The following is a 144,179-nucleotide window of genomic DNA, read 5'->3' on the forward strand; positions in this document are numbered from 1 at the left end:
ATGAACAGACTATGTGATGAAACATATCATTGGTTGAAAAATAACAAATTGAAACTGAAAAAGTAGGCAAGAAACAAATCATGTGGTGCTTGTTGAAAGCTATGAAAAGGTTTTAATAATTTTGTCCTCAAAACCACCTTAGTCCTGAGATAGGTGGCAAGCTGAATAGCATTCACTACTTTATAAACTGCAACCATAGTTCCTTTATGGACTTTGTTTAAAAAAATAGTTTGATAGTCTCCTTTGAGATATGAGGCCCTTGAGGCATAAACTAGACTAGAACAATTAAAGTAATTAATGTGGTCAGTTAAAACAAGATAATGGGAAATTTAAGGATAAGACAAAGATAGGAGAAACACAATACCTGTGCAACTGGCTAGAGTCTAGAAAGAAGAGTGTCCAGTGTTGTATGTCAACTATACTTCAATTTAAAACACACACACACACACACACACACACACACACACACAAATTTTAAAAACAGTGGCCAGTGAGATTACTGGTGGCCAGTGGACACCAGACTTTTCAAAAATTGGATGCTTAATAATCAATTTTAAATTGCACAACTTCATAGTAAAATTTCTCCTCACCCTGAAATTTCATTAAACATGAAAGAAACAAGGTCTTGAATACGTGATTCTTAAGTAAAGGAAATGGTGGGCCTGAGGAGACACAGCTAAGATATGGAATTAAGGAATGGATGTAAAATTATCTTTATTCCCAAATGTACTAAATAGTGATGACCCTTGAAAGGAGTGGAGGCATACAGTGGGTGGACAGTTGGGATAGTTTCATTTTGCTGATGACCAAAGTAAAAACAAAAAAGCCACCGAATCAAGATAAGCAAGCCAGTAAATGGCAAAGCTTAGCTCTCCAGATTTTTATGACTCTAAAGCCCAAGTTCAAAAGTCACATAGCTTTGTGTGAATTGTTCAACAATCATTCTCAACGTTTAACCCTCCTTCTTTCTCTATTTAAACTGCCACTCCCTTCTTTAAGCCTGTCTACAATCCTGTAACTGGCAATCTACCTCTCATTTTCTTTCCCATCAATTAATGCCCCAACATCCTCATCTTTCTTCTAAAGCCCTTGACTTGCTCCTTAGGATAAAGTCTAAACTCTTCAGCAATGCACACAAGCCTCTCCATGTTTTTTCCTCTGCCCAACTTTTTCTTCAACCCATCTTTACTTCTGCTCTCCCTTCACACAGTACACTCTATCTACACAAAGTACAAATGTATACTCCCTGAGAGCTGGGATCCCTGACTACTGAGCTAAAGAGTACCTAGTAGATAGGAGATACTCAATAAATGTTTATAAATGAAGAAATGAGAGGAATTAAAGTTTCCTTAATGTGAGTGACATCTGTTTTTGACCTAGCTTCTAAACTCTGCCTGCCATAAAATTTTCTTTGTAAGACATGCAGATTTTTTGTTTTACAACTCCTTTCCTTTCACGCATGTTTAAGTGAGACAGATCCCACCCCCAACTCTGGCAATGAGCTAGTTACTCTGTGTTCCATACACCTTGCCACAGTTATTCAGGGATAAGCACATAAATCAATCAGAGAGAGGGGAAGAAAATGTATTTGTGGAAAATGAGCTTCTAAAAGAAACATCAATCTGGAAACATAAAGTGCAAGGAGCTTCTGGAGCCATCTAGGGATGATCACAAGGAGGCACACGGCTGAAAATAAAGCCAATGCTGAAGAAATAAGAGCCAAGAAATATAAAGAACTACTGAGTTATAGTCACATCATATATCAAGCCTTCATAGAATAAGCCAGGTCTGCTTATTTACCTGAGACAATACATTTTCCATTTTAGTTAAATGAGTTTGGGCTGAGTTTTCTGTTGGTTAAAACTGGAAGCGTGCTAATAACTAAGAACTCAAACAGTTTCAAATTTCTGCATCATTCTTCATCATATTCTCTGTCCCTAGAATTCTCTGCAGTTTCACATGGTAAATATTTAACCATCTTTCAAGACTCACTTCAAGTGATAGCTTCCCTAACCACCCCTCGGTATGATAACTTAATGATAACCCTACCCACCATATATATTCTTCAATAATATCACTTATTACACTTTATTGTATTTGATAAAAGATACTCCTGAATCCGAAATAATCCTATTCATAGTTTCCTCTGACATAAGATCCTTCTGTCCAAAGTTCTTCTCTGTCCTAATGTAACCCCTGTTCACAATCCACGCTGTAACTTGTATCCACAGCTATCCCTACCCTGTGACATAAATCTCTTTTCCATGTCTTAAGGAATTATTGATCTAATATGAGAGAGAGTGGGAGAGAACCAGTTATAAAGTGAAAGGATTCCTGACCACAAAGAAAGACAGTTCTAAAGAGATGCTATACATAAGAATGCATTAAAGAACATTTGTAACTTCAAGGTACCAGAAAGACTGGGGAATTGGGCCAGTATGTGTGTAATATGTGTGCATTGCCCAATTCTACCTGTTGCAGATTAGAAGTAAATAAATGATACATGAATTAAATTTTGAGTCTGCAGTCTATTTCCAGAAGACTACTGGTATGTTCTTTTGCATTTTTTACATACGCTTTAAAGATAACAGAAATCTAAATTTAAATTGGCATTCCCCTTTCCTCAAATTTCTCTTCTAATATTGCCTATCTCAAGCAAAAAATACCATCTGCACAGCCATCCAAGCCAGAAACTGGGATTCTTCTTTTACACCACTCTTTTATCGTTTTCCATGTGCAACAAAAACAAAAGTTTTCACCTCTGGGCCCTCAGGACTCCACTTGCGTCCATTCTTACCACTCTTCTTTATCTTAAGTTTTATCCTGAAAAAAAAAAAAAACATGTTATAGGACAAACTGATCATGCCACTTCCAGCTCCATACTCAGAATGCTCCATTGACTTTCTACCAACTTTCATATAAAATCTAAAATCCCTTTGCTATTTGCCAGGTTCTCCACAATCAGGATATTGCTAACCTATGCAGCCTCATGATATGCTACTGTCAACATTCTCTCTTAAATCTCAACTATGTAGATCCTCTGTTGGTTTCTTTAGAGTATGAAAAATGCTCTTGTCTCAGATCACTGAACATGCTATACTCTTCCTGAGACAGTCTTAAAATCCTCTAAATGTGATTTCCTTCAACCATGTAGGCTTCTATATTCTCCCACAATATTGTCTTAAGGTATAAAATATCTTGCTTAACACACAATTTTTTTTCAAATTGCCTGTTGTATTGATTTCCTAAGAAAGCTGTAACAAATTACCACAAACTGGATGGCTTAAGACAAAAATTTATCCTCTCACAGTTCTGAAAGTTCTAAGTCTGAAATCAAGGTTTCAGCAAGGACACTACTCTCTGAAATTTCAAGGGGAGGATCTTTTCTTCCTTCTTCTAGCTTCTGGTGGTTGCTAGCAATCCTTGACTCTCTTTGGTTTATAGACACATTACCACAATCTCTGCCTCCCTTATCACAAGATATTCTCTTGTGTGTCTCCATGTTCAAATTTCTCCCCACTTATAAGGACACTGGCCATTGGATTAGGACTCTTAATTCAATATGACTGCCTCTTAACTTGGTTACATCTGCAAAGATTCCATATCTGGATAAGGTCATGTTCTTAGGTACTGGGAGTTATGAACCTAACATATTTGGGGATGGGTAAAAGACACAATTCAACTCAAACACCTGCTTAAAGTTTGTCTTCCTTACTAGACTGTATGTATGTTTGATAAGTAAGAAGATAAAATAATTTATCATCAAAACCAAAATACTTTTGAGACTGAAAGAAAGCAGTATTAATAATGATCCCACAACAACAGGCATAACCTAGAATGTCTCAAATAAACAGAGCTGATCACCCCATCCTAAGAAAAGAGATCATATCTCTCTTATCCACTGCTCACTTCTGAGAGCTTTGAACACAGGAGATGCTCAATAAATGAATCAATTGAATGAGTGAATGGTGATTTCACTTATTATGCTATGAATGCTCTCAGAGAAAAGATGATTTGAACTGGATACTTCGAGATAAATATGAGTTTACCAGGACAAGAAAAGATCATTGGTTTCAAGCTGAAGGAAGCAAGGGCAAAGGCAAAACTCTAGAAGAACAGAGTTGACCCTTAACACAGATTGAAGTGAGTAGGTCCACTTACAGGTGTATATATATGTTTTTTGGTAAATACAATACAGTACTGTACATGTATTTTCTCTTCCTTATGATGTCCTTAATATTTTCTTTGTTCTAGCTTACTTTAAGAATACAGGATAATAATACATATAACATACAAAATATGTGTTAATCAACTCTTTATGTTATCAGTAAGACTTCACCAGTAGACTATTAGTAATTAAATTATACATGGATTTTTGACTTTGTGGAGTGCTGGCACTGCTGACCCCCACATTGTTCAAGAGTCAGCTGTATTTAGTGTGCTCAATAATACTGAAATAAGTTTATAGCACTGAGAATTTGAAAGAGAATGGTAACAACTATACCAAATTGTGACTGATATTACAGCCTCTCAAAAGCAAAAAGAACCAAACTGTGTCAAACTATGTGTATTAGTCAGGGTTCTCCAGAGAAACAGAACCAATGATGGATGGATGCATGCATGCATGCATGCATACATGGATGGGTGTAGATAGTCAGACAGACATAAAATTTTAAGAAATTGGCTCATGTAATTGTGGAGACTGGCAAGTTGAAAACCCATAGCACAGGGTTGGTAGGTTAGAAATTCAAGTTTAGAGCTGATATTGCGATCTTGAGTCCAAAATTGACAGGGCAAGACTGCAGGCTGGAAACTCAGACAGGGATTTTCTGTTTCAGCCTCTAGGCAGAATTCCTTCTTTTTCAAGAAACTTCAGTCTTTGTTCTTCAATTGATTAACTGAAGCTCATCCATATTATGGATCCGTTTTACAAGTTAACTGATGATAAATATTATCACATCTATAAAAATATCTTCACAGCAACATCTAGACTAGTATTTGTCAAGGAACTAGGCATCATAACCAAGGCAAGTTAACATAAAATTAACCATCACATCATGTGTTAGCAGCTTAGAGTTAAAATTTTACACAACAGGGGCACCTGGGTGGCTCAGTCAGTTAAGCTTCCAACTCTCAGTTTCTGCTCAGGTCATCATCTTGTAGTCATGGGATCGAGCCCTGCTTTGGACTCTATTCTGAGTATGGAGTCTCCCTCAGATTCTTTCTCCCCTTCCCTCACCCCCTCCTCACTAATGCTTGCATGTTCTCTCTCTCAAATAGATAAAATCTTTTTTAAAATTTTCACATAACAGCTCATACTTCCTAAGCCAGTTTCATAGGAATTCATGGCTTTTTTGCAGGGGAGAAGATAAAAAGAATTTCAGGGTAAAATGTATTGCTGAAATGTTGGGGTGAATATGAGAATATGTATATGAAGTGTCCGTGGAGCTATATTTTCATGGAGCTCCAGTAAACGTGTCTAAGCATGAATTATTATTATCAAGCATGTTACATGCTCTATGTAACATGGTTTGGGAAATTCTGTTGCATAAAACGGGAGGCATTATAAGTTTTAAGTAAGGGGATAATACAGTAATTGTGTTTTAGGAAGATTATTTGCATAGAAAAGTAAAAGTTGGACTGGGGATATAGACGAAGCAAGAAGCAGAAACAAGAAACTACAGCAGGAATCAGCAAGAATAATTATCAATTATCAATATGAGTATATTCCATTTGTACTACTAACCAGAATGAGAATCAAATGAGCACAGTCTTAACTACATAAACTTTTTGACATGAAAATTTTACATAAAAATCTGAAAGCTCTAGCAAGTTGTCCCTACCCAGGTTGGCTGCCTCTAATAAAAACAAGCATCCTTGTCCTGTGAGCTGAAATCCTTACATGTTCTCTCAATCTAGAGAATTTGGGATTAGATATAATTTACAACAAAGTCAGAAAAGCAAAGGAAGTTCATAAATATTAACTTGGTCAAAAACATTATTTATCACCTAAAGTTATGCCAGGAAATCTACCAGTTATCAATATTCAAAAATGCCTAAGACAGTTCTCTTTATGGCTTACTCACTATAATAATTAATCAAAAATTTTCTTCAACAGGAGTCAAACACACTTAAAAATATCTTGCTTCAGGAGAAAGAAAAGGCTGTGAAGATAAACAAATCTGGGTTAGAATACAGGTTTTTACAACTATGAGCTAGCTGTTTTTTCAAGTCTCAGTCTCTTCATGTACAAAGCTATAATCTAGGTCTTCAACTTGATTTGGATTTTAGTTTGCCCTCATTGCAATTAATTATCTTAAAAAGCCAAAACAAATTGTGAACAAAGTGAAAACCAATAATCAAAGAGACACTGTGTCCAGCACCCTCAAATTCAACTTTAAGAGAAAAAGTCTAGACGTTCCTGTTTATTTTTTTTTAAGATTGTATGTATTTATTCATGAGAGACACAGAGAGAGAGAGAGAGGTAGAGACACAGGCAGAGGGAGAAGCAGGCTCCATGCAAGGAGCCCCATGTGGGACTCGATCCTGGGACTCCAGGATCACGGGTCCGAAGGCAGGCGCTAAACCACTGAGCCACCCAAGGATCCCTAAACATTCCTGTTTAATCTTCAATTCATCGCTGGGTGAATTAATGCCAAGAAGACACACCAGTGTTAACTGCTACCTTGAAAGAAAAGCATTAAAATCCCATTACCCACCAGTAGACCTTCCATGTGTAAGTACATGATGTTTACCTATCCTGCTGGTAATAGAATGACATTTTGGGGAAAGTAAAACTTATTGACATCAAAGCAAATATCAAATTAATATAATGTACACATTTTGTATTATTCAGTAACTGGTGCATTCCTTCTGAGCAAGATAATCACTGCAGTGCACAATATATCGTACTTGACAATTTAATTAAAGAACTATTAGTCTTGATGTTAGCATATTAAGTGTTGTCAAAATGGTTTACTAGCTTTTTCTCATTTTTATGTCCAGAAAGGCAAGAAAAGAAGGCAATATTTGCAGCTGCACCCCAACTACTAATGCTTAATGTTGACCTCATTTTACAATCTCTATAAATTCACTTTCAGGAATGAAGTATTTTTTTCTTACAAAGCTAAAGATGAACACAAAAGAAGCTACCATCTTCAAATACTTCCTACCAGCTCAGAATTCACATTATCAAATGGTAGTGAGGCAAATAAATATAGACAGCAGTCTTAATTATGAAAGTGTTCACAGACCTAGGGCTTATAGTCAAGTTTCAATAATTACTGCTTTGTTACTAAAATGTCAAGTTCTGTAAGAAAACATCTGAAATAAAGGAAAGAAATTGACTCCAAGTATTATCTTTAAGTTCTAAAGAATAAGCTTTCAATTCTTCTGATGCACAGTTAATTAGCCATGATGATTCTGAGAAAAATGAAAAGGAAAAATGTCAACTTCTGAAGATTATAACACTCCATTTTTTGCTTCAGGAAACAGTTTGGATTAGCCCAGAAGTAAATGCTAAAATAATAATAATATATTTTGCTTAGCAATAGGAATAAAATAAAAAGGATAATGCGGGGGGCGGGGGGGAATTTCTTTATAAGGCATGAGTCACCTGAACTCTTTCTCCAAGCTTCCGGACTTCAGAACCTAAGGTAAGGCTGACATTGCTGGAGAAGCAGAAAAAGGATCCCCTGTTGTGGTATCTTTTCTAAATTTTCGAAGACTTTAACCAATTTTCCTCAGACTTGGATTATATCTATTTTCTTTTCTTTTTTTTTTTAAGATTTTATTTATTTATTCATGAGAGACACAGAGAGATGGACAGAGACATAGAGGAAGAAGGAGGTTCCTTGTAGGGAACCCGATGTGGGACTTGATCCCAGGACCCCAGGATCATGCCCTGAGCCAAAGACAGATGCTCAACCACTAAGTCACCTAGACAACCCTGATTATGTATATTAGTGTAATCATCATAGGCTCTCCAGTTTCTTTTTTTTTTTTTAATTTTTATTTATTTATGATAGTCACACAGAGAGAGAGAGGGAGACAGAGACACAGGCAGAGGGAGAAGCAGGCTCCATGCACCGGGAGCCCGACGTGGGATTCGATCCCGGGCCTCCAGGATCGTGCCCTGGGCCAAAGGCAGGCGCCAAACCGCTGCGCCACCCAGGGATCCCAGCTCTCCAGTTTCTAATTAGTATAATCATCATAAGATCTCAGACTCTTTTCCACAGAATTCCAACACACAATGCATTTGAAAGAAAATATCATAAATAGAAAATAAATGGAAATGTTTTAATAAATTCAGCAAACTACAAGTTCTATCCACTTAATATATTAGTAAAATGTTAGCAATTTCAGGAAATATTATATTAATAAAAATAGCTAAAGGGGATCCCAGTTTTAAAGCGGCTCCCTTTTAGACATGAATCTGTATCTTAGTTTTGAACATATAAAAACAAAAGTGTTTTCAGTGGCAAGAACATATATTTAAGTTATGCAAGAAATCATTGAGCCTGATTTTTAAAATTTTTAATACTTGAATGTTTCCATTCTATTTATCTTTTAATACAAAAGGAAGGGCATATAAATATCTAAATGTGCCTTATATTTTGCTTGAGATTGCGAATGCTTCACAGATGAAGAAACAGTTATTAATATGGTTTTCTATTCTTCTTCTTGGGAGTACTGAGATGTGACAGTTTTGTCAAATAGATTAATCACTCCATTTTAAAAACAGAACCTGGGCCTCAGGAAGGCTAAATAATGTGACCAGGGTTTGACATCTGAAGCTCAACTCCAACGACTATTGATCCAGTGATCTTTCCCTTAAAAATCAAAAGATACCCTATTGAATAAAGTCATTATTAAAAGATAGTAATTCTTCGTCAAATGCGTTGTGGCTATCATGTTTGTAAAGCTGTAACTTAAAGATTAGAAAACAGTCACATCTGAACCTGAGATTTTCTAAGTAAAAATAATTAGCCATTAATTCCTCTACTTAGCTACTTTTCTTCTTTCGGAGAGAGATTAGTTAAGTAGTGACAAAAAATGATTCATTACTAAAATATATATGAATGCAAAGTTATGAAGAAAGGATAATTTTATAATAGCCCTCAGAGAACTGCAATTGGAGAGGTTTGGGTTTGGTTTGTTGTTTGTTTATTTTGCTTCTCCTTTAGATAGGAGAACCTAGCAATAATGATCATACGAAAAGAAAATAAAAAGTTTAGCAAAAATGTCAAATTTCTAACAGTTACTCAGATAATAAAAATAATACTGATACTATTAATATAAATATCTCATATTTCTACCTATCACATTTTTTAAGTTAACATTTTAAATTTTTTGTCTGAAGTCTTAAGTGTGTAAGGTCAAAACCATGCCAGGAGACTATTTTAATGGCAATTTCTCTATTTCTTTTCTGTGTTTAAATTATAAAACCAACAAAACATAAGAATTTAATAACAAAATCCACATATAAATTAAACCATCATGTCACACTTATTTTATATTTCACTTAGATTTTCCTGTGTTGTCTATTTGGATAACGTACATACAGTATAGTATTTAAACTTTTCACTTGTGTTACTGGATAACTTAGTATGGTAGTTAAGTTTTTCACTTATCATTACAACAAGCATTTTTTAAAATTTCTATCAAGTCTTCATGATTATCAGTATCTGCATTTTTTTACCTATAAGTAACATTAAAATGACTTACATTTTTTTTCTACTGATTAAGTTATCAAAGATAATTCTCAAGACAGAGTCTTTAGGTTAAAGGTACAAACATTTTCATCTTTTGTACATTGCCATACTGCTTTTCAAAAAAAAATCTCAATTAATAGAACAAACAGCTGTGCGTGAGTATATAAACCTCACCATCTTGATCATAATTTGGTTTTACCTTCTCAAATACCTCTTCAATAATTGTAAAATAGCAGCTCAAAAAGAAGCTGTATATGCTCTCAAGAGGAGAACTTTCTTGACAATGAGACAAGAATTATTTCTGATTACATTTTTGTCTACAACAGGTATTACCATAGGGGTTCATTATTCATAACCTTTGCACGTTATTAGTTGTACTATTCTTCTTATAAGTGATCATTTTTTATTATACCATAGATACAATATATGCCACAGATATGCCTTACCATGCATGTTTTTCATTTGGTTGAAATTTAGCAAAATGAAATATTTATTTTATTCTCTCACCACCAATAAAGCATCATCTTCTGCTGCCTACTTCTAGAAGACACTAAGACATTAAAATGAAGGTTCTCATTTTGATTGCTGTCATCTTGACTTTCACTGCTTGTTTTTCGGTAAATATTGAATATCTTCACCTGTGTTTATTTTCTTATTTAGTTCTTTTTTTTTCTTATTTAGTTCTTAATCATAAAGTGTACATTCAATTTATTTTATGTCAACACAGCTTTACACGACACAAACCTTGTTTAATTTTATTTTTTTCTAAGGCTTTAATTTAATTTTCTTTGTGATCTTTTTTTGACCTTAGGATAAAATCAACATTTTAATTTTTTTCCACATTTGTAGTCCTTAGAATTTCCACATGTGTAAGCAGGATGCTGTAGTGTTATGATTTTAAATTGTGTATTCAGATTCCACTCCTGCAACAGCTTGCCTGAATAGCCTTTAGTCTTTGGTAAAACCATGTTTTCTTTCACAAAAAGAAAAATGTGTGAAGAAGAAAACTGATTTTACAGAACACTATAAAATAGATTTTTTAATCATATAATGTATTTTACATGGATCAAAAAATTAAGTAATTCTAGAGATGATATATAACTTTTCAATCAAGAGCATGTACTTGCTGTCCCCTTAACATTTTTAGATTTATTTACCTAAATCTAGCACCTAAGTTACATTATCTAAAAAGTAGGCTACATTATATAACACTTAACTGCTTTTCTCTCCCAAAATGACAGGTTGGTTTTTTCTTATATCAAGTTCGTAATGATATTGGTTCTATATTGGTCCCCAGGCTTGGTTCTATATTGGTCCCCAGGCTCAGCACCTGAGTAAACGGTAGTTATTACGATAAAAGGAGTCAAATCTTGCACTACCTGTAAACTTGTTGGCAACACACTCATGAGAATATAGAGGGAGAAGAACACTTCTGCCTAAAGACCTCCAGAAAAATTGATCATCTTTACCCCAAGAACCGTGTACTCCAAACTGTTACAAGGTCCCTTATATTTAAAGATAACACTTAAAATTCTAAAACTGTATTCCATTCCATTACCTAACCCAACCACGTATTACCCTCAAACAAGTTCTAGTAAGTATTCTTAAAATGTCATATATGCTCTGGGTCTAATTTTTTATATATATATTTGTATTCTCCATTTCCATTTCAGTCAGCTGATGCACATAAGCAAAAAAACTCCAGGGTAAGTTGTATTCATATTTCTAATTATCTTTTTATATTTTCATTCATAATCAAAAGTCAGTTATGTCTGAAGGGTTAAGGTACAGTTTCCTTTATTCACAACCTAAAGAAATGCTGAGAGTCCCCCAAGTGGGAAAATTTCTGTGAACACCAAAACCTTGCTCAATTGTCTGCTTCTTTGATACATATAAATGTGCAATGGGAGTAGAGCACACAAAAAGCAAATTTTACCTAGGCTTCAGTACCACAAACTATCTACATTTGTCTGTTCAATGTAAATACCTTTCTCTTTATAAATACTAATGGCTTTATAGTAAGGAACATTTCCTATGATCCTACAAAATGCAAACATGTAGTTTCTTTTCTCAAAATCAATAGCTTTCAAAAGAAAAATAAAAGAAAATTCAGAATCATCTGGAAAGACTTTTCATAATTACAAATCCCTGTTCCCACTCCCTGCCATCTTTAATGTTCGTAATCCCCATTCCATGTCACAATGGAGGTAGGCTGCACAGCAAGGTGTTTTAAGTGAAAATACTGTCACATCATTCTCTTACATCCCCTAATCTCTCTTTTGCCAATTCCAAATACTCTAAATGAATCCTTAAAAACAAAAACATTCTCCTGTTTTTAAAGATGGATAGACAGTAAAATAAACAATGCCTGGGTTTAGTGACCCAACTTGTTTTGATATTTAGAAAAAAAATTCTAAACCTACCTTGAAAGTTTATGACAATTTTGGCAACTTATTTCTCCTTCATCATAAAGTCAAGTATGAGATTATTTCTTAGAATTTATTCACTTTGAGAACTAATGTTTCATGAAGAGGCAGGGGGAGAGTTGTTTTTAGATTCCCAAGGATTAGCTTCTGTCAATAAAGACAAAATGAGAAGCAAGGGCCTCAGTGGACACCCTAAGGGAATGTCATGTTAAAAGTCCATATAACTAAAGGCAATTAAAACTATCCATGGCTTTGCTGTAATGAGGCTTTCACTGCGTAATTATGCACTGACTAATCTAAGGTACTTCTAGCCTTTAATGTGTAAGATTCTGTGCAAATGAGTCAACCACATGGGTTCACAGAATGCTCTATCAATCTCGTATTTTGGGTCTACTAAAAAAGAGCAATATAAAGCTTCTGTAGTTTCCTTTTATTCCCTATCCAGAATAGTAAATGAAGTATGCTTTTTTCCAGGATGAAAATCAGAAAAGCAGGTTCCAATAGTTTCTCCAGGAAACACTAAAACACTAGATGAATAAATGCTAAACACACGTACACATACACACACACTCTTCCATGGTGAAGTAAGTTTGAGAAATACAGCACATCCTTTGGATTTGTTAAATATTCACAGCATATTATATAAATAACTCTAATAAATCCTGTAGCAAAGAAACATGTTTACTTTACCCAAATCTTTTCCACAGTTATTTGACCACCAAAATCTTCTACTACTTTGTCTATAATGGATCACATTTTGGAAAAATCTATAATAAAACTATTAGGCTTTAAGAATAGCAGAGATACTATTGTACTTTATATTTCACCAAAGGTCATAATTTAAAACTCTCTACTCCGTAGGAACACCCATCAAATTACTTATGGAATGAAGTTAGAATATTGACACAAATTTAAGTGATAAAACAAATATATTTTTAAAGCCCGAGGTCAGGCAAGTTTATGCATCCCACCTGTATAAAACAACTGTGTTTCGTATTCTCTCTTAAGTCTAGTGAAAGCTCCGAAGAATATTTTAAACTACCTAAACAATTAAGGTCTAAGCTGTCAAGAAGATATTCTGCAAAATTCCAACGAGCTCCTGGAAGTCCATGTGGTCACTCTGTTCGTCATGAACCCCCCAGAGGCCACCATCCCCTCCACCTCCCTCACCATCCTCACATCCCACATGAACCGTCACCCAGACCTACATTGCCACCTGAGAACACTGTCTATCCTAGTTCTCAAGCACCATCAGCCCCTTTTAGGGCTCCTCCAACCATAATTTACACCACTGCCACTGTGCTGCCACCACCACTGCTTTCACTGTCTCTGCCCAAAACACTGAGAGTGTTGCATCCAGCACTAACAGCTTCCAGTGCCCTCCAACCTGAGGACATCACCAATGCCCTTGAAGCTGACACTACTACCCCTGCCCCAGTAGCTGACACTACCACCCCTGCCCCAGTAGCTGACACTACTGCTGTCTATCAGCAACAAGAGCCTCAGTGAATTCCACAACTGTCCAAGATTACAAATGCACCAAAGCACAAGAAGACAAAGACAAACTAAGGTAAACAATATTTTCCAAAATATTTTCTAACTAAATGAGTAACTTTAAGACATGTTGAAATAAGACCAGGTAGTTTTTCCCATATCAAAAAAAAAAAAAAAGTTTCTAACTCTGCCATATGAATTAGGAACTCTTAATCTTTTTTTATTTCAAAACTAAACTTGCATCTGGGTAGCTCAGTTGGTTAAGTGACCAACTCTTTTTTTTTTTTTTTTAATTTTATTATTTATGATAGTCACACAGAGAGAGAGAGAGAGAGGTAGAGACACAGGCAGAGGGAGAAGCAGGCTCCATGCACCGGGAGCCCGGCGTGGGATTCAATCCCGGGTCTCCAGGATCGCGCCCTGGGCCAAAGGCAGGCGCCAAACCACTGCGCCACCCAGGGATCCCCTAAGTGACCAACTCTTGATGAGATCCACATTGTACTCAACACTGGGCAGGGAACCTGTTTAAGATTCTCTCTCTCTTCTCTGCCATTCCCCTACCATTCTTCTCTCTCTCTCTCTCTCTCTCAAAAAGAAGCAAACAAACAAAAAACCCTAAAAAACTAAATTTAGTCTTCTTGAGTTGATAAGTTATATCTACAAACCCAATGCTAGCAAATTCCTACAAAAGAAAGATATATGTTAAAAAGTCCACTAATGCATATGCATTTGACCTTCTGTCCCCAATGCTAAAATGTGTTTTATTTTCCTGAAATAATCACTTATAATTAGGGCCTTAGTAAATAAAAGTTAATTTATACTTCAAAGTATATTAAATCCCACAAAGTGCGGACTCGACATAAAGAAGTGCTCCTTTTCTTCTTCCAGGACTTACCAACTCTAATAAGTTTAGCAAATATTACAATTAGCCTTTTGAGAATAAAAATATAAACTAAATCACAGCCCAAAGAAGAACTCTCTTGCTATACTAACTGAAACATACACATCATCCTTAAGAAACATCAAAGAAATTGGAGTACATCACATATTGCTCTATTTTTTTAAAAGATTGTATTTATTTATTCATAAAATAAATATGAGAGAGAGAGAGGCCGAGTCATAGGCAGAGGGAGAAGCAGGCTCCATGCAGGAAGCCTGATGCAGGACTCAATCCTGGGACCCCAAGATCATGCCCTGAGCCAAAGAAAGGCAGGTGCTAAACCACTGAGCCACCCAGGGATCCCCACATATTGCTCTATTTCTAAATACAGGTTGATCCTAATTACAAAGATAAATGAGAATTATCCCAATTATATAACATAAAAAGATACCAATTGCAGAACATTTAGAATAGTTCCAACACTGTTACTACACTGAATTGTTCTTGTACTAATTCTCATTTAATACTCATAGCACGCTTGTAAAGCTGATATCACTGTCTCCCTTTAAAGATGAGGAAGCTGAAGCTATGAGAATTTATGGGACTTTCCAAAGACTACAAAATTTAAATGGCAGACTAGTCTTCAAACTCAGATCGATTTAACTCAAGAGTCCCAGCTTCCATGTTCTTTCTAGCATTCAGCCATTGTAAAACAACTGGATGGAGCTAGAGAGTACTATGCTAAGAGAAATAAGTCAGAGAAAGACAAGAACCATATGATTTTACTCATATGTGGACAAAAGAACAAAAGGGGGAGAAAGGAGTGAGAGAGGCAAACCAAGAAACAGACTCTTAACTACAGAGAACAAACTGATGGTCACCAGAGGGGACGTGGTGGGGGGGATGGGTGAGATAGCTGATGAGGATTAAGGAGTGCATTTGTTGTGATGAGCACTGGATGGGTAGCATATGGAAGTGCTGAATCACTATATTGTACACCTGAAACTAATATTACACTGTATGTTAACTAACTGGAATTTAAATAAAATTAAAAAAAAAACAATGGAAGAAGAAAGAGCTTACATACTTTTAATTAATGGCTCATGGTATTTTGTTTTGTTTTTACAGATCCTGAAAGACTGAATACTGATATATTATGATCACCATCTATCACCATTTTGATTTTAACAAAAATATAGAAAAAAATACAAAAATAAAGGGATGTGGGTTCTTATTGTTTCTTCTTTAGTTTTGCTATACTGTACAGATTTCTAAAAATAATATGATTCATGCATTTGATCACATGTGTTGGTATCCTTTTCATTTCTTGTAGAGTGATGGAAGTATTAATGGCACTTTCATTCTTTCAGATGGTTCTATAACACGCAAGGTATGTGTCCAGAAAAATTGTAAATATTTCATAGGCATAAAAAATTATTTGAAATCACTCCATATAAGAGTCTGCTAAAATATTACAAGGATCAGGGATCCCTGGGTGGCGCAGCGGTTTGGCGCCTGCCTTTGGCCCAGGGCGCGATCCTGGAGACCCGGGATCGAATCCCACATCGGGCTCCCGGTGCATGGAGCCTGCTTCTCCCTCTGCCTGAGTCTCTGCCTCTCTCTCTCTCTCTCTCTGTGACTATCATAAATAAATAAAAAAAATTATTAAAAAAAATAAAAAAAAATATTACAAGGCTCAGAAATGGCTTTTCTTGGTGATATAAAATACCAGTGCAGTGTTATGCTATATGTTGGCAAATTGAACCCCAATAAAAAAATTAAGAAAAAATTAAAAATAAAACCTATTTCAGGCTGAAATTCAAAAAAAATACCAGTGCATTTAGTCATAACAAAATAATTACATATAAGTAATTTGTATAAACTGTAATTTATATATATATGTACATATAAAGTTACATCTATGATAAAAGTTACAAAGAAGTGGTGCAAATGCAATCCTACCCTCAAAGAGATTATAATCCAATAGGACACATTTTCAAGAAATATAGAAAGAGTAAGTTAAATTTCTACAATCTACAGATATTCTTTTTCTGAATATCTCAAACACTATTTCTTCATCTAAAGAGGTATTTTTTCCAGGGATTGTTCAATTGATACTTTGTACCATTCCATGAATCATTTCACCCAGAAATATGTTAGATCAATTTCTAGTTGATAAATTAATTCATCCAAATGATTTAGTAAAATTTAGATCTAGGTCAGGGAACAGAAGAATATAAATATAAGCAATTCTATCACTTATTCCTCAAAGATTCAAGTGGCAAAGATAGAAACAAGGCAATGAACTCAAGGCAAATACTATATATAAGGAATATATAGTAAATATTATATGTAAAGGCACAAACAATAATGAGCAAACAGGGGAGGAGATATTTACTCCCCTTTAGGAAGAGCAAACACTTGTGAAAAACCTATAATGGATAAGCTATTAGAGGAGACAGAGATAATCACAAAATCTTGGTATTTAAGGGTTGAAAGTAACTTCAGTAGAAAGTAACTTCAGTAGCTTTAAGGACACACAACCCAGTCCTGAAGGAGTAGGAAGTAAAGGTTAAGATGGTACATAACTAGGATGAAAGTCACAAAGAAACGATCCCCAAAATTTAGTACTGAATTTCACTGAGGAGATTTTTTTTTCCCCAAGTTTCATGGAAGACATGAAAAGGGAAGGAATGATTTTAACAGGCAGGAAAAAAAGGAGCCTCACTGCTGGATAAAAACAGCAAATACATGAAGGCAAAAGACCAAATAGCATTCATATCCACACCCCCTAAATATTTACTAACCTAACACTATTGTGAGGCTTGCAATTCTGGGAGTTAAAAAATGGATAAAATACATACCACACTGTCCGGTTGTTCCCAATCCCACCAAACAAAGTTGGCCATGAATACAGGACATATCTAGAAAAACAGATATCAGAATGGGAAGTCATCATGTTATCGTGGAGCAAGATTAGGAATTTGGATTAATTCTAAAGAAAAGAATTAGGGGCAGCTGGTGGCTTAGCAGGTTAAGTGGCTAACTCTTGGCTTCTTGGTTTGGGCTCAGGTTATAATCTCAGGGTCCTCTCTCCCTCTCTCACTTTCTCTCTCTCTCTCTAATAAATCTGTTTTTAAAATTTTTTAAAAGGAAAAGAGAATTAATAAAGGTTTTACCACAGAAGACAACTGTAAACAATATCTATAGAAAATATCGTATAAACAATAAAAACACTTCACTTCTTACATGTCCGAAACTCCATTCTAAAAGCTTGACATACAATATCATAACTCTACAAAATAATAACATTGACATTCTAGACATAGGGAAACTGAGGCACATAGAGGTTAATCAACTACCCAAGGACACATAGTAGGTTAATCAAGAGCAGGCATTCAAACCTAACTAATCTAGCCCATGTTCTTCATTTCTGCCAAAAATGTCTAGAACAACTGAAATGAAGAAACAAATTAGGGATCTATTGTGATGGGCCAGTCAGCTTTGTGTTCTGCTTATCCTGGAAACTTGTAAGGGAAAAGTTTCGTTCAAGTAGGACTGTGCAAATCCACATTAATGTAATTCATAGTGTCTTTATCATCAGCAATAGTTCAGAGCACGTTTCATTTTAATCATAAGTTCTCCTATATGTTTATTATTGTACAATGAAAACAAGAGAGAAAGGAGGAGAAGTGAAGGAAGGAACAGAACTGGAGGGAGAAATGCAGGAGGAGGAGTGATAAATGTAGAATCATAAGAGAAACCCATACTTAAACCAGAAGAAAGAAAAGCAAGAACAGTAGATAGAAAAGGAGCTATCAGAGGTGAAAGAACTAAGAAACTTTTTATAAAAGCCAAGAGGAGGGCAGCCCAGGCGGCTCAGGAGTTTAGCGCCGCCTTTGGCCCAGGGTGATCCTGGAGACTAGGGATCGAGTCCTGCGCCAGGCTTCCTGCATGGAGCCTGTTTCTCCCTCTGCCTATGTCTCTGCCTCTTTGTGTGTGTGTGTGTCTCATGAATAAAAAAATAAAAATGCCAAGAGTAGAAAAAGGTTTCACAATGTTTCAACACTTTTTAAAAGAGAAGAAAAAAATAAAGTATAAGGAGCACATAAACAACAAAATGTTTAGAAACAAGTTTCAATGTTGTCCAAATCACAAAAAAGTTAAGGGGTAAAAAGTAAATGATCAACAAAAGAGGATGTGCATTAAAGAGACCAAAAGAGACAAGCTGATGGCTTGAAAAAGTAATCCAATCAAAAGCATCACTTTGTATTAGGAAAGATGAATTAGGAATTATATACAGTTGAAAATGAGAAATTGAATGCTCAACTTTTAAAAGTTAATAAATAATAAAACTATATCCCAGAGAAAGCAGAAGGAATCAGGCTTTCTAAGAAGAAAACTGCTTCTTTACAAGAAACAAATAGACTCTCACAAGTGGAAGTTAGTGATTTTGCATCCATCCTCAATCACATGGAAATGAAGTGGACTTATCATTCTCTCGGCTGTGACCTCCCAACTGGAGTAGATGGTACTAGTGTCCCTAATAATTTATTTCCACTTCCCTTATAAAAAGAGAATTTTACATTTCTACTCATTGCCAGCAGGCATGCAGGGCATCCCGTCCACATACCCCACACAGAATATACCTCCCTATCTCATTGCCAGGCTTGCACTAGGACCTGCCCTGGCTGCTGAAATGTGAGCTCAAGTCATGGAAGGCAAATTAAAAGCAGGAATTCCATCACACCTGCTCTCTTGCTATTTTCCTTTCTACTATAAGAGCTCCATATCCTAAATAGAGACTGTTTCTTCAACCTGCTAGAATAAGAAGATACACACAATGGAGCTGCAGAAACATCCCCCCAACAGTTGCCAACATGTGACCTGAAAGATTTGTTTTTATTAGACAGTAAGATTTTGGTGTGGTTGTTACTGCTGTAAAGTCAACTAGGCATAGAGAGCATTACTCTTTCAATCTTCTAAAAAACTATTCCCAATTAAATGAAGGCTGTGCCATTTAGCCAGTCCTCCTCCTTCACGTCTTCATTGCTGCTGTCAGTCAAGCTCTCAGTCACCACTCTCACTCTGCAGAAAGTAGGATTGACAATGTTTATCCCCAGTGCCACCATAGTTCTGAGAAATGTCACAGTCCACACTGACCATCCATTAAAATCCAGGTTACTCCATTCTTTGATCTCATTTTTTCCTTTTTTTTTTTTAATCTCCTCATCTTGAACAATCTTTACATCTCTTCAGTTACACAAGTTACCTGGACCTTCCTATCATCACACAGATATACCCCACTCTTAAAGTCATATATCAAGACATACCTGATCTTCCCATTCTCCCAGATATTGCACTCAGTTATTCTCTCTATAGCAACTCTTTAAACTCTTTCTATTCTCCAGTTCCTGGACCGTTTACCACCTCCTTAGAGTATCCTCTTCAACTTTCTTTCATATCCAACTTAGATTTTTATAATTCATCATTTCAAACACTAGTTTGCAAACATCTTCAACTTTTTAAAAATGTTTTTTCTAATAGCTCACAAATCTGATAAAATCCCAATCTTTGATTAATAGAAATAATTACTTTCTCTGCATGTATATGCAATCTACCTAATGGTGCTGAGGAAAATTACACAACTTTACAGACAACACTAAAATTTGAGGCCTTGAAACTCAAACGGCCATTTCCCATTTTCCTCTCCAATTTTTCCATTTGTCTATTGCTAATATCTTCCACATAACAGACCTATAGACTCAAACCCATCTCACTTGCAGTTGAAATATTTCTGACAATTCTTACTCATATTTTTCATGGCAGTTCCATCTGTTGTTATTTATTCAAGATTTCTGAGAAGCCTTGTTTTTGCTATTTGCCCATACTACTATTATATCCTACAGCCTGAGTTCAGTGTTAACTACATACAAACTATTCTTTTTTTCATTATCTTGGCTCACATATCTCTACTGTCCTGAAATAACCTTTTAATTTTATGCATATGTCTTAATCAAGTTTAACCCTCTTGGCTAAATTACCAACTTCTTCCTGTAATTTTACCTGATTAATGGCATTATCCTTGACATTGTTCTCTTCTTCGCCCCCCTAATACACATCCTTATATCCCTTCAAAATCTCTTGATTCTGTCCATTTCTCTGTAGTCTCATTACCACATCCTTAAACCATCTGGACAACTGTAACAGCTTTTTAGAAGGTCTTTCTTCTTCCAGTTTGACATTCCACTATCCACTCTCCATATAGCTCTAATGCCTGGAGTAGGCAAAATCAAAAATATCTGTTAAAAAACTAAACCTGAATATGTCAATTAGGTACTGAAATCAGGAGTTATGCTTCACCTAGAACAGCGATTCTCTATTGGGAATGATTTTGACCCCTAGAGGACATTTGGCAATGTCTAGAACATTTTTAGTCATTACAGTTGAGAGAACCTACTGGCATCTACAGGGTAGAATCCAGGGATGGACAATACAGTCCTCCACAAGAAAGAATTATCTGATCAAAAATGTCAAGTGTCTAGATTGAGAAGCCCTATTGTAAACTATGTCCAATTTTAGATTCTTTAAAATTAGAAATCAAGGCAGGAATTTAGGGACATCAACGGTGTTAACTGAATTAATAGCTCCAATTTTTCACAACTCCCTTTATACAAGCCCAATGATTGTACTCTCTTGCACTGTCTCCAGGCTTCATCATTAGCATATTTTGGCATTACGACATTGTAATTGAAAAAAAAAAAGGTAGAGATCTGTAAAGACATTTACGCATTTCTGTTTTTGTTTCTGAATTCCTCACATCACTATGAGAACATACCCAGACTACTTGAAGGATAAGAGAGACATGTGAAATACAGCTGAACTGTCCTAGTCAAAGCTATCCTAGACCAGCCAGCCCCAAACAACTCACCAGCTGAACATAGACACATAAGCAAGCCCAGAGAAGAGCAACAAAGCCTAGTCAGACCAGGGAAACTTCCAAGCAAACATGTAGACTTACAAGAAATATTAAATAGTTACTGTGTTAAGCCATCAAGTTTTCCAGTGGTTTGTTACACAGAAATAGCTAACTAGTATACCCTAAAAATCAGTCTATATCTCCTGGGCCCATTCTTCCCTAATCAATGCCCTAAACTAGATACTACGTATATGCCTAAGTTGAGGGTTCAACTTTCTCTGGACCTCTGTTATTCTAATAATTGAGACCTGAGTGTGGTCCTCAAATATTTCTGCCTTCTAACCACAGGAGACTGAAGTATCTTTACACAGTGTAAGGATGGCCTTCTGGCCTTCACATCTAATCATTAATAGCCTTTCCTTATCTTTTTCCCAAAGTATTAGTTGCTCCCAATAATAGTTTCCAGTAAAAATGGAATTGTCTATTTCCAGCCTTTAGTTGCTCACAGTATAATTTATGAAACATTTGTGTTGGAATTATCTATGGTTATCTACTAACACTGCAGTTTCCTAGGACCCACCCCAAGCCTAATAAATCATAACCTCAGCCACTGAGTCCCTGTATGTTTCAGGGGGCATCCCTGTATTTTTAGTTATCACTACCTCCTAGGTACTTATCATGCAAATCAAGATTTAGAACAAATGTGTGGGACCGTGAAGACTTCCAGAAGGAGATTAATGGGAAAGCTACTGAAACTGGCCTTCAAACAGCTAACACAATGTGTTCAAAGGTCATACAATTTTATCAAATTTGCAAGAGTAAGACACTTAAATTACCATCAGTTAACACTGTCTTCTCTTACTATTCCAAATTCCTCTTGGGCACACACACCTCCCCTCATATAGGTGGACTCTGAATGGCTCCGACCATTGTGTATCCATATTTCTTCCTATAAGATGACCTTGGAGTAGCTGCAGGTATTTTCTAATTATAATTTCATATTCTTTTTCTTAAAGTCAGCTTCCAAAATTACATAAGCAGTAGGCCCCTCAAAAGTTACATATGCCTGTAATGGAGACAACAATTTGATTTTATCATTTTACAAAGGAAAAAAATAAGCCCTTGAACTTTCCCAAGGTTCACAGGTGGCAATATCAATTCTGGGACTGAGGTCTTTCGAATTCCATCTCAGAGAACAAGATGCTATTTCCCCTCAAAATATGAAGTTGTTATTTAAGGTGTTTGTACTAGCTTTTAGGCTATGACATGTAAATCTTCATTATGTTTTAGAAGACTTAAGAAGTTTTAAGAAGTTTTAAGTTTTAAGATCATTAAGTTTTAGAAGATGTAGGGGCGCCTAGGTGGCTGAGTCAGTTGACCATCTGACTCTTGATTCTGGCTCATGTCATGCCCTCAGGGTCATGGAACTGAGTCCTGTGTTGGGCTCTGCGTTGGGCATGGAGACTGCTTGAGATTCTCTCCCTCAGCCCCCTACCCCTGATCACTTGCTCCCTCTCTCTCTAAATAAAAATAAAGAAATCTTTAAAAGTTAAGGTGTTAATTTTTTCCCATGTCTTAACCTTATTTTCCATATTAAGTGAAAAATAAATATAACATGATTTATTAACTAACAAATGTATTTATGGTTTAAATTTTTAAAGTATTTGATCTAGTTTACAGAGAAAACATGCATACAACCATATTTAGAAAAATAAAATATGAAAAAAGGAAATATAATTTAGAAATTAAGATAAAGCCAGGAGATATCCTAATATCTCTAATAGAGATCTTGTCAGGATAACAAAATTTATCTGATTACGTAATTGAAGTTATCAATCTAGCAAAAAATCTGATTAAAGGGCAACTATATACGTATTTACAGTCACATAATGGAGACATTCTGGTTAAACTGTGAAGGTCACATTCATATTTACTGTAGAATGTGTTCTCTGCTTGAAAATGAATGAGAAATTTTCTCATGGCACTTAACAGGAAGGAAAGATACTTCTCTTAAGCAATCACTGTGATTTTATCTTATGATATTGTGCATTTTTTATCTGATTGAATTTTTCTTTTAACTCTGGCTGCTTGAAAGTGCAGGGAAAAATTTGTAACCAACTTTCTGGCCTGAGTCTGATGCAGAATCTATGCTGTAGAGTCAGTTACAGCTTTTCTGCAATCTGCAAAAGTCTATTATTAATCCTACCTCATTGTGCTTGACTTTTTCAATTCAATAGAGTAAGTTTTCTCTTGGGACCTAACAGTATCATTAACAACCCTACACAACAAATACTTCCACACAAAATTTTTTAAGCAATCTGTAAGTTCAATAGCATGACACATATTTAAAATGTTGTTAACCCAGAAGCCAAATCATCTACTTCTAAATAATCTAAGAGAAGCATTCATATGTTTTCCACGGGTCCAAAGAAAAGAGTTATTACTAAGGCTGCAAAACAGGACAGCGGACTTCAAATATGTTGCTGTATGACTGGGTTTAATTCTGCTAAATTTAATTACATCAGGAAAATATTTTCTTCCTGTCACATAAGTCTCTGAATTAACAATAGGTTAACTCCACTGTCTCCTTGAGTTTTCTGTGACCAGAAACTTGATTTTTTAAGGTAATGTTCTAGAAAAGTATTCATTCAGGATTAAAGCCATTAATTCACTGCAGATTAACTTGAGTGATTTTTCCTATTTATTAACAGATGTGTGCTTTTGTTGGCTTATGTTGCTCTAATTTTCTGTTGCTCATAACCCATTCGGAAATCATCTTTCAGTTTTGCCAATGTTCATCCTAAGTACTCCAGAGCCAATGATCCATTACAAGGTAGATCACACATGCATTTGAAACACTTGGCTATTAAATATATTGGCATCCAAATAATAAAGAAGAGATACTTATCTTTTGACAAACTGAATTATTGTCAGACAAGAAAGTAGTTTATTGAACTTTCTATGCTAATTTAGAGATGAATCATCTTCACTATTTGGGCATTATAATTGTTCAGTAACTAACAAGGGCCTAAGGTTAGCATACCAGTAATACATTTTATTACACATAATTATGTCAGAATTTTTAAGACAGGGGGTGGGGCAAGATAGTGGAGGAGTAGGGGTCCTCACCTCACCTGGCCCCAAGAACTCACCTGGATAACTTTCAAACCATCCTGAACACCTACAAATCCGACCTGAGATTTACAGAGAGAACAGCTGGAACACTACAGAGAGAGGGGTTTCCACTTCTAACAGGTAAGAAGGCGGAAAAATAAAAATAAAAAAAAGTAAAAAAAGAATCCAGTGGGGGAGGGGCCGCGGGAAGCCGGGCTGAGGCCCCGGGAGAGCCCCCGGGACAGGGGAGCCCCGCCCGGAGCAGCGGGAACCTCACCGACCCCCGATTCCTCCGCGGAGAAGGAGAAGCGCTCGCAGGGACCTCGGGCAGGACCGGGAGGGGCCGCGGGGCCTCCAGGCTCCCAGGGTCACTCACGGAGGAGGGGGCCCGGGGAGAGGCTGCACCCCGCGGCCGAGTGGGAGAGGGCGGGGCTGGGGGGCCTCGGGGAGAAGCCGGGGGTCGGGCGGGGCTGGGGGGGGTGCTGCACCTGCTGCCTTCGGGAGCCGCGGCCCGGGGAGCATGATACCAGCGGCACAGGCCCCGACCCCAGGGCGCCGGGACACGGCCGGGCTCCTGCTCCCCCCGGGGCAGGCGGAGGCGGGGAGGGCCCAGGACAGCGAGGACGCTCCTGGCCCGGGGCCCCCAGCTGTGCAGGGCAGCGCCCCCCGCCCCGGGAGCACCCAGGCCCCTGCAGACCAGGAGACTGCGGTGGTTCCTGGGGAGCTGACTCCAGGGCTGGGACCTGGCCGCCCCCGGTGGTGGTGTCCCTCCTGGGGTCACCCTGTGCCTTGGGGGGAGGCCGCCAGGGAACAAGGGCCTCACGGGGTCAACACCTACCACTGAGCCCGGCACCCGGCGGGGGGTGGGGGGGTGGGGCAGCTCCCCCAGGTGCACACACCTGAAAACCAGCACAGCAGGCCCCTCCCCCAGAAGACCTGCTGGAAGGACAGGGGAAGAGCAAGTTCTGGACCAAGGAGCACTAGGAAGCTCCAGGGGAAGTCGAGGGATTTACAGTATATAGAACCAGAAGATACCCCTCCTTTTTTTTTTTTTTTTTCCTTTTTCCAGTACAACTCGTTTTTAGCCTCTCTGCATTGGGCAAAATGACTAGAAGGAAGAACTCACCACAAAAGAAAGAATCAGAAACAGTCCTCTCTCCCACAGATTTACAGAATCTGGACTACAATTCAATGTCAGAAAGCCAATTCAGACGCACAATTATAAAGCTACTGGTGGCTCTGGAAAAAAGCATAAAGGAATCAAGAGACTTCATGACTGCAGAATTTAGATCTAATCAGCCCAATATTAAAAATCAATTAAATGAGATGCAATCCAAACTGGAGGTCCTAATGATGAGGGTTAATGAGATAGAAGAAAGAGTGACAGAAGACAAGTTGATGGCAAGGAAGGAAGCTGAGGAAAAAAAAGAAAAACAATTAAAAGATCATGAGGAAAGGTTAAGGGAAATAAATGACAGCCTCAGAAGGAAAAGTCTATGTTTATTTGGGGTTCCAGAGGGTGCTGAGAGGGACAGAGGGACAGAAAGCATATTTGAACAAATCATAGCTTAGAACTTCCCTAATTTGGGGAGGGAAACAGGCATTCAGATCCAGGAGATAGAGAGGTCCCCCCCTAAAATCAATAAAAACCATTCAACACCTCGACATTTAATAGTGAAACTTGCAACTTCCAAAGATAAATAGAAAATCCTTAAAGCAGCAAGAGATAAGAGATCCCTAACTTATATAGGGAGAAATACTAGATTAACAGCAGACCTCTCCACAGAAACCTGGCAGGCCAGAAAGGGCTGGCAGGATATATTCAGGGTCCTAAATGAGATGCAGCCAAGAATACTTTATCCAGCAAGGCTCTCCTTCAGAATAGAAGGAGAGATAAAGAGCTTCCAAGATAGGCAGAAACTGAAAGAATATGTGACTACCAATCCAGCTCTGCAAGAAATGGACCCTCAACTCTATAGTCAACTAATATTCGACAAAGCAGGAAAGATTACCCACTGGAAAAAGGACAGTCTCTTCAATAAATGGTGCTGGGAAAATTGGACATCCACATGCAGAAGAATGAAACTAGACCACTCTCTTGCACCATACACAAAGATAAATTCAAAATGGATGAAAGATCTAAATGTGAGACAAGAATCCATCAAAACCCTAGAGGAGAACACAGGCAACACCCCTTTTGAACTTGGCCACAGTATGTAACTTCTTGCAAGATACATCTATGAAGGCAAGGGAAACAAAAGCAAACATGAACTATTGGGACTTCATCAAGATAAGAAGCTTCTGCACAGCAAAAGAAACAGTCAACAAAACTAAAAGACAACCTACAGAATGGGAGAAGAGATTTGCAAATGACATATCAAATAAAGGGCTAGTATCCAAGATCTATAAAGAACTTATTAAACTCGACACCCAAGAAACAATCCAATCATGAAATGGGCAAAAGACATGAACAGAAATCTCACAGAGGAAGACATAGACGTGGCCAACATGCACATGAGAAAATGCTCCACATCACCTGCCATCAGGGAAATACAAATCAAAACCACAATGAGATCCCACCTCACACCAGTGAGAATGGGGAAAATTAACAAGACAAGAAACCACAAATGTTCGCAAGGATGCGGAGAAAGGGGAACCCTCTTACACTGTTGGTGGGAATGCGAACTGGTACAGCCACTCTGGAAAACTGTGTGGAGGTTCCTCAAAGAGTTAAAAATAGATGTGCCCTATGACCCAGCAATTGCACTGCTGGGGATTTACCCCAAAGATACAGATGCTGTGAAACGGCAGGACACTTGCACCCCAATGTTTATAGCAGCAATGTCCACAATAGCCAAACTGTGGAAGGAGCCTCGGTGTCCATCGAAAGATGAATGGATAAAGAAGATGTGGTCTATGTATACAATGGAATATTCCTCAGCCATTAGAAGCGACAAATACCCACCATTTGCTTCAACATGGATGGAACTGGAGGGTATTATGCTGAGTGAAGTTAGTCAATCGGAGAAGGACAAACATTATATGGTCGCATTCATTTGGGGAATATAAAAAATAGTGAAAGAGAATAAAGGGGAAAGGAGAGAAAATGAGTGGGAAAAATCAGTGAGGATGACAGAACATGAGAGACCCTTAACTCTGGGAAACAAACGGGTAGTGGAAGGGGAGGTTGGTGGGGGGATGGGGTGACTGGGTGACGGGCATTGAGGGGGGCACTTGATGGGATGAGCACTGGGTGTTATACTATATGTTGGCAAATCGAACCCCAATAAAAAAAATCCAAAAAAAATTATCCTGAATCATTCTGTTGTGCATTTGAAGCTAATACAAGGCTATATGTCAATTATCTTCAACAATATATACATTTTAAAAATTATTTGATGTGTGAAATAAAATCTACCTATCTAGTACAAAAAAAATTTTAAGACCATGAAATTAAGCACAAAAACTTATAACTAAGATCAACTCTCAAAGTGGGGCTTCTTTGTTCCTACACCATCTATGACTTCAAAGAGATTTTTTGACTCCCTAAAGATTTTTAAAACACTAAACATTTAAATATTCCGTGACTTTAACAACTAGCATTATGTCTTACACCCAACAGGTATTCAATAAATGTTGAATGAGTAGATGAATTAATAAAGGAATAATAAAGGAATAACTAAACTCTGTGACATGAAAATTAGAAATATTCACATCTTACAAATTAAGGAATTGAGGCACGATGAGGTAAAATAACTTGTCCAATATTATCCAGCAAGTAAATCTGGTATTGGGCTTTGAAGTAAAATGACCTGACCATAATTTCCCTTGATTAATCTCTGCAGCATACTATAACATATAATGTTAGTTATGTATATGAAGGTTATTTAGATTTGGAAGGCAACATTGAATACTGGTTAACTCAGTATTCAGACCTGAAGTGAGCAGAGGTTGATTCATTAGCATCCATGTGTAAAACAAAGATGATGACAACTCATTTCATCCTGTCATATGCTCTATGGTAAAGGCTTAACAAATAAGAGCCATAATATTATCATGTAACAATTTATTAAAAAAAAAGGACAAATTGTATTATGACCTAAAATATGAAAAATTTTTCTTAAAGCCTGAGTTTATAAATAATATAAAGCTGTGGATTTTTTTTTTTTTACAAAATTTACTGAATGATAGTAAAGTGATAGTACAAGTCCTGAAAGGGTTGCCCAAAGCTGTAGCTTTAATGTAAATAACCACCTCAAAATAAAAATATCTGTTTAATTTCCCAATAATCAAAAACTTTAACATGTCACCATATTTTTTGTTAAATTAAATTTCTCAAGTTAATAGCAAGCACCAATGTAAATTAATTTTTTTAAGATTTTATTTATTTTTTTCAGTGAGAGAGCACAAGTGGGGGGGGGGAGGCAGAGGGAGAAGCAGATTCCCTAACAAGTGGGGAGCCCAATGTGGGGCCCAATCCCAGGACCCTATGATCATAACCTGAGCCAAAAGCAGATGTTTGACTGAGCCACCCAAGTGCCCCACCAATGTAACTTTAAAATACAGTATCAGACTACTGTTTAAATTCTTCATTAGCAAAGGAAACATCCTTAAAAATGTCCATTTAAGGATCTTTCAAATAAATATCTTGCAATAATTACAGACACAGTTAAGGCTGAAAAACTGCATGAATCTTGGCTACCACTAGATATTTTTTTTCTTGCTATTTTCAAATCTCAGATCAAATCTTTACCCTGGAATTCATTTTTCTCATCTTTCAAAAACATTTACTAAACTAAGCCAATGTTCTATAAATGGAAGAAATAATATATAGGACCAGATATGTGAAAATGCCCAAGTATAAAGGAGTAATACAATCTCATTATTTCAGTTGAAAGAGAAAATAGAAACATGAAACCCACAAGATATAGCACAGTGGTCCAAACAATCAAGCAATATATTTGACGTACCCTGTACATAACTGGCCACAATACTAAGTATGTGATATTTAGCAACATCTATTTAGTAATGGCCTCTAATTTTAATTCTAGGTGTGTTATTTGCCACGACATGGATGGAGCTAGAGTATATTATGATGAGTGAAACAAGTCAGTCAGAGAAAGACAAATACCACATGATTTCACTTATATGTGAAATTTAAGAAATAAAAGAGATGAACATGGAGGGAGAGGAAAAAAAGAGAAGGGAAAAAGAGAGAAGCAAACCATAAAAGACTCTTAACTACGGAGAACAAACTGAGAGAGAGGTGGGTGGGAAATGGGCTAAATGGGTGATGGGTATTAAGGAGGGTACTTGTGGATGTTGTATATACATGATGAATCACTGAATTCTACACCTTAAAGTGATATTACACTATACATTAACTAATTGGAATTTTAATAAAGGATATTATGAACAACCTTACAGCAAAAAAATTATCTACTTAGATGAAATGTCCTTTTAAAAATTTATTAAATAATATAAAAAGAAATAGAAAAATAATAATTCTAGGTTTTTCCCAACAAAGTCTCTAGACTTTTTACTGAGTTCAATTTTAAAACAATGTGATTTTTTAAATTTCCCACATAATGCAGCTAGCTTTTAGATAAAATTGGAAATATGGTGATAGTAACACATAACAAAAACTGACCCATTAAAATTACTTGAAATAAAACAGCTTATGCTTGTTTTTTAAAACAGAGGCAATGGTGCACCACAAGCTCTAGGTTATTTTATTAAGACAAAAAGACATTATGACTCTTTGTGTGATATGTTTCCTCAGAAAACACCAAATATTGAATGGGTCAAAGCTCCTCCGAAATGAAAAAAAAACATGCAGAAAAAAGATTGCAAAACTGGCAACAACAACTTTCCCGTCTTTTGTTTAAAGAACATCAACCCACAAGTTATTTTATCTTCCAACTTAGTCTTACCTTTATTATCACAGAAATCCACTCCAGTATATATAAGAGTTGAGATTTCTTGCTCCCTCCTGCATTTGTCACCTAATTGGCAGGAGTCATTGTGACCAGTGGAATAATCAGCCCCAAGAATTCTCTCACACAACGGTAGGTACATGGAATATGAACTGAAGAACTCTTACTCTGAACATCAAATTGTTCTCAGACTTTCAGAGATGCCATCTTAATGGGCTTTTTATAGAACATTCATTTTCACCAAAGGAATAATATATACCTTACAGGAAATTTGGTAAGTCATAATATGCATTGAATTTTAAGAAATTTTAGGAAATTCTGTATGTCAGAGTAAATGCTGGGCACTTGGAACAATAAATCCATCCAATTACTTTTCCCTATGATGTACCTTAATGCTTTTGAACTTCATATTGGCTGGAATACCAACACAGATATAACTCTGAAAGAACTATATTCTACAATATATTTTTATTATTGGTTTTGCTTTTTTTTTAACTTTTTATAAAAATGTGTCATAGGAAAAGGGATGCTTAAAGAAATGACCATATGCACATTTAATAAAATATTCACTGAAATTTTGTCCCTAGGATTCTTTCAAGATTAGGACTGTTCAACCAATACATTTAACCAATGGTCAGAACTTGTCAGAAAACCAGTCTGCATAAAGGTGCATTGAGTCACTTTCCCAGAACTCAGGCTAGCATATACTTGAAATATATTGTAAATTTAAGACCTATTGAGAGTAAAATACTTAGACACCTCTCTTTTCTCTTCCCTGATCTTTGATGTATCATATATGAATTTTTAGAATTAGAAACTGCTCATCATAGACTAAAATAACTTGGATTATTGTTAAAACTAGGATATATATTATGTGATAATTTTTCTTTAAACTACATCCAACCGGGTGGTTCTTTTCCTTTCCTTATTTTTGAGATGCCCCAAGAAATTAAATTAAAAACATATGATCTAGTTAAAACATCAATACCTCAAACATAAGCCTGCAGAAATCTATAAAATAATGCAACCACTATGTAATAATACCAAGATGTTCAAATACAAAAAGGTACCATTTCAAAGTGGTTACTTCTGAAAGCAAAAACTTTAGTCATCAAAGCTTCCATTGAGTAAAACACTTTAAGAACAACCTTTTGACATTACCTCCAGTGTTCATTTACAAGTCAAAAGTGAAAACTAATTCCACCATTTTATAGTTAAATGTTATAAGCCTACCAATATTGCTCCAAAATAACACTAGGCAAATTTCTTAAAATGCTACAGTACTACTCCTGTACTAGGTCATAAACAGAGTTGGAATACATTCCAAATAATATTTTTTTTTTCTTTAAAGGAATGCTGATCAGCCATTCATTGTGCTTACTTTCAGGGGTAATAGTAAGAATGAAACCACTATGCCTGATCATGGGCCTTTTGGCTCTTGCAACATGTTTCTTGGTAAGTCTCATCAATCATGTTTTCACATTTTTTCTCACAAATTTTAATTCAGATTTCTTTTTACATGTTTTAATGTTACCCTTTCTTATATATTAGTAGCATCAATCATTGATGAAACACAGTTCTAGTGCTTTAAAGTCTAATTTAATTTAAATAGGCACACATGGCTTAGAGCTACCATACTGGACATTTTTATTAATATTTATTTATTATTTATTTACAGAGAAAGAGAATGAGTGGGGGAAAGGGCAAAGGGAGAGGGAGAGGGAGAAAGAGAATCTCAAGCAGATTTAATGCTGAGCAGGGTTCCATCTCATAACCCTGAGATCATGACCTGAGTCAAAATCAAGAGTTGGACACTTAACCGACTGAGGCACTGGACAATTTAGATCCATGATATCAGACTGCATTATACAGACATGTATAGATGTGGGTCCTCATATATTAATAATTTCACAAGTAGACAAGTTTACTTCAAATTTTTGATCCAATATACTTAAAGACACTATATGAATATCCTTGAATATGTTTTTTAATTTCACTAGGACTTTTTCCTTATCTATAAAGTGAGATACTCAAAATAAAGTTTTTCTCCACATAGGGTTCATGTATCACCTACATCAAAGTAGCCCAACTCACTTATTCAAATATAGTACTCTGGGCCTCAACCCAGAATGAATAAGGGTGTCTTAGAGGAGGGAATATGCATTTTGCCATGGACTCAGGAGTTACGGACATTTATATTAACACCTATAATGTATAAAGGATTGAGTTAAGCAACACAAAAGCTCCTAAATATTCAAAGTTGCAAGAGATTTTAAAAAGCCACAGGTTTAAAAAAAAAAAAAATCCCCAGGTTTCTGGGCTTTTTTTAAGCATTAGAATGATAATTTCAAAATAACTATGGAATTAATCTCTTCTCAAACTGAAATTAATCTACCCCTGTTATTTCTACCAAGGAATTGTAAAATCTATTAAAAATCAAAAATCAAATGGAAGGGAAAAAACATTTTTTCAGAAGACTACAACTCCTACAAAACAGGCAATGTAAATTTATATCATTCTGAAACATGAAACAGTGCTTCTTCTCCCATCTACTCTCAGAAACTTGAATAAAAGCAGGTAATTAAATAGATCATTCAGGCAGTCTGAGCTTGACCACATTACTTCTACATGCATTATAAATGTGACATAATTTTTGATAAACCAATTAAATATATTTAAAAGGTTATGTCTTACTGATGCAATCTTAAAGCTGATTTTCAATATATGTCTCAGTATATAAAAGAAACACTTTATTTTAAAGGATCAGGCTTTGATTATCTAAACAATGTTTGGGGTTTTTTGAAAAATAAACCTTAGAGTTCCAATAATATAAGAAATTTAGCATAAGCAGTTTATTTTTATTATATAAAAACTTTTTAATAAAATTTAAGGTTCATTTTTTTAAAACTCTCTTAGCAAACAGGATTCAAGGAAATTTCCTTAATCAGATAAAAGTTATCCTCAAAAGGATGAGGTTGTCTTTGGGGCTCAGCTCTAGTATCAGTCTGTTCTTTCCTGATCTAACAGACCTGCTGATCTTCTCCTTGCCCCATTCTGAAAGGGAGAAGAAAGGGAGCCACACAGGTCATCAAGATGTCTCCTCACTCCCACAGCATAAGCAGTTTAAATAGAAATAGGCTTTTCACCAACTTAATTGTATGAGATTCACGATGATTAATAACTACTGAAATATAGAAAAACACAAGGGTAGAATAGAATATCATTTGTATACGAGAGGGTAAGTAGAACATTGAGTCTTCATTCTGTTATAGGTAATTTTCCAAATGCTTTGTAGACATTAACCCACTTAATCCTCAAAACAAATCTAATAAAGTAACTATTATTAATCTTATTAAAATATAAATAAATTTAGGTTCAAGGTATCTATGTCTTAGCTGGATTGTTCATAAACCAAGTAATACAGGAAATTAGCTGCAAATACATAGCTTTGCTATAAAGGAAAGTGGTGAAAAGAGAGTGATAGCAACACAGGAATTCCCGGTTGAAAGTGGAATCTTTTTTAAAAAGTAAATTGAACATAAATGATGATTGTTTTCTAAAGAAAACAAGCCAGTTAAAAGCCAAATATTGAAGTGCAAGGGGAAAGGGAAAAGTGACAGAGCTCTGAGGGAATAGTTCTAAAAGAAAAGGAAATATGTAGATTTTTAATGACTTTGGTGTGTGGCCAGTAAAGTAGTGAAGTTTGTTTCTAACTGCTTGCATTGTTTTGGAGTAGGAGGAAAGTTATACTGGTGGGGTGGCTGAGGGCTCAGCAGCAGGTAGAGAACCTTTTTTTTTTTTCTTTTTAGAGGCAGAGAACTCTAATAAAATTGGCATAAATGTGGAAAATTATAGGCCTCTGCAGAATAAGGGTTAGTCAACCTTAAGACACTTGAAAAGATTGCAGGGCAGTGCTAAGGGACCATAAGTTTGTGATGGTATATCTGCCGCCATTGTTCAAAAACCTGGAATTAGGAATCGGGGAGACAGATGATTTAGAAAATGTTTAAGGTTTAGGTTTTGCAAGGGCAAAGTGCCAAATGAACAAATAAAAGATGGGGGACAGCAAGAAAGAAACGCAGACATGTGTCCTGAATAAACCCTCAGCAGAGCAGGACTTGTGCTTTCATACCCTACAGCACTGGCTTAGTTTACCCCCATTCTTCTCCCTGTTCTACCTTATTTCAGCTTCCTTACAAAGTCTGTCTTCCCAATTACATGATCCTTAGTCTTTCCTCTATCCAAAAATAATCACTCTAAATTTCTAATGTATTTGTTTCCTTCACTATTTTCCAACTATTTTCATTTCTAAAATCCACTTTTCAAAAATTGTAACCACTATACTAGGTGTTAACATAACAAATAGTAGCATATAACATTTATTGAGCACAATATCTGAGCTAACCAGTACCCTAAGCACTTTATAGGTAGTGTTTTACAATAAATCTGACTCGAATCTGAGACACCTGACCCACCTGAAATCTCAGACAACCTCAAAATTGTCTCAAACTTTCAGGCAGCAGGGGTGGGGTACTGCATCTTTGGAATTTTCTTCATTAAAAACCAGGGGTAGGGGGGATTCTTATTATAAACTATAAAAAGGTTTCAAAACTTTACAAAGTCACTGAAACAAAATTAAAATTATACTTAATCTTAACACCCAGAAATAAACATGACTACCATTTCTTTAAAAAAAAAAAAAAAGGTAGGTACTTATATGAACATCATTTTTCAGATGAAGAAAGTCTCAAAAAGGATTCCACATCACACAGTCTCTAAATAGCAGAGGCATTAAGCTCTAGGGGATATCATTCTGCTTCTGTTTGGGCCATTTTGTACTGCCTTGTACTGTAGCTACTTAGTCTATAGACTCACAAGAAGCATTTTTGCATGCCCACAGCTCCTACTTTGGTGTACGGCACAAAATAGATGCTCAATAACATGTTTCACAGTTTTTGTGCTCAAAGCCTGAAACAATCCTGAACTCTTGAATAAGATATAAGAGATAGTTTCCCCATTTGGAATTAATTCCAATGACAGGCTCTACCAAAAGCACAGAATAGGATTTTACCTACAATTTTTTTTCCCATCAATACTATCTCGGCTTTCATTTGAGAGCCTAAGCATTTAGAGGGTGAAAGAGAAACTCTTACTTTTACACAGTCTAAAATTCTGTATTGAAGAACTTAGATACATATATAATAGTTTTCTATTGCTATATAACAAATTACCACAAACTAGTAGCTTTAAAAAATTCATTTATTATCTCACAGTTTCTTTGGTCAGACTCTGGCCTTGGCTTGGTTGGATTCTCTGTTCAGGGTCCCAAAGGGCTAAAAAGGTACTGTCAGAACTATATTCTTTCCTGCAGCTTAGGGTTTTCTTTTCAAATTTGCATGGCTGTTGGCAGAATTCAGCCCCTTGTTTAAAGGACTGGGGTCTCCACTTTCTAAATGCGGGCTGTAAGCATGGGGCCACTCCTAGCTCCAGCTACTCAACTACCATTTACTTCCATGTAGTCTTCTCCACGTTTCTTTGCTTTAAAGCTAATAGAAGAGCACATGCTGCAGCTTCAAATCTCTCTGACATCTGTGTCTGACCTGTAGAACCTATTTCAAAAAAACTCACCCAGTGTGGTCATGCCAGTATATGCCAGTAGGGAGCGGAAATCCTGGGAGCAGCCTTAGCATTCTGCCTGCCACAGACAGTAGACATTCGCTTGACGTTGAAATACCCGATTAAAAACTGTTCACTTCTGTTTTCCCACAGCCCACTGAGAGTCACAGTGGTCCCAGGAGACGATATCCTTCTAGGCCACTGCCGCCTCCTCCTCCTTTTGGTCTAGGATTTGTTCCACCCCCTCCTCCACCTTATGGCCCTGGAAGAATTCCACCCCCTCCTCCACCTTATGGCCCTGGAAGAATTCCACCCCCTCCTTTACCTTATGGCCCTGGAAGAATTCCACCCCCTCCTCCACCTTATGGCCCTGGAAGAATTCCACCCCCTCCTCCACCTTATGGCACGGGAAGAATTCCACCCCCTCCTTTACCTTATGGCCCTGGAAGAATTCCACCCCCTCCTCCACCTTATGGCCCCGGAAGAATTCCACCTCCTCCTCCACCTTATGGCCCAGGTTATTCATATCTACCTTTCCAACCAAGGCCTTATCTGCCTGGATCTCCATTCATCCCACATATTCCCTTTATTCCTGTACCCCAAATACAAACTACAACAGGCTCCATTACAACCACAATAGATGCCACTACCACCCAAACAGACTCCACCATCCCCACAACCACTGCTTCGACTGCCCAAAAGACAACCACTGCTTCGACTGCCCAGAAGACAACCACTGCTTCAACTGCCCAGAAGACAACCACTGCTTCAACTGCCCAGAAGACAACCACTGCTTCAACTGCCCAGAAGACAACCATCGCTTCGACTGCCCAGAAGACAACCATCGCTTCGACTGCCCAGAAGACAACCATCGCTTCGACTGCCCAGAAGACAACCATCACTTCAACTGCCCAAAAGACAAGTCAGCAGAACTTTTTAGATAAAATTATTTCATTTTTTGGATGAAAATGAGATATTCCATAAGCTCTGAGATTTGGGGATGAATAATTTTAAAAAGAAACTACAAAACAATCCACACAAATATGACAACAAAGTGAAAATAAAAAGTTGGGCCATAATATGAAACCACCAGTGTTATCATGAGTGCCAACAGTTTATCCCCCCGTTTTCCACCCCAGTGAAAATTAGTGCTGCCAGAAGCCTGGCCTTATAACATGAAGTGAAGCACATAATTAGGGAAAAATACAGCAAGATATCTAGACTTATACTTAGGGTGATAGAACTGGAAAATAGGCCCCCTTGACCACAATCCACCATACAACTACCAAACACAAAATAATATGTTAATAGATATTTAAATTAAATAATCTTAGGTCTCCCCACAGCATTCCCCTGAAATATTCCTAAGTACCACCTGATCATTAATTATAAAAAAGCTTTCATATTAATCCACTCAATTCCAGAATAGAAATGTCTCTCTAGTAAATCAAAAAAATTTAAATTAAATATGGGGCACAAGTCTTGGAATTTGACATGAAAACTCATTTTCCAAGCTAAGGAAGAGATAGATGATGATTTCAGACATTAATAATAAAAGGCTGATGGCTGAGACTCCAAAAAGCTTCCTTTGCTTCCAACCATTAAGGTTTTAATCAAAAGTAAAGAACAAGGGGTAGTGGAAAAGGAGGTGGGCTGGGGGTTGAGGTAACTGGGGAGGGGGGCACTTGGTGGGATAAGCACCGAGTGTTATATGTTGGCAAATTGAACTCGAAGAAAAAGAAAGAAAGAAGAAAGAAGAAAAGAAAGAAAAGAAAGAAAAGAAAGAAGAAAGATTTTAAAAAGTATTTTGGAAATGGCCTTATTATATCCTGAGAGCTGTATCTTTCATACATTTTTGACTGTTAAAGTATAAAACTCCATTTTCCATCCAGGCCACAACTACTCACATGGTCACCAGACACATGAATCAAAATTTCTCAAAGATATCTAATGTAAGCATAAATTTGTTTATATGTGTTTAATGTTATCTTTAATCCCATAGATAGTTGTTGAGAATCTACTATGATACAGAATATGTTTCAGTAGTTGAGGAATTAGCAATAAGGAAGGCAGTCAAAGTCACTACCTTCATGGAGCTTCCACTGTAGTATGACCAAAAAAAAAAGTTAACACACATATATGTAAGAAGAGAGAAGTGCTCTGAAAAATAAAGAGAAAGGTAAAGAGAGATTTGTTTTATAACAAATAAAACGTTGAGATAATAAGAAAGAACCTCTCTGATAAAGCAGTATTTAAACAAAGGCTTGAAGAGTGTTAAGAAGTAAAGTTTTCAGAGATCTAAAAAAAAGAGTATTGAAGGGAGAAAGGATCCACCATAGAAAGGTCTGAAATAGCAGTGAATGCTTTTTGCAAGAGCACCAGGAGAATGTCAATGTGACTCACACTTAGTGAGAAAGGAGGAGAGTTGAAGTGAAAAAATACCAAGAAGGCAGAGACAGACTACATCATAAATGACCTAGGATTTAAATTTTATTCTAAATGTATCTGAGGTCATTAGAGCTTTAAATAAAAGAATAACATTATCTAATTAACATTTTCAAAACTTTATCCCTCTGGCTGCTCTATGAGTACCACACCATAGAGCGAACAAGAATAGAGGCTATTTAAAGAATCCTGGAATCAAAGGTGGGGGCTTGACTAGAGTGGAATCAAGTTTGATTAAATCAAGAAGAGAAGAAGCGGGCAGATATAGAAACAGGTTAATGGTCAGACATAGAAACAGCTTAAAAATATTCAAAGTACTTAATCTGGACCTGGGTTTTAAAGGAAAAGTAATAATCTAGAAATAATTATATTCTGGGCCCAAGCAAGCATGTGAATAATGGTGTCATTTAGTGAGAGAGGTAAGAGTGGAGAAGACTCAACACGGTAAAGGCTTGGAATATCATACTTCTGCACTGAATATGTTAAATTTGACATCTTTAAATTCTGTATGATTTTATATTACTGGAATAACACTATTACCACAAATTTAGCATCTTAATACGAATGCATAATCTTACATTTCTATGAACCAGAAGTCCATGAAATAGCAGGGCTCAACTACTTTCTCTGCTTGGAGTCTCACAAGTCTGAAGTCAAGGTTATTGGCAGAGCTGCATTCCTTTTTGGAGACTCTAGAGAAGAATGTTCCAAGGTTCATTAATCTCTCCTATGCATCTCTTCTGCCTCACTCTTCTCCACATCTCTGACCATACTCAGAGAAATATATATACTTTTAAGAGCTCACATGATTAGATTGAGCCTACCAAAATGTTCCAGGATAAGCTCTCTATAAAGATCTGTATCTCAATAACATCTAAAAAGTCCTTTTGCAGCAGTATCTACATTAGTATTTGATTAAATACTAATCTTTAGGGGCACATCCGTAGAAATCGACCTATAACAATTTCTAAGTAGAGATACTGAGCAGACATGATGTAGGCAAGAGCAGAATAAATGAGAGGACTGAGTTCAACCAGGATCCCCGTATTGCCAGGGAAGAATGGCAGAAAGATAGCTGGAGAAGAGGAGCTATTCAAGGAATTTGGTTATATATAAGCTAAGTTATACCACAAAGGCTGATGCAAGTTTACAAATTGGATATAATGACAGCTCAGACTTGGCTAAGTATACTCCTACTTTGTATTATTATCAAATGTGTGAACAAGCAAATAAATCAATACACAGAAATGAAGAAAATGTGGAATAAGTGACTTTCTGGCAGTTCCCTTCTTTCTTATATAGGCATACCCAAATTTTGGAAGTCTCAACAGCCAATGTAGACTGAAATATCTACCAGATCACAGAACCCAGAACTGACTTTAAACTGTTTCTGCATGAGGAGGGGTACATGAGCACTGAAAGGGGCACTATAGTGCCTTTTAAGAAATCATTTGCTGAACCAGTTATTGAACTTATCATCTATATTTTATTTCAGTGGGCCATCAAGTCAAATCAAGGTTTCCGAGCACTGAGTATGGACATGGTCCATGAGGGTATACAAGAAAAAGATTATAAAAATGGACTATATAACCAAAGCTGGACAACAACAACAAAATCTACAAAGACATGAGGAGTGTATTCAATATACTTTATTGTTGCTTGTCTTCAATTCCCAGCAATTTATATGTAACCTTTTATGTATCAGAAGAGGAAAAAACTAAAAATTAGATTTCCAAGACACAGCTGCTATTCTGAATGTGATTGGATTCAATCCATTGGGAAACATTTACATGACATTTAGAAGACAGAAATAGGACAAAAGCCATCTTTTTGCTGGTAGGATTACTGGCAAGCAAGAGCAAAGCTGTTAGAAGTGTCTGGGTGTTGCCTCATGGGTATAAAGCAGTTGAGCTATAATGGTAGCAGCAGGTGCATCTTTGTGCTCTCTGAATCACAACTATAACCCTACAGTCTTCGGGTCAATAGACAGTGGAAGTCCCGTAACTGTCACTGCTTCAATCACTCTTTCCAATGCTTACTAAAACATAGCTATCTGTATGGACTCCCTTTCTATGTGAAAGAATGGTTTATTTTCTTGAACAGAACCTTCACCAACACAAAAGAAAGACAGGAAACAAGGAATAGGGGATACAGTCAATAGATAGCAGACCACTATCTATCTAATATTGTATTGGTAAAAGAGGATTTTAAAGAATCATTAAATAAGGACAGTAGTGAAAGGATCTGGATATGGCTGAAGACAGAAAGCAAAATTTTCTGGAGACATATAGTTTATAGTGAGTGGGATAAAGAGCATTTCTATAGGCTATTGTGAGGAAGAAGCCAGGTTTGGTTAGTTTATGATGCAAGGGAAAACCCCAAGATAGAAGAACACTTGCTCATAATAGAGACTTGACACAGTGAAAGGCTGATACAATCTCTTTAGCCCATCACCAGAAAATCATTCTCTCAGATACAAATAAAATTCCTTTATTTCAAATCTGGGACTTTAGAACCTCCTCTTTGGCCCATTTTCCTGTCTTTCTAAATTTCCCTTCCTTTCCCTCTACTGAATATCTTCTTCAATATCACTATAAATATCACAATATCGGGGATCCCTGGGTGGCGCAGCGGTTTGGCGCCTGCCTTTGGCCCAGGGCGCGATCCTGGAGACCCGGGATCGAATCCCACATCAGGCTCCCAGTGCATGGAGCCTGCTTCTCCCTCTGCCTATGTCTCTGCCTCTCTCTCTCTCTCTCTCACTGAGTGCTTATCATAAAAAAAAATATATATATATCACAATATCAATTTATGTCCTCCTGATTTTTCAGTGTATGATTGCCATTTGGAATTTACTTATATCCATTTTCTGCCTGGATCTTAATGTTGAAAAAATTATAGAGACATCAGTGAATATTTTTGAGTTACTAATAAATTGACTACAACACTTAATACTAACTACCAAGTATTATAAACCTTTTACATGTTTGAAATTTACTGAAAAATACATATACCAAAAGACAGATTAAAATAGATTAAGTATAAAAAGTTGACCCTTGAACAACATGAGAGTTAAGGGCACCAAGCCCCACATAGTCTAAAATCTACATATAACTTTTGACTCCCCAAAAACTTAACTACTAATATTCAACTGTTGACTAGAAACCTTACCAATAATATAAACAATTAATATATATTTTATATGTATTATATATTATATTCTTATAAAGTAAGCTAGACAAAAGAAAATGCTATTAAGGAAATAATAAGGGAAGTATAGTTACAGTACTGTACTATAAATAATTTATGTAAAAGTGTATCTGTTCAGTTCAAATCCATGTTGTTCAAGATTCAACTACGTGTGTGTGTGTGTGTGTGTGTGTACTGCTCTACAATACAGGTTTTATATTTTCCTTCTTGAGATGAGGCTCAAAGAGCTAAAATAACTTGGCTAAGAACAAACATCTCATTAGTGGCAAAGTCAGGATTCCAACTCAAGTAGATCCATATTCTTTACACAATGCTTACAATTTCTAACATTTCCATCTTTATCTTTTGTTATCACTAACTCCCACTGTCCACTTTCTCTGCTCCCACTCCTAGGTCAATGAAACTTCTGCAGAAGCTCAAAAACATATGCTGTCTGGATAGGCTACATAATCCTGCCATTTACTACAGTAAGTCCATTTTACCTACACTCTCTCCTCTGTATTGTAAACAGCCCAAGAGCAAAAGTATAAATCACTCATCTTTACAAACATGCAAATTAAAATCTCAAAAATTTTGTAAATGAAAACAGAATTAAACCTCAAGCCAAAAAGATATAATAACATAAGGAAAACACCGTGTATAAAACCATTCTTGTTATCCTGAGTACACAGGACCCTTGCTAAATCTACTTACAAGGATAAAAAAATAATCTCACTTTGGTTCCTTGTTAAGTACTCCTTATTTCATTCACTGACAGTAATGCTGGATAATGTTTACTTCATAATAGTCACCTTCTGAAGGTGCCTCTCCAAATGGCTTATGTTCTACTGTGATGTCATTCAACACTGCCAATTACAAACAATATGGATGTAGCAACATAAAGATGGTCAGGTCTTTAGAATATTTCCTATCTGTCCAACTGTCCCAAGTTGCTCTTGAAGAATCATATCATTAAACAGTGGGCTTAAGAAATTCACAAATATCCAGGAAAATTCTGCACAAATATTGATCAAAGGGGCTTTTATGGAAACATTTATTCAAAAGAGTCATCTTGAGGGAATGTCAAATCTCTTAGAGAACTCTTAAAGTGAGCAGAGGAGTTTAAATGTCAATTCAGATTATAGCAGAAACTCTACGGTGTCATAGGAAAATCCACTTCCCTTTTCTTTCTGGACATACAGCTAGATTATATCTCCCAATCCTCTTTCAATGAGGTGTGACCATGTGCCTAAATTTCAGGCCATGAGATGGGAGCAGAAAGTGATCTGTCACTTCTAAATCCAGCCATAACTCTTTCCTGTATGTTCTTTTAGGATCTTTGCATTTGCATTTGTGTTTCATATCCTGAGACCTCTCCTGCAAGCTTCTAAGTTTTTATAACTCCAAACATTATCTTTCTTCCCTTAGCCTTAGGAGTACTAGCTTCTTTCTATTTCCATGGCACCTTAGTGTTCTCACTTTATCTATTCAATTACCAAGTTAATAACTTGTAATGCCTAAAGATATTTGATAATAAATTCTCTTTATTAAAAATAACTGGTGTTATCTGTATCTCTTGATGGGATCATGACTGATACTGTAACAAAGGGGCTACAACATCTACTGGGCTCTATTAGCAACAATGGTCTCAGGTTCAGACCATAATGTTCAAACTCCCACAACAAAATGTTCTTCACCAAGTAAGTGTACTTAGCATTCCCTTAGAAAGCATACAATACATGTAAAAACACAACATACTTGGTAAAAGCTTGGTAGAGATTTGGTGAATTTTATGCTTCTATGTCCAACTTTGAACCTGAGATATACATGGTCATGAGAAACAAGTCTGAATATGATTGAAAAACTAAAGTTCAGAGAAGCCTTAATTCTTTATTGATTGCAGGGGAATTTGATACAGTTAGTGGGCCTTGGAGGCTGAGGCTAGAGGGATATTTTTATGGGTTTACTATGCCAATCTAAACTATGGTAACATCTCACCTGTAAATGTGATGTCTTGGACATCAGTCTTAGCAACATACTTATGGATATGTCTCCTCAACTAAGAGAAAGAAAAACAAAAATAAACTTTGGAGAGGATACCAAATTAAGAAGGAAAGCAAAGGAAACCATCAACAAAACCAAAAGGCAACTACTGAATGGAAGAAGATATTTGCAAAATATATCCAATAAAGGAGTATAACTCAACACCAAAAAAATAATAAAATAAATAAAGTAATCCAATTTAAAATGGGCAGAAGACATGAACATTTCTCCAAAGAAGACATACAGATGGCCGACAGACTCTGAAAGATGCTCAACATCACTCATTATTGGGGAGATGCAAATTAAAACTACAATGAGATATCACTTCACACAAAGCAAAATAGCTAGTATCAAAAAGACAAACATTAAAAAAAAAAAAAGACAAACATTGGCAAGAATGTGGAGAAAAGGAAACCCTCATGCACTGTTAGTGGGAATGTAAGTTAGTGCAACTGCTATGGAAAACAGTACTGAGGTTCCTCAAAAATTAAAAATATAAATATTATGTGATCCAGTAATTTCACTACCATTTACCCGAAGAAAATGAAAAGACTTATTTGAAAAGATATATGCACTCCTATGTTTACTGTAGCATTATCTACAATAGTCAAGATATGAAAGCAATTCAAGTATCCATTGATAGATGAACGGATAAAGAAGATGTGGGGTGAGAGAGTGCGTGTATATGTATTCAAATATTACTCATCCATAACAAAGAATGAGATCCTGCCACTTGGAACAACATGGATGGACCTAAAGGATATTATGCTAAATGAAATAAGTCAAAGAAAGACAAATACTATATGACTTCACTTATATGAAATCCAAATAAACAAACAAAAAAACAAACTCTTAAATACAGACAACAAACTGGTGGTTGTCAGAGGGGAGGTGGGAGAAAGGGAGGATGGATGAAATAGGTGAAGGTAATTAATAAGTACAAATATCCAGTTATAAAATAAATAAAGGTACAGCATAGGCAATATAGTCAATAATATTATAAAAATCAGGGCACCTGGATGACAGTTAGTTAAGAATCTAACTCTTTGTTTCAGCTCAAGGCATGACCTCAGAGTCAAGAGATCAAGTCTCACAATGAGAGATTAAGCCCCAGGTAGGGCTTCATGCTCACAGGGGAGTCTGCTTGAGATTTTTTCTCTCCTTTTCCCTCTGCTCCTTCCCCGGCTCATGCATTCCTGTTCTCTCTCTCTCTCTCTCTCTCTCTTTCTCTCTCCCTTTCTCTCTTTCATGAATAAGTCTTTAAAAGGGGCACCTGGGTGGCTTAGTCATAAGTGTCCAACTCTCAATTTCAGCTCAGGTCATAATCTCTGGGTTGTGAGATGGAGCCAACCTCAGGCTCCTCACTCATCATGGAGTCTGCTTGTCCCTCTCCTTCCCCCTCTGTTCCTCCCCACCTCCACCCTCTCTCTCTCTAAAATAGATAGATGATAGATGATAGACAGATAGATAGATAAAATCTTTAAAATAATATTATGTTTAAAAATGTAATAGATGAGTGACTACATCTATCATGGTGAACACTGAGTAATGTATAGAATTGCTGAATCACTATGTTATATACCCGAAATTAATATAACATTGTATGTCAACTATACTTCAATTTTTAAAAAGTCTCCAGTACAAAACTCATCAATTTACATATGCCAATAAACTGCCTCAAACTATAGTGGCTTGAAACAAACATAAAAAATTATCATCTACAAGAGTAACATAAAGACACTGAATGACTGGGAGGCGACAGGGCGATGGAAAAAGCATACCATGCAAAAAAACATCCAAAAGGAAGCTGACATACCTATACCAATAGCAAAAGAAATAGATTTAAAGATGAGAAGTATTATTAGAGATAAGAAGACAAATTTTCCAAAAGACTCCACTCCAAAATTGCTAGAATTCATATAGCAATTTAGCAATGTGGCAGGATACAAAATCAATGCACAGAAATCAGTTGAACTTCTATACACTAACAATGAGACTGAAGAAAGAGAAATTTAAAAATCAATCTCATTTACAATTGCATCAAAAGCTTAAGATACCTAGGATAAACCTAACCAAAGAGGTAAAGGATCCGTACTCTGAAAACTACAGAACACTTCTGAAATAAATTGAGGAAGACACAAAGAGAGGGAAAAACATCCCATGCTCATGCTTCGGAAGAATAAATATTGTGAAAATGTCTATACTACCCAGAACATTCAATGAAATCCCTACCATGGACATTTTTCACGGAGTTGAAACAAAAAACCCTAAGATTTGTATGGAACCAAAAAAGACCCCAAATAGCCACAGGAATGTTGAAAAAGAAAATCAAAGCTTGGGAGCATCACAATGCCTGACTTCAAACTTCATTACAAAGCTGTGATCATCAAAACAGTGTGATACTGCCACAAAAACAGGCACATAGATCAATGGAACAGAATAGAGAACCCAGAAATGAACCCCCAACTCTATGGTCAACTCATCTTTGACAAAGTAGGAAAGAATGAATATCCAACGGAAATGGTATTGGGAAAATTGGACAGCCATGTGCCCAAGAATGAAACTAGATCATTCTATTACACCACACACAAAGATAAACCCAAAATGGATGAAAGACCTAAATGTGAGAGAGGAATCCATCAAAATCACAGAGCAGAACACAGGCAGCAACTTTTTTGACCTCAGCCACAGCAACTTCTTACAAGACACGTCTCTAAAAACAAGGGAAACAAAAGCAAAAGTGAACTACTGGGACGTCATCCAAATAAAAAGTCCCACTCTTGATTTCAGCTCGGGTCATGATCTCAGGGTTATGGGGTAAAGCCCTGCCTGGAGCCCCTCCTGGGGCTCAGCCTGGGGTTCTGATCAGGGCTTCCCACTCAGGAAGGGGGAGTCTGCTGGAGATTCTCTCTCTGCCCCTCCCCACTGCTCCCCCCATGCATGCACGTATGTGGTCTCTAATAAATAGATGATAGATAGATGATAGATAGATAGATAGATAGATGATAGATAGATAGATAGATAGATAGATAGATAGATAGATAGATGATAGATAGATCTTTTTTTTAAATCCTGACAGAGGTATTTAAGAATACCTTCAGTGGAAGATTCATTTCTTGAATTTTCAACTTGTGGTTATATAAACTGAATTATCTGAAAAAAGCTAAGATTAAGCAGCAGTTTCATTGTTCCAAAAAAGAATATCCTGCCCAGGTAAGTATTTATAAGTATATTTGTTAAGGATTTTGACTTTGGAATTCTAACTTTTGCTAATATTCTCAAGTATATCATTCTCTGGTGTAGTATATACGTATACATATATAATAGAATATTATTCAGCCTTTAAAAAGAAGAAAATCCTGCCATTTGCCACAACTGGATGAATCTAGAGGGCATTATACTAAGTGAAATAAGCCAGACAGAAAAAGACAAAGATTTCAAGGTTCACTTATATGTGGAATCTAAAAAGAAAAAAAAAAGTCAAACTCTTGGAAATAGGAGAAAAGTGATTGCCAGGACTGGGGGTTGGAGAAATAGAAGTTGGTAAAAGGAATACAAATTTTCAGTTATAAAATTAGTAAGATCTGAGGATCTAATGTGACTATAGTTGATAACATTGTACTGTATAACTGAAATTTGCTGAGAGTAGAACTTACATGTTCTCACCAAAAATAAAGGAGGAGGTCGAAGAAGAGAAGAAGGAGAATAAATACGGCACGTATTGGTTGTGTTAGTTAACTCAACCGAGGGGAATCCTTTTATATATGTATCAGATCATATACTTTAAATATCTTATAATTTTGTTATCTAAAATACCAGATGTATTTTAAGAAAAAAAAAATATCATCAATAGTAAGACTCACCACAATTTCTGGAAATGCATGTCAAGAGGAACATTCATGTTGACTGCCCTGCACATTTACATCCAATTTTGCAATCAATTGACTCTTTTTTGCTAATGTATTTTAATGATCTCTAAATTCAATTATAAATAGAAAAGTATCAAAGACACATATAGATAGATTTTACATTTCTATTATTCTTGTTTGACTTGGGGTTTGTAATGTTTTTAAACTGCCTTTCAAGACAGCATACTAGAAAAATCAATTTTAAGGGGGTGGCCTCATGAATATATAGCTTAGAACCTGTGGACCTCTCTTCCTATGTCACCTTCAACGTTCATACAGATGATAGATACCGTGTTGACCCCAAGATAATCTGTCAGCATGATGGTACTTAAATTTTGCCTTCCCAGAACATAGGTGCCATGTACTTTTGATATATTGCTTAAAACTTCAATCAAATTAAGAACAAAATCTCTTTCTACAAATTCAGATACTGATGGACAACAATTGGCTTTTGGGAATCACTTGACAAAAAAACATATCAAGAAAAGATATACATTATACAACTCTTTTTCCCTTCAGATAAACCTAACAGAGGAATTATGGTTTTTTTAATTGTTAAAAAATAATTGTATTATGTTATTTTTTTACAATAGTCCAGTCACATTGACACTATCCAGGTCATGAATCTACACAAATATATTTGTTTTTACTAATTTTAACAAACATATCAAAGGTTTACCCAAGTATGTCTCTCCAAATTAGTCACCACTGGAGGCCACAAAGATTTTCCAAATATGTTCTTATTTTCAATAAGTATTTGAACAACTATCTGGAAATTTTACTTTTCATGAAGCAAAAGTCTCATCATTTTGTTATAAAGTATCAGAAACATAACAATATTGGCGTGTGTATATATGCTGTTTCCTTTCCCCAAAATGTCAAGCACATATTTAAAAGGCTGTAGTGTTATTTATCATATAACAAAATGTGCATCAGAATCCTTTCTAAATTCTGACTTGAAATCAAGAAAAATGATGTTGATCGATTTGACTAATCATAGATAATCACTGGATGTCTTTCAGGGGCAATATTTAAAAGTTAAAAAATTATCATTCATCTCCAGACTTGTAGTCTCTTATTGCATGTTTCAGGGTAAGTCCCCCCAGTCCTAAATACTCTTGTACACTTCTTATTAATTATAACTTCAAACAAATTTTTTATACTAATAATGTTATCTTTCTTTACATAACAATAATTAAAGAGAAATAAAAACAGAAAAAGAAGGGTCATTCATTTAAGAAACACTTAATGTTAATTGCAACTTTTGAAAAATGCTTCTTGGTTTTTGCTTTGTTTTAAGATTTTATTTATTTATTCATGAGAGACACAGAAAGAGAGAGAGGCAGAGACATAGGCAGAGGAAGAAGCAGGTTCCATTGCAGGGAGCCTGATGTGGGACTCGATCCCATGACTCCACGATCATGCCCTGAGCCGAAGGCAGACAATTAACCACTAAGCCATCCGGGTGTCCCGAAAAATGCTTTTTTGAAAAGTATTTCATTAGGCTCTATAGAGGATCCAAAAAAACATAATTCAAAATAGCACTGATAGACTCCATAGCCAAAAACATCAGTAGAATAATATGAACCTCAGAGAAACAATAGTTACCCTAGTGTATATTGATGTTCAAGTCAGGTTTAGGGGCAGCAGAGAGAAAGGACTCAGAGTATCTTTCATTTCTTTTTTTTTTTTAAGATTTTATTTATTTTTTTTATTCATGAGAGACAGAGAGAGAGAGACACACAGAGAGAGAGAGAGAGAGAGGCAGAGACACAGGCAGAGGGAGAAGCAGGCTCCATGCAGGGAGCCCAACGTAGGACTCAATCCCAGAACTCCAGGTTCCACCCTGAGCCAAAGGCAGACGCTTAACTGCTGAGCCCAGTCCCTCTTTCATTTCTTAATAACTGACAATCCACCATGTGCTGAGCCTAGTGCTAAGTGACACCAAGAATACAAATACTGAATTCAAAATCACAATCTTCATAGTACTTAACTGAGAGAAACTATTTGGGAGTCCATCTACGTTACACAATGAACAAATATACGTGAAGTTTCTTGAAATAACACAAATAGAGGAGAGGCAAAAAAAAAAAGAATATCTGGCTTTGAGGTCACTGATCTATTACTAAAATATTTAGACTAACCATTTCAATACACTGTATCCAAAACAAGAGGATAATGCTAAAAACATTTTAGGATATAACCTGTACTTAGGGACTGAAATTACATAGGCATCAGAGGAGAAAATGAAAAACAAATACCACACAAAAAGGACTGCTACAACTAAAACATCTTAATGGAGAGAATTTTGGATTTTCCATCTTCTCTCAGGAACTTGAACAAAAACAGGTTGCCTGAAGGCATATTTAATGATCTGACCTAGAAACTGGTTTTGACATTGTGATTCTTCAGATTGGAGAAGAAACTATTTTTAAGAGTCTAAGTGTCAAACACTAGCTTTGACTAATTAACCCTTGAACAAGTATTAAAAAACATCAACATTGGAAAAGAAGAAATTGTATGACTAAACAATTGTTTAGCATTCTTAGTTATTTTAGAATTATTTCCTTAACTAGTTACTTTAAACCAATGTATTCACTCACCCATTACATATTTAACTCCTTCTACATATCCAGAACAATGTTACTTGCTGGTACTTTAACAAATCAGTCAAAATCTCTGCTAATCCTTGTGGAACTCATACTCCATTTAATCATTCTTAATGATTTAGACTATCAGATGATGAAACTGCAGGAAAAAAGTACAATTACATTTGACTATGGACAGGCTTTATAATATCAAAAGCTACCACATGGGGAGTACTTATCTATGCCAGTAGTATGTAATAGAAGTGTATTATTTAATCTCCCCAGCCATCCACTGTAACCGTTATTATTAGCCTTTTTTAACAAATAAGGAAATAGAAACTCAAAATAGCCATGTTTCACTATGTTTCCAATAAGCCTTTCTTTTTAAAGGTGATTAGTCCCAGATGTAGACCAGTAAGAAGACATACTCATCATTTTTCTAAGGTTTTAAAATTCACCGTTCACCACCTCTAGCCAGTGGAGAAGTGAAACTAGTGGGTTATAAGCTTGTAATGAGGAAAAGATAGAAATGATTGACAGAAGTCAGCAATCTACTGTAAAATGTGCCATTTTTCACATGATTTCTCCCCTCTTCTGCTTAGTGAAGGTCATTGTGAGCTTGGTCTCCATGCTCCTGTACCATCTGGGTTTTTCCCAACCTAGGCATTAGCTGCTTAGCTTCCTCTTGTTGATCTTCAAGTTTCTGTCCTCAGTCATTTCTTCTTCTCTCATTACTTTCTCATCTTATTGATGAGACCCAATGGTACTTTCCAAATCTGTATTCCATATTCTCCAGCTTGGAGATCTCAATCTGCATTTACAAAGTGCCATTGCTTTTCACTCTCAAAATGATTAAAAACTAACTCCATTTTTTCTTGGTACCTTTATCTTCATTAATGACAGTGCCTATGACTTAAGATCTTAGAGTTCTGAGTCCACATCTATTCATTCAAAAACATTTACCAAGATCCAGAAAGAACCAGAAACTGGAGGTAGAAATATGAACACTATAGGGACATTGTTTTTTGTTTTGGGTTTTTTTTTTTTTTTTGAGAGTAGGGTGCTACACAAGTACAATACTACATAATATTGTAGATGATTATGGATTATTATGATAAAAGTGCTAAACAAACCAAAAAGAGGAAGAATACCTAACCGACCTCCCACTCTCCCCTCCAAAGTTGCCAGAGACAGAGAGCTGAGGAAGAAAGATACTTATCTCTTCCTTCAACAACAATAAAAAAGCCCATAATTTTAAAAAGCAGAAAAATACCAAAATAAAAAGTAACTATCACTGGGACAAGATAATGATGAAATATGCTTTGGCAAAGCTTCACAAACAAAAATTTGGTTGTTTGCATATTGTATAAAGGCATTTGCCGTACAGTTCTTTGAATTTTCAAATTAAAGTACAGGGAGTGGAGAGAAACTACTTAAACATTTTGAAAAAAGGCAATGAACTTTCCTGGGGGATAGAAATTAGGTAGGGAAGGAGTGAAGCATTCTCAGCTAGAAGAAACACCTGGACAAAAGCACAAGGACAGGAAACAGCTCCTTATGTTGAAAAACCAAGAATAGTTCTATATAATCAAAGCAAAGACACATACAGAGTGACAAGAGATGAGAATGGAGGGTATCACAGTCTTTTTTTGTTTGGTTGCAAATAACAGGGATCCACTCAAGATATCTCAAGAAAAAGGAAGCCAAAGCAAGAATAAATGCAAATTAGAACTGAAATACAAACCCCAGTGGCCCTAAGACCCAGGCTCTACTTCTCTTGGCATCCCTACTTCTCTCTGCACTGCTCTCTTTACTCATAGTTTGCATGCTCCTAGTTTAGCTTGTGTGTGGCTCTTATTAACACCTCCCTTTCTATCTGGGTCCTTTCATCTTCACATTATTCACAGTTTAATTACCACTTTCTAACTAGGAAACTTCAGTATTTCCTAGTTCAAGTTATAAAGAAACAGAATTTTATTAAGATCGTTTATTTTTCTTAACTTGGCAGTAGGTCAAAGGATCCTGGATAGCAAGTGGCTTGGAAGATCCTGGTTTCAATAATCTTTTAATAATCCAAATAAATGTAGCTGGAGAGAAATTAGTCATGTGACAAAAATACAGTTATAGCTCCTTCTGAAATGACTTAAGACTTCTGAGTCATCACTGATCTCTGTAAAAGAGATTCAGTTACATGTTGAAGATAGAAACCAGAATAAATAGCAAATAAAGAGTAGAGAGAGAAAATCCAGTCTAGCCTTCCCCAATATCTGACTAGGAATGAAAAAGATAAGCTAGTGATGATAGCAACAGAGGTACATGAGGTTGAAAATGGGATTCTTTAATATATGAGGTGTAAGTTGGGACTACAGACTGAAAGAACACAGCCAGGGATTGAAAAGAGGTTGAAATGAAAAATGAAAGGTGATGATTAGCAGAGAAAATGCCCTGGGGAGGGATAGGAGATGGATATAGACTATAGGTGAAGAGGTTGGTCATAAACAAGACAAGGAAAGAGCTGGATATAAGTGAATTTTATGGGTGTGGGCAGAAAAGTAAAGTTCTTCATTTTTGTGAAATAGAAGGCAAGATCATCTTCTATTGGGGGGTGGGAGGCAAGAGGGATAAAAAATAAATGTAAATGCTGAGAAGATAGCTTTGTGGGAGAAAGGGGAGAATAGATTAGCATCGCTGAGGAGCCAGATTAGGGCAGACCCTGTGAATCTCCAGTGTGTCTAATATTTAGGGATTTGTGGTATTCAATGTTCACCAGCCTCCAAGTTGAAATAGACAAGGTAGTTTTTTGTTGTTGTTTTGTTTTGTTTTTGTTTGTGTGTGTTTTGTTTTTTGTTTGGTTTTTTTTTGTTTTTGTTTTTTTTTTTTTTTTTGTAGACAAAGTAGTTTGTAAAGAGTTGATCCCAAAGCTTGATGTTTCCTAGGGTAGCATATCAGAAAGACACAGAGGCAGGGAGCTGAAGGTTGCAAGAGAGTTAACAGAGTCTTTCACCTTCCTGAAACTTCTGTTCCAGACAAACTGGTCTTCTGTCTCAAGAAAGGGACTTGTATTTTCCTGACCCTGTTCATTTATTCATGTTCTTTTAATTTTAATTCCCCATTTCAACTCCATTATTTAATTCCCCATTTCAACTCCATTATGCTCATTTCAAATGCTATCTTTTCCACAAAGTAATCTTTAATCCTTTTTTGCCAAAATTAAATTTTTTCTCCAAATTGCTATTGCATCTAGAATTGTTCTATTTATCAGCTAATTCTTAAACTGTTACCAGATCTATAAACCACAATACCTGTTAAACACAGTGCAAAATAGCTCAAATTTATAGAGTACTTACCATAATTTACTGTGTCTGAACACTATATATAGATTACATAAAATCCTATCAACCACTACATAAGGTAGGAACTTTTTCTAGAACCATTTTTGAAATGAGGAAACAGAGGCACCTGGATGGTTCAGTTGGCTAAATGTTTGCCTTTGGCTCAGGTTATTATCCTGGGGTCTGAGATCAAGCCTCACACTGAGCTCCTACCTGTTTCTCCATCTGCTGCTCCCCCTTGCTTATGCTCTCTCTCTCTCTCTCTCTCTCTGTCAAATAAATAAATAAAAATCTTTTTTAAAAAAAAATGAATGAAATAAAGAAACTCTCTCTCTGCTGAGAGTATAAGAGAGTTTAAGAGTATGAGAGGGAGTATAAGCACCTTAGCCTGCAACAGTGGAAGGACTGGCTTTAGCCATAGACTCCAGGGTCTTAATGCACTATTCTACTTCCCACAGACTTTTTACTGTATCATCCCATATTGTAGTTGAAGGATTATAGCTCCTACTAGATTTCAGATTCATGTACAGAAGTGTTCATGTCTTAAATCTGTTTCCCTTAGTCCCTAAAAAGGTAATGGAGAATAAGAAAGCATTTTCTGGTTGGTTCCACTGGAGCATTTACCTTCATTTGAAAACAAAAAAATAAATGATAAAAAATAAAAGTATATTCATTAGTGTTTGAACTTTAATCAAATTTAGAAAACTTTTTTTGTTTCTGTTTGTTTTTCTTACCTCTCCAGCCCACTTAAAGTCAAAGAGTTCCAAGAGAACCATATCTTCCTGGCCATCAGTCACCATCTCCTCTGATCTATAAGCAAAGACAGGTTCCACTAGGCCTCCCTCCTCTCTATGGACTTATTATTCTATCACCTACTCCTTTTCCTTTCATTCCACCAAGGTGTGTTCTACTACCTCTTCCTTTCAGTACACAAAGGCACATTCTATAATTTCCTTTTTTTGGTCTACCAGGGCATGTTCCTCCTCAGCATCATCATAGTCCTCCTACTCCTCCTCCTTATCCACCTCCAACTCCTTCCTCTGATTCAGTACACATTCCATATCAGTCCCTACATTGGGACCTATGAGACAACCTCAATCCTTTCCAGGCAATCTGAATCCAACTTTCCAACCAAGATCTTACCCTCCAAGACCTATTAATAGGTCTTCCCAAATTCTGTATATCCTATACACTGTTTCTTCCCTAACCCTAAATCCAATCACTACAACCAAAATTGCCACTTCAGAACCTGCCACCACAACAGAAACCACTACCACTTTCACAAAATCTACCATCACAGCAATCACTACTACTATAGAAGCCACCAGTACAACAGCAGTCATGACTACTTCTGTGGAAACTACTACAATAGAGCCACCATCACTTCTACAGAACCCACTATAATAGCCAGCTACTATCACTTCCACAGAACCTACCACTACACCAGTACCTACCATCACTGCCACAGAACCCACCGTCACCATGACAGAAGCCACAGGTTTCTCAACCATACCTATCTCTTCAGCAATAGAACCCACCTCCACATCAGCAGCAACCACCACCATAGCATCTACCACAGCTACTACTGAAATTATAATCAACACTCCCTGCAAGAAACTTCCAACTTCCAAACCAACTACATCAAGCAGTAAAATTTTTAAGTTTCTTGGATAGCCTCATATCCATGTTTGGTTGAAAATTGAGAAATTATATTTTCCAAACTGATCTGAGCTTTTAGTAGAAATGAACCTCATTTATTTCAATGTAACCAACTCTGATCTAAGCAGAACACTAAAGTTAAAAAAAGTATCTGAGCTTCCTTCAAGCCGCCTGGACAAGCCTGCACCTGCACTGATCTCCCCAGTCTGTGAAGAATAAACCTTTTCATATCTGCCTGGTCTGTGTGGTGTCAACAGTGTCCACAACCAAACCAACTGACAGGGTAGAAAAGGGATGGGGGTCATTCCTATGGAATGAGGAAAAGCCTGTAAAAGTGAAACTTTTACAAGTTTCATACTAAATCCATTTTTGTGTGTACTTATATAATTCTCTTTCTAAAACATCCACTCTGATTTTTGAGCAATGATGCACAAAATTCATATTTTCAAAAGAATATTAAGCAGGGGGGTTGCCTGGGTGGCTCACTGGTTGAGTATCTGCCTTTGACTCAGGTCATGATCCTGGGGTCCTGGGATCAAGTCCCACATCAGGCTCCCTGGAGGGAGCCTGCTTCTCACTTTGCCTGTGTCTCTGCCTCTCTGTGTGTGTCTCTCATGAACAAATAAAATATTTTTAAAAAGGAATATTAAACAGTCTTAAGAGTTTTTATGTACTTCCTTAAAAGTATAAATATTCTGAAATAAACTTAATTTACAAAAAATTCAACTCACATAAACTTTTCAAGAATAAATCTGAGTCATAAAATGAGTTGTTCCTTAGAGAAAGCTTATGTCATTAGACAGGTATTCCTTCCACATAATGTAAACAATGGAAAGATTCATTATTGTATTATTTCTCAAAATATAAAATCATCCATAATAGACGTTGTTCTGACTTGCATAACACCAGAAATATCACTAATACTAAAGTCATTTTCCACTATGTTAAACTACGAGAATCCCATTTGGTAGATGTAAATCTGACTCCAGAAAAAATAATAATAATAAATAAATATATATATATATATAAATAAATCTGACTGCTTCTTCACGTTTCTGGCTTTTCCTGATCAATCTGATTCAAGTTTTCTGGTTAGTACTATTCAATTTGATGTCTGTGTACTGGATCCTGCTCTCTTTCTGACTTCATATTGTCAACTGATCCAAACGCAACTGTGATCCTTACTTCATGATCTGGCCTGTTTTTTTTTTTAATCTTGTGGTGTATCTGGTGAGTGATTTCTTTCCATGACTCATCATGTCAGGATATGAAGGGCACATAACAAGGAAGAGTAAGACAGAACTTAAAGGAAATCTAAAATATGGCACAAACCTATGCAACAAATGTGTTGATGCCAAGAGATCAAGGAGTATAGCTAAGTCATAATTACTTTATAGTCATTCAAGGAAAAAGTAATTTCAATCTTACTTTAAGGAATAATTAGAGCTTAAAACATCATCCATGGGTTTTACTTCACTGGAAAAGCCCTATGGAATAAGAGGACTCAATGTGTACAGAAACCATACATCAAATCTCTGAGATACACATCTTACAACTGTGTATGCTACTTACATGAATGACTAGCAAGAAAATATGGGAATGTAATAAAGTCACCCCCACTACTGGGAGACCACATTAAATGCTAGACCAAAATTATTCCCACCTTCCAAACACTGCTTTGAAGTAAACATAAAGCAAATCCCAGATAGACAGCTAACCTTTATTTAAGAGTTTAGACTTAAACCTCATCAATATTGTTCAAAATTGCCAATCATAAAGCAACTCTGTGAAAATACGAAACTACTGGCCCTTCTACCAGTTGAACATAACTTTATGCCAGGGTTCATGGCTTGTTAAGCAGGTAAAGGTAGATTTTAGCTTTCCCCTCTATTTCTGGGCATCTTCAAACAGTGAACTTACACAACTATATTTGGTCGCCTTGATATTCTCAATTAATAACCAGATAATGACTACCACTATCTCAATTCTTACACTATTGTTGACTTTTGATATCACACACTAAAACCGATGGAGAGAAAGAATATATCTGGGCTCTCTCTTTGTCTCTGAGTGCTCTACGGAAGAGGAAATATATTTCCTTGGACACATACTGATGTAATCACCTGGTCCAGTTGAGATCACTGCTGTTAGGTACTCTTCTCTACTGTCCCAAGCCCTAGTCTTGGACTCTCAGTTGTCTAGGGACAAGGAACTAATCTCTATTATTCAACCAACATAAACAATTCCTGAAAGGAAAGATGAAGCAGTCAGGTCCTTCTCCGAAACATGGAGTGATCGATCCAAAGTCTAGAAAAACACACTCTATATACCAAAAGAGTAAATATGTTGAAAAGCCAAGAGGTACAGGACAACCTGAAAGGCTTTCTGTCCCTCAGCTAGAAAATGAGTAAGATGCTGCCATAGAACACAACAAAGACCAGCTCTCATTGTAATGAGATGCTTCTGGTAAAACAGGAAACAACTTCAACTAAGCAACAATACTTTATGAGCCTTGAAGGTCAGTATGCAAAAGGCCTGCTGATCCAGGAACAAGAAAGAAACCACTATAATAATTTCAGACATCTGTCATGTTCCAAAGAATAAAGCATTCTAGAAAGTAAAAAAAAATAATTGCCCAATTCATCCTTGAAATATGGCAATTCAAAGGTTCCCACTCCTCATGGACATAGGTAGTATTAGCTGTCTGTGACGTTAATTGAAAGAGAAGGGATTAAAATATCAAATGAGCCTTTTACTGCTAAGTACAAATTGTTTCTCTAACTTCTTCTAATGTACACTTCTAAGGACATTAGCTTAAAGACAGAATTAATTTTATGGTATCTTTCTTAGTCCCAGAAAAATCTATTGGTAACATAAAAGTTCTCACCTCCCTACATCACCAAGCAATTAGATCATAAAAATCTTTTTTATTTATATGAATTTTAACAAATAGATCATTTGTCTTAGTTAAGAGGTACTGGCACAAAAACAGACACATACATCAATGGAACAGAATAGAGAACCCAGCAATGGGCCCTCAGCTCTATGGTCAGCTAATATTTGACAAAGCAGGAAAGACTATCCACTGGAAATAGGACAATCTCTTCAATAAATGGTGCTGGGAAAATTGGACAGTCACGTGCAGAAGATGAAACTAGACCACTGTCTTACACCATATACAAACTCAAAATGGATGAAAGATCTAAATGTGAGACAAGAATCCATCAAAATCCTAGAGGAGAACACAGGCAACACCCTATTTGAACTTGGCCACAGCAACTTCTTGCAAGATACATCTATGAGGTACAAAAGAAAACTCCAATTCAAAACGCTAACTTTGAAAGTTTCGATACCCAGGTTTGGTCAAATTGTATAGAGTTCTTTTTGGAAGAAAAAAAACAATTTCATGCAGATACTCTTTCCTAGAATGAGAAATAAGTCTAAGACACATGATACCAGTGGAAAAACAAAATGCAATAAAGAAAAACAGAAGTAAATATTGCTTAGCCCTACATAAACAGTATAAATTCAGACAAAGGGAGATATACTAGGAGATAATATCCTGGAGATGGTGACTTCCTAAAGGCATGAATCTGGGAAGCCTGAACTAGATAGAAGGACAGGTAGACAGATATTTCTGTCTTTCAAATTATACTATAAACAGAAGCATTTAGCTAATTACAGGGGAAAAAGAGAATCAAGTTCTTGATTTTGAATGAGTCTTAATTGCTCTCTATTGTAAAAATGTGGCATATGTGTAGCATGCTTAGAGACATATCCTGCAAGGTCAGCATCTAATTCCTTCATTCCACTGACCCCAGCATCTAAACATCCTTTTTTCAAATAATTATACTATATGGATGTCTAAATCAGCTGAACTCCCTTCTCTCCAGGGATTTTCCTTAAACAGCCGATTTCCAGACATCAAACATCACACTTTCTCTTTAAAAAAAAAAAAATATATCTGTAATTTGAGGAAATGAGATGCCAAAAGGATAAATCAAGTTACTTGCCCAAAGCCACAAAGGTAGTAAATAGCACAGCTGAAGTTCAGAGACAGGTAGTTTGTTTCCAGAGACTGTGCTTTTAACCTCTAGTCTATTTTATTTCTCCCTACATAAATTCCAACAAGTCCGGAATACATACATGCTCATTAACATTTTGCAAATAGTAAAATGGTAAATAAGAATGTTATAAATATCTTTAAAAACAAACCAGCATTAAACATATCTAATGAATTTCCCCTGTCCTTTTCTTCAGGCTAGCAGTTCACAGAAGACAGAAGAGGACAGAGCCCAGTTAAGACACTTTCCTCTGTGGACTAACAGCTCCATGTCATCATTTCCTTTTCCTCAGGTCAGACTCATCAGATTCTATTTATTTAATTCTATTCCGTTCAATAAACAAAGTTCTGGAGTACCCCAAAACTATTTTAAAACTTTTGCTTCAAAAACAACCAAAAAAATCTGATCAAATTTACCTGATCCACAAAGTGTTCAGAAACCCTAAAACCACATGAATTTACTACATAAATCAAGGTCTAGCACTTCTAAATTTCAGTCAATTAAACCTGCTAAAATTTTAGGAAAAAAATCTAACTCTTACCCTAGGAACAACATTCTGTAAAACTTAAATGGACCCCAAATTCCTTCCTCTAATAAAAGAAATGGTCAACACCAAATTAAACTGCCAATATTAGGTCAGCCAAATGCATCAGGATGATCAAAACTTCATGAAGTCACAGCCAAAAGGAAAAAAATTCAACAAAATAACATCTCTAATCTCACAGCAAGCTAACCAAAGAAGCTTTTAAATAATGCTAAATTAAAACAAACTAGCCACCCAAAATCTGACTCATAACTCTGTGTTCAACAAAACTGCAAACAATCCAAACCGCAATCAACTTAAACAAGTAAAAGAAATGGACCAACTCAAATCAAGCTATAAGCATTAGGTCAATAGAAAACTCGTGGCCAAATTTCACTCAAAAAATCATAAAGTAGGGGTGCCTGGGTGGCTCAGTTTAGTTGAGCACCCAACTCTTGATCTTGGCTCAGGTATTGACTCCAGAGTAGTGAGTTCAGGCCCTGCAGTGGGCTCCAAGCTGGGTGTGGAGCCCACTTAAAAAAAAATCACAGGGCAGCCCTGGTGGCTCAGCGGTTTAGCGCCACCTGCAGCCCAGGGCATGATCCTGGAGACCCTGGATCGAGTCCCACATCGGGGCTCCCTGCATGGAGCCTGCTTCTCCCTCTGCCTGTGTCTCTGCCTCTCTCTCTCTCTCTCTCTCTCTGCATCTCTATGAATAAATAAATAAAATCTTAAAAAAAAAAATTAAAAAAATCACAAAGTAAAAACACAGTCACACAAAAACTGTCAAAAAACAAACTAGTCAAGGAAAATAGGCCGATTTGACCAAACACAACCTAGATGCTAAAAACTTAAGCCAAATACAGGGGTTCAAAAGAAAAGCAAACCATCAAAACATAATCACAGACCTCTCCCACTATGCTCTCAGCATTCTCATTCTGGGCAGCCAAAACCTTAGCCAAAGGGGTCTTCACTTTGGCATCCTACAGGACAAAAAACATTATTCTGTTCCACTGTATATTTGTCCATGTAATCACTAAGCTGTACATCTACAACTAATATAACATTGTGTGTCATCTGTACTTCAATTTAAAAAAGAAAAGAAAAGAAAAAATTCAACTGCCAGGTGCTTTTAACAGATCTGCAGGAAAGACTCCTTCAAGGGTAGGTACTTGGGAATTCACAAATGAAGACTTTTAAATATAGACTCAAGATTATATCCTTAAACACTGCATTTCTGGCAATTAATGTGAAAATTTACTGATTAGAAAATCATTTCTAAATGCTCTTTTAGATAAAGATAGGATCATTAATGTTATTTTTCTAATCTTCAAAGTAGTTATTTAAGAGTATAACAAAAAAAATCATGAGGTTTCATAAGACTTCTATTAGTGAAATCTACATGAAACCTAACTTATTGACCATCCCCTGATTTCCCTCCATAACCTTCTCCAGGCAAATAGTTGTAGCATTTGTAACATTTATTATCTAAGTAAACATTAGTTCTAGTATAATTCATTGTATGTGGAGTTGGCTGTTATCTTTCAGAAAATAATGGTTACATCTAGGTTATCTGTATTTGGCTAAGAATAATTTCAAAAGAGGAGAAAAAAGAACAAAAAAATCCTTGATCTCATAGGAAAAAATAGTCTTGTCCCACATAAGGTCTTACAACCAATAAAACCAAGAATATATGAAAAATATATTCTTATAAAAGACTTTCTTCTTTGGATTGTGTAAACTCCTGAACAAAAACTTATTTTCCTGATCTACCATTATATTTGAATTAAACCATGAAATTCAGAGTTGAATAGTCATGGATTCAAATACTTATTCATTCACTTTACAGGCGTATGGTTTCGGGTAAGGCAATTAAAGCTTTTCCTCTTTGTAGTGTGAAGATCCTAACATCAGCCTGATTTATGACTCATCATGATTCAGTGAAGTTATTTGCAGACAGAACAGACTCACTGGGGAGTAAGAGTCTGATAAGTGGTGACTTTTCTGTAAAACAACTAGAGCAGCTGCAGATGCTATTATCCCGGGTAGAAGGTGAGATCTTACCTCCCAAATCCTTTCCAATGATAGCAATGTATACTTCTAAGGTTCTTAATTCAATGGGAAATATTTTAATCATTCTGATTTTTAAAAATAATCTAAAGAGATTATTTAGACCAGCCAACCTTTAGAAAATTCACACAAACCATTTACATTTCATTCTTAACTAAGTATATAATTACACTTAAATATGATGATAGATATTTGTTAAATCTTATGTGACTTAGCTATATATCCATTTTCCATTAATATAACATTTTTATAAAACACAAAATATCAAATTTATAAAACAAAAATTTTAACTATAGCCAGTTTACCAAAAATGTAGTAGTATTACTTCCACTATAAATATGTAAACATCGTCATAATCGTACTTCCTAACATTAAAAGGGTTCAAATATTCTTTTGTATTTCATATACTTTACTGAGTATTACATATTTCTTCTACAATTCTAATAACCATGTCTCATAAGAATTACTTTTTATACTATTCTTTTATAGCTATAATTATTCTGGGACAAACAGGATCTCCTATGACAACTAAAATAGATATTAGGAGGCACTGGGTGGCTCAGTTGGTTAAGTGTATTCTAACTGATTACTGATGTATAACAGTAATTATAACAAAACTAGAAATAAAATTTCAATTTCCATCAAAATAGAATTTGGCATTGAAGGAAAGATCCAGTGAGGAGCCAAAAAGGAAATCTTATCCATTCATATGGAAAATACAGCCAGTGGTAAACTTCAGGATTTCACAGAAAATCTAAGTTTAAACATGTTTATTAAAAATGTAAGGTTAATTAGTTAAAACTATAAAATTAATCTGTAATTTTAAAAGTTCTTGAAGGAAAAAGAATAAACCAAGAGATTATAACCAATATAACCATATTAATGAGTTTTTTTAATTAAGGTAAGTATAAAACATAAAAAAGGTTAAGCTTAACTAGTCACAACTAATATAAATGTGTTCAACTTCCATATTTAACTTGGGATTTTCATAGTTTTCAAAAGGATAAATTAAAAAATTATCCATTTATGTGTTCTCTCCAAGATTCACAATCCTAAACAAAGTGACACCAAAAGGTTGAATATAAAAGAACAAGAAATTCTATGTTTAGACTATAAGAGTGACTAAAAGAAATTTGAGAACAGAGAAAGACAAATTTTATATATATCGTGGAATATATAAAAGCTGAACTCAGAAACAATAAAACAGTGATTACGAGGGACTGGGGAAATGCAGATGTTGGTCAGAGTACAAACTCCCAATTAAAAGATAAACAGGGGGATCCCTGGGTGGTGCAGCGGTTTGGTGCCTGCCTTTGGCCCAGGGCGCGATCCTGGAGACCCAAGATCGAGTCCCATGTCGGGCTCCTGGTGCATGGAGCCCGCTTCTCCCTCTGCCTGTCTCTCTGCCTCTCTCTCTCTCTCTCTGTGACTATCATAAATAAATAAAAATTTTAAAAAAATAAAATAAAAGATAAACAGGTTCTGAGGACCTAATGCACCTTGTAATAATAGTTAATAATACTGTATTATAGACTGAAAATTGCTAAAAGAGAAGATCTTAAATGTTCTCATCACAAAAAAGTAATTATACAAAGTGATAGAGATGTTAGCTAACAGGACAGTGGCAATCATATTACATCAAAACAACACAAGGTGCACCTTAAACTTATACGGTGGTTATATCTCAATAAAGCTGGAAAAAATAAAGTGTTTCCTTCAAGTAAAAAAAAAAATTTCTGATACATCAGATAAAAAATTATGACTCTTCTCTCAAAGGCCTCATCCAATCTATCAGCAAACTTTGTTGGTTCTCAAGTAAGTCTAGAATCTAACCTCTCTTGCCACACTGCATCCACCCTTGTCCACCTCAGCATCTCTGCCCCTGATAATGCATATTACTGGTCTCCCTGCTTCCATTTTTGCCTCTTTCCTGTGGTCCTCGCAGTATCATAACCACAGTTATCCTTTTAAAGCGGGAGTCAAATCATATCAATGCTCCACTCAAATTTTTCAGTGACTCCTGCCTCATCCAGTAAAATGTTAGGCTCTATGGGATCTGGGCCCTGTTTGCTCTATATCATCATCTCTTTCTGCTTCTTCCCTATTCATTGGTCCCCTAAGCCTTACTGGCCCCCTTTGCTGGTCCCAACCAAACTAGGCACACTTCTGTCTCAGGGTTGCTACACTTGCAGTTTTCTCTGCCAGAAATATTCTTCCAGAAACCACAGAATTCATCCCCTCACCTTCACATTTTAATTAACTGGCATTTTTCTCAACAGGGCTATTAGAAGGTGGAGGAGGGACAGTAAAGTGTCCTTCAGATTGAGAAGGCATTTTGAGACAGAAAAACAAAGCAAGCACTCCAGACCATTCACACAGTTTTATTTAGGATAACTTACTGACAGGGAGTCAGGTGGACATTACAAGTGCTACACAGCTATTCTCTGCAAAGTCCAGAGCCTACCTTATAGAGTGAAGAGCATTGTGGTGAGGTTAATAAGTAGTTATCTAAAGTGATGCTTATCTGTGCACCAGAGGAAAGCTCAGAACACATTTTCCTGAATTCCAGCCAGGGCATGCACTAACCATCAAGGGGCCTGGAACATGTAGCCCTGAGGGAGGTCACTGTACAGACATGAACAAGATGAAGACAGCATTGTCAGCACTCTGCATAGAGTATAGATGATGATCATATGTTTAAAATTACAGTGTCCCCTCCACTAGCACTTCTGACTATCAGAAGTGGTATATGGTATATATACCATTGTATACACGTATACCACAACTTCTTTGATTAATATTACCCAACTATGTTTTTTCCACACAAGGTATTCCTTTTATTACATAAATTTAATATCACACACACACAACCTAGAAGGAAATCTCTGTGAAGCAGGGGTTTTCTTTTTTCCTTCTTTTTTTATTTAAATTCAATTAGCCAACATATACTACACCATTAGCTCCAGATGCAGAGTTCAATAATTTAACAGCTGCATATAAACACCCAGTGCTCATTACATCATGTGCCCTCCTTAATGCCCATCATCTGTTACCCCATCCCCCCCACTCACCACCCCTCCAGCAACCCTCAGTTTGTTTCCTACGTTAAAGAGTCTTGGGCAACCCTGATGGCTCAGTGGTTTAGCACCGCCTTCAGCCCAGGGTGTGATCCTGCAGACCCAGGATCGAGTCCCACATCCAGCTCCCTGCATGGAGCCTGCTTCTCCTTCTGCCTCATGAATAAATAAATAAAATCTTTAAAAACAAAAATAAAGAGTCTCTCATTATTTGTCTCCCTCTCTGATTTCTTTCAATTCTGTTTTCCCTCCCTTCCCCTATGATCCTCTGCGCTGCTTCTTATATTCCACATATAAGTGAAACCATATAACAACTGTCTTTCTCTGATTGATTTCTTCACTCAGCATAATACTCTCCAGTTCCATCCACATCAATGTAAATGGTAAGTATTCATCCTTTCTGATGGCTGAGTAATATTCCACTGCGCATATATATATATATATATATATATATATATATATATATATCTCACATTCTCTTTATCCATTCATCCATCAATGGACATTTCTGCTCTTGCCATAGTTTAGCTATGGTGGACATTGCTGCTATAAACATTGGGGTGCAGGTGCTCCCTCAAATTTTGTTTTCCAGAGTAGCTGTACCAACTTGCATTCACCAACAGTGTAAGAGGGCTCCCTTTTCTCCTCACCAACATTTGTTGTTTTGGGACTTAATTTTAGCCATCTGACTCGGGTGAGGTGGGATCTTATGGTAGTTTGATTTGTAGTTCCCTGTTGAGCATTTTTTCATGTATCTGTTGGCCATTTGTATGTGGGATTTCTTTCTCATATTGACTGATACAATCCAATTCTTAGAACAGAAACAAAGTATACATTTCATAAATACAATTAATATTTTTCCATTACTTTAATCTACTAGGTTTTGGTCTGATAAAATAAAATTTTAATTCAGCAAATGTAGAAGACATTGCTAGCTCTTCATCAATAAATAAATAAATAAATAACTACTTCCTCTTATCCCTGGGCACAGCTAGACATATCTCATTATCCCCTGTTATTAATTGGTCATATGACTGAGTGCCACCACATGGAATATGAGTACAAGTAAGGTAGTCACTTCCAGGCCAAGGCTCTTAAAGGTCTGTCTACTCTTTCCTCCTCCATTTCTCTTTCATCAGCTGGATAAAGGTGTTGATGGGAGGCTAGCAGATGGTGGGACTACAAAATGAAATAAGCCAGAGTTCCTGAATCACCACATGAAATAAAGCTGCCCACTGACCTAGAACAGCAATCTTAAAGTAAATAAATAATTTTCTGTTAAGTGTGAGCTATTATATATATTGGATTCTATTTAGCATCACTCCATCTAACATGTAGAACATCTACACTGTACAATAAAGTTCTATGCAAAGTGCTATAGTACTACAGAAGATACAAAGATGAAAAAGATACCAAGTCTGCCACAAAACTAAGTAGCAGACAAATGTAAATTACTAAAAGCAAACTGATGAGTGTCATCAGTGGGTAAGAATATTTTTAAATAAAAGAGAGAATATTATGAGAAGATAGATTAAGCTTAATTTTAAAAGGGGATCCTGGGAGAGTACTTAAAAGATTACATAACAATGTGTAAAAGAGATTGTATGAAAGATCTCTTTAAATGAAACTTTAAATCACAAGAGAGAGAACAAAGTCAAAGAAATCCCATCAGATAGCATGCTTAGAGAAAATATGACATATACCCAAGGTCAATAACCTATGAAAATGTCAGAAAATGCTGTTGCATGAATAAGTTTTGTCACCCCCAAAACATTTTGAAGATATAATAAAGCCAGATTTTCTTGTGTTAAATAATATCCTGGAGCAATTAAGCAATTCTATTAGGAACTCTGATTACAACACCAATGTCTCCAGCTGAACAGAAGATAAGTTGAAGGCATCATCAAATATCTAAAACTAAATTATGGGGTACTAAACAATAATCAAAGTTCAAAGAGATGAAAGAAGAAGAAAAGGTCTACAATGCTGGTAATCTCATCAAAAATGGCTTCATGAAGGAATTTCATTAAGGATGGCTTCATAAATACAACTTGAGAAGTCTCATTTTGATGGATAAGTAGTCATATATTATGTCAGATGCAGGAGAAAAAGAAAAATGACAGACCTCCAAAAGTGAAGTGAATGATAGGTATAAAAGCTATGAATAACTTTTATTTTAATTGTACATCTAATATTCCAAGTATTCCTCTACTTATCTTTGAAATATAGGGAGGGGGTGCAGAATGTGACCCAATCAATACTGCCTGAAGTTATATTTTACATTTCTAAAATAAATTATATTCTCTGTAAGATATAATAAAATCAGGCTCAGCAAGCAGATCTTAAGTGCCTGATTTGCACAATATTCTATGCTAGAAGCTGTGGCCAATACAAAGGAGAACAAGTCCTCAAGCACATCCCCAAGTCAGACAGATGTGTACATTACTATAATAAAAGATATACTGAGTATATGCAAAATAAAACAATGTACTGGGATTTACAGAATAAATAAAATAAGCTATCATTAATATTTTATAATACCACTGTCATGCCTTCAATCCTTTTTATGTTCTTTTCCAATTTATACATTTTATCTTGGATAAAATGAGCATGATTATAACAGGCTTTTTTTTTTTTTTTTTTTTTTTTTTTTTTTAAGACCATAGGCGGGAGCCTGGGTGGCTCAGCCGTTTAGCACCGCCTTCAGCCCAGGTTGTGATCCTGGAGACCCGGGATCGAGTCCCACATCGAGCTCCTTGCAGGGAGCCTGCTTCTCCCCCTGCCTGTGTCTCTGCCTCTCTCTCTCCTCTCTGTGTATTCTCATGAATAAATAAATAAAATCTTAAAAAAAAGACCATAGGCTTTCTTCAGAATTATAGAAACTTGTTTTGCAACCCTTCAGGCACATAGATTACCAAAACCTCCTGAAAATCTAAGTTGGCACTTGGAAAACCTGGCACCATGAACCACAACATAACTGTTCATCAGGAAGGAAGCCAAAGGACAACTGTCAAACACAGTAAATGACAACCACCTATTCTTTTGTTCAAGCAGAACCCTTCAATCCAGTCATGACCTTCTCTTCCATCAAAATATTTCCTATCCCTAAGAAGAATGGAATAGGGAAAACAACAGATTATAAAAACCACAATTGCCTCACTGGTTCTTCTTACTCGATTCCTTAGTCTTCACTTATTCCTAGATCATGAAGATGTTCAAACACAGTCACTGACAGGAGTAATTTGACCACATCGGGAACAAAAGATACTGCAAGAGTAAGTACTAGTAATTGTCAATAGAGGCTTTTGAAAAGACTCAGAGTCAGTTCTTCTAATTTAGGATTTTTCAAGTCAATAAAAAAAATTTCCAGGCATAGGATGAATTTCTCTTTTCTTTAAAGATTTTAATTGTTTATTTCAGAGAAAGGAGAGGAGAGAGCATGCAAGAATGAGCAGGGATCGGGGCAGAGGGAGAAGCAGGCTCCCCACTGAGCAGGGAGCCCAATGCAGGGCTCCATCCCAAGACCCTGGGATCACAATTTAAGCCAAAGGCAGACACTTAACCAACTGAGTCACCCAGGCACCCCGGAATGAATTTCTGATATGCCTTTAATGAAATTGTAGCCAATGATGCTGTTTTTACATATTTGGAATATCTGGTATATGTGGTAGGATATGATAAAGAATTCATTAAGCCCTATTTAGAAGAGCAAGTCCTATCTAACGGGTATTTCTAGACTCTTCTTCCAAACTTTTGATGTCAAGTAACTTGACTCATTTAATCATAGGTTTAAATTAATTGAATGTTTGTCTTAACATAATAGCAGAATATTGTTCATATTATTTCTACTCAGAAATTTAACTACAGCATCTATCATAGTACGGAAAGAGTAAAATTTTTTAAATATCAACTATGTAATTCGCTTACTCCATTATTCTTGTTCCATGGTTTAATTAATTTCCCAGAGAGCAGCACATAGAACTAACAAAAAATAAGACTATATTAGGGAAGAGATGCTCCCTGCCACAAAAAAAGTTTTCTTTCTTGAGAAGTTTTTGGGAAAAAAATACATTATTTTTAGATCGTCTGCAATAATATAATAGATGTTTTGCAGTTAGAAAATCATGTTTTCAAATCCTAGCTTTGTCACTTACCGGCAAACAAGTTGCTTAAACTTTTTCTTAGTATTTCTATTTATAAATGAAGATAATTTTACCTACTTCCTAAAGTTGTTTCTAGAATTAAGTAACCAATGTGAATAAAACATGAGCCCATTTCTCAAAACAGTTCAGTAAATGGTAGTTACTCAGTAAATGGTGGACCTGTTTTTGAGACTGGAGACTATGTTCTCAAGACATACTGCACTAATGGGTCAGAAATCATCATCAGCTCTCAAATCCTTTAACTCTCACATCCCATGACTTCATAAAGTGAATTCCCAGTACAATGAAATATCTGCTTTAATCATACTAACTCTTATACTACAGTAGTAGAGGCAATCATAACTTAAATAATACAAAATTAAATAAATCCATTATATAGTTGCTGTCTAGACAACTAAGAATGAGCCAATTCTTGTTCTTTCAGGGAGCAGATGGGAAGGATGAAAGGGCTCTACTTGACACTGGGCCTCTTGGCACTCACAACCTGCTTCTCAGTAAGTACCACCAAGTCTATTCTGCTTTCATATATGGTTTAAAGACATTAATATGCACCTTAAAGCCATTAATATGTAATTATTCCTGAGAGACACAGAGAGAAGCAGAGACATAAACAGAGGGAGAAGCAGGCTCCACACAGGGAGCCCCATGTGGTAGTTGATCCCCAGATGGGGATCACGCCCTGAGCCAAAGGCAGACGCTCAACCACTGAGCCACCCAGGCACCCCTGTAAACTGAATTTTTTATATTACTAAGCAACTATATTTTTCCATTTGGAGGGTGAAATAAACAACTGTAAAAACCATTAATTCAACAACAAATAATTATTGAGCATCTACCAAGTACTACATACTATTCTAGACACTGGAATACAGTAATAAGCAAAATAAACAATAAATAAATAAGCAGTGGTAATAAATGTTAAGGAAAAAAATTAAGCAAGGAAAGGTGATATACAGGGGAATCAGGCTAAATTTTTTTATTGGATAGCCAGGGAGCACCTCTGAAAAGATGACTGAAAACATGACTTTAAAGGAAATAGCTGAGGGAACAAGTGAAAGTGTGCCTGATATTTTCAAGGAACAATAAGGAGGCCCACATGACTGAAGTTGAGTTGAGAGAAAAATTAGTTTGAGATTATATCATAAAGGTAACAGAAGCTAGATCATATAATGCCTTAGAGGTCATAGAAAAAAGTTTTTTACTCAGTGAAATGAACAGACACTGGAGGGTGTTAAGTGAAGGTATGACATGATCTGGTTTATGGGTTTTTTTTAAGATTTTATTTATTTATTCAAGAGAGACATAGAAAGAGAGAGGCAGAGACACAGGTGGAGGGAGAAGTAGGCTCCATGCAGGGACCCCAACGTGGGACTCGATCCCGGGTCTCCAGGATCACGCCCTGCGCTGAAGGCAGTGCTAAACTGCTGAGCCATCGGGGCTGCCCTGGTTTATGGTTTTTTTTTTTAATAAATTTATCTTTTATTGGTGTTCAATTTGTCAACATACAGAATAACACCCAGTGCTCACCCCGTCAAGTGCCCCCCTCAGTGCCCGCCAACCCCCGCCCACCTCCCCTTCCACCACCCCTAGTTCGTTTCCCAGAGTTAGGAGTCTTTCATGTTCTGTCTCCCTTTCTGATATTTCCCACTCATTTTTTCTCCTTTCCCCTTTATTCCCTTTCACTATTTTTTATATTCCCCAAATGAATGAGACCATATAATTTTTGTCCTTCTCCGATTGACTTATTTCACTCAGCATAATACCCTCCAGTTCCAACCACGTCAAAGCAAATGGTGGGTATTTGTCGTTTCTAATGGCTGAGGAATATTCCATTGTATACATAGACCACAGCTTCTTTATCCATTCATCTTTCGATGGACACCGAGGCTCCTTCCACAGTTTGGCTATTGTGGCCATTGCTGCTAGAAACATCGGGGTGCAGGTGTCCCTGCGTTTCATTGCATCTGTATCTTTGAGATAAATCCCCAGCAGTGCAATTGCTGGGTCGTAGGGCAGGTATATTTTTAACTCTTTGAGTTTTCCAGAGTGGCTGCACCAGTTCACATTCCCACCAACAGTGCAAGAGGGTTCCCCTTTCTCCGCATCCTCTCCAACATTTGTTGTTTCCTGCCTTGTTAATTTTCCCCATTCTCACTGGTGTGAGGTGGGATCTCATTGTGGTTTTCATTTGTATTTCCCTGATGGCAAGTGATGCAGAGCATTTTCTCATGTGCATGTTGGCCATGTCTATGTCTTCCTCTGTGAGATTTCTGTTCATGTCTTTTGCCCAATTCATGATTGGATTGTTTCTTTGGTGTTGAGTTTAATAAGTTATTTATAGATCTTGGAAACTAGCCCTTTATCTGATAGGTCATTTGCAAATATCTTCTCCCATTCTGTAGGTTCTCTGAGTTTTTTTGACTGTCCTTTGCTGCGCAAAAGCTTCTTATCTTGATGAAGTCCCAATAGTTCATTTTTGCTTTTTTTTCTTTTGCCTTCGTGGATGTATCTTGCAAGAAGTTGCTGTGGCCGAGTTCAAAAAGGGTGTTGCCTGTGTTCGCCTCTAGGATTTTGGTGGAATCTTGTCTCACATTTAGATCCTTCATCCATTTTGAGTTTATCTTTGTGTCTGGTGCAACATACCAGATGCTGTGTTGAGAATAACTTACATTTTGTATTGATCTATGTTTTCAGCAGATTAGTTACTATGTTGAGAATTAACTGCAGGAATATATGATTAGAAGTGAGAGGACTAAACTAGGCAGTTACTGCAGTAAAAAATACTGATGGCTTAGGGCACAGTGGTAGTAGTAGAGAGGATCAGAAGTCATCATATTCTGGTTATATTTTGAAGTACAGCCAACAAGATGGACAAGGTGGGAGGCATGAGAGAAAAGTCAAATTTGACTCCAAAGTCTTATCCTAAACAACTAGAAGGTAGAAGCTGCCATCAACTTAGAAAGGGGAAGCTTTTCCCAGAAACTTGCAGAAGTCCTGGAGGTCAGAATTTCAGTTTTGATGTAATAATTATGAAATTGTTATTAAATAATTCAATTAGAGGAGCCCCTCGGTGGCACAGGCAGTTGAGTGTCTAACTCTTGGTTTCTGCTCAGGTCATGATCTTAGGATTGTGGGATCGAGCACCATGTCAGGCTTCAAACTCAGCAAGGAGTCTGATGCATTTCTCTCTCCCTTTGTCCCTTCCCATGCTCACCCACACTCTGTCTCTCAAATAAATCTTTTTAAAAAATAAATAAGATCTAAACAATTCAAGTAGAGATTTCAAGGAAGCAGTTGGATGGAAGATTCTGAGTTCAAGGGAAAGATCAAGAGGATGTTATAAATTTGTATGGTATGAGATTAAATGAGATAACCAAGGGAGTACAGATAGAGAAGACAAGAGCGCCCAAGAATGAACCGTAGGCCTTACAAAACTAAGACATCAGAGAGAAAGAACCATGCCTGAGGAAATTTGAGTGCTAGTATTTATGAAGCCAACTTAAAAAAAAAAAAAAAACTATTCCAGAAAGGAGTGATTAGCTGTGTCAAATGCTGATAACAGATCAAGTAAAATGAAGACTATGAATTGACCACTGGATTTAGCTACATAGAGATTATTGGTTATCTTGCGAACAAAGACTTCTGTGAAAGAGTAAGGATAAAAGACTGAAGAAAAGACTGAAGGGAGTTTAAGAGAGAAGAGAAGTACATTTGGAGTAAGAATAGTTAACTCTTTCCAGGTGTTTTTCGCAAAGGAATGTGTTATAGCTGGTGGGGAAAGTAAGTCAAAAAATATGTTTTTACTATAGAAAACAAATTGATGATTACCAAAGGGGAGTAAGTAAGGGAATGGGTGAAATAGGTGATGGGGATTAAAGAGTACACTTGCCATGATGAGCGCTGGGTGATATATGGAACTGTTGAAGCACTATATTATATACCTGAAACTAATACAGTTTTTTAACTATATTATAGGAATTAAACTAAAAAAAAAAAAAAAAAAACACACAGTCTGGTCGGCTCAGTAGGTTAAGCATCTGTCTTTGGCTCAGGTCATGATCCTGAGGTTCTGGGATAGAGCTCTGCATCCGGCTCCCTGCTCAGGGAAGTCTGCTTCTCCCTCTCCCTCCTGTCTCCCCTCACCCCGCTCATATTCCCTTTCTCTCTCTCTCTCAACCTCTCTCTCCCTCTTCAATAAAGAAATCTATTAAAAAATAATTAAAATTTAAAAACACAATATTATTTTCCAAAAAAGAAATATGTTTTTATACTGATAGAAATATTTTTGGAGGAGCAAAATATTGATGGAGGATAACTGCAAGAGTAACATCCTTGAGTAGGAAATAGGGAGTAGGTTTTAGAGCACAAGTGAATTAGAGCAGGTTTACATAGAGCAGATTTACATCTTTGGTGACAAGTGGGAAGATGACAGTAGATGGGTGAAAATGTCAGTAGGAGGGTAGATGTTGTGGAAGTTTGAAGAAGTTCTCCTCTGTTCAGTTTTCTTAGGAAAGAAGGAGCACGGTTATCTACCAGGTGAGAATAAGAATAGAAGAGGTTTGGTAGTTTCTTAGGAAAGAAAACAGGGCAAGAATTAACTTTACAGAAAAGTAGAGGACACTAGGGATTTGTCATTATCTGGCAGAATGGAATGCCCACCCAGGGAATGTGCATAGAAGGAAAAGAGAAGAGATCCAAAGTCACTATACCATGCACACAGGCAACATTTAACTAGATTTACCAGGTGTCCACCACTTTCTTTGCCCAATATAATCATAAGGCATAGAATTTTAGGATGAGACTTTTACTTTAGCAAAGCATTAATGTCTCTTGTTAATGGAAACAAATGGATAATTCAGCTTCATTCTTAAGGGACTCTATCTTTTATCATTTTCTGGTTATTTTTATGATTTTCTCTTTAGTTTTTGATATTCTACAGTTCCACTATAATGTATATAGAAAGATTTCATTTTGTGTATTTATTTATTTGGTATCAGGCTTCTTAAATCTATGGGTTGGTATCTTTTAGTAGTTCTAGAAAATTCCCAGATGTTATCTCTGAAATAATACCTCTATCCCATTCCAAGAAAGTTATGTTAGCCTAGTCCTTGTCACTCCATCTTCCATTTTAACACTTTTTATGTTGTCCATTTATTTGCTCTCTGTGTTGCATTCTGGATAACTTCTTCATATTCCCATTTTTCTCATGAGTTGCACCTAATCTGTAGTTAAGTATGGATATATTTAAATGAGTTCTTGGTTCAATCACTGGGTTTCTTTTTTCCTTTCCTTTCTTTTCTTCTTTTAAAATTTACCTTATTTTCATGGTATTTTGTTCCTGTACATGTTTTCAAAATATATCTTTAAATTTTTGTCTGATAATTCCATTATTTGGGGTCCTTTGAAGGTATAATTCAGCTGTTTATTGTTTCTGCTGATTATTATTGATGTGCTTTATTTCCATGTGAAGTCAATTATATTTGAATATAGGCTTCTCATTCTTTTTTTTTTTTTTAAAGACTTTATTTATTTATTTATTCATGGGAGAGAGAGAGAGAGTGTGTGAGAGAGAGAGAGAGGCAGAGACACAGGCAGAGGGAGAAGCAGGCTCCATGCAGGAAGCCTGATGCGGGACTCGATCCCCGGACTCTAGGATCATGCTCTGAGCCAATGGCAGGTGCTAAACCACTGAGCCACCCAGGGATCCCCTAGGCTTCTCATTCTTTGAGACCTGGAATAAAGGTGAGTTCCTCCAGAAAGAAAATCTACATTTGCTTCTGTTAGGTGCCTGGACAAACAGCTAGGTCTGAAATCACTCTAAGTTCTTATCTTAAAGTTTCTTACATCATGCAGAATGTGAATTGAAGCTACAAAACCAAGGGAGTGACAACTTGTTTTCCAAATTCTTAGTATCAATATCCTTCTTTACTCGTACTTAATTTCCAATAAGCTGGTTTTTCTTGCTATCTTTTCTTAAACTAAGTCCATTTTGACACAATTGTCATTTCATAATATGTTTTATGTCAGGGCGGAATAATCATTCAAAAAATGTATTTGTTCCCACAATTCTTTCAAAATATCAAGTGTTTTATTTTCTGTAAAATATTTACTTATTTTGTCTGTCAAAAATAATTAGCTCTTTTGTCTACTCATCTTACCACTCAGTATTTAGTTCACAATAGTTGTCCTTTATTTCTGTAATTTCCCTTTCTTGCCACCCTAATACAGTGTCTCCTACAATACATACACTATAAATAAAATAGCCACCAGAACCCAAAGGTACCCAACCTCTAGTGATAAAGAAAGGAACAGTAATAATGATTACGTTGCAATGTGTCTATGTCAAGATAGTAATATTCAAAGAAAATTCTAGGGACACTTGGAATAGGCACCAACCCCAGTAATTTCCCTAGCATTTCACATTTTTACACTTACTCACTACTTACCACCTCTCCTCAGACCATGTGTTGCCACATCTGCAGAGGCTTGAAAAACTGGTTCAGAGTTGGCAGTATGAAATTTACCAAAAAGAAATTAATAATAGCAGCCAGCTTTTGTGGACTCTTATTGCATGCCTAATATATATTAACTATTTAAATGTTTATTTCACTTTTTACAAGAACCTTAAAAATAGATAAATTACTATAATTTCACAATGTATATATTATAAACCAAACCACAGACTGTTTAAAAAAAAAAAAAAACGTTTCCCAAGGTTGCAGAGCTGGTCAGTGTCAAAACCAGAATACTGAAACAGGTCCATGTGATTCCAAAGTCTGTGTTTTCACACATTAACATATATAATATTGTATCACCCAGTAATAAATTGTTCTTTATTTCAATTTTTCAAAACCAACTTGAAAAGAATATAAGAAACATAATAAACTAACATCAATTTTTTAAAAATACATAGGAACTTAAAGTTGACTACAAATCACTTTAGTCACTAGTCAATATTAGTCAGTAGTGTAGGCAGTTATTCAAACAAGTGAAGTGAACTGAGTGCACCAACAGGGCAGCTGAGGCCTACACTAATTAGAACACACCCACCTCACCGGGCTGTGATATTAAAAGATGATTTGATAATAGAAAGTGCAAAGAAATGATCCTGGTTTATAATAAATACTCAGTAAACACTAGTTTCAATATAAAAATAAATTTAATAAAATCCAGGAACATATTAATGGAGGACACTGAAAAAACTGTAATTGTTCAACAGAAAAAATTCAAGCAGGTGAATGATTTGAAAATTTTTTCATACGGCAATGGAATGGAAGGAAACAAATGATATTTAGGCTGAAGAAGAGAAGTCTTAAGATGACTATGATTGCAAACTGTCAAAAACTTTTTCAATGAATGAATATTTTTGTGGCCTTTTTTATAAAAGACACCTTCATTAGCAAAGAAACAATAAATAGTGTATAATTTCTGGTAGCAAGGGACTACACTTTAGTGTGGTAAAAAATGATATATACAAATACATAATTGCATGTCAATGCAAAATAGAAGAGATGCCACCCTCAGAACCAGAAATCACTTTCAGCAAGAAGCAGCAGGTAGTACCTATAGTATCAAAGGATGTGTAGGATTTCTGACAAGCAAAGATGTGAACCAAGGGTTTTCAAACCCAGAGAATTACCAAAACATACAGAACTAGTAAATCAGGTCAAAAATTAAGCAAACATAATGCAGAATTTATAAGTTTAAATTATAGGGGCACCTGGGTGGCTAAGTCAGTTAAGTATCTGCCTTCAGCACAGGCCATGATCCCAGGGTCCTGGGATTGAGCCCCTTATTGAGCTCCCTACTCAGTGGGAAGCCTACTTCTCTCTCTCCCTCGGCTGCTCCCCCTGCTTGTTCTCTTTTTCTCTCTTTCTGTCAAATAAATAAAATCTTTAAAAAAAATTTTTAATCTTTTAAAAGTTCAAATTACAGACTTGAATCAAATCATAAAGAGGTAAAATAATCAATTCAGTACTCTAAGAAAATTCAAAAATATTAATTCAGCAAAAACTGTTGATTTAGAGGACAGGAATGTAGCAAACTGCAAAGATTAGAGGAAGTTTCTATGAAGATAAATTACCAAGTTGTCTAAAGGATGTGCCAAGAAAGATTAAAGAGGAAGTAGTAGAGAAAAATTATTTGGACAGCTATTGTACAATAGAGGCTCTTTATATAAATATATTTTATAAATATATAAAGCATATTTCTATTTATATATTCTCTAGTAAGTAGATACTGAGTACCTAAAACACACAAGTCCCTTAACTAATGGCTCTGAATATAATTTGCTTTAGCCCCTCTATGAGTTGGAAGAATTGCAGTCTAATAGAAGACTCAGAGCTTCACATTCTAACTCCATAGCATCAGTCAGGGATACAAGATTTGGCAGGTTCTGTGACTCTGGGACAGCAGCCACCATGTGATATTCGAAGGGTACTCCTAAACCAAAGTTCTATTCCCAATACAGCAGCTGTCTCAGAGAAGAGTTTTCCCTATCATTCAATAACAACAGAATTTTACCAATGCATAAAAAAAGCTTACTCAAGATTTTGAATCCATGAAATTTTAAATGAGGGTTAATTTATACTAAATGCTTTTCCTTTTTTTTTTTTTCCTGTAAAAAAATTTTACCAATTTTACCAGAATTTTACCAATGCATAAAAAAAGCTTACTCAAGATTTTGAATCCATGAAATTTTAAATGAGGGTTAATTTATACTAAATGCTTTTCCTTTTTTTTTTTTTTCCTCTACTTGTTGTAGACAAGTACAACACAAGAGAGACAAAATAGGCTGAAAAATAGACTACAAATGAATCCATCTGCACAAGCATCATCTTCACCTCAGCAAATACTTTTCTTAAGGAAAAGTGGTAGGATTCCCACTCAGCTAAATCCATCTGCGCAACAAAGACTTGGAGGCTCTCGAGCCTATTTAAATCCCGCTGGTCCAAAGAGATCTCCAAAGATAAAATCTAGTCAAAGCTCTGCTGTACAGCAAATTAGCCGAAAACCCTCAAATTACCTGAATTTTCCAGTTAAAACAAGATCTAGAACTATCAAATTTGATGTAAATAAACGTGCCCAAAAGTTAATTAAAAGTAATAAACTTCTCATGGATACCTACACTCATTTAAAATTAGATAAATCCAAAATTCCTTCATATCAAAAAAACATGAAGCCCAAAACTAAGCTAAACTTATTAAGTAAACCAAGAATACCTAGCCAACCAAAATCTCAGTCAAAAATATCTGAACAAAATCAAAATAAACGCAAAAAAGAACAGCGTGTTATAAAGAGAAATCACCTAAGTGGGACTAAAAACCATCAAATTAGCCAACCAAAAGCTAGTCAAAAATCTGCCCATCAAAAAAGCCACCAACTCCAAAATAACATAAATATAACAGCTCACAAAAGATCTAGCAATACCAAATCTCATATACTCAAAACTAAAATATTACCAAGGAAATCTAAATCTCTTTCCAGGGTAAATAATCAACAGAACTCAGATTTGACTAAGTTATCCGCAACTTCAACTGGTAAAAAATATAGTCAACGTCAAACAAGGCAACAAAGATTAGGTCCACGGAAAACATCTGGTAAATCAAAACTTCTAAAATACAACAGAAGTAAGAAGGTAAAGCAGAAAACTGGTCCAAATAAACCTGATCCAACTGGACCCAGACATGATCAACCTGGTCAACCCAAGCCTGGTCAAAAAAATTACAAACAAAATGTCAACCATCTCCCAAATCAAATGAATTCAACAGCTCCCCTCAAAATTAACAAACCCAAATCTCAGCAAGGAAAAATGGTTAAAAAATCTCCAAGAAAACCTAAGCCTCACTTTATAACCAAAGTTGAGCAAAATCCAAAAAAATCTAATTCACCTGTAGTTTTAGTTGGTAAACGAAATGGCCAGCACCAACCTAAACCACAAGCAATAGGTTCACATAAAATATATACACTATCAAAGCTTCATAATAATGCAATCAAGAAACAACGAATTAGTCCAACAAAGACTTCTGAACAAAAGAAAATTAACCAAAGGAAGTATCATCTAAATTCTACTAAAGAATCTGGAAACTCGAAACCTGTTGCAAACAGATCAAAAAGAACCAAAAAAGTGAAAAAACAATCTGGCCAACAGAGACCAGTGTGTAGACATTGTCCATCAGGCCAATCAAGACCTCTTCAAATATTTCCTATGCAACAAAATAGCTACCAACTTTCAAATCACAGGAACTCATCGGCTCTTAAAAAACCTAGAATTATCAAATATCAGCCAGGCAAAACTACTAAAAAGTTATCAAGGAAACCTAAACCTTCCTGTGGGACAAAATTTCAACAAAAGCCAAAAGTACCCAAACGACCTTCAATTTCAAATGGTCCAAGGAAAGGTCATGGTCAAACCAAACCACAACCATTAAGTATCAAGAAAATATTCAGCCAAGCAAAACTCCATAAAAATCCAACCATAAGGCAACAAAAGAGTCAAGTAAAAACTTGTCCAAATATTCTCAAACATCATCAGACTGGGCCCTTAGGGCATTATTTGAGTAAACCAATAAGAAAACAATCTGGCCAAAGAAAACCGGAGGCAAAAGCAACCAAGCAGAAGAAAAGCAGGAAAGCAAAGAATCCACCCTATTATTCAAGACCTCCCCACCCAGTCCCTCAATTTCATCTCCCTGGTCAACCAATACCTAGACCAAAGGTGCCCTATCCTAACCCACTTTATATTCATCTGTATAAACCCATCCAACACCCTGCCTCACACATACATTGTGGAAAGCAACTAGGTAAAAAGCACCAACTTCACCCACACAGAACTTGTCAAAAGCCAGCACTGAAACCTAAACCTGGATTTCAGCAGCATCATCCAGGGATACTTCCTACCACACAACCTGGAAAGTTGACAACAAATCTCAATCCAAAAACTTCTAAAACTGTATCCTCGGGACCATTTTTAGTGACCACCAAAGCCTCTGCAGCCATTTCATCTGGATCAACTAGCAGAAAGCCCACCACAAACTCACTGGCATCTACCACCAAATCTTCCTCAACTTCTAATCCAACAACCACAGCCGCAAAATCCACTGTTTCCACCAAACCTGTGGTTAATACTCCCAAATCCTCCACAACTGCAAAGTCAGCAGTTCCTACCAACAAATCTTCCAGCACTAATGAACCTTCTACAACTATCACTACACCTACTACCACAACCAAAGTTATCTCCTCCACCAAATCCATCGCGAACTCTACGCCTGCTGCCTTCACAATCAAATCCACTACAACTTTAAAACCTGTGATTTTCACTACCAAATTGACCACCTCTCCCAAGCCTGAGGCACCTACCACCAAACCTACTACCATCATTAACACTGTAGCTGACACCAGTTCATCTGCCACTGTATTACTCAAACCAACTGAAATTCCTAGTTTCTCTTCCACTGGCCCTACTACTATAAAACCTGCCCAAATGACCAAATCCGTGGTGAAAACCACTAAATCCCTTCCTACTACCACCAAAGTCAACAAACCTACCAGCTCAATATCCATCACCAGAAGAACTCCTGCTTCTAATTTCTCAACAATTGTGGCAGAAACTACATCTCCTCTCACAAAATCAGTTTCTCCATCTTTATTAACCACCACTCCACCTGCTACTACCACTGTTTCACCTGCCAGTACAGCCACACTGTCCTCGGTCCCTGCTACAACTCTGGCAGGAAGCACCTTAAGAGCCGCAAATACTACAAAGATGCCAGCCACAACCACAGTTTCTCTCTCGACAGCATCACCAAGACACACGTCTGCTGCCACCACAGCTGCCCCTACTACATCTGCTCCCAAAGCTACTTTGCCCCCTCTCACCACAAAGGGTGTTCCCAACAAAGTAGGTATCTCTACCACATCTGTTGCTTTAACCACTCCTGCTCCCTCTGCCCTTCCTTCTTCAGCTTCTTCTACCTCCATCACCAAATCGTCTCTCTCCCCCACGGCTGCTGCCACCAATCCCACATCCACTGCTGAGGACACTACAGTTCCCATGACCACAGCACAGGTTTTCACCAGCACCCCTGTTGACATTACATCTATTTCTACGTCTGCACTGACCGCCACATCTATGTCTACAGGTTTAGAAGTTAGTGACACTACCTCTGACACTACAGCCACAGCGCCCATGGAAACTACTGCTTCTCTTTCTAAAACCACGGGTGCTCAGTCCACCGCACCTGCTGCTCTAGGCACAACAAAATACACAGTGATCACCCCTGAAACAACCACGAATCTTACGTCCACCACTACCACTACTCCTGATATGTTGCGTTCGACTACCAGAACAGACGCTGCAGCTCCACTCACCGACACAACCCAGATCACTGCAGGTGAGACATCAACACCTTACTCTAGCACATCTGATGACACCACACTTGATTATCAGCCTGAGCCTCCTGACTTCACCTCTGCTGCTTCCTATACATCACCTGCCACCACACAGCCCTCCACCTCCAAAGACATTCCCTTGGCCACACCTGCTGCCACTATAGCTGTTCCTACTGCTCTTCCTAAAACCACCTCTACTACTAACACAGATCTTGTTACCACCCTGCCTGCTGCCTCAAATATTTCCACTCCTTCCGGCACCATTCAAGCTGCCACCTCCAAAGCTGTACTTCCAACCACAGCCACTGCCACCTCTATCTCTGGTGTCACTAGCCAATCAGCTTCATCGACCTCACTTGGAGCAGCAGCATCCACAAGTATCACCTCTACTACCACTAACGTGCCTCCTCTGACCACAGAGGCTCCTACCACAGTTTCTTCCACAGTCACTCCTTCCTCTGCTGCTTCTGTCACCACACAAGCTGCCACACACGTGTCTGCTCCTCTTAGCACCACACACAGGGCCACAGGTATAGCCCTCCTCCCCATCTCCTCCACTGGACCCAGCACCTCCCTCGCCAACACAACCACTGCTATTCTTGACACTTCCCCTCAGGCTGCCGCTATCACTTCTCCAGCCCCCACTCCCGCTCCTTCCACCCCAGGTGCCTCCACTTCTGCTGCCACCAGCACTTTATCAGCTTACTCCATGTCTTCTAGCACTCGGCCAGCTTCCATCACATCTCCTGCCCTCGGTTCATCAACAGCCACTGCGACCACTGCTGAAATCACTATGGGTGCTATTTCCACTACTTCATCTGACTCCTCTGCTCCTCACTCTACTACCATAGGAGACACCACAACCTCTCCTACTGCCATTGTACCAAGCACCCTGCTCACCACAGATGATACGACAACACTGAGCTCTGGCATACTTGATGACACCACTACCGACTATGACCTTGACACTACCACTGCTGCCTCTGCCACAACCTCTCCAGCTCCTTCTACCACCTCAGAGCCCAACACTACCACTGATGATCACTCCAGCTCACCTGCTGCCACAAACATTTCTTTTCCCTCTTCCACTATACAGTCTGTCGCTACTACTTCTGACACCACCCCAGCTGCCACAGCCACATTTGCTCCTGCAACAACCACTGCATCTCTGACCACAACAGTAGCTGGGGTCACTAATAAGCTGGCTTCTTCCACCACAGTTGGAACACCTCCAGCAACATCCATAAGTACCACATCCGTGGCCACCAGCATTCTGGCCGTGACCACAAAGGGTGCTAGCACCGATGCTTCCACATTGATTTCCACCACAACTACCTCTGCTCCCTTTACCACATCAGCTTCCACCTCCACTTCCCCTGCCGCCTCCAGCACACCCCCTCCTAACACAACCACTCCCGTCTCATCTACCACAGTCAGGACACTATCCTCTGCTGCCACCAGCACATCATTTACTACCATGACAACTTCTGCTCCTTCTCCCACCACTCAGCCTGACACCACCACTGCAGCCACCATCACACCTGCCTCTACCACCCTCCCCATAGCCACCTCCACATTGACTACCACTGAGCCCATCACCTCCACTGTGGTCTCCTCCTCATCACCTACTACCATCACTAGTACTTCTGCTCTTCCCAGCACCTCACAAAGTGCCACTAACACAGCTCCTCCTACCAGCTCAACCACTGCAGCCACCATCACACCTGCCTCTACCACCCTCCCGACAGCCACCTCCACGTTGACTACCACTGAGCCCGTCACCTCCACAGTGGTCTCCTCCCCACCTACTACCATCACTAGTGCTTCTGCTCTTCCCAGCACCTCACGGAGTACCACTAACACAGCTCTTCCTACCAGCTCATCCACTGCAGCCACTAGCACAGCTCCAGCCAGCTCAACTACTTCTCCTCCCTTAACCACCACACAGTCTGTCTCTACCAGTTCCGCTGCCACATCTGTCCCTACCACACCCACTACTACAACCACCCCTGTCACAAATGTTGCCACCTCCACAGTTGAAGTCAGTTCCTCGTCTGCTGCCACTATGACACCTGTTACAAGCACACCTGCCCCTTCTACTTCCACACAGCCACCCACCAGCACAGCCCTGCTCTCTATCTCCTCTGCTATGAGCTCCATCCCTGCCACTACAATCAAATACTCCTCAACTACCACTCAGGCTGACACCACCACTGCAGCCACCATCACACCTGCCTCTACCACCCTCCCCACAGCCACCTCCACGTTGACTACCACTGAGCCCATCACCTCCACAGTGGTCTCCTCCTCATTACCTACTACCATCATTAGTACTTCTGCTCTTCCCAGCACCTCACAGAGGTGGGAATCTTCCCCAACATCTGTAAGCACTATACACATGGCCACTCACAGGACCATGGTTACTACAGCCAATCCTACCACATTAGCCTCTACAACCACTCCGGCTACTTCTACAGGCACACAGGCTACCACTGCCATGCCTGGTCTCACTACCAGGTCTGCTATTATTAGCACCATACCTACCACCACAATGACTTCAGTTCTCCTGACCACCATGTCTAGCACTTCAACCACTCCTTTCTTTAGTGTCTCATCAACACCCACCATGCCTGTTGTCACTACAGCTGCAACCACAGCAGCACCCTACATCACTTCAACTGATGCATCCAACACACCTGTTTCCACCAAAGAGATCATTTCTGACATCCCCAAGACTCCTTTGCTCACTACTACATCTGATTCTTCCACACCTGATGATACTGCCACTCCTGACACTGCAACTCCAACTACTATGACAACCAGTACTGACATCACAGATGATGACACTTCAACACTTACCCCTAGCACATTTTATGAAACTATACCTGATGGTGATGATGGCACTACTAAGAATAACACAGACGAACCCACATCAGATGATTTTACAGAAAGTCAGACTCAAACTGAATCATCATTTACTGCCCCACTACCATCAAGCACGATTTACATGGATTGAGTTTCTGAACCAAATTTAACCTGAGACCAAAATCTTAGCCCTACTACTCTTTCAAACATACTAAATTTTCTTCTAGCTAAAAAAATGTTCATTTCTATTCTTAATATTTAAAGGAAGTTTAAATTGCATAAGTGTATTTCATTTCAGTGAAATTTTCTATTGCCTATGAAATTAAGACTTAGCTTTAAATAGTACAAATCATGATGACTTTTTTCTCAAATCTATACCCAAAAGAAAGATTTAAGGAAATTATACCTAAACATTAATGGTGTTTGTTTTGGCGGATGAGATCTAGATACTTCAGGACTGAGACAGAATGGAATCATATTTGACCAAAGAAATTCCTATACAGAAAAATCCTATCCAACACCTCTCCCTAAACCTATCCAATTCTCCATATCACCCAATGAATTCTACAAATGCATTCTGGACTTGATAGATACCCACAAATACACAAATGTAAATCTTTAAGAAATATAAACAATTTTAAAGTAATCAAACTGCAAGCAAGTCAATTTATAAAGAAAAGTTAATAAGTAATTACTTACCAGTTATTAGTATCACAAAGAGATCCTAAGTTAAAAGAGTCTTTATCTGGGGTGCCTGGGTGGCTCAGTCAGTTAGGTGTCTGCCTTTGACTCAGGTCATGATCCTAAAGTCCCAGGATGGAGCCCCTCATCAGGCTTCCTGCTCAGTGGGGAGTCTGCTTCTCCCTCTGCCCCACCCCCCTGCTCATGCTCTCTCTCTCTCTCTAATAATTTTTTTAAACAGAGTCTTTATCCGTGAAGGTACAAAAACAATTATAAGTGAATTAAAAGGATCCAGCATCATCACTGTTTGAAAATCAATAGAGACCACAGGAAATATAAAATGCAAACAATCTGAGCTCTCATTCACATGAGACTGGCCATAAACATGCACATAGCTGCTGTTACCCAGGGCTCATTTGAGTGATAAGATTAAGATGTTCTCCAGGAAGAATAAGCTAGAAGCAATAAAAATTTAATTAAGATTAAAACTAATGTGAGAAAACTGAAAATATATTGTTGACATTTTCATTTTCTCGCTAGTAATACTTAGACTCTGAAAAGATAAATTTTAAAAGATAATTTGTAGTTTTGAGGAGCACCAAGCACAGATCAGTCATTCATTAATCAAAATTATGAAATGGTTAAAGGTAACCTTTTACAAGGTGACAATATAACGCTAAAAGGAATTAAATGAATTATACATGAGAAAATTTAATATGGAGTATATATTATTCTTTACCCTACAAATGTATTTCTAAGAATTCTTATGAAAGCCAATCATTTTTAATCCAATCATATCAAAAGCACCAAAAATACCCACTATGTAATACCTAATACTTATAATAAGAAAAAATCACCTTTTCTTTTATCTGCTGGGAAGCACTGAAATTTTATTCATGGCATTTGCTTAAAGAGTTATCAAGGAGAGTATGAAAAAACAATTATAAATTCACTCCCAAAATGGGATGCCTGTGTGGCTCAGTGGTTGAGCATTTGCCTTAGGCTCAAGCCAGGGCATGATCTCAGGGTCCTGGGATCCAGCCCTGCATTGGGCTCCTCACAGGGAGCCTGCTTCTCCCTCCACCTATGTCTCTGCCTTTCTGTCTCTCATGAATAAATAAATAAAATCTTTAAAAATAAAATTGACTCCCAAAGACTATGATTGTGTATCTTTCACAGATTATACATAATAGCAGCAAGCACTAAAAATTTACTTCAAAGCCCTTTAAGCTCTTTATTAGTTAAGCATAATAAAGGTCTTGTTAAATAAACAATGTATGTTAGCATTACCAAACAGAAGTAAATGCCTGACACTGATAGGAAAGCTACAACCAAAAAAAAAAAAAAAAAAAAAAAAAAAACCCTCTTTTTTTATTTTCTCTAATAAAAGTTTTAAATGACCATTTTTTCCATTTGTTGTACATAAAAGAATCTTAGAGCCCCTCCATTTTGATTAAAAGGATATGTATGATAAATTAAATGCAGTGATTAGATCTAGCCACACATAAAAACCTCAGATGCACCTCTAATACTTTCTTTACAACCTTGTAACTCCTCAGTCTGGACAGATATTTGACTAGAATATATGCCTGAATATAGTAACCTAAATATAACACATTTCCTACATTTTTCAAGTGAGAGGACAGCCAAAAAGCTTCTGAATTTGTAAACTCAAATAAACTTCTAAAGATGTAAATTAGATGATCACATTCTACTTATTTATTTAGTTACAGTCATATATATGTTTAAAATATGTTATATGGGAAAAGATACTAATTTTTAAATGATGCTCTTTTCTGTTCTCACATTCATATAATTTTCTTCAAACTCTTCTGTTTCATCTTTTTTTTTAATTTGTATTTATTTATGATAGTCACAGAGAGAGAGAGAGAGAGAGAGGCAGAGACACAGGCAGAGGGAGAAGCAGGCTCCATGCACTGGGAGCCCGACGTGGGACTCGATCCTGAGTCTCCAGGATCGCGCCCTGGGCCAAAGGCAGGCGCTAAACCGCTGCGCCACCCAGGGATCCCCTGTTTCATCTATGATGCACCATGAAATACATCTCAAATCATATACATACCATTTTTAATATTTTAATGCTAGTCACTCACCACTAATGTGCCACAAAACATAGTTTGAAAAACACTGCCTTAAGAGTTACATTTGAGCTAGACTAATGAATCATCCAATGAGCATGGGTCACAAGCTACAAAATCCATTAACGTGTTGGGAATTTAGTTTTTTGAAAATAACCTTTCCCCTGTTGATTACCTCTCCTTTTCATTCTAGTTTCTAGTCTTTGAGTGTGAACTGGCAAGGTTATTCTCCTTACCTTGCTGTCACGTCTCCAGATCTTGCCTAAACAAACCTGATTCCATTCTTCTCTGGGACTGACCTAGCACTGTAACCATCAAACCTATTTTGACCTGGATTCCAATTTCAACATTTTCAGTGCAGAATTTTCAACTATTCTTCCAATCCTAACAGCTTCTTTGTCTCACAATTAGTTGTCTTTGGCTGTAAATGGTGCCTGGACTCCAATTAATCCTGTAAAAGCCAAGAGCCTCTTCCCATGCCTAGCCAGGGCAAGTAAACCAATACAGCGAGAGAGTTCAGGGGAAAAACAAACAAACAAACATGATCTACTAGAAATTAAGAAATACTCTCAACCCCTGGGACAAAAAAAAAAAAATCAAAATTACTTATAAAGTATCTAGAAAGTTAGGAAGAGTTGAACACTTTGAAAGCTGCTTATCAAAGAAAAATCTAGCCTTAAACATTATTAGCAAAAATAAATAAGACTACAACAAACTAAAAAGCTTCTGTTCAGCAAAAGAAATAATCACAAAATAAAAAGGCAACCTAAAGAGGAGAAAAAACATTTGAAAATCATATATTTGATAAGGGGTTAATATCCAACATACACAAGAAACTCATACAACTCTAGCAAAAAAAAAAAAAAAAAAAAAACAGAAAACAATCCAATTTAAAAATAGGTAGAGGAATTGAGTATTTTTCTAAAGAAGATATGCAAATGGCCAACAGACACATGAAAAGATACTCTACATCACTAATCATCAGGGAAATGCAAATCTTTTTTTTTAATTTAATTTTTATTTATTTATGATAGTTACAGAGAGAGAGAGAGAGGCAGAGACACAGGCAGAGGGAGAAGAAGGCTCCATGCACCGGGAGCCCGATGTGGGATTCGATCCCGGGTCTCCAAGATCGCGCCCTGGGCCAAAGGCAGGCGCCAAACCGCTGCGCCACCCAGGGATCCCGAGTTAGCAGTCTTTATGTTCTGTCTCCCTTTCTGATATTTCCCGCACATTTCTTCTCCCTTCCCTTATATTCCCTTTCACTATTATTTATATTCCCCAAATGAATGAGAACATATAATGTTTGTCCTTCTCCGACTGACTTACTTCACTCAGCATAATACCTTCCAGTTCCATCCACGTTGAAGCAAATGGTGGGTATTTGTCATTTCTAATAGCTGAGGAATATTCCATTGTATACATAAACCACATCTTCTTTATCATTCATCTTTTGATGGACACCGAGGCTCCTTCCACAGTTTGGCTATCGTGGCCATTGCTGCTAGAAACATCGGGGTGCAGGTGTCCCGGCGTTTCATTGCATTTGTCTCTTTGGGGTAAATCCCCAACAGTGCAATTGCTGGGTCGTAGGGCAGGTATATTTTTAACTGTTTGAGGAACCTCCACACAGTTTTCCAGAGTGGCTGCACCAGTTCACATTCCCACCAACAGTGTAAGAGGGTTCCCTTTTCTCCGCATCCTCTCCAACATTTGTTTCCTGCCTTGTTAATTTGCCCCATTCTCGCTGGTGTGAGGTGGTATCTCATTGTGGTTTTGATTTGTATTTCCCTGATGGCAAGTGATGCAGAGCATTTTCTCATATGCATGTTGGCCATGTCTATGTCTTCCTCTGTGAGATTTCTGTTCATGTCTTTTGCCCATTCATGATTGGATTGTTTGTTTCTTTGGTGGGAAATGCAAATCTAAACCAAAATGAGATATCACCTTATCCTTATTAGGTTTTCATAAAAGAGATAAGAGATAACAAGTGTTGGCAAGGATATGGAGAAAAGGAAACCCTAGTGCACAGGGTGGGAACGTAAATTGGAATAGCCACTATGGAAAAAAGTACTCAAAATATTAAAAATATAACTACCATACAATCTAGCATTCCCACTTCTGGGTACATATCCAAAGGAATCAAAACCATTATTGTGAAGAGATATCTGCACTCCCATGTTCACTGCAGCATTATTCACATTAGCTAAGGAATAGAAACAACCTGTCTGACAATGTATGAATGAATCAAGAAATATAAGGGGTGTGTCTGTGTGTGTGTGTGTGCGAGAGAGAGGGAGAGAGAGAGAGAGAATGTGTGTACACACATACACAAAAGAATATTACCCAATTTAAAAAGAGGAAATCCTTTCGTTTGTGACAACATAGATGAAATTGGAGAACATTATGGTAAGTGAAATAAGCCAGAGAAGGGTGCCTGGGTGGCTCAGTTAGTTAAGCATCTGCCTTCAGTTCAGATCATGATCTTAGGGTCCTGGATCGAGCCCTGCTGTGAGTTCCCTGCTCAGTGGGAAGTCTTTCTCCCTCTCCCTCCAACTCTGCCCTCTACTCATGTTCATGCTCTCTCTCTCAAATAAATACATAAAATCTGAATGAAAGAAAGAAAGAAAGAAAGCTAAAGAAAGACAAATACTACATAATAGCACTTAATGTGGAATCTAAAGAAAAAAATAAACTCAGAAATAGAGGGTAGAAAAAGTGGCTTCCAGAGGCTGGTGGGGGAAATAGGGAGAGGTTAGTAAAAGAGTACAAACTTTCAGTTACAACAATAAGGTCTAAGGTCTAAAGATCTAATATATAATATGGTGATTTAGTTGATAACACTATATTATATAATTAAAATTTGCTAAAAGAGTAGATCCTAAATGACTGCACAAAAAAAGATAAATATATAAGATGATGCATGTATTCATGAGGGAAATTCTTTCAAACTGTATAGGTGTATCAAATCACCATGATGTACACTTTAAATTTCTTACAATTATATACGTCAATTTTGCCTCGGTAGTGCTAAAATTAAAACAAGCAAACAAACTCTAGCTCTTCTCTAAATGTAGGCTCCCAAAGCTTAGCCCAGAGTGGGCAAGGCTAGAGCTCACATAGTTTACCTACTAGATGATGGCTGCTCACCTGCTGCCTGCCAGATTTTGCTAGGTGCTAAAGACACAGAGGTTAATCAGGCAGATATGGCCCTGCTCCTTTGGAGCTTGTGATCCAGTCAGGAAGTCATCCAGGAAGCAAAGAATTATACAAAGTTTTAGGTACATTGTGATAGTCTATGAAAGCATGGCAAAAGTAAACTTAACCCAGTCTGGAGCTATGAGAGAAGGCTTCTCTAAAGAGTGATATTTAGGCTGAACCTTGCACTAGGCAGGAGAAGCTAGATAAAACTGAGGGGGAAATAGCCCTACACTTATATTGTCCACCTGTCCCCCAATGTGAAGGCTTTTCTATATACATTAAAATACCAAGTACAGGGATCCCTGGGTGGCGCAGCGGTTTAGCGCCTGCCTTTGGCCCAGGGCGCGATCCTGGAGACCCGGGATCGAATCCCACGTCGGGCTCCCAGTGCATGGAGCCTGCTTCTCCCTCTGCCTGTGTCTCTGCCTCTCTCTGTGTGTGTGTGTGTGTGACTATCATAAATAAATAAAAATTAAAAAAAATAAAATCTTTAAAAAAAAAAAATACCAAGTACAGTGAAGCTCCCAGAGCCACCTTGGAAATCTCCCCATGTCACACCAATGTGATATCAAAAAGGTTCTGAGGTGGGATCCCTGGGTGGCGCAGCGGTTTGGCGCCTGCCTTTGGCCCAGGGCGCGATCCTGGAGACCCGGGATCGAATCCCACGTCGGGCTCCCGGTGCATGGAGCCTGCTTCTCCCTCTGCCTGTGTCTCTGCCTCTCTCTCTCTCTCTATCATAAATAAATAAAAAAAAATTAAAAAAAAAAAAAAGGTTCTGAGGAGCCTCTTTTTCTCTCTGGGATCACACAGAACCATGAGACCAAGAATACCAGGAACACTCACTCTCCAAAGTCTACTGTGCAGGATAGAGAACCTACACAGTGTTTTTTTTTTTTTTCCATTGCAAACTTAGGCACAAGCAGCAGTATAAATATAGTGCCACAGTGCCAAACTCTATGACTGCAAGCTAAATTAAACATAGTGGTATTCAAACAAGGAACACTGGACAAGAGGAAACTGAACACCGGCTTTGGGAGATTTCTCTAATTGATAAGATTACTTTAACAACTGTGGTTTTGAACACTTCTATTAATTGCTATGATTTTGAACAATTAGCTAGTCTCCTGGCTAGAAGTGATCCTTCTTAAATGAAAGATAAATCACTAGCTTAAAGTAAATAAATAAAACTGGCCATTGTTCTTAAAAAAACATATTAAGCTTTGCTCATAATTACCTAAACTATTAAACTTGAACATTATTTTAAGTATTAAATAGCAATTATTAGCCAATACTAGTTGTTGGTTTTATTTTTATCATAATGTTTAAATTTGAATTAATGGTGAAAAAGTGAAATGTGGTGGATTGTGGGCAAAATGGCGGAAGAGTAGGGGTCCTCATTTCATCTGGTCCCCCCAATTTATCTAGATAACAATCAAACCATCCTGAACACCTAGGAATTCAACCTGAGATGTAAGGAAAGAATGGCTGGAACTCTACAAATAGAAAAGTGACCACTTCTTGTACGATAAGAGTGCAGAGAAGAGAAATGGAGGGGATATATTGGGAGATAAATGGTGGGGAGAGTGAGACTTTATAAACTGGCTATGGGAAAATGATATAGCCCTGGAGCTCAAAATCAGAACATTCAGAAATCTGTTCTTATGAGAGTCTTCCCTGCCTGAAAGGTGCTCAGTGATGAAGTAGGGCACAATCACAAGTGGGATAGTGGGGTCTCAATATTCTCGGAGCCACAGAAAGAACAGGGGTGCCTGAGCTGCCAAAGTCCTAAACATTGGAGCCAGGAAACGGGTTAGGTCAGTGAGCCCTGGAGGAGGCTCAGCTTGTTTTGCCATAAACCACAAACCACAGCTGGATCAACTAACTGCTCTCTGTGTTGGGTCCCTACAACGTCTGGAACGCAGCAACTCTCTGCTTTCATCTGGGAGAGGCGGAGCAGGTGTGTACTCCACCGGGTGAATGCTCTCTGTGCCAGGGCCCTGCAATGGACAGAAGTGGGGCAAGCGTCTGCTTCCAGCAGGAAGAGCAGAGCGGGCAAAGGCTCTCCCTGCTGGAACACTACAAATTACACAAATCAGTGCCCCTCCCTCCCTCAGAGTAAGGATCTAAGTGGGCTCCACAGGAGTTTGTAGAGTTTGGCACATACTATAATCTCTCAGCTCCAAGGATCAGGATGAAACCATTTTTTTTCACCCTCAAATAAGGCACAGAAAGCCTTCAGGGAACAAAAGCTTACACTGAGCCCACCGCCTTGGAAAGGGGCAGTGAAACTCCGCCCAGACACAGACACCTGGGAATCAGTGCAGCAGGCCCCTCCCCAAGAACAGCTGGAAGAACAGGGGAACAGCAAGTTTACTGTCCAAACAGGACTGGAAAGCTCTAGGACCATGGGAAAAGTATACAGAACTTGAGGTTTTCTTTTATGATTCATTTATCTTTAAGTTTAAAATTTTCCTATTTATATTTTTCTTTTTTTCCCCACCTCAACTAGTTTCTTATTTTATCAACTCCTTTTTAAGTCTTTTCTTTTTTAACTTTCATATTTTATAATTACATGTTACAGATGTATTATTCATTTTTGGCTTCCTTTCACTGTATTCAATTTTGGTTTTGTATATATATATATTTTTTTTTTTGCTTTCTTTATAATTTTGGAATTTAGTATCTTCTAACACAGACTGAAATATACTCAGGAACAAGTAGATACCCTTGTTTTGTCCACTCTGTGAGATTATATTTTGTCTCCACCCCCCCCTCCTTTTGCCCCTCTTTTTTTGTTTCTCTTTTTTTGTTTTTTTTCTTTGTCTTTTTTCTTTTATTTTCTAGTCCCTGACCTCTTCACAATTGTCTAGTGTATATTTTGCTTGGGTCATGGTTGATATTTTTTATTCTTCTCACTCAAACAGCCATTCTACACTGAATAAAATGACTAGAAGGACAATTTCACCACAAAAGAAAGAACCAGAGCTAATACTCTCTGCCACATATCCAATAGATATGGATTTAAGTAAAATGTCAGAGATGTAGTTCAGGATTACAATTATACAGTTACTAGTTGGGCTTGAAAAAAGCTTAAAGGATTACAGAATCTTAGTGCAGAAATGAGAACTAATTAGGCTGAATTGAAAATACTCTAACTGAAATGCAGTCTAAACTGGACGCTCTAACAGCTAGGATAAATGAGGCAAAAAAATGAACAAGTGACACTAAAGACAAGCTGATAGTTAAGAAAGGAAGCTGAGAAAAAAGAGAGAAAAACAACTAAGAGCCCACAAGGAAAGGCTCCAAGAAATAAGTGATAGTTTGAAAAAAAAATCTGTATTATTGGAATTACTGAGGGCACAAAGAGAGAGGAAAAGAAGGTATATTTGATCAAATCATAGCTGAGAACTTCCCTAATCTGAGGAAGAAAAGAGGCATTCAAATCCAAGAGATAACAAGGAGCCCTTCCAATATCAACAAAAGCAGATCAACATCCTGACATATAATAGTGAAGCTTGTAAATACCAGAGATAAAGAGAAAATCAGAAAGCAGTTCAAGACAAGAGATTCCTAGCATACAGGAGGAGAAATATTAGATTAACAGCAGACCTATCTACAGGGACCTGGCAGACAAGAAAGGGCTAGCATGATGTATTCAGGGTACTAAATGAGAGAAAAATGCAGCCAAGAATACTTTATCCAGCAAGGTTGTCATTCAGAATAAAAGGAGAGATAAAGAGCTTCCAAGATAGAAACTGAAAGAATATGTGATCACCAAACCAGCCCTGTAAGAAATATTAAGGGGGGGATCATGTAAGTGAGGAGGGTCTCCACAGAAACAGAGAAAATCTGCAGAAACAGGGACTATACAAGAAATACAATGGCACTAAATTCGTATCTTTCAGAGTTACTCTGAATGTGAATGGGCTAAATGCTCCAGTCAAAAGACACAGGGATCAGACTGGATAAAAAAGCAAGACTCATCCATTTGCTGTTTACCAGAGACTCATTTTAGACCTAAAGTTACCTTCAGACTGAAAATGAGGGTACAGAGAACCATCTACCATGCAGATGGACCTCAAAAGAAAGCTGGGGTAGCAATCCTCATATTAGATAAATTAAAGTTGAAACCAAAGACTGTAATAAAGATGAAGAGGGGCACTATATTATACTTAAAGGGTCTATCCAACAAGAAGATCTAACAATTATGAATATTTATGCCCCTAATGGGGGAGCAGCCAAATGTATCAACCAATTAATAACCAAAGTAAAGAAACACATGGATAATAATAATAATAATAATAATAATATATTAATAGTTGGAGACTTCAACACTCCACTCTCAGCAAGGGACAGATCATCTAAAGAGAAAATCAACAAAGAAACAAGGGCTTTGAATGACACACTGGACTAGATGGACTTCACTGATATATACTGGACATTCCATCCTAATGCAACCGAATACATACTCTTCTCAACTGCATATTGAACTTTCTCCAGAATAGAACACATACTGGGATGCCTGGGTGGCTTAGTGGTTAAGCATCTGTCTTAGGCTCTTGGCCCGATCCTGGGGTTCTGGGATTGAGTCTGCATTGGGCTCCCTGTGAGGAGCCTGCTTCTCTCTCTGCCTATGTCTCTGCCTCTCTCTCTGTATCTCATGGATAAATAAATAAAATCTTTAAAAAAAATAGACCACAAACTGGGTCACAAATCGGGTCTCAATTGATACCAAAAGATTGGGATCATTTCCTCCATATTTTCAGACCACAATGCTTTGAAACTTGAATTCAATCACAAGAACAAATTTGGAAAGAAGGCAAATACATAGAGGTTAAAGAGCAACTTACTGACGAATGAATGGGTCAACCCAGAAATTAGAGAATTAAAAATATTCATGCAAAAAAAAATTCATGCAAACTAATGAAAATGAAAGTACAACTGTTCAAAACCTTTGGGATACAGCAAAGGCAGTCCTAAGAGGGAAGTACATTACAATACAAGACTCTCTCAAAAAATTAGAAAAATCTCAAATACACAAGCTAACCTTACACCTAAAAGAGCTGGAGAAAGAAGAGCAAATAAAGCCTACACCAAACAGGAGATAAAAAATAATAAAGATTAGAGTAGAATTCAATGAAATGGAAACCAGAAGAACAGTAGACAGGAACAACCAAACCAGGAGCTGTTTCTTTGAAAGAATTAATAAGATAGGTAAAACGCTAGACATATTCATTAAAAAGAAAAAAGACTCAAATTAGTAAAATCTTGAATGAAAGAGGAGAGATCACAACCAACACCAAAAAAATACAAACTATTTTAAGAATGTATTATGAGTAACTATATGCCAACAAATTAGGCAATCTGAAAGAAATGGATGTGTTCCTGGAAACTTATAAACTTCCAAAATTGAAACAGGAAGAAAAAGAAAACCTGAACAGACCAATAACCAGCAAGGAAACTGAAGCAGTCATTAAAAACCTCCAAGAAACAAGTGTCCAGGGCCAGATGGCTTCGCAGGGGAAATCTACCAAACACTGAAAGAAGAAATAATATCTAACCTACTGAAGCTGTTTCAAAAGATACAAATGGAAGTTTCCTTCCAATACTGTATGTTGGCAAAATTAATTTAAATTAAAAAATAATTTAAAAAAGAAATGGAAGGAAAACTTCCAAACTCTTTCTATAAGGCATTACCTTGATCCCAAAACCAGACAAAGACCTCATCAAAAAGGAGAATTACAGACCATTATCTCTGATGAACATGGATCCAAAAATTCTCACCAAAATACTAGTCAGTAGGATCCAAAAGTGCATTAAGAGGATTATTCACCATGACCAACTGGGATTTATTCCTGGGATGCAAGCATGATTCAACACACACAAATCAATGTGACAGATCATATTAATAAAAGACAAGAACCATATGATCCTCTCAATTGATGCAGAAAAAGCATTTGACAAAATATAGCATCCTTTCTTGATTAAAACTCTTCAAAGTGTAAGGATAGAAGGAACATACCTCCATATCATAAAAGCTATCTACAAAAAGCCTACAGCAAATATCATTCTCAATAGGAAAAAACTGAAAGCTTTTCCCATAAGGTCAGGAAATGACAAGGATGCCCTCTCATCACTTTTGTTCAACATAGTACTAGAAGTCCTAACCTCAGCAATCACACAACAATAAGAAATAAGAGGCATTCAAATTGGCAAGAAGGAGTCAAACTCTCCCTCTTCACAGATGACATGATATTTTATGTGGAGAACACAAAACACTCAATCACAAAATTGCTAGAACTCATATAGCAATTTGGCAGGATACAAAATCAATGGACAGAAATCAACTACATTTCTATATGTTAAAATGAGACTGAAGAAAGAGAAATTAAGGAATCAATCCCATTTATAACTGCACCAAAAGCATAAGAGACCTCGGAATAAACCTAAACAAAGAGGTAAAGGATCTGTATTCTAAAAACTACAAAACACTTATGAAAGAAATTGAGGAAGACACAAAAAGATGGAAAAACATTCCATGCTCATGCATTGGAAGAATAAATATTGTGAAAATGGCTATGCCACCCAGAACAATCTACACATTCAATGCAATCCCCATCAAAATACCATGGACACTTTTCACAGAGTTGGAATAAATAACTCTAAGATTTGTATGAAACCAAATAGCCAGATGAATGTTGTAAAAGAAAAATCAAAGCTTGGGAGCATCACAATGCCTGACTTCAAGTTGTATTACAAAGCTGTGATCATCAAGACAACATGGTACTGGCACAAAAACAGATACACAGATCAATGGAACAGAATGGAGAACCCAGAAATGAACCCTCAACCCTATGGTCAACTCATCTTGGACAAAGTAGGAAAGAATATCCAACAGAAAAAGGACAGTCTCCTCAATAAATGGTATTGGGAAAATTGGACAGCCACGTGCCCAAGAATGAAACTAGACCATTCTCTGACACCATACACAAAGATAAACTCAAAGCGGATGAAAGATCTAAATGTGAGAGGAATCCATCAAAATCACAGAACAGAACACAGGCAGCACTTTTTTTTTACCTCGGCCACAGCAACTTCCTGTAAGACACATCTCTAAAGATAAGGGAAACAAAAGCAAAAACGAACAATTGGGACTTAATCAAGATAAAAAACCTCTGCACAGCAAAGGAAATAGTTAACAAAACTAAAAGACAACCTACAGAATGGGAGAAGATATCTGTAAATGACATATCAGATAAAGGGCTAGTAGCCAAGATCTATAAAGAACTTATCAAACTCAACACCCAAAAACCAAACTAATCCAGTCAATAAGTGGGCAAAAGACATGAACAGACATTTCTGCAAAGACCTACACATGGCCAACAGGCACATGAAAAAATGTTCCTCATTAACCTGTCATCAGGGAAATACAAATCAAAACCACAATGAGATACCATCTCACACCAGTGAGAATGGCTAAAATTAACAAGACAGGAAACAACAAATGTTGGCAAGGTTGTAGAGAAAGGGGAACCCTCATATACTGTTGATGGGAATGCAAACTGGTACAACCACTCTGGAAAACAGTATGGAGGTTCCTCAAAAAGTTAAAAATAGAGCTACCCTAAAACCCAGCAATTGCACTACTGGGTATTTATCCCAAAGATACAAATGTAATCAAACAAAGGGGCACTTGCACCCCAACGTTCATAGCAGCAATGTCCACAATAGCCAAACTATGGAGGAGCCTTGATGTCCTTCAACAGATGAATGGATAAACAAGATGTGAGATATATATCCATCTCCATACACACACACACATATAAACAATGGAGTATTAGGAAGACATCAGGAAGGATGAATACCTACTACATACATCAGCATGGATGGAACTGGAGGGTATTATGCTGAGTGAAATAAATCATTCCAGAGAAAGACAATTATCATATGGTTTTACTCAATATGTGGAATATAAGAAATAGTGCAATGGGCCATAAGGGAAGGAGGGGGTACGAAATGGGAAAATAATTAGAGAGGAAAACAAACTATGGGTGACTGTTAACTCTAGTAAACAAACTGAGGATTGCTGAAGAGGAAGTGGGTGGGGGAGGGATAACTGGGTGATGAGCATTAAGGAGGCCACATGATGTGATGAGCACTGGGTGTTATACTATATGTTGGCAAACTGAATTTAAATAAAGAAAAAATAAATTTGAACCAATGAGTGGAACAGAAACAAAAGAAGAAAGTAAAATTTTCAGAGAATCCTTAAACTTCATTCACTAATCAAATCTTTTTAATTTGCTTGCTTTGTTACTTTCCTATTTTTTTATCAGAGCAATTTAATAGGTGGCAGCATGACAGAGGAAATAACAGAGTAAACTGGGAATCAGTGTATCAGGGTTCTAATCTAATTTTAGTTACTAACTAAATTTATTCCGTGATTTTGAATTTTAAATAACTTAATTCTTTGTAAATAAAACACTTAGTTGACTAGGTTATTTGTAAGTTTTACTGTTGTTTAAGGGTTCTAAGCTAATTAAATAGAAATTTACTTCCTCTTCACATCAACTCTAATCATTAATTGCTTACGTAGGATTGTTATTTCCAAAATATAGCTGACTAGATAGTCAAACAGTGGTGGTTTGTCTAATGGGAACTCAGAGAGGTATAGGTAAAAGGGTGAGGATGATTTGTCCCAAAGGGAATTTGGCAAACCTCAAAAACTTGATTGTCAATTTTCATTCTACATGAATGTCTTCTAGATTTGGGGTAGTAAAGTTGTAGAAGAGAAAACACTCTAGTTGTTTTTGCTTTCAATATACTATATCCTCAAATAAGATAAACCAGAAATACCCTATTTCATCCACCATCACTACCAGGAACTGCAAGAAAATAGACCTTGATGCTGAAGAAAGAATTAAAAAAATAATAATAATAACCCCAGAGAAGATGTAACTACAAGTCATCCTTGCGCAATTTAGCAGACTAAATTCAAGCAGTTCATGCAATCAAAAAGATTCATTCTGGACAATGCTATAAATCAATCTGACCTAATGGACCTTTATAAAAAAACTCCATCAAACATCAGAATACAAATTCTTTTCAAAGGAATGTGGAGCAGTCACCAGGACAGATCATGAAAAGTTTTCCTTTTTTGTGGGGGAGGGAGCAGAGTCAAGGAGAGAGAGAATCCCAAGCAGGCTCTATGCCCAGTGTGTGAGCCTGACATGGGCTCAATCTCACAACCCCAACGTCACAATCTGAGCTGAAATTAAGAGTCAGACACCCTAGCAACTGAGCCACCTAGGTGCCCCAATCATGAAAAAATTTTTAAAGTCTCAATATACTAAACTTATGAGATTTGATACCATATAAGTGGTCTTCTCTAACCACAAAAAAATTAAGCTAAAATTAAATAATAGCAAGATAGATGAAAAATCTCCTAAAAATTAGAAATTAAATAACATTCTTTTAAATTACCCACCAATTAAAGAATAAATCAAAGAAAAAGTTAAAAATATCTTGAACTAAATGAAAATAAAAACACAACACATGTTAAATTTGTGGGATGTAGCTAAAGCAATGCTTAAGGAAATTTCATATTAGGAAATGCTTATATCAGCAAAGAAGAAAGGTCTCAAATCAAAGATATCAGCTTCATTTTAGGAAACCAGAAGAAGGACATATTTTTTTTTTAATTTTTTATTGGTGTTCAATTTACTAACATACAGAATAACCCCCAGTGCCCGTCACCCATTCACTCCCACCCCCCGCCCTCCTCCCCTTCTACCACCCCTAGTTCGTTTCCCAGAGTTAGCAGTCTTTACGTTCTGTCTCCCTTTCTGATATTTCCCACACATTTCTTCTCCCTTCCCTTCTATTCCCTTTCACTATTATTTATATTCCCCAAATGAATGAGAACATATAATGTTTGTCCTTCTCCGACTGACTTACTTCACTCAGCATAATACCCTCCAGTTCCATCCACGTTGAAGCAAATGGTGGGTATTTGTCATTTCTAATAGCTGAGTAATATTCCATTGTATACATAAACCACATCTTCTTTATCCACTCATCTTTCGAAGGACACCGAGGCTCCTTCCACAGTTTGGCTATCGTGGCCATTGCTGCTATAAACATCGGGGTGCAGGTGTCCCGGCGTTTCACTGCATCTGTATCTTTGGGGTAAATCCCCAATAGTGCAATTGCTGGGTCATAGGGCAGGTCTATTTTTAACTCTTTGAGGAACCTCCACACAGTTTTCCAGAGTGGCTGCACCAGTTCACATTAGAAGAAGGACATATTAAACCTAAAATGGTCTGAAGAAAGAAAATAATACAAATGAGAGCAAAAAAAAGGCAAAAATAAAGAAAATCTATTAGACCAAAATCTACTTCTTTGAGAAGATGAATAAAATTACTGAACCATTAGTCAATCTGATCAGATAAAAAAGAGAAGACACATATTACCAAAATCAGAGAGGAGAAAAACACTACAAATTCATCAAACATTAAATGACTAATAAGGAATATTATGATCAACTTTTGACAATAACTTTTGACAATAACTTAGATGGAATATAACAATTTCCTCAAATGACACAAACTACCAAAGCTCACACGGGAAGAAACAGATAAACTGAATAGAGCTATATGTATTAAAGAAATTGAATTTGTTATTTAAATATTTTCCCACAGGCAAACTACAAGCACAGATGGCTTCACAGAGAAGTTCTACAAAATATGTAAATAAGAATACCAATTCTTTTTTTGAGAGAGAGAGAAAGAGAGAGCAAGCAACAGGGAGGGGCAGAGAGAGAGAGAGAGAGAGACTCTTAAGCAGACATCAAGCCCAGCATGGAGCCTGATGTGGGGCTTGATTTCACAACACTGAGATCATAACCTGAGCTGAAATCAAGAGTAAGACACCTAACCAACTAAGCCACCCAGGTGTCCCAGAAATAATACCAAATCTATACGAAGCCTTCCTGAAAATAGAAGAGGAGATAATATATCCTAATTCATTTTAGAATGCCAACATTGCCCTGATACCAAAACCAGACAAGACATTATAATAAAAAAAAGCTACAGGCCATTTTCCTTTGTGAACACAGGTCAAATCAAACAATATACAAGGAAGATGATATGTCATGACCTAGTGAGGTTCATCCCAGGAATAAAATGTCAATGTAACATTCAAAATCAACTAATGTAATTCACCATATGGAAAGATTAAAATGAAACCATATGGTCATCTCAGTGAATAAAGAAAAACCGTAATTCAAAATAATTCAACATTCCTTCATGACAAGAGGAGAAGAGAATGTCCTCAAACTAATAATGAGTACTGGCAAACAAAACAGCCATATCTAACATAATACTATTGGTTCACAAACTGGCCCCTGGTAACACAGGACAAGGAGAGATGGAAGAGAGAGGAAGACCATTCCAGACTGGTAGGTAACAGTTTTAAGAAACAAGGGAACTTATGTACAAGGCTTGTCTTATATTCAATTGAGAAGTTCTCAACAACACATTGTTCTCTCAAGGCTGCATCCTTGAAAATGGCTCCCATAAGTGCAAATGATGGGGGTGAGGAGGAATGTACATTCCAAGGACAGAAGGGTTGATGAGCTTGATTTCACAGGTCCACTCACAGGACAACCAGAAATCATGTCCTCCTCATGACTTCCTCCAACACTACAGCCCTCCTGACCTATTTTTATAACCTTCCACAGAGCTCTCTTCCACACTGTGTCCAAAGTAGTCAGCAAGGGGTTTCATTAGCATGGAGGTAGGAAGCATGGTGGCAATAATACAGACACATGCAAGAGGAAATACAGATTAAGATAATGATTCCCAATAATAAGTAACAATTTTTTCTACCAAGAGCCTTATGATCCAAACCACTGATTTAATAAGTCCCTCAGTTTGGGAATTCACTGGTGTCATGTGATTTAAAGAAGATGACACATTAGCAGACTCATTTATCAGGTATGAACATACAATTTTCTGTTTGAATAAGGTGACAAGTGCCTTCTTATGAGGCAGTAATAATGTCCAAGACCATTCTGTTTTGGATTACTGCTTTTCTCCTTAAAGACATCTCAGTGTTCAGTAAAGATAGGCTATGTCAGCTATCATTTAAGGCTTGCTGGGTGAATTTAGTAAAGAATTCTATGTAGCTTACAACATCCTCCCGGCCGCTGGAGGTAAGAAAGCAACCAAATTACCATACTACTAGAAAATAAAAAAACCCACCTAGCTTTGAAGACAGGGAGATTGGCAGCTTTAGAAATTTAACCTGGTTAATACATGCTGGCCAAGGGAGGCAGCACTATTAAGCATGAGGATATGCCAGATCAGGACTTCAATCTTCTTCCCTTGCTCAATGCTGCATGTTCCATTCTAGGTATAGTATATTTCAACAAGTACAGCTTGTAGTAGGACAGTGGGATCCCAATGAAGATTGAGTAATTCCCCCTTACCCAGAGGTATAAAGTAAAGTAACTCAGCCATCCCAGGAGGACATCCCATTCCAAATTCTAGTAGATATCACCTTTACTAGACATGACAGAGTTTGGCATTCTCAGCAACATAGCTCACTGACCAACAGTGAGAGTCAGACCAATGGCTGTCTCCAGCACTTTCCAAACCTTTGTGGTGTTGGGTGTCTTGGCAAGGGTCCCCAATTTTGCATACAAGGCCAGAGGCCTACTGGCTTGTCATTCAAATACATTAATGCCTAGGATGTGAGGGGATGGAGAAACATTTATCAAGCAAATGGATGTCAAAAGAAAGCCAGAATATCAGACAAACTAGACCTTAAAACCAAAACTACAACAAGAGACAAAAAGAGGCACTATATAACCATAAAGGGAACAATCCAACAAGATATAAAAATTGTAAATATTTATGCAACCAACATGGGAGCACCCAAATATATAATAAAAAATTAATAAGAGATACAGGGAGAAGCTAAAATAGTGGAGTAGTAGGAGGACCCTAGGCTTGTCTACTCCCTCAAACACAGCTAGATAAATATATTAAAGCCAGGGACCAAACACTGCCCATAGCAGACAGGAGAGCATCTGCAGACAAATGACCTGAAGGATAGAGCAGCCAAAACACAACAGCAGAGTACACAGAGAACAAACCAGAAACACTCCCTGAAGTGCCAGATCCTGGGCACTACATGACCACTTTTCATAAGGCTATTATTTTCAAAAGCAGGAGACCCAACTGATTTTTCTAACACAGAGAAGAAGGCAGAGTCTTAGACAAAATGCCAAGACAGAGGAATTTATCCCAAATGAAAGAACAAGATAATGCCATAGAGATCTAAGTGCAATAGATGTAAGCAAAATGCTTGTTGAAGAATTTAAAACAATGATCAAAGGATTCTCACAGGGCTTAAGAACAGAAAACATTGATAAGAATTTTACCATAGAGATAAGAGAGTTAAAAAAATTAATCATAGGTGAAGAGTGCAATAAACAAGATTGGAAACAGGCTAGATGCAATGAACAGCAGGCTGGAAGAAGCAGAGGCACAAATTACTGACCTAAAAACAAAGTAATGAAAAGTAATAGAAAATAATAAGGAAAGTAGTAAGGCTGAAAAAAAGAAAAGATGTAACATAGTAACTAACATTCATATCATAGGAGTCCCTAAAGAAGAATAGAAAGGGGGCAGATAAATTATTTGAAGAAATAATACCTGAAAACATCTCTAAACTGGGGAAGGAAATAGATATGCAGATTCAGGAGGCACAGGAAGACTCTCATCAAAATCAACAAAAGCAGGCCAACACCAAGACATATTATAATTAAATCTGAAAAATATAGTGATGAAGTAAATATCTTAAAAGCAGCAAGACTAATAAAAAAAACCACAAGACAAAAGAAGTCCTTAATTTATAAGGGAAAACCCATAAAACTAGCAGGAGATTTTTTAACATAAATTTGGCAAGCCAGAATGTGCAGAATAGGAAAAATCCTAAGTCAAGTAAATTCTATGCAGTAAGGCTATCATTCAGAATAGAAGTAGAGATAAAGAATTTCCCAAACAAAAACTAAAGGAGTTTGTGACCACTAAACCAGTACTACAAGAAATATCAAACATGGTAAATACCAAGAAAATCAATCTAAGGACTGACAAAACAAACTGCACAACTAGTGGGAGAGAAGATGCCACATCATTGAAGGCAATCTACGGTTTACTAAATCCTGCTTTAGTAGTAAATTGGTTACTATTTTCACTAAACCTAAATTATAATATACATTTCATTCTATGATTTTGATGTTGTCACTGAGTTCCCTAAGTCCATTCTCATGTTGCATAGTTCTTTCTTTAATTGAAGGTTTTTTCAAGGACTAGTGGAGCTATACCTCAACAAGGCCTATATTAAAAATCCATAGCTAATATCATCCTCAACGGGAAAAACTGAGAGATTTCCCCTAAGGTCAGGAACAAGACAGGTATGTCCACTCCATTATTATTTAACATAGTACTGGAAGTCCTAGCCACAGCAATCAGACAACAAAAATAAACAAAAGCATCTAAATCGGCAAAAGAGATGTTTGATTTTTCCATAGACTCATTTAGACCTTTGCTTATTATTCATTCATTCTCTTTAAAGATCTTCTTTTGCTTCCTTTCCTACTGTTAGCAAAAAATAAAAGGAAAAATATGGATTTCCAGTATTTCCATGCAACTTTGCCCAGTGACTATCACTTTAATTAGATGTCTCCATTTTGTTTTAATTGGAAATCAGTTCTGGGAGTATCTCCTTCATAATGTTTACCTAATCTATCTTTTGGATCAAGTAGAATTTAAACACAATCTTTCTCAGAAATTGCTTGAACAAAGGATTGGGGTTTTTTAAATATTATATGAAGTTGAACTTACAAACAGCTCACTATATTTAATTACATGTACTTTTAATTTTACACTTAATTACTGTATTTAATTATATTTTATTTTTTATTCCTTCTTGAAAAAGAAGGAATGTTTAAAAATAAAAATAGTTTTCAAGCAAGTTTTTTAGAAGACTATACCACATTTTATTTTATTTTTTTAAAGATTTGTTTATTTATTTATTCATGATAGACAGAGAGAGAGAGAGAGAGGCGGAGACACAGGCAGAGGGAGAAGCAAGCTCCATGCCAGGAGCCTGATGCGGGACTTGATCCCGGGACTCCAGGATCGTGCCCTGGGCCAAAGGCAGGCCCTAAACCGCTGAGCCACCCAGGGATCCCCCAGAAGCCTATACCACATTTTAAAAATCATCTTCATCAGAGACATCAATTGACCTTCCTCTTGTGCTCAGAAAGTGAGATTCTACCCTTTATAAAACTTCACAGGATCCAACAATATACCAGAAAAGTCATTTCCTCCTCAACTATTGTTTTATTTATTACATATCTGCACTAAAATGATATGGTAATGAATACAAATGCTGTTAATCCACTACACAAGTCAATCTGAGAAATTATTTTGGGAGGTAGGGGGGCCTAATCACAGACAGATGCCAAGAATCACCTTCTCCATTCTTGCTGTAAAAGGTCCACTAAACAATCCTCTCTCTACTACAGAATGACATGTATCCCTTCTTGCCCTTTCAGTCCAAGACCTTCTTATCCCATGTCTCTGTCTCCAATATAAAATGCCATCTTTAAAGTGGACTTAAAACTTCAGAAGCAGGTATAGCAATTACAAAAATAACTGTAATTTCTCTCAATGAGGAAGAGTCTTAGTGGAATGATTTACCTTAGGTTTTGCTAAATCGAAACAAGAAAGAAAGAATCAAAATGCAATCTTGAAATCAAAAAAAGAATTAAGAAAAAACTAAATCCATAAGTACATAGCTAATACAAAAGGTATAGCCATGACAAAGAAAAGATTGACAAGCTAACTTAAGTGAGAGAAAGGGAAAATACCAAATGAGATATTATACTGAAAAGTACAAATTATTTATCTAACCTTCTAGTAATAGACATGCTTAGAGAAAGCAGTATTAAGATTTCAATCTTACCATTATCCATTGTTGGTCCATTGGCTTAATTACATTAAGCAAAATGAGTGCCCTACAAATTTCCAGAATACTATACTTGCTTCTAATAATTGTCCTAAAACATTGATAGTTATGAAGTATACGGAATTACTTTGAAAACAAAAAGGACAGACACATTTAGGATATTAGGATTGATAATACAGATAAAGCAGACTGTACTGGGAAATCAAAAACTAAAGAAGATGCAAATAATGCTTTCTTTTTCTCTTGCCTGTATAGACCTAGGTCATAGAGTCCCTGCCAAGACTAGACAAAACTGAAACGTTGCTCTCTACCACTTTTCCAGGCCAATTTTCCAGTGTCAATGCCAAATTTGCTTCCTTGTTATTTCAGATTATTTCTGTAAACCTGAAAAGACCTCCTCAAAACTCTAAAAGGAAGTCAACTCTCAACTTTAGTAAAAACAGAAGATACATTTCAAACCACAAAAATAAATCCCAAGATAACATTGATATAGTAAAAGCTATCTTAATCCGCTGATTTAAATAATTGATATTCTCTGTATTCTAATTATGTCTAAGAAGGATAAAAAAACATAAAATAATCTGAAAAATCCATGGGGTTGGCATCAAGGTAGAAAAAAGATTGGTAAAAGCCTTCTACTATGAATACTACGTTAATGGACTTTGCTATTAACCAACATCTGATACTGATTGAATCAGGTGAGAATTTTTTTTTTCTTTCTGACAATGAAACATTTTGGTGTAGAGGTAGTAAAGTGAGGAGCAGAAAATCAGCTATCATTCTGTACTCCAGAGGAGCAGAACTCAATGGGCAGTAAGCTGTTGGGGCTATCAGTTGAGTTTCATGTCACAACACCCAGTACTAATTTAAAATATGGCATAATGCTGATTTAGTCTAGATGTTGGTAATTTCCATACATTATTTCCAAAAACTGTATCACTGATATGGTATAATTGCTATGGTATGATTATGAGTTCCTAAAATGCCAGGCAAGTGGCTCCCACACTGCAAGAATGTTCAAAGAATAAATTATACTCATTATTTATTTAAAAATTTTAAAAGAGCTAAACAGCACTGGATTCTCATGCTTTTCCAATATTTAAAGAAAACTAAATGTTCAGGTGAGAATCAAGACTGGAAATAAATATTTCTGGAAATCTTATCAATTTCTTATCAGGTCATTACAAGTCATCAACTAAGTGAGTAAGAACTTAAGGTAGTTTGAGAATTGTTCTAATGAAGACATGGGCTCAGAAAAACTTGCTTCATATCAATAAAAATTCTACCCCACAGTTAATTTTGACCACAGCAAGCATTATGGTAAATACGTATCACTGGTTACTAGCAAAAAGGAGGGAAAGAAACTGATATTATAATCTATATCCATTAACTCAATGCCATGTCAAAAACTACTACTTCCCAATGATGCCAATCGAGCTGAAGGCTTACAATTGTAAAGCACCATGTGAGACTCTTTAAATTATCTAATGTTATTCTCACAGCAATTTTGTTAGATGACACTCCTACTTTGTAGATAGGAAAATGAGGCTTAGAGAAATTAGATACCTTGCCAAATACTATATTGCTATTAAATGGAAAAGCAAAGAATCAAACCCAAACAAATTACTTCTGAACCTACCCTACCCTTATCCTGGAATCAGAAGTGAAAAAACAAACTGACTAGCTAGAAGTACAGTCACAGCTTCAAAATTGTATTCCAGTTTGATGATTTTATATAGAAGTATTTAATTCTGAAATCTTTATAAAAATGGTTCTTAGGCGTCTTTCTAAAAATGTCTTATAAGACAACTGGTCTAATCATTCAAGAGATCATATCATGGGAGACAGAGGAAAATGTTTTAGAATTAAAGAAACCAGTAAAACAAGTGAATGTAATGCATGGTCCTTATCTGAGTCCTGGTTAAAACAAAACAACTAAAATTACTTTTGGCAAAATTCAGGAAATTTGCATATGGACTGAGTTTTAGGTTATATGTGCGAATTACCAATGTCGTTGGATGTTACTGTTGTTGTGTTATAAAAGGGTTTTTTTGAAGTTAACTATTTAAAGAAATATTATTAATGAAAAATTCAGAGATTAGTTCTCATAATTAGCTATCATGATTTCTCAAATATTACAGTAAATCGATCAATTAAGCATTTATAGCAAAAGGTTAACAACTGAGAAATCTAGGGAACAAGTGTATTGTTGTGCATTATATTACTGTCTGCACTTTCCTACATATTTGAAGTTTTCTCAAAATAAAAAGCCAAAATATTAATAACTACTCATATAAAAGAAGTCAATGTTTATCTTTCAGGTGTGAAACAATTGTTCTTTACCAGTATTTAGCATCATGTTATTTTTTTAATCCTCTGACCTTAGCTAAATCATCTTTCTTGACAGAGGAAAAATGGTGCTTCATCACATGAAACTGTCAGAGGGAGATCACACTGCTTACTTTGAGAAGCCAACAGGAAACTGTGGAAGATCTATTCCTTCTTGAAAGACCTGGGCCATGGCTGTCCAAGTCTTCTTAGGTGTCATCATTCACTATAATATTTCTCATCAATCAGGTAAACTATTCACTGAGAAGCTCTTATTGTTACCATATTTATCAGGAAGAAACTGATGTACAAAGGACTGCTGTCAACCTGGGCAAATTACAACTATCCTCTCTTTGTTTTTGAAATCAAATTCCCTGACAGAAGTGACCTTATCCTAAATCCAATAAATTTCCTATTTCCAAAAAACTCAACTGAAGAGCTATAAAACCTGAAAATTGTCTTGTCCTTTCTCCTCCTTTGCTTCCAGTTACCGTCCTAAAAGGATCAGCTGAAGGCCATCAATTGCATCGAACATCCTAAGAAGAAAGAATCACACCTGGCCAGGTATATGGATATTTTAGATATGTTGGGGACTAATAATATATCTAATGTAAACTAAGCAGCTTTCAAGTTACATACATATATTGAGTAATAGCAGTAGTTGTTATAATAGTTATTCTCCTCTCTTCTTGTGAACTGCTAAACTGTGTAATAACAGATTCAACTCATATGTTAAAAGAAGAAAATATCATCAATGGGGAATATTTTTTAATCTCAAAAATAAAGAGAAGACACTCCGACAAGATACTAGGAATCTAATAATATAATAATGACAATTCCTTTCTCCAATTGGGCCAGATGGTTTTCTTCTGGGTATACTAGTACTATAATAATTACCACCACTAAGCCTTTATCATGGATCAGACATTGTGCCCAGTATAATCTGCAATATGTATCATTCCAGTTAATCTTCAGTACAACCTTAAAATGAAAGTTTGCAATTCACTCAAAGTCACACAGTAAGTGGCAGAGCTGTGATTTAGACCAATTATGACTGACTCTAACACCCGTGTGATAAACAGCAGGGTTCTCTTGTGAGACGTAGTTGATCTGTCTGACAGCACACCACATTAACGTGTGCACACGAATTTACTTGCCCTAACAGTATTGTCTACATAATGATTTTACCTCTCAAACTGACATGTACATATTGTATACATGATCAAAATGAGAAAAATAGAAGGCCATATCCTTCCCTTATGCTCTCTTGCTACAACCTAAAGCCAAAAGTAAAATTATTTTGGAAATATATTTTTAATTGATTAAATCTGTACTGACTACGATGATATTATAATGAATAAAACATAATTCCATCCTTTAGAGATTTAGAAAAGGGGCATCAAACAGAAAAACCTTCAGTAGAATGAAGTTTGGGAAAGAGTCCATTTGATAAGGTTCTTGATCCTAAGTAACAGCCTTATAACAGAGAGACCAGGAACACTACTTTGCTTAAAAGAACATCATAGAACACTTACAAAATCATAAACATTTACTGCTCAATAAATATCAGATTATTCGATGCTTCATCAAAAAGGGAAATTTCTAGAACTAAAATAGAAATAAGAAGGAAACTATTTTGTTCTCTTATTAAACTTCCTAAGATCCTGCCCTTCCTAGGCAATCTTTAGTATCAGTGGAAAATGCCCCTACTACAAACTAGTTAAAAGAAGAAGAAGAAAAGAATTCCTGACTCTCCTCCATTGCTTTCTCGCTTAAAGAATGCATTTTAGCTTGAAGTAATTTTGCCTCACCACTACGGAGTGGAAATATATACATAATTTTTAGAAACCATTGCTGTCTTTGAAACCATGCCTTCTAACAAAACCAAGTCATTTATCAAAACGCATTCCATCTCTCACAGCATCCTAATAGTGAGCAACCTTTCTGCTTTCCTCAAGAGTCAACAGAAAAAGATGAAGACTCTGACACTGCTGGCATGCATTTGTGCACTGACTGCTTGCTTCTCAGTAAGTATTCATCCAAATAACTGTTATTCTTATACATCAGTAACATTTAGTGCATATATACCTAATTGAGACTTCAAAAGTACATGTACATGTAATTCCTATTTCCGAGAAGCTTAACATCTTTTGTTTTCTGTAAAACATAAGAAAAAGCTAATTAAAGGAAAAGGAAATGACTCATTTCAATTATGTTAATCAATATTTCCATACCACTAACTTTATCATGGGTGTGATAAGATGGAGATACAGAAAAATCAATCATATAGGGCCTCACTGGTGTAGAACATGGATTCTATTTTCAGATTATTAGGAGGTCTCAGGATGACCAGAGTGTCCACAGAGGAAGGACCTGACTCTGGGTCCTGGGAAGAAAATAGATTTCAGGGGACAAAAACTAAGGTAGAGAAACCAGGCAAGAAGCTAAGGCAGTGCCCAGATAGAAGATGGTGGTGTCTTTTACTAAATGTCAGCAATTAAAACAAAATATGAGGGTGAATTTAAGACATACTTTGATTAAGTCTACCATACCTTATGCTGCTTAGGTGTGTAGTCAAAGAAAGAAATGAACAAAAGAGTTTTGTTTTGGATGTGTTAAATTTGAAATGGCTGTTAGACTTCTTCAAGGGGATGTCAAGAGGCAACCAGACACTGTCTGGAGTTCAAAAAGAAGTTTAAGAGTGAAGTTTAAATGTTAAAGATATTTGAAGCCACGGGACCTTATAAGATAACTTAAGAAAACATGTAACAAGTTTGGATATGGATAGAAAAATGAAGGAAGCATAAAAAGGGACAGGAAAGAACAGTTTTTAAAATCAAGAGAAGATTACAAAATGGGACTCTACCTTTTAGACATTTACCATCCAGGACACTTGGATGGCTCAGCTGGTTAAGTGTCTGCCTTTGGCTCAGGTTGTGGGTCCTAGGATCAAGCCCTTCATGGGCTCCCTGCTTTGCTTCTCCCTCTCCCTCTGTCCCTCTGCTCTTCTTCCATTTGTGTACTCTATCTAAATAAATAAATAAGGTCTTTTAAAAAAAGATATCTAGGGTCTACTGGGAAAGGAAAATTAAAATTAGTAGTGATTCAAGGGGATACATGATGTAATAAAGAACCATATTTACCCCACAGCTATATACCTATACATATTTGTTCACTTTTATTTTGACAAATTTGAAGAAAGGGTCAAGAAGTGAAATATAGATTTACTAAATGCTGCTGAATAGCCTCAGAATACTATGGTTATAAAAACAGATATAGAAGGCAGAAGAACTGCTAAGGTAGACAGAATTACTCTTGGGTACTCTCCTATTCCTCACTTACCACATAATATCCATTCCCCCACTATCACCAAAAAAAATATCTTGGGCTTTACCCTGGACCCTAGTGTTGATTTCCATGATTACAGCACAAAGTGCACACAAATGGCATTCAAAAAATGTGGGTTTATGCTCATTATCTGAACATCCAGATGAATCTTTGAGCTGTAATCTATCTATAGGGCTCCAATTTCCCTATGGGGAAATAGCAATAACAGTATATGCCTCATAAAGCTGCTAAAGAATAAGTAAGAACCACATGTGTTTAAAAATTGTAAAGGAGGGCGGCCCAGGTGGCTCAGCGGTTTAGCACGGCCTTCAGCCCAGGGTGTGATCCTGGAGATTCAGGATCGAGTCCCACGTCGGGCTCCCTGTGTGGAGCCTGCTTCTCCCTCTGCCTGTGTCTCTGCCTCTCTCTACCTCTCATGAATAAATAAATAAATAATCTTTAAAAAAAATTGTAAAGGAGAGTACAGATGTAATAATTATGATGTAAAATTGTTATAATCTCCATTTAAAAATGTAGACATATTCTCCTAAAATTTACTTTATCTCTTTGGGATTCAGTTTTTCATCTGTATAATGAGGATAATAATAGGACTTACTTTCGGGTGTTGCTAAGGAATTAAGAAAATTTACATTTGTAAACCACTTAAAGTAGAGCCTGACACTAAGTGCACAAAAAGCTATGATTTTTTCTACAAAAATAAATGACAGATGTGAACAGGCAAATGAGGATATCTTAAATATGCTCTTCCTGGCTTAACTATATTTAGTATAAGTACTTCCATCCTTCAATCTAAGCTCAAACCCTTGAGGGATTTTCAACTCCTCCCCCTCTCAAGCTTCCCTAATCCCAATTCTAATAAAAAAGTTATGTCAGGGCCATCCACAACTGCCAATCATAATGATAATTGGTCAATATATCTTAAGCAAACTACTCAAACTGGTCATGTTCTGTGCTAAGCTAACATTAAAGTTAATATGACTTTAATTTGTCTTCATCAAAACATCACAGATATTATTTTGGTCATCTAAAAATTAAAATAGTTTTCATATCCTAATTAACACAAATGTTAAGATTTTATTTAGTGATGAATTTGGCTTTTTTATTGTCAATTCCACGCATTTGTTCATTTAGTAAATATCTAGTGGGTGCCTAGTATGTGCCAGGCATATTTCTAGGTATTGAGCAGAGATTAACAAAACAAAATCCCCACTCTCATGAAGCTAATTATTCTGATTAATCATGAATAAACAGCATTAACTATTTCAAAGCATAGAAGTCATACAATCAGCCTCTGGATCTGCAATTTAATTTAATTTTAATGACTCCATAAATGGGTACACGGAGATCCAGTGAAATTAAGTGATTCGCCCAAAGTCACTCAGTATTAATGGTAGATGCAGGACAGACCCAAACCTCTCCTGATGATCTGCTGTAGTGTGTTTCAAACATTCTCTAAGATATGGGAGTTCTTCACACCATCCTTAAACACCACATAAAAAAGTGGAGACTGAGCTGGTGGAATTCAAGGCCCCCAATCTTGCTTCAATCAAAGCAATTTTGTGATTATCTGGATCACATATTGAATCTTGAGGAAAAATTTGCTTGAACATGTGACCTCCTTATTTTATATTAGAAAACTACTCCCCTATAATAGAGTACATCTCCCGAGAGGTTCCATGATCAGAGGAGCATCCTAGGTTCAGAGCTGCAGACTCTCATTTATATAAGAGAGCTATGCAAAACTACCAATTATGTGGATCAAAAGCCAATATTTTACTTTATGAACATTCTCAGTTATGAACTGAAATGTCTTGGATAATTTAATTTTTAAAACAATTAATGCTTTCCGAAGTTATTTTTAAGGCTGGGTATATCAGTCTCTGAGGAAGTTATGTTAGCTGAACAACTCTGCTAATCTCTCAAAAGTTGTCACCTTTGCCTGTGCCAAACTCTGTCTCTTAAGAAAGCTTTATAGTGTGGGGCGAGAAAAAGTGGTGAAGCACAGGCTGGAAAGCCATTCAGGTATACTGGGAAAAAAGATCAAGTACTGGGTGTGGAATTGAACTAAATCAGTGTTCTTTTCAGATATGAACATGTTTGAGAAATCATGAGAGCTACAGGTCCTCTACAGACAAAAGACAGAAACATGCAAAATTTTCCTACAATATCATAGGATTCATTGACCCCTTAGTTTCTGCAATTATAATTTTTATAATGATATAATTAAAATGTAATGGCTGCGTGCCTGGCTGGCTTAGTTGGTAGAGCATGCAACTCTTGATCTTGGGGTTGTGAGTTCGAGCCCTATGTTGGATGTGGAACTTACTTTAAATAAATTAAATATTTTTTAAAAAGATAATAGCCAAAGTTCTTTTTCCAACTGAAAAAAAAAACTAAAAACTAAGTTTTCTTTGATGTGGAGGTCATAAAGGAAGTGGTGTATTTGTTAAATTGGTTGTTTGGGATTTTGTTGTTTTGTTTTTTGATGATGGCAGATACGAAAGGTGTGATTCAGAAAAGGCTCCTTAGTCCCAGGCGAATGCCTTTGAAGTTTCATGATCAAAATGCAGCAAACAGGGTGCCCTTTTGTTCAATCCTCAGGCAGTAACCTGATCATTCTCTACTATAGAAGAAACTATAAGCACAAAGGACAATCTAGCTAATTCTCTAGACTTGAACCCACAGGAGTATATCCGTTGTAGCTAGCGGGGAAATAAACACTTGACAAAGTGAAACTCTCTAATAGCAAGTTGTTCTTGAGATTTGGTAAAATTAGAACAATTATTCAACCCACCGCTATCTGGTTTCCATTCCTAGAGCTCCATAAATACTGCCCATCCAACATTCAGCAATAATCCCCTACTTGATAAATCAATGGGTGTTTTCAGTTCTTGCACTTTCTTTCTTTCTACAGCTCTGTGAAGGTTGGAAAAAGCAAGGGAAAATACATCACAAAAGGAATAATGTCCAACAATATACAGTAGACCGCCGATTACCAACTCATCTCAAATTTCACCCTAACTGGAATATATTAATTCAAAAGCATTTAATTTTTGGTCCACACAGATACCCAAAGCTTCCAAATCCAAACAGAAGAAAACCAAAGCCGAACCGTCCCCAGCCACCTAAGTGTCCAACTAAAACTAACACCGTTGTCAACAATAGCACCTCAGAGGCCAACATTCAAATCCCATCTTTGAGTCCCATAACTACTTCCAACAAAATTGTTACATCTCCAGGTGTGACTTCTACTAATAATGCTTCCACCATATCTCAAAAAGAAGATACCGATACAGGCCCTTCTGCAGCTACCCCATCAACACAACCTTCCCCCACCCTGCCAGACACCACAGCTGCCCCACCTACATCTTCCCTAACTACACCAGCACCACAACCTTCCTCACCTGTACTGGACCACACAACTGCCCCAAATACCACACCTAATCCTTCCCCAACCACTCCTGCTTCTCCAACTTCCAAAACTACAACTGCACCCACCACCCAAACTACTACTCCAGCCACTACTCTAACTACTTCTGTTGAACAAACAACCTCACCTTCCAGCCAAAATGCAAATTCTCAATTCTGGCAATATATTTATGAGTTAATAAAGTACATTTCTGGTATTACACCAAAGAAATAGTACATCATACATTATGAAGTGTTCTGTTGTCAGACATGAGTTATGAGTTACTTTTGCCACCAATCTCAAAGTGAAATAGCAATATTCTTCAAATTTAAAGCACTATCACTAATCTTTGAATCTATTTACCTCACATGACTTATTAACAAGAAAAACCACCTCTATCTCACAAAACAAGTGCATAACTTTAATAGATCACTTTGTGGAACCTATAGAGACAGCCCTCTGAGGGGGGAAAAGACATTAACTAAACAGACAAAATTACATGGATCAGGAAACATTGATTTTTCCCTAAATGATGGAAACCATAAGGTCACTATTCTATATCCTCAACCAAGAACTCACCTGAATTGTCTAATCCCACAAATATAAAGGGATGATATCATGTCTCTCAAACAAAAACATGTAAATATAGATTAACCTATATTGTAGGTTAATCATTGTATTACTGGTTAGAGACAAAAATTCTTTAAACAATCATCCTAAAGCCTTAAATCCAATTCCATTCCACAAAATGTGAACCAAGGAAGGGAAAGTTGATTTGAAGTGAAGATTTGAAGTTAGTGAAAATGAAATCTGGCAGCCAAGCACAAACCAGGTCCCTGGCACTATGTATTTGAGAGCATATGATTGTTTAGACGTATGGTTGATTTTAATTGTATTATATCTAAGTTAATTTGCATCCAATGTACTTGATTCTAGCCTCTGTGAATCACAAAAAACTTTTTGTGTATGTTCACATGGTGGTAATAATATTTTACTATGAATTCAATTAATTTCATCTTACTAATTCAATTAATTCAATGTGAAATGTATTCAGCAGCAGAATATTTTCTAAAACTTTTAGCCATACATTTAAATGTGTTTTAAAGCAAACCATACTAAACTACTGCCCTGGTGTTACATTTGCAAAACTGTCTCTGAAAATAAACCCTGATTGTAGTCAATAGGAGAATAACAACTATCTACTTGGTATAGAGAGATAATGTTAATTTGGGATGTGAAGGTATTTTTACTTTGTTTTACTACTACTGAGAACTCTAATGATTTTATTTAGATTTTTTGTCAAATAATAAAGACTTATCATGGCAATCTGTTTTCACTGCGTGTATCTGCAAGCCCCTTATCACTTAGATTCTGAGAAGGGTGAAAATGAACGTCTGCATTTTTGTCAACTCTACCACCAATTAGCCAATGACCAAACCATCCCCAGCCACCTAAGTGTCCAGCTAAAAATAACACTGTTTTTTAGGTAGGACACTCAATATCTCTGAACACTGGGGGTTTTAATCCTTTAAACAAAGTGGTTAATTTACTTAGATTAACTTAATCTTTACTTATTTTTAACTTACAAATACATTTCCAATCCAAATTCTGTGTTTGCCCTGTGCTTCCAGACTGACAATAAAAGACCCCTATTCCTTTCACTTAATTCTGTTCCTTCGGTTTCATCTCAGACTAGCTTAAAAGGAACTATCAGAAAGAGAAATTAAGAAAACAATTCCATTTACAATTGCATCAGAAATAATAAATCACCTAGGAATAAATTTAACAAGGAGGTGAAAGAACTGTACACTGAAAACTGTCAGACACTGATGAAAGAAACTGAAGAAGACACAAATAAATGAAAAGATATGCCCTGCTCATGAAGTGAAAAATTAATATTGTTAAGATGTCTATCCTACCCAAAGGAATCTGCATACTCAATGCAATCTTTGTCAATGTTCTAGTGGCATTTTTCATAAAAATAGAAAAAACAATTCTAAATTTGTACGAAGCCAAAAAAGATTCTGAATAGCCAAGCAACCTTGAGAAAGTAAAACAAAGCTAGAGGAATCACACTTTATTTCAAACTATATTACAAAGTTACACTAATTAAAGGTAATGGTACAAACAGACACATAGATCAATGAAACAAAATAGAGAATCCAGAAATAAACACACATATGTTTGGTCAATTAACTTAGAACAAAGGAGCCAAGAATATACAAAGGGGAAAGGATAGTCTTTTCAGTAAATGGCGTTGGAAGAACTGGACACTTATATTCAAAAGAATGAAACTGAAACACCACTATCTTACACCATATACAAAAACCAACTCGAAATGTATTAAAGACTTTCATATAAGACCTGAAACCATAAAACTCCTAGAAGAAGACATGGGGGTAAAATCTTTGACATTGATCTTGACAACAATTTTTTTTGGATTTGATATCAAAAAAATAAAAAGCAAAACTAAGCAAGTGATACAACATCAAACTAAAAAGATACACAGAAAATGAAACCATCAACAAAATGAAAAGGCAACCTATGGCCGAGAGAAAATATTTACAAATCATATCTGATAAGGGGTTAATATCCAAAGTATATAAAGAACTCCTACAATTAATAAAGAAAAAAATCTGATTTAAAAATGGACATAACTGAAAAGACATTTTTCTGTAAAAGACATACAAATGTCCAATAGGTATATAAAAGTCACTCAACACAACTGATTATGAGGAAATGCAAATCAAAACCACAATGAGGGGCACTTGAGTGGTTCAGTTGGTTAACAGTGTGCCTTTGGCGCAGGTCATGATCTCAGGGTCCTGAGATGAAGCCCCACATCAGGCTCCCTGCTCAGCATGGAGTCTGCTTGTTCCTCTCCCTCTGCCCCTCCCCTCCACTCATGAGTGCATACACATGCACCTTTGATTTGTGTCAATATGGAAGAAATATAATTTCCAATACCTGCATTCTTCCTAGGGAGAAACTCCAGGACAAGTAGAGTTGGTTGGGTCTCAGGTGCCAGGGTGATATGTCCCATCCAAAGCAGCTCAGAGCCCAAAAAATAATTGAACACAAGCCACGGTCTTATATAGGGGCAAGGCAGGTGGTGTTGTGAAGATAGGGAAACCAAGGTCATTCAAAATCACAAGAGCAGAAGCACAGGGTCCAGACCTGGTAAAAAACTGGAATGGAATAGATTGAGAGAAAAGGAAAGAATGGGTTGAAATGCTTTGAAAATTAGACTGACTCTTGTTTTTTATAACCTTCTAGCACAAATACATGAGCTGGTCATCCTGGCTTAATAGTACAGATGTGCTGTGTAAAAAATGACCTATTTATTCCTAATCTACATAAATAGAACACACTCCCTAGATGTTTTCAGTTTTACTAATAAAATAGAACCTAGAAACTTTTGCAGTCTGTTATTGTCTTTCAACAAAATGAAGATGAAATAAGGAAGTACATATTTACTATCTAAAAATGTTTTATGAGTTTGATACAGTACAGTGTGCAGTCTTTAGTACTGAATATATCATGTCTCCAAAACCTAGGTTCTAAACAGGCTGTAGTTTCCAAATTTTTGTAAGACTTCCACAAACTTAACCTATTTTCATATTCAACAATTTCATTCCTTCTCCTCAACCCGTGTCCTCCCTGAGAGAATTCCAGCCAATTTTACAAGAGGCAACCAAAGAAATATTCTCCTGTGACTTCAACCAACAGGTTAAAAATTATATAAACTTTTTAAAGAAATGACCAACAGCAAAGAACAGTGCCACCCTGGGTGGCTCAGTTGGTTCAACATCTGCCTTGGCTCAGGTCATGATCCCAGGGTCCCAGGATCGAGCCCTGTGTTGGGCTCCCTGCTCAGCAGGAAGTCTGCTTCAACCTCTCCCTCTGCCCCCACCCTGCTCAGGCATGTGCTCTCTCTCTCTATTTCTCTCAGTGAATAAAAATCTTTAAAAAAATCTTCGAAAAGACAAACAATCTCGAAGTAAAAGAGAAATGATACAGAAAAAAAAGCCCTAAAACACATTTAGTGTAATTAGAGAATATTAAAAAACAAGAGAAAACTAAAAGCTTTCAAAAGAAAGAAAAAAATCAGATTGACATAAGATTCCTCATTATCAATACTGGGTGTAAGATGACAATGGAGTGGTTTCCAAACTACCGAAGGAACAGAACCCAGAATTTTATATTTAACTGAACTGCCATCAGCATATGAGGCCAATAATCTCAGGAATTCAAAGACTCAAAGGCTTTGTTACACAGAGTTCTGTCATGCAAAAAACTGCCAAAAAGGGTTTTTAATAAAAAAAATTTTTTTAAAGAATAGAGAAAAACCCAAGAAATATTATAAGGTATATGAAGTAAAAATGGCCATATATGGTAGTAAAGTTTTTACCTTTTTTTTAAGATGTATTTATTTGAGAGAGTGAGTGAGAGAGAGAGAGCATGCACATGCGCGCAAAGGCAGGGTAAGGGGTAGAGGGAGAGGGAGGAGTGGGGGGAGGAGCAGAGGGAGAGGGAAAGGCGGACTCCCCACTGAGCAGGGAGCCTGATACCAGCTCAATCCCTGCACTCCAGGATCATGACCTGAGCTGAAGGCAGGCACTTAACCAACTGAGCCACCTACGCGCCCCTAGACTCTTTTAAAACGAACGATTTAAACATCCTTAAGAAGTTATACAATGAACAACAGCATAATCCCAAATAACATAGAAAAAAAGACAATAAATAGGAGTCAAAATTAATTAAGCAGAACACAAGGAGAGAAAAAAGATTTAAAAGCCAAAGGTTAGTTCTCAGCAAAAACTAAAAAACTGATCTTTAGTAAGACAAATCAAGAGTAGAAAAGGCACAAGTTAACAATATTGTAAGTTAACGCAGAGTAATTACACATAAAGTAAATATTAAAAGTGAAAAAATTTTTTTTAGATTTTATTTATTCACGAGGGACACAGAGAGAGAGAGGCAGAGACACAGGCAGAGGGAGAAGCAGGCTCCATGCAGGGAGCCCGATGTGGGACTCAATCCTGGGTCTCCAGGATCACACCCCGGGTGGAAGGCAGGCGCTAAACCTCCCAGCCACCCAGTGATCCTTAAAAGTGAAAATTAAAAGTAAGGTAAGACAATGCCATGAGCAAATACATGCCCAACAATATTTTCAAATTTACTGAATGGACACATACCTACATTATATCTTTACAGACTTAATCAGAAAGAAAAAAACTCGAGTAGTCCCATAACAATTACATAAATCTGCAATGCCTCTCTGGGATAAAGCCCTCAAGATGCCAAAAACACCGTAAAACATCTAGGAGAGAGATGGAGAAGAACCGGTGGCGATTTTAGGAAGATATTTAATATATAACAAAATAATTGTATTACTGTTTTCAAGGTATTTAAAAAGAACTATTTTGATACTAGGAGTAGAGAAAGTTCTTTTTTAAACAAAAACAAAAATGAAGTATGACATCTATGTACAATTTTTTTAATAAATTTTTAATTATTTATGATAGTCACACAGAGAGAGGGAGAGAGAGGCAGAGACACAGGCAGAGGGAGAAGCAGGCTCCATGCAGGGAGCCCGACGTGGGACTAGATCCCGGGTCTCCAGGATCACACCCTGGGCCAAAGGCAGGTGCTAAACCGCTGCGCCACCCAGGGATCCCTAAAGTATATTTTCGTTTGTCATAGTGTACCCGAACTTTAAAGTAAACTAAACGATCTTATCTAAAACAATTTTCCTTGATAAGGTAATAATCAAAGGAACAGTCTTAAAATTATATAATTGCACCCTCTCAGACACATATTAATTATGAAACAATCATAGAGTGAGGTACAGCTGACCCTTGGACAAGGGTTAAGGTACCAACCACTCATATTTGAAAATCTACCTATAACTTTTGACTCCCCCAAAACTGAATTACTGTAATCCTGCTGGTCACCGGAAGCCTTTCAGATAACATAAACTGTCAATTAACATGCAGTTGTGTGCTATATGTGTTATATATGGTATTCTTACAATCAGGTAAGCTAGAGAGAAGAAAATGTTATTTTAAAAACCACGAAAGAGAGAAAATACGTGGTCCATACTGTACTGTACTTTTAAAAAGAAAAATCCACTGATAGTGGATCCATATCGTTTAAACTCATGTTGTTCAAGGCAAACCACATAGATATGTGGGGGCCATAAAAAAGGATTGTGTAATCTGTGTTTTATGCATTATTTGAGAGTATTCAATATTGCCGTACAAGGCCAGAAAAACAAGCCAAATGGGTGAAATCCATAAGCAGTGTTTAGCATAATAGCTTATGAAGCATCAGCAAAACATAACACAGCAGTGCCTCCTTTGATTGTGCTTCACTTTATTGCCCTTTGCAGATACTGTGCTTTTTACGAATTGAAGGTTTGTGGCAGCCCTGCATGGAGCAAGTCTATCAGTGCAATTTTTCCAACAGTAATTGCTCGCTTTGTGTCTCCGTGCCACATTCTGATCATTTTTCCAATATTTCAAAATTTTTCATTATTATTATGTTTGCTATTGGTGATCTGCGATTCATGGCTACAACTCGCTGGAAGTTCAGATGAGAGTTGCCATTTTTTAGTAATGAAGTATTTTCTTTAAGGTATATACAATGTTTACACTCATGCTCTCTCCCTCTCAAATAAATAAAATCTTTAAAAAAAAAAAAGAAAAAGAAAAAGAACATTAAAAATAATGCATAGTAGAATTTCTAATGAAAAAAAGAGAGTGCCGTAATGCTTTCAAGATAATTCTGACACACATCTACTCAGAAGCAGATTTTTATTTAGGTTCTTTGCACTGCATTTTTCAAAGCATTGAATTCTAGACTTTATTTTTATCAAAATTTCTTAGAATTCAATTAGGCTAAAGAAAATTTTAAAGTCTTCATTTTATTTTGTTTTTAATCTGCAAGTTAATTGTCATCATTCATCCTAACATGTACTGAGCGCCCATTATGTGCCAGGCACAGAGCTGGCTCGGAGAAGAATCTTTCCCCAAAATATTAATCAAGACAGCCTTTCATTTTGAGTTCCTCTTACCCGTTTCTCTGATCTACCAGTCTATTTCTCCATAACAGGACTCCTGATTCTAAATTATAAAAGTCCAGAAACTAGTCAGATAAAGGTAATAGTCTCCTTTGATAATAGGAAAGAGGAATGAGATAAAGATGGGGGAAAAAAAAACAATGCTTTAAGTTTTTTTTTCTTTTTTTTTTTTTTACAGATTTTATTTATCTTTTAATGAGAGACACACAGAGAGAGAGAGAAAGGCAGAGACACAGGGAAAGGGAGAAGCAGGCCCCATGCAGGGAGCCTGATGTGGGACTTGATCCCGGGACTCCAGGATCACACCCTGGGCCGAAGGCAGGCGCCAAACCACTGAGTCACCCAGGGATCCCCATGCTTTAAATTTTTATTTTATTTGTTAGTTATAACAAATACATTTAGTAAATATATTAATAATTTTTAAAAGTTTCTTTTACTGGGAGCAATGAAATTAACTCTATTGTTTTTATAGGTAGTTAATACTATACAGAAATTCAAAATTTTTCTTGTGTTCAGTTTATTTTAAAAATAGGCTTTGGAAAAAAAAATAAAAATAAAAATAGGCTTTGGGATGCCTGGGTGGCCCAGCGGTTGAGCATCTCCTTTGGCTCAGAGCATGATTCTGGTTCAGGGATTGAGTCCCACATCAGGCTCCCTGCAGGGAGTCAGCTTCTCTCTCTGCATGTATCTCTTGTCTTCTCCCTCTGTCTATGTCTCTGCCTCTCTCTCTCTGTGCCTCTCATGAATAATTAAACAAAATCTTTAAAAATAAATAAATAAAAATAAAAATAGGCTTTGTAGGCAATCATAGCTGCAAACATGACCTCACAAGTAAATGTAGATCCAAACAGAACATTTGGGCCATACATATCAAATTATCATGCCCATCTTGGATTGGCTATAACTGTTGAATCATGACACCTGTTTTCCATTCAATTCACCAAGTCTTATAAGTGTTTCATCATATCTCTTTTCCTAATATCAATCAGTTTTTCTCATAAACTAATCAGATGGTCTTGTATTTCTAACCCACTGAAACTCTCCATTTGGAAGGTTTTCAAATAGTTTAGAGTATTATTTTCCAAGTTTTTTAAGCATGAGAGCTTATTTAGGAGACACAAATAATTTTTGACAACAAAACTTATAGGTATATTTCTAAAACATATTTTACAGGATACATGGGTGGCTCAGTGGTTGAGCATCTGCCTTCAGCCCAGGTCGTGATCCCAGGGTCCTGGGACTGAGTCCTGCATCAGGCTCCCCACAGGGAGCCTACTTCTCCCTCTATTTCCTTTCTTTTCTCTTCTTTTCTCAACATATATCTTCCCAAGCATAATACCAAATTAAGCAAAACATTGTGACATGCGCCTTATTATACTAACTCAGTAGTCTACCAACAAAAAGCCAATGTTCCTCAGTAGAAACATGACATACGAATGTTTGACATTTGAACCTAATTAATACCTATATTAGATACCAGTAATGCTTATTTTAATTTTTAATTAAAGACAAAGTTCTAGAATTTTCCTTCCACATTTAATTGATCATCTTGCACATATCGCCAGGTGGGCTCACTCCACCCTGGAGATTTTTGGGAGATGCAGTTAGTGTCATGACTTCTCCAAGGTCCTTCAGCTTAATTTAAGAAACTTCTCTCTTCCCTGAGCACACAGATGAATGAAACAAATAATGAAATATTGAACACAAGTATTAAAGCAACTTCCAACATGAAGGACAGTTTGGAGTAGTACAGAAAAGAAAAAGGAAATTCCAATATAAAGGTTATATTTAGCACAAAACCTGTAGTTTTGTTAACACCCTCCAAGTTCAACAGTCGTTTGACATAGCCTTAGCATTAATCAATATTTAAGATGCTTATCTAAATAAGAAAACCTTAAAGTCCCAAATGAACACATAAAAAGAACTTAAAAATATACTAAAAGTTATACTTAGGAATCACACTTTTTTTAACTAGAAGAAATAACTTGTGGGAGTGCCACAGTTGGTTAAGTGGCAACTTTGGCTTGGATCATGATCCCAGGGTCCTGGGTTGGAGCCCCACATCAGGCTCCCTGGTCAGTGGGAATCCTGCTTGTCCTTCTCCCTCTGCCCCTCTGCCATCCTCTGCCACCCCATTAGTGCCCCCTCTCTCTCTCTCTCTCTCTCTCTCAAATAAATAAATAAATAAAACCTTTTTTAAAAAACAGAATAACTTGTATTAATGTAACATCTCTCTGAGTTTAACTCTCCCACATAACTGTCTCCACAAATTTGGTCATTTAATGTCATAATATTATAAACAATCCACCTATTTCATTCAGTTCATTTCACTTTAATTTTTCACAAGTATTGGGTGTTCAAACATTTGATTAGAGAGTGAAGACTGCATCACACTGCATAAGACATTATACTGTCCCTGGAATTTAGCATGGAGCGATGGTGGAAATCTAGGTTGGGTAAGTAGCTCCTGTTTGTATTTACTATTCCTTTTAAGTTTGCTTACCTTGCTAATATTAAATATAAATGAACTCTAACCCCAGATGTCATTTCCCGAAAATAGACAATCTTAAATTCTCCTGATATTTTAGTTGCTCCAGAAAACATGGTGGAGACTATATAAAATATTTAAGGACAGCAAGGACACTAAGTTTCCATCACCTACAGGTCCTCCCATAGACACACCCCAGGGAGTCAAGAGAGTTAAGAGACTTTTCAAAATGAACTCTGAATGTACAATCTGTTCACCGGAAGAATATGAATCTCTATTTGCCTAAGAAAAAAATACACGTAAAAGGATGCCTGCCAATATCTACTCACAACTACCCATTGTTTCAGAAAAGATCACCAGACTTGAAATAAGTTCATCAAATTTTTTTGTATCACCAAGAGAAATCCAGCAAAGGGATTGTGTATAATCACCCATATTTTCCTACAAATTCTCCTTCTTAATCTTCTTTTTAATTTCTAATTACCATCAAGAGGACACTCATATACGGTAGCTGGTAAGAATCAACCTAACAAGAAGGAGCTCCTAACAGGGTAAGTATGTGGATATTTGGAAATATCCATTCTATTTGGAAGGTACCTAAAATTCCTCAGTTTATAATAGAATTCTTAATCAAAGGTATATATAAGAAATGCCAGAAGATTGTAATTGCAAATGATCCAAAAACTGAAATGTGCCCTAAGAAAAAGAGGTGGTGGGACATTTTTTTTTTTTAAGATTTAAAGTTTTGGGGGCACCTGGCTGGCTCATGTGACTCTTGCTCTTAGGGTCATGAGTTCAAGCACCATGCTAGGTCTAGAGATTACTTAAATATATAAGTATTTTTTTAATATATATAAAATTTCAGCAACTAAATGTGGCTGAGAAAAGAGCTTTTGTTGTTTTGTCAAACAGTTCTTTTGGAACAACTCTTGAAACAAAGATGAAATGCAAATCCAAGACCTTACTGTGGTTCAAGAAGTCCTGCATTATATCTCACTGCTGGCATTTCTTTAGCTTTATCTCAACCAGTCCTCCTATTGACCACTATCCTCCTGCCACACTGGACTTCTTGAAATTTAGCTGTCTGTCTGCTTCAAACCATCTTCCCATACTCCATATCTAGCTAACTTTACTCACGCTACAAATGTCTTCCCTTTGTATTCCTTACCCTCTTCAATTAGAATTGTCCCATTACATATCTTCTCATAGCACCTGTACTTATTCTTTACTGCACTTATCACCATTTCTAATTGGGTATTTATTTGTGTCTTTATTTAATTGCTGCTTGGCTCCCTAATTTGTTCTCTTAGATATATAAGAATTCTGCTTTGCTCACTATTGGATTCTTCATGCACCACATAATCCTGCCATGTAATAGACTTGCAGTAAATTTCCATCCAATTTTCCCTTAAATAAAATTTTCTTCCTAGAATAGCTTAATTTTCTGTAGTACTCACTAGAACAGGTAATAGAAAGCAAACTAAGTTAGGTTTGTCAAAATAAATGTCATACTGAAAGACCTCCAATACATCCTGTGGCATTTTTTATCTGTGCCAAATATGAAGTGAACAGGAACAAAACACTTTCTTCCTTTAGATGTTTTTTACTGTGATTTTTTTATTTCCATGATTTATTATCCCTACAAAATAAAAAATTAAATTATTTAACCAAACACTTGCAATAATTAAACATCTATGTAAATATAATCAGGCAGCCATTATCTCTCAAAAAATAAATATTATTTCAAGCTAACTAACTGAACTAATTGAAATATCTGAAGTTAGAAAGTCATGTATAGGACCTCAGTCATTTCTGTGTGCAAAATCTTTAGGATTCAATTTAAAAAAAAAAAAAACTTCATTTTAAAAAACTCAGCTTTAAAATGAAATAATGACCATCTTACAGTGTAAAAATAAAAACAAAAAAACTAAGGTTTAGTCTATAGTAGAGCCTTATCTCAAAGAGTAGTGCACATTACTCAAATTAAAAATATAAGAGCATTTAAAATATTTGCTTCCTAACCTACCAATCCTTCTCACTCTCAACCTACACTCCATGGAGAGACATCTATTAGTGTGGGAGGTACTTTGCCAGGCACTAAAAATACAGAGATTTGGGGGTTTTAAGTTCCAATCTTAAGAAGAAACTTATAATCTGGATGTAGGTAGGGGTGGTGTAGGAAAAAGAGTAGATAATACAGTATAGTTTATAGGACTGTATTGAGCATAATGTGAGGGCATGGGAAGGCTTAGGGGCCCTGGCAAAGTTTTAAAAGATGAGTAGAAATTATCTACTCATGGGAGCAACAGGAGGCAGAGAAGCCATTGCAGGTTCCAGGTAAGAGCAACAAACACAGCAAGAGCGTGGTGTATTTAGAAAACTGCCAGTCCTTTATGCTGGCATAGCTGGCTTAAAAAAATACATTAGACAGAATGCAGAAAACCTTGCACACTTTAAGAGTTTGGATTTAGTCCTGAAGCTGTGGAAAATAAACAAAGGATTTTAAGCAGAGGAGCAACATGAAGGCATTCATATTTTTGGAAGGACATTCTGGTTACAAAGGGAAAGGAGTTGAAGGAAGGATGGAAAGTAGAGTTGAGTTTCAGTTTGGAAAGTATTATATAATACATTTAGAAATGGTGAAAAACTGAACTACAGATGGGGACATAGAATAAGGCAAAAAGACAGGATCAGGAAACCTTAATGAACTGAATAGAAAAGATTTGGTCACTATTATGACTGGTGAATCCTGCTGAAATGTGTGAGGGGAATGTGAAATGAAGAGGAGTTTTGCTAAGTGAAGAGTCAAAAATGACTTTCATATTTTTCCTTATATTAGTATGTGAATGGTAATGTTATTCAGAAACGGCTATAGAAGGACATGAGGCGGGGTGAGAGAGACACGTTACTAGTTTAGTTTTGCAGATAGTCCCTGTTGGAAATGCGAAGGGAAAATCCAGTGGAAGTAGGACATACAGTTTTGGAGCTCAGAGAGAGATGTGTTGCATAGATAGAGATTTGGGAGGCCATGGCCTAGAGCTGCTGAAGCCCCCACTTGGATGAGATTGCTCAGGGAGACACATACAATAGGAACAAAAGACCTTCCTGAATGCACCGCTTTCTCTTTCAATTCTCTTTATTTTTTCCCCTTCCTCTGCTGCTGTGCTTTCTTTCCTTTTTTAAAAGATTTTATTTATTTATTTGACAGAGAGAGAGAGAGAGCACAAGCAGGGGGAGAGGCAGGCAGAGTGATAAGCATTAGCAGACTCCCCACTGAGCAGGAAACCCAATGTGGGGCTGGATCCCAGGACCCTGGGATCATGACCTGAGCTGAAAACATACTTAAGACAAATTAATTAAAGACAGGTCCTTAATTAATCTGCCTAATCTACTGAGCCACCCAGCTGCCCTGCTCTATTTTCCCCTACACTTCTCTATCCTCTTCTCACAGCTTCCATCTCTCTGTACTTCTTACATAATATCCCATTATGAGGAACTTACTTTTGTTTTAATGATTTCTTAAATATATAAGAACCTTATGTGCCTTGTGTTTAACTTTTAAGTAGGTTCCATGTCCAGCATGGAGTCCACCACAGGGCTTGAACTCATGACTGTGAGATCCAAACCTGAACTGAGATCAAAAATCCAACACTAAACTGAGTCATCCAGCCACCCTCATTGTGTTTAACTTTTAAAAAGGCGCAAGCAGGGACACCTGGCTGGCTCAGTCAAAAGAGCTTGCAACTCTTGATCTCCAAGTTGTGAGTTTGAGACCCACATTGGGCTTAGCAATTATTTTAAATAAATAGATAAATAAATAAATAAATTTTATTTATTTTTTTTAATAAATTTTAATAGTGAGTGAGCATTTCAATTTCTACTTTCTTCTATCTAAAGTTAGCTAGACTAAATTGTACATGATACATCTAAACTAATCTGAGAGAACACAGGAAGAATTGCATAAAATTCTTAATCCAGTATCAGTCCTTAGGTATGATTTTTCATTTTCAACCCAAATAAGAAAATTATGATGCATTTCCTTGTTTGTGTAATATATAGCTATGATCTGCCTGAAAATGTCAGGAATCCTCATAAGATAAAAGGAGTTTTAGTTTATAGACAAGCTTTAATTGCAGGAGGAGAAATGCTCTTTCCAAATATATCAATGTTTGAATTATTTGAGGTCTTATTTCATGAGTCTTTAAAAAAGAAAATAAAAAGTTGATCTCTGCATTTATTATAAATATTCTTCATCTTCATCATCAAAAGTTTCATTCCTATCATAAATATTGACTTTTCCAAGCTATGCCTGTTGAGCAAATAAAAATTTTGCTCCAATCTTGAATCAGTGTGCGTAACAGAATAATTATTTTGGCTTTTTCAGAGGATAGCAATTAAACATGAAAATCATATTCCAGATTCTATGGGTTCTGAGCATTTGCTTCTCGGTAAGTCCTGTTCATCACAATGATTCCTCAGCCTTATCCAATTGTAGTAGTGGACAATGACTTGCAATTATGTTTTTAAAATTTTCACTATAGTTTGTCTTTGACTCTAAACACTGTGGTAAAGTGATGCATAATCAATATGTGATTAAAAAATACTGATTTTTGCATGGGCTTAATTAATCAGCTATGAAGACAAATAGCAAAAAAAAATGGGGGGTTACAAAAATTACTTTGGAACAATAGCACTGTTGAAATAAGAATCTAAAGTATCAAGTGACTAAAGCAGAATTTCATTTAGATATATATGCTCTAGTAGAATTATTTAAGGGAAAAGCATCTAAGTGTTTTTCTTTTCTTTTTCCACTTGTCCTCATTTCATCACATTGACAGTAGTTCAGAATTCAGGAAGAAAGCTGCTGAGGGGGTTCAGGTTTGAAAGTCTGTATGTAGCACATGGGCTAGAAATCATAGTAGAAGCTATGAATTTGATAGACCCTATATCCCAAATGTCTTCCCTAAATGTTCCCAATCCTTCTTCATGCTAACTGCAATCAGGCTCTTCCTTTAGAGCCTGGTTTCCCCTGCAGCTTCCTCAAGTAGGGACTGCTTTCTTCCCTCTGCCTCACTTCACTAGACCTGTTGTGATGGCTGACCTCCTTGCCTTTGATCACTGCTTCCAGCCTGTTCTTCCCTCCCACATTCTTTTTCTTTGAAGATTTTATCCATTTATTCATGAGAGACACAGAGAAGCAGAGACATAAGCAGAGGGAGAAGCAAGCTCCCTGTGGGATCCCGACTCAGGACCCATTCCCAAGGCCCCAGATCATGACTGACCTGATCCAAAGACAGATGCTCAACCACTGAGCCACCCAGGTGTCTCTTCCCTCCCACATTCTTGAAAATTACTAGCTTTGAATTTCCCATCACCTATTATAGGACCCATGAGCCTGTCCAGCCTTAGTCATCAATTGACCCAGGTTGCTGATCCTCATTCCTCAAGGGTTTTAGCTCTTGGCTCATTATCATTCTCTGATGTTATTCCTGTCTCAATTATTGGTAATTTCAATATCCCCATAGAAAATCCTTCCAAACATCTATCCTCCGTTGCTGATCCTACAATCTAGAAAGATCTTATTATCCACCCAACCAACCCTTCATTCTTTCCAGGCCTCTCCTGTTTTGTGCACTAAATCCTCTAAGCCTATTTTGTTGTCTAACTTTCCTTTTGTCCTCACTTTTCTCCATAGCCAAATTAGAGTTCATGATCTACCAGTATTAACCCCTCCTTGCTTTTTCTTCTATCCATATACTTTTTCACTATTCTAGATAACTAGCACCTTTCCCTCTCCTCTACACTTCCAACACCTCTTCCTCCATCCTCTTTCTCAGCTGATGAGTTAATTCCTGTTTCACCAAGAAAATAAAAACAATTAAAAATGAACCTTCACAAGTTCCTATCACCATTAGATATGTAGATATACCATATACTCTCATCCATACCTATATATTTTGAGCAGCCCAAACTCTTGCTAAGGCCAAACTTTCCCTTATGCACCAGATCTCATGCCTTTTTGTCTACTGAAGGGCATCACCTCTAAAACCCCCCTTCTCTCCTCCCTTTTCTCACTCTTAACTAGATTATTCTCAACAACATGAAAGTTTGTTCTTCTACTTTAAGAAAACAAAACAAAGAAAACTTCTACCAACTCCCCTCATGTCTCTCCCAGCTACTGTCCCACTTGTGAAAAATTGTCTGCACCTGGGTATTCTTTCTCCTCCAACTTTCTCTTACCCTCATTCCAACCAGTCTTTATCTCTACCACCCCAACTGCTGCATTTGGCAAAGTTAATCACTTTCTCCTACTTGAATCCATTTAAACAAAACCAGTTTCTTCATTTCCACAAAACCAGTATCCATGCTTTACTCCTACTCATGGCCATTCCTTCTCCTTTGCCTGTTCCTCCTTATCTGCCTGACCTTTAAATGTTGCAATGCCTTAAAGTTCAGTCCTTAGACCTCTCCTCTTTTCTATCTACATTATCCTCTAAGTGATTTAAATCCATTTTCATTGTCTTAAATAATATCTACATGCTGATAACACCAAAATTTAAATTCCCAGCCTGACCTCTTTCATGAATTTCAGAAGTTATATATTTAAACTCCTATTCAGCACCTATACTTGGATGTCCAATAAGCTTCTTTAACTTATATCCAAAACTGAGCTTCTCACTATTCCCCATTTTATCTAGACCCTCCTATAATCTTTCCTATGTTTATTTATGTTTAACTACATCTTCCAGTTGCACAGGTCAAAATTTATGGAATTGGGATGCCTGGGTGGCTCAGTGGTTGAACGTCTGCCTTTGGCTCAGGGAGTGATCCTGGAGTCCTGGGATCGAGTCCCGCATCGGGCTTGGATCCTGCATGGATCCTGCTTCTTCTTCTGCCTATGTCTCTGCCTCTCTGTGTCTTAATTTTATTTATTTAAATAAATAAAATCTTTTAAAAAGAAAACAAAAATAATGGAATTATCTTTGATTCCTCTTTTTTTCTTTTGTGCCCTTCATCTTTTTCAGAAAATCTTGTGGGAGTTATCCAGAATCAACATCTCACCACCTCTACTACTCCACCCTGATCTGTACCACTATAAACTCACACCTGGCCTATTTCAGGCATTTTCTGACTGGTGTCCTTGCTTTCATCCTTGCTCCACAGTCTCTGGTCAATATAGCCAAGTTACATTATGTCACTGGTCTGATCAAACTTCCCTACCACATTATGAGAATAAACCAAGGTATTTACAGTGTCCTGCAAAGGTCTATATGATAGCTTCCCCATCTCCCATTACCTCTCTAACCTCATCTCTTACTTTTGCACTTGCTATTCCCTTTCCCTGGAATACTTTCTGCCAAGAATTTACATAGCTTGCTCTCTTGCCACCCTTAAGTCTTTGCTCAAAGGACTAATGATGTATCCTTTCCAACTACCCAATTTTAATTGGAAATGACCCCATCTCAGGACACCCTTACCATCTTTATTTTTCACCATGGCATTTATCATTTCTTAGAATTGATAATTATTATTATCATTTATATTTATATTATACAAAAAAATAATTATTTTGTTTATCGTCTCTACCACTAAAATATAAACTCTAATAGGCCAGGAATTTATTTTATTTTTGTTCATTAATAATACATCATTAGCACTAGCAAATATGTAATAGTAGATATTTATTAAATATTTGACAAATGATTGATAAAGATCACTCAAAGAAAGCATGTAAAATGAGATTGACTCACCCAAATTTCCTTTTCCTTCCTCCTTTCTCTTCATTTATCCTCCAAGTATATTTATTTCTTAATTACCCATGATAGGAATGACACTACATTAAAATTTTGCATTAGTTTTTCTTAACTAATGAAAAATTTTAAAGATATTAAAAATAGTCAAAGATGCTTATGACTTTCTTTTCTAAACTTAATTTAATTCTATTTGGCTTAGTGTCACTCTGAGGTGATTTTTTTAATGAGTTTGCAAAGGAATATAAACACGAATCTTTAATTTAAAAATTTTCTATTCTTACTTTTCATCCTCAACCCAATATCCAAAGGGATGTAAACACTAACCCTTAATACAAAAATCTACTATTCTTGCTCTTCATCCTCAAATCAATCAAAAATTTTCTCATATTATATTTTATTTAACAAATGTGTTGGACTAAGATTGTATGAAATTTTAAAAAAGCTTTGTAATAGAGAATTGTAGATGACTATAATAATATATGAGTTCGGTTTTCAAGGTCCAAATATATCAACAGCAACTTCTTTAACTGAAACTTATAATAAATAAGAGTTTATTGACTATTGTACTGCTTTTAAGCAATATGATTAATTTATCCTAAATTAAACTTCTTTTTCAGTAAAGAAAGAATCGCTTATTCAAGACTAAGTTATTCAGAGTCTGATATGTATCAAAAATTATAGACTTAAGATGACATGAGAAATAAAAAGATGATTATTTCTTCCAGGAAGTTTAAATTTATTGTAGAATATTTAGAAGTTTATAATTTAGATAAATATTTAATTTTTTAACATGAGGTCCTGATTACTATTATAGAAACAGAAACCAAATTCTATGGAAGAGAGAGAAATTAATTCAAATTGAGGGAATCTTTTAAGATTGTCTGGAAAAACAACATTGAGTACATAATGTGCATGAATGGCCAGAGGTTTCATCTTCATTTGTACCAGTAACAAGATCTTGTCTGTCTCACAAATAGATAAAAAAATAAAGGAGATTCTCACTTTAAATGCATGCCTTGTCTCTTTATGAGCCAGAACCATAACTATTAGGAACAAATGTTATTAATTCTTTGAATTTAATATTTTACAATAGAGATATTAAGTATAATTGATTTTGCCTATGTCTTTCTTCAGGCCAGTCAGAGTCAAGAAAAGAATAATGGATTCAATCAAAGACGACAGTTGCATTCATCTGGTCGAGATCTAGCTCGATCACAATCTGCTAAAGCCAAGCCTCTTCCAAATTCAAATCCACCAAGATCCATCTTGCCTCAGTATCACCAAAACTTAGCTAGCCAGTCACTAAGCAGATCAACCAATTCAAAGTTACTTCCTCCTAAAAAGCAACTTCCTTTAAAGTCATCTATCCCAAAAAAACTAGCAAAACTACAAACTCATTCAAATAAAGCTAGCCAACCAAAACTAGGTCCAACTGAGAACAGTTCAAAAACTCAAAGTAGGTCTAGGCAGTCACAAGTTTACCAAAATAACTCTATTCAAAAAAGGCCTCATTTCAAGTCAACTATTCACAATAGACCCCATTCATTACATCCTGGTCAATTACGGTACTCTAAGAAACAGCCTCAAAAATCCCAATCTCCTCCAAATCCATCTGTTAAAAAAGTGATAAAGCCATTCAAATCTCTTTCAAATACAGCCCTTCAGCAAAAACCTCAACTAACGAAGCATAATCCTAATTCACACACTCTACAAAAAGCTAGCCTAAACAAGCCACAACCTAATAAATTTGTTAAAAGAAGAACCAGACAAAGAAAGCCTAATTCAAAAGCACTTGTCCAAAATATACCAAGCCACACCAAAACTCATCTAGAAGCACCTGGTGGAAGAAAACGTATACAGCCGCTCAATCCAAGAAAATGTCTACAACCATCTAGTCAAGGAAGACGTCCACAGTCATCTAATCGAAGACAACACCCACATCCGCTTGGTCAAAAGATACCAAATCCACTAATTAAAGTACCCAGACAAATTAAGCCTTGTATTAGGCCACACATTCAAAACAAACCTGAATCACACCACTATCATCCACATGTACATCTTTCTCCAGACAACCCATATCCATCTCCCTTCATTCCCAGCCTGAAACCTCAGGTGCAACCAACTAGCAAAGTGGTAAGCACCAGAACCCAAGTCTTAAACACAACTCCGTTTGCTGCCATTGCCACCACAACTCCCCACTACACTATCAGCTCCAACACAACCTCAGCTACAACCACAAACAAAATATCATCTGATCTCATCTTCAAAAGTACAACTCCTTCTGATATCACAGTTTCCAGTCCTAAAACCCAAGTTCCAGTTACCATTCCACTCACTGCTGCAACCACGTCTAATGCTCCAACTACCGAGATTTCACCTCCCCTTGTTACTGCCACTACTCTTCCTGCCACCATGCAAACAACTCCTTTTACCATACATACCATACTCAAGATGACCACTGAGTCAGGATATGAAACAACAGAACTTCCCTACAGCAGCACTAACCCTGATAATAACTACATATATGAAACTACAGAATCTTATTACTATGATGAATTTGATGTCTCTAATTCTGAAATTACAGCATCCACCTATACCACTCCAAAACCTGCCTCTACCACCAACTAAATACCAGTTTTCTAAAGTATATTGCTGTTAACTTCATGATTATATCTTTTTCTTTAAAATAATTTTCCATAGTATTTAAAAAGACAATAAAAATGAAGCAAGTGAAATTATGAAGTATTTTGTGATTTCATTAGAAAAGAACACCCTAGGTAGTCATTCTAAAGTATTACCCTCCTTTTCCACCTCCGCCACTGAGTGCTCTGAGTCCACCAAGTCCTCAGAGAATTAGATAATTTAAAGTACAAATAAAAACACTTCTAGAATCATCTTTAAGACTGAAAGCTTAGCATTGGGTTGAAGAGGGGAAAGAAATTAGTAGACTTTCAGGGATTTCTTTGAAAATTGTAATTTAATTTGCTCTAGTAGAAAAGGATAAAGGAAATATTGTGAACTGCTTAAAGGTATAGTGGCAGTCAGATTAGTATTGAGTCTTATTCCTCTTCAAATTCTTCATCTATTAAAATGATAATAATGCCTTATCTTATAAAATAGTTGAGAAATTCAAAAGAAATGATGAACCTGACATAGGTACCTGGCACCACTTTAGAGTAACCATTTAGAGTAACCACTAAATGGTTGTTATTGTCAGATCATGTGAAGTTATTCTTTACACCTAGACATGAATTGGAACTTTCTCTGCTTTTTTCATTGCACATTAGCTGAGCACTTGGCAGGCATTATTCCCGCAGTGGGACAATGTTGATGTTGGCTTCTTTAGAACCCATTCATTCTGATCTGTCACACCTTGGAAAACCAGGCTACCTTGCTCCATACAAAAAGTCAGGTAGTTCGATTAGGTAGATAGGCTCTTCAGTCCTTATTAGCTCTTGATTTTTATCATTTTCTTTAGTGTGTCTTTCAGAGATTCAATGCAAAATTGGATATTAAAGCAAAATATCACTTAGAGAATACAGATTATATGAATTTAAGCTTCACTTTTGAGACTTATACTCTATCAAATTTGCCCTCTAGGTTGATTCTGCTTTTGAGGAAGGTCAATAAAGTGAAATATTTTGGAAAAGATTTGTGTCATGTTATGTCACATGCTGTGTAAACTGGATGAAATACAGTACAGCAAAAGAAATTTTTCTAAATTTTTACAGAATTTATTTCTGAAAATAGGTGACTAAAATGTCAGTACATACATCAAAAGTACCACCAGGCACTGAAAAAAATCACTGTTGACATCTTTACCTAGTTTCTTCAAAAAATACATGTAAATTCTCCTCTAATTAGAGAGACATTTTTATTTTTGAAAACATGTCTCTCTCCTCTGGGTTATCTGTATTTAAAATGTTCTCTTCTTGGATAGTGCTCATTTAAAGTGGCAAATTATTTTGCTTCCCTTCTAGAGATTGAAGTATTTCTCTTTTTTATGTCAATCAATGAAAGATGTCTAGGACTCCCAAATTATTGATCACCATCTGGGCTTTTATCCCCATATGGATCTATATATGTCCTATTAAAACCAGATCTCTCACCCTCCTGTTGGCCTCTACCTTTCCACTGTGCTCTCTAAACTCAAGTGAAAGTCAGTTGTGAGCACAATACCATGGGTTTTCAGTCTCTATTCAGAAAGTTCCTGTCATCCTATTTCCCTAACTGGGACTAGGTTCCTCGAAGTAGACTTCCCAGCCTTGACTACTTTTTTCTCATACCTCCATGAAGCACAGGACCTGGAGATAGGATATATGGGTACCTCATAGCCATTCCTAGATTATTTCCATTCTCTTTCCCTCAAAAACCCATAATTCCCTTAAAGTGTGTGTCATCAGAGTTTACAAATACTACTCTCCCTTTTTGTAGTTACCTGTTCTGCCTTCAATCACTCTTCCAGTCACTGAACATTTTACTTCCCAGATCACTAACTTTTTCCCCACCATTGCTTTTTCATGCTTGGGGACTCCAACGATCGCATAGGAGATTTGCTTAAAACCTGGCCTCACTTCTTTCACTTCACATCCAATGATTCTTCCCTCCACCCTTTCCCATGGTTAAACCCTGGGAATCAATTACTGGACCTCTGCCAAATTCCCAATTCCAAGCTTTCTATTCTGTAATCACCATCTTCTATCTTTCCAGCTCCAGTACTACCAATCTCAATAATCTTTGGTATATCTGGCCTTTAATCAATTCACCTCCCCAGCTGGGCCAAGCAAGGTCCATCACCTCCCTTCTGTCCCTTTTTCTCTTCTTACATAACTGTAGCCCATTAATATTATATTTTTATTTATACATGCTGAACACCTTCTTTTATGTATATGTATTTTTACATAAAACTCTCACTCTGCACAAGCATAAGGTAAACTTCAACATCACTGCATATGCCCTTTTCTAATTCACAAAATTCCAGGCATATATACATTATAACCAGAGTGTGATGAAACATTAGAATAAAGGACCTAAAAAAATAAAATCTATCAAGATATTCTCTTGTGTCTGTAACTTGAACCTGGTGGTTGTACCAGGCTTATTGCTTAATTTCACTAAAGGTAATATGTCCACAAATGTTGCTGACCCATGGATATCAGTCAAAAAACAAGTATAGTTTTAAACAGGAAAATAATGTGGAGAAAATAAGGCTTGGGGTTAATAATTCTACCACCTGAGTGCATTTTAAGCTATAGTATGGGATGATAGTAAAAGTATTAACCAAACAAGATGAAAAGTAAAGTAAGATTAGAAGAGCGGAAAGAGCACCAAAGCACAAAACAAAGTCTAGAACAAGGAAAATGTCAGAGGAAATTAGCAAGACTGAGGTCAAAGCTGAAGATGAAGAAAGAAGGACAAAAAAAAAAAAAAAACCCTACACCTTTCAGTAAACCCGACAAATGCATGGTAGTTCCCTGATGGATACAAGTGCTCACTTGTGGGAGAGTTTACAAAATTATTTTTAGTATTGATGGTATATCCAAATGGAGATGTTCACGGGAAGCTAAAGAGCTGAAGTTGGAAAGAGAGATAAAGTTTTAGGAAAGAAAATGGAGATTCAATCTGTGTAAAGTACATAAAACCATGAGAACAGATTAGCTCCTTGAGCATTATTTGCAGAACAAAACAGGGATTGTTACTCTCATAGTAACTGTTATTTTCTCACTAGCACTTACCAGAATTATATATATTCTTAATATAATAAAAATATAGTTGTAGATTTTTTGGTATGTTTACTTGCTTTGTCTGTCTCCTTCACCTGTCTATAACCTCCACAAGGACAAAGAACATGTTATTTTCTTCTCTACTACATCCCCAGTGGAGCAGAGCTGAATCTCAAGAAATTTTTGTGGGTAGATAGAATGTAGATAGATGGATCCATGAAGAAACAACATGAGCTTTGTGGGAAACCCCTCCAAAAATTATTTAAGGCAATGAAAAATCAGCTTTCAAATGAATACATACCTAACCTGATCATCCCTTCTTCTCAGTCTTCCTGGGATAGAATGGTACATAAACTCTCCAAGAGAAAATATTGAAACAACTAGGAAATTAGGAAAACAAGATGTGCACTGTTACTCCTTCTACACCCTCTGAATCACCATCTTCTTCATTACGTTTTCCTGCCAGAAGCCAAGACTGTCTCCTTCTCTCTATCTCAGTTCTCAATCAAGATACCCAGCACCTTCTGTGGTTCAGATCCAGGGCCAAAGGAACAGGTCTACCTCAAATAAGCAAGACAAAAAGCCAAAGCCTCATGTTGATGTTGGACTCTTTATGTGATCCATACATTTCACAGAATCACAGAATTCCATGATGAAAGAACATTAAAATACATATTTAGGATTACTCAAATTTACTGTTGAATTTACTTGTTGGAAGAGGTTACCAAGGGGATATGACAACTCGTTGACCCACGAGATGGACGTGGGCCAATTAGAGACGCTTCACCCTCTCCCCTGTCCTTGAAATGTGTTTTCTGCTTGACTTTTCCACACTTGAAGCTGATTCAAGGACACAGCCTTGAGATACTGATGGCTTGCTGCAAACACCTTGACAGTGTACATAGCTAAACCCAGTTAAGATCTCTATAGAAGTTTTTAAGATCCAGGTAGGTTGGCATGGTGATATCCTTGTCTTTCAGCCACCCAAGATAAGTCCCATATGTAAGTTCCCTTATGAACACTGCCACCAGCAGTCTGGAAGTGGCCTGACTTTCTTTGGTTTTTCTTTGCCCTCCATGTATGGGGGCCAGTCTCAGATTTCACCCAGAAAGCTCCCAAGGATGAGAACCCATACTAGTTCAAGAGCACATGTCACACGTGAGTGCACTTTGAAATTAAGTCACTGTTGTAAAAGCAAGAAGAAAATGGCACATTTAAAGATTTAAATCAAGAACACTTTGTCTTTGACCTTCTCCGCCCTATCCCAAAGAAACTAAATGGGCAAATAAAACTCAGATCTCCTTCCTGACACAAAAGAAGACTAATGTCAGTTGAAAGGTTAATAGACTGAAAAGACTGAAAATTCTAAATGAGCCATTTACTATAAAGCATGGGTGTTTATCTAACCTTTGTATTAACATACTCACTGAAGATAATTGAAATGCCAACATTCTTTATTGTCAGTCCTTTAGACCTGTTTTGTCAAAGATAAGGATTGATCTTCCTTTATATGTTAAGGAAAATCAGTATTTGCGCACATCTTTTTAGTTTTCAATTTCCATTATAATTTGGGACACCTCTATCCCACAGTTAAGATACTCTAAGGAAAAAAAAATAAAAATAAAATCTAAAAAAAGATACTCTAAGGAGACAACAGATTACTGTGTTATCATATCAAATTAGTAACCATAAATCTTACCTACACAGGGATTACCAGCACATCATCTTGAACTTCTTAATTAAGCTATTCATAATATGTACTTAAATAGGAAATGTCTAAAATTGTTAAAAGAGTTATTAAGTCAAGGATTTCTTATTTTTAGCAAGGAAAATTTTCTCTCAACCCCCAAAGTTTCAACTGGGTGAAAGAAGTATTAGTAATAAAAGCCATTAGCAATATGTATAGTAGACCCTATCATCAACTGTGTTTTCCCCACCGAGAGTCTGGGCAAATCATGAGGAGAAACATATGGGATTTTGCAAAATGATAGCGTATCTAGCAAATAGAACTTTAAAAACTTTGAGTAGATCATGACCTACCATTTGAATTACCTATTTCAGCAAATTGTACTTAAAATAGTTATTTGTACTTTTGCATCGTTACTTTTTTCTAATAATATTTACCTTTACGTTTAGCCAACCCATTCAACCCACTTTGAAATATGCAGCAGAAAAATTAAAGTCTTTCTGGTCAAATAGGTTGGAATTACCCACTAGTTATTTAATTACTTTGGACAAATTGATTCCTCTGATTCAGAAATCAGAAAAAGAGGATAATAGTACTTAAATATCCTAGAATATACTGACACACAGTAGGTGTTCATTTAATTTTAGATCCCTTCAGCTATATATAAGTAAAGTGTTAATGCTGTTATCTATAGACTTTAATATGAAATCAATGCAAAGCCATACATTTAAAATAATCTGAAAGAAAGAGTCAGGCTTTAGCTATTTCAAATAAGTTTTCCAAGACATGGTAAAATTTAAAAAAGCAAGTTTAAAAATAATATGTGTACCATAATCTTATATTTTGTTAAAATATCAATGTTAATATTGTCAAAGAATTGTAAAATATGTACAAATATATATCAAATTCTTAAAAAATATCCTGAGGCACCTGGGTGGCTCAGTCAGTTGTCTGACTCTTGATCTCAGCTCAGGTCTTGATTTCAGGGTTATGAGTTCAAGCCCCGCTCTGGGCTCCATGCTGGGCATAAAGCTTACTTAAAAAAACATATCCTGAGAAGTGGAGGTGTTTATGGAGGACTTCAACTTTCTACAACATTATATACTTCCCTAATATCCAGATTGTTTTAAAAGTAGTTACTATGAGTTACTATTTTTGTGTTAGAGAAATTAATAATAAAAACAGATTTTAAAATAAAAGCATTTTAAAGAGATTCATTTTTTGCTCATCCATCTATGACCAAAAGAAACTGTATGTAGATTCACAAAAACCAAGTCTCAAGTTAAGCTTCAATTTTTCCAGAAAATCTATTCAACCTTCTAGTTTTAATTTTATCCCTCCCAAGAAATTTCTGAAGCTATCATAAATTCATAGTTGAAGTTCAAGAAACTGCATTTATCCTATCTTTGTCAAAGATCACTTCTTTAAAAGAAATTAAGAAATCACCTAGCTAAGCCATCCTCAGAGAACAGGAAATTATCATAGATAATTCTATGCTCAAACTACACCCTTAGAGGCTCTAGATTCTTACACTTTTTTTTTGTCTATCCTGTGCATGTCCTGAAGTTCTATGTACTATAAGTCAATAAATATTTTGATGGTGATAAGGAAAATTATTATGATGATAATAATGATGATGACTAAAATATCAGAAAACCTGTAAATATTATTATCTTTACTATTTCACCTTTTGTTGGAGGAACCTATCCTCAGATGCTCAGTGAGTTTGTTATCCATGACTTCTGGGTACATCTGGAAAATTAACCCTTGTTTAGTTCAATAGCAAGTACCTTTTAAATTGAACTTGGATGAGGCTGCGGTAGTCTGAGAAGGATGAGGTGGATGAATGAAAAGTTTACTTATTACTGAAGGTCTTTGCATTATATTTTAGAGTGACATTAAGGAACATTTAATTTAGATGATGCTGGTCCAGGTAAGGCAGTCTCCACATTTATCCATGCTAACTATATAAAGGACTAATTCGACATTTTGTATCTGTGTATACATCTAGACTTAGAAAAATATGAACAAGTTCCCAGAAGGTGGATACAATTCCCACTCACCAGCATATTATCATCTGTACATTCTGCCCCTGCTGTGAAAGTCTGTGGGGATGAAGATGGCCTTAACATTCCACTCAGCTTGACTAGACTTTTGACAGATTTTTCTGTCTACAGGCCTTTGGCCTCCCTCTACCTGGAGCATTTACTCTACTACACTTAAAATTGCCAATTCTTTTCCTGCCACTTTGAAAACTAGACAAATTATCTCATGGTCTTTTGCCAGTTTTACAACCCAGGGAATGTCTTTCTCTAGGACCTAGGAAGCATCTCTTTGAAAGGTAATTATCCAGAATTAGAGTATCCTTATCTCCTAATTCTCTATGGGAAAGTAGGAGCCAACCTCCTAAGTACCTAACAAGTCTAACTACCTAATGCCAATGAACAAATACAGATGGTTAATCACATTGACCAATCCTCCCCTGCTTCAATGTCCTCCAATACTTTTCCACTGGCTCACCCCAGGTCTTAAAAACCCTCCCACTCATTGTCTCAGTGGAGTTGAGTTCAATCTGTCCTCCTCTTGCAATACTTTTGAATAAAATATTCCCTGCCTGTTTAACTCTTCCCAGTGCAATCTTTCCTCGACAACCAAGTTCATATCTCTCTTAGAGAAAGCTGCTGCCCTCTCTGCTTACAATCCTGACTGTGCTGACTTCCTCCTATAAGAAACACTGCTTGAACTACACAATGTGTCTGTTGGGTCCTTCTATCCGTATCTCATGACATTTGTTGGTTTTATTTTCAGAAAAATGTAATGCAGGAAAAGTAACATTCAGGAAAAATCCAGTATGTTTAAATCAATCTATATATTTTATATAATACATACAAAAGAGCTATGATTTTGCTCACACTTAAAACTGTGATTTATTAAAAATGTGAAATTCATGTTTCAGTCATTTCTAAAACCTCCTAAAAAGCTAAAAAGCCAACATAGGACCACTGGGTGGCTCAGTGGTTGAACATCTGCCTTTGGCTCAGGTCATGATCCTGAGATCCTGAGATCAAGTCCTGCATCAGGTTCCTTGCAGGGAGCCTGCTTCTCCCTCTGCCTATGTCTCTGCCTCTCTCTGTGTGTCTCTCATGAATAAATTTTAAAAATATTTTTTTAAAAAAGCAATATAAACTGATAAATTATTGAACACTACATTTGAAACTAATGTACTATATGCTGGCTTGAATTTAAAGAAAAAATAAAATAAGATTCACATTTATTAAAAAAAAATTTTTAAAGCCAATCTAAGCTAAAAATATATCACTCAGGATTACAAAAAAACTAAATTTCAAGTGATCATGTGCTTTGTACTTCTCAAAAAGTACCCCATAGAAGAGTGTCACATGAAAATAAATTTTCCAATCAGATAAATTTGAAGTATGTTAGAGGAGACATATTCATTTATTACAGGACTTCTGGGAGACTCGGACACACTCCACAGTGCTGTGAACCTCCGGAAGCTTTGTAGTATGCAGCCACTCCTGAGCTTACCCTAACCATGGATCCCTTCTTTACTGAGCATCCTGTGGGAAGAGTAACTATTGACTGAAAAATGAAAAATATTACAGTCCGTTCATTGCATGAGACTAACATTGCAGTGGGCATGTAAAGTTATGTGCTCTGCCCACAAGGAAATTTGCCTGTTTCGAGATACTGAAAAATAAATTTAAAGAGGCTGCTCTTGTGGCTTTTGAGCTTTAAAACCAAAGAGTAATTTGCAGTAGAAAGTCTCTGAACAAATTAATAATTCTAAAATATGTTTGAGTAATCTATCCTTGATATTTTGGTAAATTATCTGGTTTGGGCTTTTAGAATCAAGTTTGTTAACTACTAAGATTTAAAAAATAGAGAGGGACACCTGGGTGGCTCA

General features: G+C 36.6%; 5 protein-coding genes across 15 annotated transcripts in view; all 5 read left to right on the forward strand.

The window, feature by feature from the left end:
* Positions 1 to 15,812, forward strand: part of CABS1 (calcium binding protein, spermatid associated 1) — a 20,740-nt gene extending 4,928 nt beyond the window's left edge. Inside the window, exons 2-5 of the mRNA XM_025435678.3 lie at positions 10,232 to 10,330; positions 11,387 to 11,419; positions 13,148 to 13,709; positions 15,642 to 15,812. The gene's annotated coding sequence lies outside the window, so the exon portion shown is untranslated. The remainder of the gene's footprint in view (positions 1 to 10,231; positions 10,331 to 11,386; positions 11,420 to 13,147; positions 13,710 to 15,641) is intronic.
* A 14,704-nt stretch (positions 15,813 to 30,516) lies between these two features.
* LOC112652154 (uncharacterized) lies at positions 30,517 to 108,884 on the forward strand. Of its 9 annotated transcripts, XR_007401745.1 has the most exons (6): positions 30,621 to 30,756; positions 31,834 to 31,937; positions 32,897 to 33,059; positions 42,147 to 42,220; positions 59,523 to 59,618; positions 108,841 to 108,884. XR_007401745.1 is itself a non-coding variant. In XM_035711499.2 (3 exons), the coding sequence occupies exons 2-3, from the start codon at positions 31,884 to 31,886 to the stop codon at positions 37,062 to 37,064; spliced, it is 867 nt and encodes a 288-aa protein (XP_035567392.1). In that variant the 5' UTR covers positions 30,517 to 30,614; positions 31,870 to 31,883; the 3' UTR covers positions 37,065 to 37,744. The 9 variants fall into 9 exon arrangements, 3 of the variants coding, with proteins under 3 accessions (XP_035567392.1, XP_035567368.1, XP_035567405.1); XR_004812967.2 differs by lacking the exon at positions 32,897 to 33,059; XR_007401744.1 differs by lacking the exon at positions 32,897 to 33,059 and having other exon boundaries at positions 31,870 to 31,937.
* Positions 61,826 to 86,237, forward strand: LOC118353638 (mucin-2-like). 2 transcript variants are annotated; one of them, XM_035711345.2, is made up of 3 exons: positions 61,826 to 61,901; positions 69,584 to 69,653; positions 77,924 to 86,237. In XM_035711345.2, exons 2-3 carry the CDS (start codon positions 69,591 to 69,593, stop codon positions 84,563 to 84,565), a joined length of 6,705 nt encoding a protein of 2,234 aa, XP_035567238.1. In that variant the 5' UTR covers positions 61,826 to 61,901; positions 69,584 to 69,590; the 3' UTR covers positions 84,566 to 86,237. The 2 variants fall into 2 exon arrangements, 1 of the variants encoding a protein (XP_035567238.1); XR_004812896.2 differs by lacking the exons at positions 61,826 to 61,901; positions 77,924 to 86,237 and adding an exon at positions 68,076 to 68,271.
* A 283-nt stretch (positions 108,885 to 109,167) lies between the features above and the next one.
* Positions 109,168 to 116,844, forward strand: MUC7 (mucin 7, secreted). Of its 2 annotated transcripts, none has more exons than XM_025435679.2 (3): positions 109,168 to 109,325; positions 110,683 to 110,788; positions 115,024 to 116,844. In XM_025435679.2, the coding sequence occupies exons 2-3, from the start codon at positions 110,735 to 110,737 to the stop codon at positions 115,750 to 115,752; spliced, it is 783 nt and encodes a 260-aa protein (XP_025291464.1). In that variant the 5' UTR covers positions 109,168 to 109,325; positions 110,683 to 110,734; the 3' UTR covers positions 115,753 to 116,844. The 2 variants fall into 2 exon arrangements, with proteins under 2 accessions (XP_025291464.1, XP_025291465.1); XM_025435680.2 differs by having other exon boundaries at positions 109,175 to 109,325; positions 110,720 to 110,788.
* An 8,474-nt stretch (positions 116,845 to 125,318) lies between these two features.
* Positions 125,319 to 135,579, forward strand: LOC112652299 (immunoglobulin A1 protease autotransporter-like). Its single transcript, XM_025435824.3, has 3 exons — positions 125,319 to 125,641; positions 129,475 to 129,538; positions 133,979 to 135,579. Exons 2-3 carry the CDS (start codon positions 129,491 to 129,493, stop codon positions 135,470 to 135,472), a joined length of 1,542 nt encoding a protein of 513 aa, XP_025291609.1. The 5' UTR covers positions 125,319 to 125,641; positions 129,475 to 129,490; the 3' UTR covers positions 135,473 to 135,579.
* The last annotated feature ends 8,600 nt before the right edge of the window (positions 135,580 to 144,179 follow it).

Source organism: Canis lupus, chromosome 13, assembly GCF_003254725.2.
Source record: "Canis lupus dingo isolate Sandy chromosome 13, ASM325472v2, whole genome shotgun sequence".
NCBI lineage: Eukaryota > Metazoa > Chordata > Mammalia > Carnivora > Canidae > Canis > Canis lupus.

Bases quoted from the DNA above. Each gene is read 5' to 3' on its own strand.
- LOC112652154 (XM_035711475.2), top strand. From the start codon at position 31,836: ATGCTGATCAGCCATTCATTGTGCTTACTTTCAGGGGTAATAGTAAGA. The intron at 31,938-36,251 runs GTAAGTCTCATC...GTTTTCCCACAG, and splicing joins CTCTTGCAACATGTTTCTTG to CCCACTGAGAGTCACAGTGG.
- LOC118353638 (XM_035711345.2), top strand. From the start codon at position 69,591: ATGGGAAGGATGAAAGGGCTCTACTTGACACTGGGCCTCTTGGCACTC. The intron at 69,654-77,923 runs GTAAGTACCACC...TACTTGTTGTAG, and splicing joins CACTCACAACCTGCTTCTCA to ACAAGTACAACACAAGAGAG.
- MUC7 (XM_025435679.2), top strand. From the start codon at position 110,735: ATGAAGACTCTGACACTGCTGGCATGCATTTGTGCACTGACTGCTTGC. The intron at 110,789-115,023 runs GTAAGTATTCAT...TTCTTTCTACAG, and splicing joins CACTGACTGCTTGCTTCTCA to CTCTGTGAAGGTTGGAAAAA.
- LOC112652299 (XM_025435824.3), top strand. From the start codon at position 129,491: ATGAAAATCATATTCCAGATTCTATGGGTTCTGAGCATTTGCTTCTCG. The intron at 129,539-133,978 runs GTAAGTCCTGTT...GTCTTTCTTCAG, and splicing joins TTCTGAGCATTTGCTTCTCG to GCCAGTCAGAGTCAAGAAAA.